The sequence below is a fragment of the Eriocheir sinensis genome, unplaced genomic scaffold (assembly GCF_024679095.1).
Source record: "Eriocheir sinensis breed Jianghai 21 unplaced genomic scaffold, ASM2467909v1 Scaffold87, whole genome shotgun sequence".
NCBI classification, from domain to species: domain Eukaryota; kingdom Metazoa; phylum Arthropoda; class Malacostraca; order Decapoda; family Varunidae; genus Eriocheir; species Eriocheir sinensis.
This window is the reverse complement of record NW_026112241.1, coordinates 559,333-682,500: the sequence shown is the minus strand read 5'-3', so window position 1 is coordinate 682,500 and position 123,168 is coordinate 559,333. Positions and strand designations below refer to the sequence as shown.

Below are 123,168 nucleotides of genomic sequence, written 5' to 3'. Positions count from 1 at the left end.
GTCTCTGTCTCTGTGTCTGTCTTTGTGTCTGTCTGTTTGTTCGTCTCTGAGTCTGTTTTTGTCTCTGTCTGTCTGTTCTTCTGAGTCTGTCTGTCTGTCTGTCTGTCTGTCTCTGAGTCTGTCTTTGTCTCTGTCTGTCTGTCTGTCTCTGAGTCTGTCTTTGTCTCTGTCTGTCTGTCTCTGAGTCTGTCTTTGTCTCTGTCTGTCTGTTCGTCTCTGAGTCTGTCTTTGTCTCTGTCTGTCTGTCTCTGAGTCTGTCTTTGTCTCTGTCTGTCTGTTCGTCTCTGAGTCTGTCTTTGTCTCTGTCTGTCTGTCTCTGAGTCTGTCTTTGTCTCTGTCTGTCTGTCTCTGAGTCTGTCTTTGTCTGTCTGTCTGTCTCTGAGTCTGTCTTTGTCTGTCTGTCTGTCTCTGAGTCTGTCTTTGTCTATGTCTGTCTGTCTCTGAGTCTGTCTTTGTCTGTCTGTCTGTCTCTGAGTCTGTCTTTGTCTCTGTCTGTTTGTTCGTCTCTGAGTCTGTCTTTGTCTCTGTCTGTCGGTTCGTCTCTGTTTGTCTCTGTCTGTCTGTCTCTGAGTCTGTCTTTGTCTCTGTCTGTTTGTTCGTCTGAGTCTGTCTTTGTCTATCTGTGTCTATCTGTCTCAGTCTATCTCTCTCTGCCTGTCTGTTCGTGTCTGTCTGTCTCTGTCCGTCTGTCTCTGAGTCTTTGTCTCTGTCTGTCTCTATCTCTGTCTCAGTCTGTCTTTGTCTCTGCTTGTCTGTTCGTCTCTGTCTGTCTGTCCGTCTGTCTCTGAGTCTTAATCTCTGTCTGTTCGTCTCTGCCTGTCTGTCTGTGTCTCTGAGTCTCTCTCTCTCTCTCTCTCTCTCTCTCTCTCTCTCTCTCTCTCTCTCTCTCTCTCTCTTTTTAAGAGTTCTCACAAGATTTGTCTCTGCCTGTCTTTCTCTGAGTCTGTCTTTGTCTGTCTGTCTGTCAGGCAAAAAACCTCAAGAGGTGCACTGGGCTAAGCAGTCGGATAGATGGGAATGCCACTTTTAACAGTGCAGGATCCTTCAGATTGGAACCGAAGATAAGAGTTTCAGAATACAGAATGCACGGCGATGACTCAAGGCATTCATCGTCAGAGCAGGTCAAAAGTCACCTCAAACCTCAAATTCTCACAACAATGCATCGATGCAGCAAATAAAGCGAACAGAATGTTGGAGCCATTCAAAAAACTTTATATTCTGAGTCTGTCAAGAGAAATTTGTGGTCTGTCTGTCTCGAGTCTGGCCTTAATAGACTGCCTGTCTGTCAAAGTTGGACGAAGAATACTAAAGTTCCCGAATACAGGAAATGCGGCGTTAAACTCAAGCGTTCAGTAAATCAGGGACTTGAGGTCAAAAATCATCAAACCTCAAATTCTCACAATATTGCATCGATACAACAAATAAAAACCCGAACAGAATGTTCCCACCATGAGTCTAGTCTTAAAAAAACTTTGTCTTAAGAATAAAAATTAGAAGAGTGTTCTGTCTGTCTCTGAGTCTGGTTCCTATCTGTCTGTCAACAAATGTCTTGAGAAAGAACTACATATAAAGGTCTTGTCTCTGTCTGTCGGTCTGTCAAAGATCTGGCAAAAATAGAAAACACTGTCTCCAAAGGAGAAGTCCCCCTGAAGAAAACTGTTTGTCTGCCTCTGTTTTTCTCTGTCTGAAAACGCTGTCTCTGAGGAAAAACTGTCTTGTCTAAAATACTGTCTGGTTTGTCTGTCTCGAGTCTGTCTTTGTTCATCAGTGCTCCATCTGTTCAGCTCATCTCTCTCTCTGCCTGTGAATAACAAGTAATTCAATTCCACCAAATTTTTAACCACCAACGTTTAGTGCGAGATAGAATAACTACCATCTGTGGTTCTGTCTGTCTCTTCAAATAAGCTCGTCTGTCTCGAGTCTTTGTCTCTGCCTAGGGAGAGCGAGAAATGTCTCTATCTCTGTCTCAGTCTGTAAATCACTTTGTCGTTTTCGGAGGGCACCTTGTCTGTCTCTGTCTGAGGAGAAGACCACCAAGAATAGTCCCCATGGGGTCTTTCTCTGAATCTATGTAATCTCTATAGTCTGTCTTCTCCTCTCTCTCTCTCTCTGAGTCTCTTCTCTCTCTCTCTCTCTCTTCTCTCTCTCTCTCTCTCTGTATGTCTCTCATCTTCTGGGTCTGTCTCTCCCAGCTTCTTTTTTGTATAGATGAGGATGCCTCAACGCAGACGTTGTAGGTCCTTCAAGTTGAACGAGGAACAAAGTTTGATGAAATGTTAAACCTGTGTTGTTCAATGTGTCAAGGACTTAAATAAAATCGCGTCAAACCCAATTTCGTTGTTATTGATGAAGAGATCGTTAGCTCATTAAAAGAAACTCAATAACAAAGATGTAATACTCCTGCTCTAAATTTTTTATTTTTACATTTAACATACAGCTTGCCTTTTCTCTCTCCTGGTGGGAATGGGAGGAGGTGGTTCATCCTCCTCCTGCAACTTGAAACATAGAAATATGGTGTGATTCTCAATGCTGAGGACGAGGAGGAGGAGATTGAGAGGAAAGGAGGCAGGAAGGAACTGATGCAATTTTGCACTAATGCAAGGCAGCAGAGGAGAAGGAGAAGTGAGAGGAGGTCAAAGGTTAAAGTGAAAAAAGGAAGAAGTAGAGAAGGCAGAAGGAAGGAAGAAAGAAGTAAGAGAGGAAGGAAAAGGAGGAAAGGAAGGATGAAAGAAGAAGGAAGGAACAGGAAGAAGAAGAAACCATGGGAAGAGGAGGAGAAAGAAGGAAGGACAAATGCGGAGGAGAGGAACGTTCGTTCAGGACGTGCCCATGCTCTCTCTCTCTCTCTCTCTCTCTCTCTCTCTCTCTCTCTCTCTCTCTCTCTCTCTCTCTCTCTCTCTCTCTCTCTCTCTGCATTTGTTTGCATAATTATTGTTTGTTTGTTAATCTGTCTACCTCTCAATTTGAATATATAAATAATAAAGATAATAATAATAATAATAATAATAATAATAATAATAATAATAATAATAATAATAATAATAATAATAATAATAATAAAAGTTTAATTAGTAGTAGTAGTAGTAGTAGTAGTAGGAGGAGGAGGAGGAGGAGGAGGAAGAACACATGGCTTGCATATAAGGTTGAACATAAGAAAAGTAAAAAATTAGCGATGATGATGACAAAAAGAAGAAGGAAAAGAAGAAAAAAAAAAGAAGCAGAATAGCGGTGATAATGATGATGATAATAATAATAAATGATAATAATAATAATAATAATAATAATAATAATAATAATAATAATAATAATAATAATAATAATGATAATAACAATAATAATAATAATAATAATAATAATAATAATAATAATAATAATAATAATAGCAATACTAATAAAAGCAATACTAGCACTCACCCAAGCGTAATTCTGGTGTAATTCTCGTTTTTGTTCATCTTGTTCTCCCTGTTCTTGCGATAACAAACTTGGTGATAACATTAACGTGATCATTCATGTATAATTATATAACCGCAAAGACACGTACGCACGCACACACACGCACTCATTAATTTCTAAGCTGTTCTCACTTTCACCATTTCTAAAACGGTTTATCATCACACGTTTTTTGTAGCACCAATAATAATAATAATAATAAAAAGAATAGCACTCCCACCATTTCCTTGAATTTTTTTCTTATTTCAAACCTTATTTAAGCTTTTCCAGGCGTTAGAAATGGCACCATGAGATCACTGGCACCTTATCTTCCCTTTCCTGGCACCGGCACTCTGGGAAACACGTAATTCGCTCTAAAATTTGAAAATATAAATTTGGCACTTTCCCGCCCGCCACTTTTCCCCTTCATATTTATCACCTTATCTAAGCTTCCCACGGGCTAGAAGTGGCACCATATGATCACCGGCACCTTTGCCTTCCTCTCCTGGCACTTGGTACTCGGGGAAACACGCAATTCGCGGTAAACTGGAAAAAAAATATTGTTCGTGGCCACTGGGAAAACAAGGAGGTGACTTTTCCTTCCTTCACCTTTCCCTTATTTCCAGCCTTATTTAAACGTCCCACGGGATAGGAATGGCACCATATGATCACTGGCACCTGATCTTCCTTTTCACACCTGACACTTTGGGAAACACAGACGTCCTTTGCAAAAACACGAAAATAACGTTGTCACTTGGGGTAAATTCTTCCCTTCACGCCGCCTTCACACCACCTTCACTTTTAACGCCATTATCACCTTATCTAAGCCTTCCGCGGACTATAAATGGCCCCCACGTAATCTCTGGCACTTCTTATCCTTTCTGTGGCACTTTGGTTCGTTGGCGCCGTGTATTTAGCGGAAAATGAGTAAAAATGATGAAGTTGAGCGCGCCGTCACACTATCACGTAACAAAGGACGCCGAGAACTCAGCTGATCTGCGCGGGAGACTGTTGGGTGGTTCTTCTTCTTCTGCGCTGTTCTTTATAATCTTTTTTATCTTCTTCTCCTTATTCTTATCCTACTTGTATTTCTCCTTCCTTTCCGTGTTACTTTTTCCTTTTTTTTCTAGTTTCCTCTTTTTCTGTTCTCATAAACTTTTTTTCCTCCATTTTTTCTATCTTCAGTAATTCCTCTTTCTTTTCTTTTTCCTCTTTATCCCTTCCTCTTTTCCTCCCTCTTTTCTTCCATTCTTTCTTATCAAAATTTCTTACCCTTCTCTTTTTTCCTTACTCTTTTATTATAATGTTATACCGGACGTGTTACTTGGGTTCCGTGTCGCCGTCAGGAGACTCCGTGGGAGGGAGATATGTAAACACCTTGCACAGCTTATGTAGTTTAATATTCTTCCTTAGTAGTACACTTCACTCTGACTCTTCACTGACCACTAGCTTACTATGCCTGGGACTGACTCCTCTCGCCCTCTTCTCCTATATATATTCAGAATAGTACAGACTAGAACGTTACAGTATATTTCAGATCATACAAGAACATGTAGCAAAAACATGTGCGAGTTGGGATAGACGCCGGGGGAAGCTTCCAGCACAGCAATATTTTATCTTTTTTTTGGGGGGGGGTATTTTCGTTGGGGATATACCCAAAGGGAGTAAGGCGGTGCATGCCGCGCAACCTCGCAGACGGCTGGTAGAGAGATGCCCAATTCCTTCAAGGATGAGGCCCAACAACGGGGCTGAGGGTGTCGGAAAGAGCCCACCTTTCCACCCCCATGGTAACTGATAGGTCTCGAACCCGCGCCCAAGCACCCCGCCGAAGCGCAAGGCGGAGACTCTACCACGGGACCACGGGAGCCCCCATATTTTATCTTCCCTCTTCTACCTTCTTTTCTTCTTTCCTTCCTCCCTTAATCAATATCTCCTCCTTTCTTCCCCTTTTCTTCCCCTTGCATATTCTCCGGGTTTATTTAGCTTGGTGTCGTTTTGTCATCACGATAATACGCTAAAAAGACAGACTCGGCTACGTTGTGTTGCTTTCACTCTGAGACGCGCAATTATTGACTTCCCTGCTGTAAAATATAGGATGTGATTTTTCAAGCTTTCTTTCACGTCCAATCGGCCAGGGCAACAATATTGTCTCTGTTATTATTGTTGTTTTTATTATTATTATTGTGAACATTATCGAGGTTCACGAAAGGACAACAAGGAAAACGGAAAAAAAATAATGTGACGGCTTTCTTCTACGTCAAATCGGCTGCGGAAACCATATTATCACTGTTATTATTGTTATTTTATTAATATTGTTATACTTAACAAGATCATAAAAGGACAACAGGAAAAAACTGAAAAAATATATAGGCTTTAGCTGTAATTGTGGTGCTTTCTTGAACCTCAAATCGCCTACGGCAACAATATTATCACTGTTATTATCGTTACTTTTACTGTTATTGGTGTTGTTAAGATTCGTCGAGGGAAAAGAGGAAAAGGCACATGATATTAGGCCAACGTAAACAGACCGAGTCCCCCTGATAAGAAAATCATAAAAGTCCCCCTTTCAAAAATAGCCTAATATTTCACGATTTATCCATTTCTTCTTTCTTTTCCCTTATTATTAGTTATTATTCTTTCCTCTCCTTTCTTTTCTTTCCTCCCTTCTAATTCTTCCTGCTCTTTGTTTCTTGTCATTTTTCTTTCCTCTTTTCTTTTTAATTATTATGAAAATAACGTCTACATCCATCACCCAAACTAACAAATAATTATGACGGATATTTAGGTCTGCCCCCCTCTGTCTCTTTCTCTTTCTGGCTGTCTCTGTGTTTCTGTCCGTTTCTGTCCGTCTGTCTCTTTCTTCTATCTGTCTGTCTGTTTCTGTCTGTTTCGTCCATCTATCTGTGAATTTCTGTCTCTGTTTCTACTATCTGTCTGTCTGTTTCTGTGTTTCGTCTATCTGTCTGTCTCTGAGTCTGTCTGTCTGTCTCTGAGTCTGTCTTTGTCTCTGTCTGTCTGTCTGTCTCTGAGTCTGTCTTTGTCTCTGTCTGTCTGTCTGTCTCTGAGTCTGTCTTTGTCTCTGTCTGTCTGTCTGTCTCTGAATCTGTCTTTGTCTCTGTCTGTCTGTCTGTCTCTGAATCTGTCTTTGTCTCTGTCTGTCTGTCTCTGAGTCTGTCTTTGTCTCTGTCTGTCTGTCTCTGAGTCTGTCTTTGTCTCTGTCTGTCTGCCTGTCTCTGAGTCTGTCTTTGTCTCTGTCTGTCTGTCTCTGAGTCTGTCTTTGTCTCTGTCTGTCTGTCTGTCTCTGAGTCTGTCTTTGTCTCTGTCTGTCTGTCTGTCTCTGAGTCTGTCTTTGTCTCTGTCTGTCTGTCTGTCTCTGAGTCTGTCTTTGTCTCTGTCTGTCTGTCTGTCTCTGAGTCTGTCTTTGTCTCTGTCTGTCTGTCTGTCTCTGAGTCTGTCTTTGTCTCTGTCTGTCTGTCTGTCTCTGAGTCTGTCTTTGTCTCTGTCTGTCTGTCTGTCTCTGAGTCTGTCTTTGTCTCTGTCTGTCTGTCTGTCTCTGAGTCTGTCTTTGTCTCTGTCTGTCTGTCTCTGAGTCTGTCTTTGTCTCTGTCTGTCTGTCTGTCTCTGAGTCTGTCTTTGTCTCTGTCTGTCTGTCTTTGTCTCTGTCTGTCTGCCTGTCTCTGAGTCTGTCTTTGTCTCTGTCTGTCTGTCTCTGAGTCTGTCTTTGTCTCTGTCTGTCTGTCTGTCTCTGAGTCTGTCTTTGTCTCTGTCTGTCTGTCTGTCTCTGAGTCTGTCTTTGTCTCTGTCTGTCTGTCTGTCTCTGAGTCTGTCTTTGTCTCTGTCTGTCTGTCTGTCTCTGAGTCTGTCTTTGTCTCTGTCTGTCTGTCTCTCTGAGTCTGTCTTTGTGTCTGTCTGTCTGTCTGTCTCTGAGTCTGTCTTTGTGTCTGTCTGTCTGTCTGTCTCTGAGTCTGTCTTTGTCTCTGTCTGTCTGTCTCTCTGTGTCTGTCTTTGTCTCTGTCTGTCTGTCTGTCTCTGAGTCTGTCTTTGTCTCTGTCTGTCTGTCTGTCTCTGAGTCTGTCTTTGTCTCTGTCTGTCTGTCTGTCTCTGAGTCTGTCTTTGTCTCTGTCTGTCTGTCTGTCTCTGAGTCTGTCTTTGTCTCTGTCTGTCTGTCTCTGAGTCTGTCTTTGTCTCTGTCTGTCTGTTCGTCTGAGTCTGTCTTTGTCTCTGTCTGTCTGTCTGTCTTTGTCTCTGTCTGTCTGTCTCTGAGTCTGTCTATGTCTCTGTCTGTCTGTCTGTCTCTTAGTCTGTCTTTGTCTCTGTCTGTCTGTCTGTCTCTGAGTCTGTCTTTGTCTCTGTCTGTCTGTCTGTCTCTGAGTCTGTCTTTGTCTCTGTCTGTCTGTCTCTGAGTCTGTCTTTGTCTCTGTCTGTCTGTCTGTCTCTGAGTCTGTCTTTGTCTCTGTCTGTCTGTCTGTCTCTGAGTCTGTCTTTGTCTCTGTCTGTCTGTCTGTCTCTGAGTCTGTCTTTGTCTCTGTCTGTCTGTCTCTGAGTCTGTCTTTGTCTCTGTCTGTCTGTCTGTCTCTGTGTCTGTCTTTGTCTCTGTCTGTCTGTCTGTCTCTGAGTCTGTCTTTGTCTCTGTCTGTCTGTCTCTGAGTCTGTCTTTGTCTCTGTCTGTCTGTCTGTCTCTGTGTCTGTCTTTGTCTCTGTCTGTCTGTCTCTGAGTCTGTCTTTGTCTCTGTCTGTCTGTCTGTCTCTGAGTCTGTCTTTGTCTCTGTCTGTCTGTCTGTCTCTGAGTCTGTCTTTGTCTCTGTCTGTCTGTTCGTCTCTGAGTCTGTCTTTGTCTCTGTCTGTCTGTCTCTGAGTCTGTCTTTGTCTCTGTCTGTCTGTCTCTGAGTCTGTCTTTGTCTCTGTCTGTCTGTCTCTGAGTCTGTCTTTGTCTCTGTCTGTCTGTCTCTGAGTCTGTCTTTGTCTTTGTCTGTCTGTCTCTGAGTCTGTCTTTGTCTCTGTCTGTCTGTCTGTCTCTGAGTCTGTCTTTGTCTGTCTGTCTGTCTCTGAGTCTGTCTTTGTCTCTGTCTGTTTGTTCGTCTCTGAGTCTGTCTTTGTTTCTGTCTGTCGGTTCGTCTCTTTTTGTCTCTGTCTGTCTGTCTCTGAGTCTGTCTTTGTCTCTGTCTGTCTGTCTCTGAGTCTGTCTTTGTCTCTGTCTGTCTGTCTCTGAGTCTGTCTTTGTCTCTGTCTGTCTGTTCGTCTCTGAGTCTGTCTTTGTCTCTGTCTGTCTGTCTCTGAGTCTGTCTTTGTCTCTGTCTGTCTGTTCGTCTCTGAGTCTGTCTTTGTCTCTGTCTGTCTGTCTCTGAGTCTGTCTTTGTCTCTGTCTGTCTGTTCGTCTCTGAGTCTGTCTTTGTCTCTGTCTTTCTGTCTCTGAGTCTGTCTTTGTCTCTGTCTGTCTGTCTCTGAGTCTGTCTTTGTCTGTCTGTCTGTCTCTGAGTCTGTCTTTGTATGTCTGTCTGTCTCTGAGTCTGTCTTTGTCTGTCTGTCTGTCTCTGAGTCTGTCTTTGTCTCTGTCTGTCTGTCTCTGATTCTGTCTTTGTCTCTGTGTATCTCTCTGTCTGTCTCTGTCTGTCTTTGTCTCCGTCTGTTTGTTCGTCTGAGTCTGTCTTTCTGTCTCTGTGTCTATCTGTCTATCCTCTCTCTCCCTGTCTGTTAGTGTCTGTCTGTCTCTGTCCGTCTGTCTCTGAGTCTTTGTCTCTGTCTGTCTCTATCTCTCTCTCAGTCTGTCTCTCTCTTGTCTGCTCGTCTCTGTCTGTCTGTGTGTGTGTCTGTGTGTCTTAATCTCTGTGTGTTTGTCTCTGTCTGTGTCTCTGTGTCTCTCTCTCTCTCTCTCTCTCTCTCTCTCTCTCTCTCTCTCTCTCTCTCTCTCTCTCTCTCTCTCTCTCTCTCTCTCTCTCTCTCTCTCTCTCTCTGTCTGTATGTATCTCTGTCTTCGTCTGTCTCTCCCAGCCTCTTTTTTTTTTCTTTTCTTTATTTATTTTTACATCTTACATATTTGCCCTTTCTCTCTCCACAGTGAGAGAGAGAGAGAGAGAGAGATGGGAATGGGGGGAATGGAAGGAGGAGGTGGAGGAAAAGAGTAAACGCCACAAAGGGGGGGTAGTTTACCGCCACACTTCCTCCTCCTCCTCCTCCTCCTACGCTTGGAAACATAGGAAAATATAGTGTAGTTCTCAATACTAAGGACGAAGGAAGGAAGAAATTAAGGAAAGAAGGAAGGAAGGCAAGAAGGAACGATACAATTTTACACTAATATTCCTGAAACAGCCAAGAGAAGGAAGAAAGGAGAAAGGAGAAATGAAGGAAGGATAAAGAGTTAAGTGAAAAAAAGAAAGAAGGAAGGAGAGAAAGGAGGAGGGGAAGAAAGGAAGAAAAGAATGAAGGAGAGAAAGACGAAGGCAAGAAGGAAGGAAGGAGAGAAAGAAGGAAGGAACGAAAGGAGAAGGGAAGGGAGGAAGGAAGGAGAGAAAGAAAGGCAAGAAAAAAGGAAGGCAGGAAGGAGAAAGAAGGAAGGGAAGAAAGGAAGGAAGATAAGAAATATGAAAGGAGGGAAGGAAAAAGAAGACAGAGAGGAAAGGAAGGAAGGATGAAAAGAAGGAAGAGAAGAACAGAAGGGAGGAGAGAAAGAACGGGAAGATAGGAAGGAAGAAAAGAAGGAAGGAAGGAAAGACAAATGCAGAGAGAGAGAGAGAGAACGTTAGATTCAAGACAATGCCCGTACTCTCTCTCTCTCTCTCTCTCTCTCTCTCTCTCTCTCTCTCTCTCTCTCTCTCTCTCTGCATTTGTTTGCTTAATTATTATTTGTTTGTTAATCTGTCAACCTCTCAATTTGAATATATAAATAATAATTATAATAATAATAATAATAATAATAATAATAATAATATTAATAGCAATAGTAATAAAAGCAATACTAGCACTCACCCAAGCGTAATTCTGGTGTAATTCTCGTTTTTGTTCATCTTGTTCTCCCTGTTCTTGCGATAACAAACTTTGTGATACCATTAACGTGATCATTCATGTATAATTATATAACCGCAAAGACACGTACGCACGCACACACACGCACACTCATTAATTTCTAAGCTGTTCTCACTTTCTTTTTCCTCTCACTATTTCCAGAACTAACACTTCTCTAAAACGGTTTATCATCACACGTTTTTTGTAGCACCAATAATAAGAAGAAAAAAATAGCACTCCTGCCATTTCCTTGAATTTTTATCTTATTTCAAACCTTATTTAAGCTTTTCCCGGCGTTAGAAATGGCACCATGAGATCACTGGCACCTTATCTTCCCTTTCCTGGCACCGGCACTCTGGGAAACACGTAATTCGCTCTAAAATTTGAAAATACAAATTTGGCACTTTCCCGCCCGCCATTTTTCCCCTTCATATTTATCACCGTATCTAAGCTTCCCACGGGCTAGAAGTGGCACCATATGATCACCGGCACCTTTGCCTTCCTCTCCTGGCACTTGGTACTCGGGGAAACACGCAACTCGCGGTAAGCTAGAAAAAAATATTGTTCGTGGCCACTGGAGAAAACATGGAGGGTGACTTTTCCCTTCCTCCTTCACCTTTTCCCTTATTTCCAGCCTTATTTAAACGTCCCACGGGATAGGAATTGCACCATATGATCACTGGCACCTGATCTTCCTTTTCCTGGCACCTGACACTTTGGGAAACACGTACGTCGCACGAAAACACGAAAAATAACGTTGTCACTTGGGGGTAAATTCTTCCCTTCACCCGCCGCCTTCACTTCCACCCTCCACTTTTAACGCCATTATCACCTTATCTAAGCCTTCCGCGGACTATAAATGGCCCCCACGTAATCTCTGGCACTTCTTATCCTTTCTGTGGCACTTTGGTTCGTTGGCGCCGTGTATTTAGCGGAAAATGAGTAAAAATGATGAAGTTGAGCGCGCCGTCACACTATCACGTAACAAAAGACGCCGAGAACTCAGCTGATCTGCGCGGGAGACTGTTGGCTTCTTCTTCTTCTTCTTCTGCGCTGTTCTTTATAATCTTTTTACCTTCTCCTTATTCTTATCCTACTTTTATTTCTCCTTCCTTTCCGTGTTACTTTCTCCTTTTTTTCTATTTTCCTCTTTTTCTATTCTCATAAACTTTTTTTCCTCCATTTTTTCTATCTTCAGTAATTCCTCTTTCTTTTTCTTTTTCCTCTTTATCCCTTCCTCTTTTCCTCCCTCTTTTCTTCCATTCTTTCTTATGAAAATTTCTTTCCCTTCTCTTTTTCCTTACTCTTTTATTATAATGTTATACCGGACGTGTTACTTGGGTTCCGTGTCGCCGTCAGGAGACTCCGTGGGAGGGAGATATGTAAACACCTTGCACAGCTTATGTAGTTTAATATTCTTCCTTAGTAGTACACTTCACTCTGACTCTTCACTGACCACTAGCTTACTGGGACTGGGACTGACTCCTCTCGTCCTCTTCTCCTATATATATTCAGAACAGTATAGTTTAGAACGTTACAGTATATTTTAGATCATACAAGAACATGTAGCAAAAACACGTGCGAGTCGAGATAGACGCCGGGGGAAGCTTCCAGCACAACAATATTTTATCTTTTTTTGGGGGGGGTGTATTTTCGTTGGGGATATACCCAAAGGGAGTAAGGCGGTGCATGCCGCGCAACCCCGCAGACAGCTGGTAGAGAGATGCCCAATTCCTTCATGGATGAGGCCCAACAACGGGGCTGAGTGTCGGAAAGAGCCCACCTTTCCACCCCCATGGTAACTGATAGGTCTCGAACCCGCGCCCAAGCACCCCGCCGAAGCGCAAGGCGGAGACTCTACCACGGGACCACGGGAGCCCCCATATTTTATCTTCCCTCTTCTTCCTTCTTTTCTTCTTTCCTTCCTCCCTTACGCTCTCTCTCCTCCTTTCTTCCCCTTTTCTTCCCCTTGCATATTCTCCGGGTTTATTTAGCTTGGTGTCGTTTTGTCATCACGATATACGCTAAAAAGACATACTAGGCTACGTTGTGTTGCTTTCACTCTGAGACGCGCAATTATTGACTTCCCTGCTGTAAAATATAGGATGTGATTTTTCAAGCTTTCTTTCACGTCCAATCGGCCAGGGCAACAATATTGTCTCTGTTATTATTGTTATTTTTATTATTATTATTGTGAACATTATCGAGGTTCACGAAAGGACAACAAGGAAAAACGGAAAAAAAATAATGTGACGGCTTTCTTCTACGTCAAATCGGCTACGGAAACCATATTATCACTGTGATTATTGTTATTTTATTAATATTGTATACTTAACAAGATCATAAAAGGACAACAGGAAAAAACGGAAAAAAAATATATAGGCCTTAGCTGTAATTGTGGTGCTTTCTTGAACCTCAAATCGCCTACGGCAACAATATTATCACTGTTATTATCGTTACTTTTACTGTTATTGGTGTTGTTAAGATTCGTCGAGGGAAAAGAGGAAAAGGCACATGATATTAGGCCAACGTAAACAGACCGAGTCCCCCTGATAAGAAAATCATAAAATTCCCCCTTTCAAAAATAGCCTAATATTTCACGATTTATCCATTTCTTCTTTCTTTTCCCTTATTATTAGTTATTATTCTTTCCTCTCCTTTCTTTTCTTTCCTCCCTTCTAATTCTTCCTGCTCTTTGTTTCTTGTCATTTTTCTTTCCTCTTTTCTTTTTAATTATTATGAAAATAACGTCTACATCCATCACCCAAACTAACAAATAATTATGACGGATATTTAGGTCTGCCCCCCTCTGTCTCTTTCTCTTTCTGGCTGTCTCTGTGTTTCTGTCCGTTTCTGTCCGTCTGTCTCTTTCTTCTATCTGTCTGTCTGTTTCTGTCTGTTTCGTCCATCTGTCTGTGAATTTCTGTCTCTGTTTCTTCTATCTGTCTGTCTGTTTCTGTCCCTGTTACGGTCTCTGTACGTTCGTGTCTCTGTTTCTTCTATCTGCCTGTCTGTTTCTGTCTCTGTTTCTTCTATCTGCCTTTCTGTTTCTGTCTGTTTCATCTATCTGTCTGTGAATCTCTGTCTCTGTTTCTTCTATCTGTCTGAATTTCTGTCTCTGTTTCTTCTATCTGTCTGTCTGTTTCTGTCTGTTTCGTCTATCTGTCTGTGAATTTCTGTCTGTTTCTTCTATCTGTCTGTCTGTTTTTGTCTGTTTCGTCTATCTGTCTGTGAATTTCTGTCTGTTTCTTTTATCTGTCTGTCTGTTTTTGTCTGTTTCGTCCATCTGTCTGTGAATTTCTGTCTCTGTTTCTTCTATCTGTCTCTCTGTTTCTGTCCCTGTTACGGTCTCTGTACGTTTGTGTCTCTGTTTCTTCTATCTGCCTGTCTGTTTCTGTCTGTTTCTTCTATCTGCCTGTCTGTTTCTGTCTGTTTCTTCTATCTGCCTGTCTGTTTCTGTCTCTGTTTCTTCTATCTGCCTGTCTGTTTCTGTCTCTGTTTCTGTCTCTGTTCCTGTTTGTCTGTTTCTGACTGTTTCTTCTATCTGTCTGTCTCTGTCTGTTTCTGTTCCTGTTTGTCTGTTTCTTCTATCAGTCTGTCTGTTTATGTCTCTGTTTCTCTTTGTCTGCTTCTGTCTGTTTCTGTTTGTCTGTTTCTGTAGGGTGACCAGACGTCCCCGGTTTCCAGGGACAGTCCCCGTTTTCAGTGACCTGTCCCCGGCTACTGCTGTCCCCGGCTACTGCTGTCCCCGGGAATGTCCCCGGTTTTCACTGTGACTGAAAGATCCGAAATTCGAATAAAGGAAAAAATGAAAAAAAAAAAAAAAAAAAAACGAAAATGTTGACCAAACTCTACGTACAGTAGGGCACCGTGTAGCCTTAGCCTGGCCGCGAAAACCATCGATGACGTCACGCGTCGGGTCCGTTGGCTGGCGGTGGCCGCCCAGCTGTGGGCGGCGCGGGAGGGGGACAAGGAGCGTCACTCAGACTGACTGACGGTCAGTTGCATTTCAAACATTGTGGTGGTCGGATGTACTCGCTCCAACACAGTGACACTCCATGTACAAGGTGAGAAACTTATTTAGTTGTGAATTAGTACAGTACTTTATTATCATAGTACTGTATAAAACTGTAAAAATCACGTGAATATCATGTGTCATATCATTCCAAACACCGTGATGAATGCTTGACGTCGGTCTTGTAATTTGGCAGCGGTATTATGTTTCATAAATCCCAAATCCCCTGTGATAAGCAGTAACAAGTCACTTTATCCCACAGTTATTCTGGCCCTGGTCACACCGACCCATAGTTCTTCCGCCCTTGGTGATTCCGGCCTGCCTTGTAAATAACTCTGACTCCCCAAGGTAACTGGCAGGTATATGAACGTGTGTGTGTGTGTGTGTGTGTGTGTGTGTGTGTGTGTAATTCATATTTTGCCTGTTTGCAGTCTCTGTCGAGGCAGCCAGACATTCCCCTACGGAATGAGCTCAGCTTGTTATCTCCGATATCAGGAAAGTAAGGTATGAAAAATATCCGTGACCTTTTGTGGTGTGGCTTGTGTGATGAGGCAGTGCGAAATGTGTGGTGTACTGGTAGTGTTCCTGGATGTGATGTGTGGTATGTAGTGGCTGGGTGTGATGCAGAGCACATCGACTTGCTGGGTGTGATTATGTAGCGTGGTGTACTCGTAGCTGGCCGGGTGTGTAAGGTGTTGACACCGTGGCTCAGTATTGTGAGTGGTGTGACGTGATTGGGTGTGATATGCGGTATAGCTTGTGTGGTTTGGTGTTCCTGAGTGTGATTTATGATTCGGTGAGCTGAGTATATTGTGTGTGTGTGTGTGTGTGTGTGTGTGTGGTGTAGTTTGGCTGGGTATGATGTGTGGTGTGTTGTGTGGCTCGGTGTGATGTGTTCACTTAAATATGAGCCAAGCTCATGACATAATTAAACCTATGGCTTTCAAGAGTTCATAAACTGTAATAAGTTTCATGTTAAAAAAAAAAATGTTACCTTCCTATAACAGGGTTGACACAGGCTTAGAAGAAAAAAAAGTAGGTATTTTAAGCTTGTTGGTCCAATTAGGTAAATGTAAGACGCAGTCCTCGCTTTCATAGAGGTTGCCTCTTCTGCACTACCTTGATGAGACAAAAAAAAAAAATGTTTTAATCTTGCTGGTCTAAGGAGAAAGGTGTGTTTTAAGCTTGATTCTCTAAGGAGAAAGGTGTTTATAAGCTTGTTAGTCTATAGAAGATGCTGTTTTAAGCTTGGTAATCTAAAGGAGAGGGCGTTTTGAGCTTACTGATTAAGTTATAATAGCATAATTCTCAGTGCTCTCAAGAACTGACTGCCTGTCTACCTTCCCCCCTCCCACGGCCCCGCTGCATTCTCACCCATATTCTGTCCATCTCACTAATGCAAGAGTTAACCAGTACTTTCACTCCTTCATCCCTTTGACTGGTAAACTCTGGAACTCTCTTCCTGACTATTTTCCCACACTACAACTTAACTTCTTTAAAGAGTAAAGTATCAAGACATCTTCCTAACTAAATTGGTCATTCTTCCGGATTTTCTCTTAACTTAATGCTTTTGGGTGTGGCAACTAGCGGGCTTTTTGTTGTACATTTTTTTTCCTTTGGCCACAGCCCCTGATATAAAAAAAGTAAAATATCTCCCTTTTCAGGATATTAAATTATAAATGTAATAACTGATGATGGAAGTTCTTATGAATTTTCTATTTGCTGAGGTGAATGATATAATACACCTTGACAATACGCATGTTAATTATCACTTTGTTTCTAGGTAGACTGAATCTACTGCAAGGCATCATGGACCGGTTTCATACATATGCATCTCTGGTTGGCTGGCATAAACATGATCCTGTGAGCTAGTGTTACTCCTGGCAACTACTTTTGACTAGTTCTTCCTGTGAAACAGCTGTCTTTCAAAGGTGAGAATTTAAAATTTAACATTGCATAAAAAATTAATATATGACTGATAGGTGATAGGAATAAACAAGATAGGATTAGCAACAGAGTACTTACTGTATAGATTTTAGAAACTGTAGCCACGTGCCAACAGGTGAGAACAGAATTATGAAAAAGGAACATCTAGGATGATATACTTGAAATGTTTATGCTAAGGCTACAAGCCTGAGAAACAAGAAGGATGCGTTATTTAGTTATATAATGGAGGAAGATTTATGTGTAGTATGTATTATAGAGGCATGGATACCTATATAATGAAAAGTTTAAGGAGAGTAGGAAAGAGTATGATGTAGATGGGTATACCATATACCTATATTAATCAGAGAGCTGATAGGAAATAGTGTGGGTGTAGTGACTTACATGAGAAACACATTTCCCTTAGTTAGGTTAGGGATCAGATAGAATATAATCTTTGTGGGTTGATGATAGCGCAAATAAAAACAAGGTAGTAAGAATTGGAGCTTTGTATACACCACCAAATCAGTCACCTGAAGTAGATGACATTATAGGTAGTAGGTGAGGTAAATAGGGGATTTCTAGGCGGGCACTTATTATACGGGATTTTGATCTTGCCTCAGCAAACTGGGAAACAATTGTAGGTGGTACTCGTGCAGAAAATAAGATCATAGAAAGTTTTCAGGATAATTATTCAGTGCAGGTTGTAGACATACCTACTAGGACAAATATATTAGACTGTATTAATTAACATTGAGCATTGTGTGAGGGTTGTTGAGGTGTGTGTGTGTGTGTGTAGTCTCTCTCTCTCTCTCTCTCTCTCTCTCTCTCTCTCTCTCTCTCTCTCTCTCTCTCTCTCTCTCTCTCTCTCTCTCTAGGTTATACCTAACTACTTAGATATGAGTATATACTTTATTTACACTCAAATGAACGCATTTGCTCAAAACGAGTAATGTAAAATTTAGTAGATATTAAAGGCGATATCAGTTGATTATATTAACTTATATTTTAATATACAATCTTTACTCCATACATTCCAAACGGGTTCTAATCTTTGATTACCACTTGTTATTTATTAAAAATCTATCTATATGCCAGGCTCAGATTCCCCAAACAAGGGGGTTGGCCTTAGAAGAGGCATCGACAGATCCACACTTGGAAAGGGTCCAACCTATAAATAAATCCATAATATTTTCAATAACTTGCCTATCACATTGTTGCTACAAGGTTTCATAAAACTTGTATTTGCAGATGCCGAGGTCATGCTGTGTGCCAGGATGCAAGTCCAACTATAAATCTGCAGATGCCTCTGCGTTCAGTTTCCCTAAAGATGAACAGCGACGGCAGCAGTGGATGAGGGCTATCCACAGGAAAGATTTTACTCCAACAGAAAATACTATTGTTTGTTCCAAGCACTTCCAAAAACGTTTCATCATTACAGAAGACAGTATGACACGCGCTGATGGAACTGTAGTAACAGCAAAGAGAGGCAGGCCATCTCTACATAAAGATGCTTGTCCAACCATCTTTGAAAACCAGCCCAAGTATATGTCCAAGGAAATACCAGCTCCTCGCACCACTCCACAGGAAAGGAGAGACAAGCTAATTGAACGTGATGAAATGGTGTTCAGTGATTGGATTGAGAAAGACCAAATAAACAGCTTTAAAGAATTTTGTGAAGGATTTACTGAAAAGCTCTCTAAAGGTTGGCTGCATCTTTCCAGTGATGACTATGTGTCTTTCCTTAGAATTAACTGCGATGGCCAACCAAAGCTAACAGTGTCCTTTAAAGTTATGTCAGATTTAACAGTTTCAGTGTGGCTTGAAAATAATACCTTAAAACCAAGAAAGTTGAAGTGGCTTTTAGGAGAAGCAAATGCATGTGATTTGTGGTCAAAATTTGAAAATTTACTTAGTCACCTTAATCTTGAATCTGCATCAACTTTAACTGTCACTGATAAACTTACTCAGTGTAAAGAAACTATTGAAGAGATTTTGGAAACTGACAATGATGAAATGAGCTCCAAAAAGAAAGTGATGTGGTTCTGTGCTGAACAACTAGGTTTGATCTGCAAAGATAGTATGAAATACAGCTGTGATTTTTTGGTTTGGTCTTACAGTGTGTTTATGACCAATCCATCACTGTACACAAGTCTGCGTGACAGTGGAGTTCTCGTTCTTCCTCACCCTAATTACCTTAGGAAACTGAGTATATCTACTGGTGCTAAGTGTCTAAATACAGAAAATTCACATGAACTGTTTCTGAAGGAAACATTTTCTAGTCTGAAAAGTGAAGAAAAACTGGTGAACGTACTGCTTGATGAGATACATGTAAAGAAGGGTCTTTCTTATAAAGGAGGGAAAATTTATGGTGCTTCTGTGAATTCAGATGAACCAGCAACAACAATTCAGGCTTTCATGATTTCATCACTTTTATCAAAGCACAAGCATGTTGCTGCTTTGTATCCAGTCTGCAAACTGACAGCTGACACCCTTCTTGACTTAACACACAAAGTTTTGGCATTCCTACATGATATTGGATATAAAGTTGTTTCATTGATTTCTGACAATAACAGGGTTAATAGAAAGATGTTTGAAAAGTTATGTGATGGGCCTCTTACCCCCTCCATTTCAAATCCCTATGATTCAAGTGAGCAACTTTTCCTCCTGTTTGATTCAGTCCATTTGCTAAAATGTATACGAAATAATTGGCTCGATCAGAAGAAACCCATTCAAACTTTTGTACTAATACCTTCACCTTCCAACCTCACAATTCAAGAGGAAGCAAGTTTACAGCCACTGAAAGAACTGTATGCCAAAGAAAGAAAGAAATGTGTGAAGCTAGCTCCAGGCTTATCAGAAAAAGTACTTTTCCCCAATAACTTAGAAAGGCAGAATGTACAGCTTGTTGTGAGGTTGTTTGATGAAAAGAATGTGGCTGCACTGAAAACTATGAATTTGCCAGGTGTGTCAGGCACTGCTGCTTTCTTGCAACAAATCATGTCATGGTGGCATATAGTAAATGTTAAAACTCCAGATAAAGGTGTTGCCCTCCGTCAAGCACAATGTGACCCAATCAGGCAGGATTCATCTACAGATCCAAACTTGCTGTTTCTCACTACCTTTGTTCAGTGGCTTGCAGCTTGGGAGGGAATGGAATTGGTGCAGCATGAAAGGATTGGTCAGCTCTCGCGAGAAACAGCTTTTGCTCTGAAGCACACTACAGCAACCCTAGTTAAGTTATGTGATTACCTCTTGAAAGACCATGACTTTCGCTATGTTTTGTTGGGAAAGTTCCAAACAGACAAACTGGAAGGTAGATTTGGACAATACAGGAAAATGAGTGGTGCAAATAATTATTATAATGTGGCTGTTGCTCAAGTAATGGAATCTGAGAGGAAAATCAAAGTTATTAGGTAATGTTCTTTCAATGGGTTCATCAAAATTTGGACCATTAACTCTCACTGAATTGAACCACTCTCAACTTGAATCTAAATCTCACTCTGAATCCGTAGACTGTCTGGAGAAATTCAAGGGTGTTGAGAAGTATGTCAAAGAGCAGAGTTTGTCAAAGCAAGATGAAAGTGTGATGATGTACATTGCTGGTTATGTAGCTCATGTAGTCAGGAAAAGACTTAAGTGTGACCTGTGTGTGAGTCGGATTTCTCTTGATAAAGTAATGGAGGCAGAAATTCCTGAAGAATGTCAGTATCTCCACAGTCTTGATAGAGGAGGCTTGAAATGGCCAACAGATTTCACTCTGTCTGTGTGTATCCACACCTATCAAATATTTCAAGCTCTCCTAAACAATTTTAAGACAGAATTTATTCAGTGCACCAGTAACCAACGACTAGCCCTCGTTAGGTTATCACTGAATTTTCAAGGGACTCTGGTTGATGTAGAGGAATGTTGTCCATGTAATACATCAGTAAGTCAACTTCTGAGGATGTGTATTTGGCCTGTGACAAATATTTTGTTGAATAACTTCACAAAATCATACAATGATACAGTAGGCCGAAAGGACGATAAAAAAAGGAAGCTGTCAACATTGAAAGAGTCTTAGAAGACAGTATATAGGTTATCTCTTAAGACATTTTCAATTAAGGATCAATGTAGGTATTTTATTGCAATGGAGGATGGTTGTGTGACTGATGATATATGCTCTGTAGAGTGGTAGGGATTGATTTATATAAATGCTTTCAGTATTTACGTATTGCCCTTTTTTCTTGAGCATATTTTCTATTTTGGGGCACAACATTTATCTACACAAATATTGTTTTGACCTGATATTTACTCCCTGAAATATTATTGATTTATTTTTTTCCATTAAAGTAAATGGTATGTTTTCATCAATATTTTTATTTCCCTGACTAATGCTATATCTGGATAAAGGTAAGTGATACATTTATTAGAGAAACCAGGATCTAAATTAAAAATAAAAAAAACCTAATGGAGATCTAGATTTACTATACAAGATGAAGTAAATATAAAATTACTACTAATACATGCAATCATGTACAGTAATAATAATAATAATAATAATAATAATAATAATAATAATAATAATAAATAATAAATAATTAAAAGGTAATAATAATAATAATAATAATAACAATAATAGTTATCATAATGATACTATTAATAATGTTAGTGGATAGCGTGAAAAAGGTGGATGAGAAATTAGAAGAGTTTTAGTGAGTGAGGCATTGCGGACCCAACGCGTGACGTCATCGATCCCAGGCTAAGGCTTTTATAGTACTACTCGCACTGTACAGTGGCGCTCAGAGCGACAACCACGTAAGCGACATCGCGGTCAAAAATGAGATAATGATCGAATGAAATAAAGCAACTCTCGATCTATTTGGCGGTGTTTAGCATTTACATGTTTCTTATAAACTAAATACTCTAATTTCAATTTTAAAAAAGGGTATCTCAGGCGGAAACTACAACTTGAGTGAGTCCTCGGTGCTTACGTTTTCTTTAAAAAAGGAATGTGAGGCATGGCTCCGCGCCGAAATGTGACAACTCACACACCTCACTCCCACTGGACGTCCTGACACTATCACACACTATTATGAAAAACGGGGACCACCATCTTCTTCCTAAGGAAATTCTGCATCACATAAGCACTAATATAAAATAATCACGCGAGAAAAAAATATATGAAAAGAAGCAATAATTAAAGTAGCGCATACACATTTTCTCCCACATTTTCAGCACCGCCTCTCCCTCGCACAGATCATGAGGAAGGGACATTGGAGTTATAATACCACTCTACAGGAAGGATATCTGTCTTAATAAAAATATAAGAACGATGATAGACTGCTTGCGGATAGGAGTAACTTCAACTGAATGCCATTAAACAATTCTTTGACTCATCGAGTCACGAAAGTTTTTAGTTAAAGACGAAAGATTTATACATTTAGAAGGGAACCCGAGATGGTTTCATCCATATATGGGTAAATGCGTTGTGTAAAACTGAATGAAAAATATGAAAGTGAATACCAAACAACTGCTGCCAATACGTAAATGAATAATAATTATGCATAATGACATGAAATCAGTTTGGTTCCATGTAGAACACAGCTACGAGCGCAAATCTCAGACATTTCGCGCCACTTTTGACTTGAATAGAAACTGTTACTCAAAAATTTATCGATAATCTGTAACAATAAAATAGCATATCAGTGCATATATTTATTTTATGAAAGTGTAGCTAAGCGTGGTTCTGTGGAGATTGCTAGTTGCTTAAAGGACTGGGTGTTTCGTGAATATGCTAGATGTGCTTTTGAAAAACTAGTTGTGTTTTCTGATAACTGTGGAGGACAAAATAAGAACATAAACATGGTCCTCAACTATCTCCATGAGTTGCATTGTGGGCGAATACAGGACATCAAACACATCTTTTTGGTGCCAGGACATACATTCATGGGTTGTGACAGGTCCTTTGGGCTTATTGAAAAACGCCTGAAACGACATGGCAATGTGGTGCTTCCTCGTGATTACTGCAGTGTTATGAAAAGTGCTGCCTCTACTTTCACGGTTGAAGAAATGGACCAGTCAAAGTTCCTGAATTTAGACCTGCTGAAGACGATGGTAACGAGGAGGAAAGCTACAGCTTCAACATTCAAGAACGCAAAGATGATCATTCTCAACTCGGAGTACAAAGAGGGTTATGTTCTTCTGCAGGATTATGATGCCACTAACTTCACCAACGCCACAAGAATGCGCCTCATGCCAGGAAGAGATCCATACAGTCCCAACAACTTCAACCTCAGTACCATACAGTTGACTCCCAAATATGACCGTCCTCTCAGACTTGATCAGGAGAAAGTGGCAGATATCAGGTCACTGTATCCACTTCTGAGTGTTGCTGAACAACAGTTTTATGAGAACATCTTCCAGAATCAAGAAGATAATCAAATAGATGCCTCTAATGACGATGAAGATCATGTTGACAACTACACACTGGACTACCATAAGGAATAAAAATAAACATTTGTGTATGGTTTTGTTTTCATAATACTAGAAAGTAGTGCAACACAATGTGAGGAAACAAATTATTGCAATATATTGTAGCATAATAATAATAATTATTATGCTACAATATATTGCAATAATCGATGTGACTGCATTTTAAGTGTATGCTGGTGTAAATTATTTTTTCTACACACACACACACACACACACACACACACACACGTACAGGGGAATAACGAACTTTTGAGTCTCTCTCTCTCTCTCTCTCTCTCTCTCTCTCTCTCTCTCTCTCTCTCTCTCTCTCTCTCTCTCAGCGAGAAGGGCTCCGATTGGCGCAGTCCCTCACTCTCTCTCTCTCTCTCTCTCTCTTCTCTCTCTATCTCTCTATCTCTATCTCTCTCTGTCTCTATCTCTATCTAAGTTGTTAGGTTTTTTTTTTTCACTGATCATTGACTGATGTTGAGACACTGACTTATTATTATTAATATTACTATTATTTATTTTCTCGAATTTATTTTTGTATTCAGTTCTCGGGTCTTACTACTGATATTAAAATCTTTATAGTTTCATCAATTATTATTATTTTTCCGCCTGTGACTATAAGAGGTACCAAGAGATTTTCTAATAAAACTCGGTTACTAAGTTGTATTTGTTTTTTCCTCATAATTATGACATCCTGGTTAATGACCACGTAACAGAGTAACTGCAAGGTTTATGAATAATTATATGAAGGAGGATTAGCTACTTATGTAACTGTTGAGCGCCAAAGAAGATGATGTGGTGAGGCGTCGAGCCTATGTTGATTGGTTGGGTTAAAGAAAAAAAAAACTGCAACTGGCAACAATCGAGATGTAGGACGCCGCGGCCTTGAAATCCCAGCCATCAATCATGACTCACTCAGTGTTCACTTGTCAGTTGTGTTGGTGGCAGTGCACGGGAATATTTTCGAGATCCACCCACAAGCAATAAAACTGTGAACTGCAAGGCTGGGTGAAGCGCTGATCATGCTCAACCATAAGAAGTGTCTTGTCTTGGTATGCCGCCTATACACACTTGCACACGTGTGTATTGTACACCCGCACTCAGCACATTAAGTAAAGACATACTGATAATAATCCTTGCTTGGAAGCAAAAGAATTTAAGGGAAATAAAAGTGATTTGTTGAGCTGACTTTATAGAGCAGTACTTGCGGCGACATTTCTGTGATGACTATCTTGATCAGATACAATGGCGCTACAAAACATCTCGGGCGTCACCAAACAAACATAACAAAATATTAATGCATTGGTAAGTTTGAAGTAGTTAGTAATGCAGTGTTTTATGAGCGTATTAGCCATGAGACATCTACGAGTATACCTACACTCCATCGTATAGTATAATCGCCGCATAATGCTACGTCTTCGGTCCTTGGCGCCAAGCCGCCGACTGTATTATTCTTTCACCTGGTATTGTCAAGACAGTCACATAATACTGAGTATACCTAGCATGACTGTGATGCGAAAATTTATTAATACTGGTAGGGAAGTGATGAAGAGATGGGTGGGAGTAGTAGTAGTAGTCTATAGTAGTAGTAGTAGTAGCAGCAGCAGCAGCAGCAGCAGCAGTAGTAGTAGTAGTAGTAGTAGTAGTAGTAGTAGTAGTAGGCTTCTTTATAGCCATTAAATATTCAATATTTTACGTTGGCAACGTATGCCATAGACGGACAACCTACTATTCTCTACTGACTCAATGAATCATGCACATGGCATTATTAGCTTTTAAATGACACACAATTGCATGTTCCGCAACTTCAAAGCTATTTTTCTCGTTTTTGTTGTTTTGGCGCTTACGTGGTTGTCGCTCCGGGCGCCAGAATTTATAACTAAGGACATGATAAACAGCTTTGCACGGCATAATTTGCGAGACTGCCTTCCAAGAACTTACAAATTGTTAATAAATTGATTTTTCATTCAATTCCTTTGCAATTTAGGATAAATAGGGTGAGATAAACTTTTGAAAGCTGCCTTATGACTGGTAAGGGCAGTGTCTCCGTTTTAGTTTTTCAATGACAAAAACACTACTTGTTTTGGAGGTTTTTACGCCTCCGAACCGAAAATGTCCCCGGATTTTAATTGTCTCAGAAATCTGATCACCTTACACTGTTTCTGTCTGTTTCTTCTATCTGTCTGTCTGTTTCTGTCTGTTAATGTTTGTCTGTTTCTGTCTCTGATTCTTTTATCTGTCTGTCTGTTTTATCTCTTTCTTCTATCTGTCCGTCTGTTTCTGTCTTTCTGTCTATTTACGTTTGTTTCTGTCTGTCTCTTTCTCTCTGTTTCTGCCTGTCTGTCTATCTGTCTGTCTCTGTCTCACCCGTTGTAAGTCTGTCTTGGAGCTGCCAGACACGTTGAGTAACCTTCATGGCGCCGGAAAATATAACAAATAGTGTATAAATAAAATTTTAAAAAATCTCCCGGAAACCCACACGAAAGATGAAACGAAGAGAAAAAGCGTAGAAATTGCCTAAACGAGTTTCTTTGGGAAATGTTTCATATTGTTCTGGTTTTGAGGGTGTTAGATGGGGCTCTAACTTGGAAAATTAAGAAAAAATAATTATTCGGGTTATTGGATATAAATGATCCTAACACATATACCTTTCATAATATAAGTCCTCCGAGCATCAAACTATGTCCCTTTAACAGGTTAAATGGACAGTTTGACAGGTTACTGCTATTTTTCCTCTCTTTTCCATTTTTGAAGGCGTATTTCTTGGCATTGTGAAGTCTGCCATTCAAACCCGTTTTCTGCCTCACTAAATCTTGGGAGAACATGTAAACAAGCCCGGCCTGATCTTGATCCTGATCCTGATGTCACAGGTGGCTCGGGATTTCTCCCCAGCCGGGCCTTTGTATCGGCAGCTCCTGTGAAAAGAAAACAAAACATGCGGAAAGTCTTGTTCTCGGGGCAGGATGTCGTCCCTTACATCTCGCACGCCACAAGCCCTCCAAGAACTCTTTCACTGCCTCAATCACTCGTCCACTCGTCTCTCCACTGAGCCCCAGCAGCAGCACCGGCTCAGGCCCAAAGAAGAAGAAGAGTAGATTCAACGGAGCTGCCTGCATAGCGACCTAAGCATTACTTTTTCTCGTGTTTACCTTCAAACTACAATGAAGAGAAGTTCCACAGCCTTTAAGAAGAAGGTGAAGGGTGCAGGGACGGCCAGGGAAAGTAAGGAAAGCTGCAGAGAAGCCTTCACATGACGAAAGTGCCTCCACCACCGCTTCCACCACCACCACCACTACCACCAAGTCACCACACTAAGGTATCTTAGTACGATGTAATTTACTTACTGATGTGACGTGACATCTTCATTTCCTACATCGAAGAAGGGTAATACCTTATAAGAAGTCCGCCTCCCCCTTCGCCACTCCAGCCCCCCAACCCCCCAAGACAAGCCTGGGGAACTGTGGGGAACCGGGTTTGGGGGGGAAGCCAAAATCACTGAAAAATTTCCCTTGAAAAATCCCTAAATGAAGAAAAATTCCTTAGTCTCGAAAGTAAGGAAAGTCCCAACTTTATAACCTAATAGCCCCCCTGCTAACCAAGGGGGGCTGCGCCCCTCAAGGACCCCCCCCCCCCACATGTATGATGCGCCGGAAAATTGTTTTTTTTTTTCAGTGGGGAGCATTTTTAAACTACTCCAACCGAACTTTACGACCTGCTAACGAGAGGACTTTGCCCCCCTCGACCCCCCTCCTAACCAAGGGGGGCTGTGCCCCCCCTGGACCCTCCTGCTTCCAAAATTTCCCTAGAAAAATCCCAAAATTAAGGAAAATTCACTATCTGGGAGGGTTCCAGGGGGTGCAGCCCCTGGTTAGAGGGGTCGAGGGGCAAGCCCCCTCGTTAGCAGGTCGTAAAGCTCGGTTGGAGTAATTTAAATACGCTCCCCACCAAAAAAAACCACGATTTTCCGGCGCATCATACATGTGGGGGGGTCCAGAGGGGGGTGCAGCCCCCCCTTGGTTAGCAGGGGGGCTGTTAGGTTATGAAGTTAGTACTTTACTTACTTTCAAGACTAGGGAATGTTCCTTCATTTAGGGATTTTTCTAGGGAAATTTTGGTAGCCCTTTTTTCAGTGATTTTGGCTCCCCCCCAACCCCTGGCTCCCCACAGTTCCCCAGGCTTGTCTTGGGGGGTAGGGGGGCTGGAGTGGCGAAGGGGAGGCGGACTTCTTATAAAGTATTACCGAAAAAGGAATATGTTATTATTGAAAAAGATGTTCTAGATGGGTATGTTTGAAGTTAGTTTACTGGTAGGTTTTCAGGGTAGGCCTATGCATGGATAAGCCTTAACTGAGTATTAGAAACAAATAAGTAGACAAGTGGAGGGTGGGGAAGAGGCCCACCACTTGTTAAAAGCAGCTCCACATGTTGAAACTTATGTGCCGAGGACCCCCACTGGGTTAGGTAATTGCTACCGGCAAAGGCCTATAACAAATGTGTTTACAAAATTCTTTAATATTAAGCCAGAGTTACCTTTTTTTTATTACAACGTGGCCTATAGGCATAATAGAAGTGACCAAAGTTTGATGCATGTAGGACTTATACTTCCCGAGTTATGACAAATAGTTTTGTGTTTCTTTGAACGGCAATTCCTGGAAAATGATATTTTTGAAGTATAAAAGGTAAAGATTCGTTTTAGTACCGTGCCACTATCTCATTATCTACTTATGAAACATCACTATCTCTTCAAATATCTTTTCTACAAACCTTCAACAGTCATGGAAATGCTTTGAAAATCCAATTCAAGGACCTTTTTTTTTTTTTACTCTTGTAAATAGTGGATCATGTTTACGAAAGCGTGTTTCCTCCTCTGGCGGCGGCCACGGTGACGCTGCAGCCGCCGCGGCCGTAAAATAGCTCGCAGAGGGTTTAGGGTCGGGGAGCATATTTAAACTACTCCAACCGAACTTTACGACCTACTAATGGGGATGGTGGAAACCTCCCTCGACCCCCCCCCCCCCCTGGCATGTATATGTGACTTATTTCAGTGAGGAGGTATTTCTCGCAACACCGGCTGCACCGTCGCGGCGGCCGTTGCCAGAGGAGGCGACACGCCTTCGTAAACATTATGCACTATTTACAAGAGTAAAAAAAAAAGTCCTTGAATTGGATTTTCAAAGCGTTTCCAATACTGTTGAAGGTTTGTAGAAAAGATATATGAAGAGCTACTGACGTTTCATAAGGTAGGTTATGAAATACTGGCACGGTACTAAAACGAATCTTAACCGTATAAAATCTCCCAGAATGCTTATTTATTAGGGAATTTGGAAATAAAAAAGTGGCTTGTTTTCCAACTCTTTCTCCAGATCGTAATTAAGCCAAAAATACTATAATTTAATTTGATGTATTTTTACAAATTTTCCCAAAAAAAATATATATATATTTTTTTTATAAAAATCATTAAAAATATGTAAATAAAAAAAAATCTACTTCTCTTTCAATAGCTATTTTGAGGAAAGATGACATTTTCAAATCATATATAACCCATTCAGATTTATTTAAAAAATTATAAACTGACAGCTTATAAAACACAAGTATAAAATCAGCTCATAGAACGCTTCCCTAATTAGCCTAATACACTTAAAATCAATGTCTTGCTCCGAGACCCAAACCAACAAATAATTATGACAGGGAAGTTTATATATACCTGTCTGTCTCATTCTCAGCCTCTCTCTCTCTCTCTCTCTCTCTCTCTCTCTCTGTATGTATGTATGTAGTGGGGGGGGGGGGGATGTGTGTGTGTGTGTGTGTGTGTGTGTGCCTGATTACGAGTTGGACTTACAGTCGCTAGCCCGACAGGAGCAAACTCATTCTCATTATGATCGATCTCTGGGTTCTGCCGGGGCCTCACCCCCCCATCATCCCCCTTGCTCAAGGGGGTACAGAAACAACTCTTTGTCAGCGGAAAGATTTTGGCATGAGTGGGGCTCGAACTGCCACTTGTCAAGCCGTGAAGCCTGGCAGAGCAGCGCTCCAACTGATTGTGCTACGGAGTGGTGTAGAGTAGGTGTGTCATTCACTTCTTGGTCTGCTGCGGGTCTCTCTCGAGACAGCCAGCCGTTCCCCTATGGAGGAACACAGAGCTCATAGTTCTGATCCTTGGGGAGGACTGAGACCACTCACACACAACACACCGCGACAACGAAGTCACAACTCCTTGCCTGACGTCGCGTACCTACTCACTGCTAGGTGAACAGTGGCTACACATGAAAGAAGGCAAACCAAACTTATCTTCACCCGGCCGGGGAATTGAACCTCGGTCCTTCTGGTTGTGAGGCAGACGCTCTATCCACTGAGCTACTGGGCCGTGTGTATTTACCTAGTTGTATTTACCTAGTTATGACATATGGGAAAAGGGCTACGCTCGCGCTGTCCTGTCTCCATATCCTCTCTTAGCCAACTTTTCCTTAAAATCATGGACACGTGCGTGTGTGTGTGTGTGTGTGTGTGTGTGTCCTACGAGTGTGTGTGTGTGTGTGTGTGTGTGTGTGTGTGTGTGTGTGTCCTATGAGTGTGTGTGTGTGTGTGTGTGTGTGTGTCCTACGAGTGTGTGTGTGTGTGTGTCCTATGAGTGTGTGTGTATGTGTGTGTGTGTGTGTGTGTGACAGAGAGAGAGAGAGAGGAGGCGCCGTGAATAAATGCTGACCTATGATTATAACTCAGAGTGTTTGACAACTTCTTTACCTTGATCATGGAAATCCCCGTGAACACCCAGTTAGTCTTCTCCGTGGCCTCGGGAAGTGGTGGCAGCGTCAGCCTGAGACGATTAGTACTGCAGCACGCGTACGTCCGGCTTCCCAAACCTCCGAGGGAGCTGCTCGTGCAACACACTGGTGAGCCAAGTTGGTCCCCAAGCCACACAACAGTTAATTGAGGCTTCTTAGTCCAGATTAGCTTTACATTTTTCTTTCAGTCTTTTTACTTTTAGATTATTTTACATTATCAGTTTTCCATCAATTTAATACCTATATTTATATTTTTAGTAAATATATATCTTGTGTTTTATATGTATAGAGTATAGTAATTTTTAGGGAAATAAAATTATTCTGATTCTCTCTCTCTCTCTCTCTCTCTCTCTCTCTCTCTCTCTCTCTCTCTCTCTCTCTCTCTCTCTCTCTCGCCCCCCTTGGTGTATGGCTCTTCCCTGTAAGCTGTTGTCAAATCCCCTCAGCTGTGTCCTTTCTTTGTCACTGGTGGAGGGCTGAGACTGACTGGTGCTGAGTAAATGCTATTGTATTCTATTTTCCTGTACAGTCCTGAGCAGCGTTGGGTGGGCTGTTTTTGTTTCCTTTGTTTTTGCTCCTCAGCTGCCTCCTTTGATGTAAAGAAACAGCTCATCATTGCCATGGTTAAACCTGCTTCTCGATCAAGAGTCTTGCCCCATTCACCCGTCACGTGGTTCCACTGACTTGCATGTTTTGGTTCTAACTCCACATCCTCACCATCGTCACTGTTCTCCTGCTGCCCCGCTCCCTGTCACAGCCTCCTCTCAACTTGCATATTTTGGTTTTCCTGAGGCCTCATCAGCATTATTGCCAAGCTTGGGTTCTTTTGTTCCTTTTTTACTCATGTTGTCAAATCACATCAGCTGTATATGTCATTTCAGAGGTAAAAAAGAAATTGAGTTCTTGGTATTAATTCGGCCTCATCAGCACCACAATCCCAGCTTGTAATCTCCTACTCATGTTTTTGCTCCCATCTTCTGTTGCCAAGTCAGGTCGTCATATCCTTTCAAAGAAGAGGTATGGTGTTGGTTATATCTCTGTGCCCCGGCATCACTACCTGGGCTTGCATTCTTTGCACATGTGTGTTGGACTCATCCTTGTCTTCTGCCAAATCACATCAGTGTATCCTTTCAGAGACTCGTCTGGAGCCCAGGAAGAAGCTTGGGTCTGAGTATGAGTCGCTGATGGAAGTGGCGGCGCTGTCAGCCAGAGTCCAGCTGGCCACCTCTCCGGGCCCATAGTCGTGGGGGGCATCTTGGCGGAGGGGACTGTAAGGGTTCATGGAGCTCCTGGCTCAAATTACAAGCAAAAGGTGTCTCAGTTACTGCCTCAAATTAGAGTATTAGGAAGATGAATTATGATGACTTACATGTCTCCAATAAGTTTATGATTTCCTGCTGTATATAAATGCATCACAATATCTTCTGGTCTGGATTCAGTACTTGAAGGGCGGGAACTTGAGGCTGCTGAGTACCCCCTTGGCCGAGGGAGGGCACCAGGCCTTCCTCACACTTGGCTTTACTCAGGTGAGGTTGGTGGAGGCTGAGTTTAATGAGTCATTAGCTTGTCCTCACACTTCTTAAAGGTGCCTGTGGCATGGCTGTGGTGCTCATCTGCAAACCATTGGCCCTTTGAGCCTGTGTTGGGGAAGAAACACTCACACTGGGGCAGGCCAGGGGGAGTCCTGGGAATGCCACACTGTACCTTCCCCTGGTTTACTCAGCTGCTTGTTTATGGACCCACCTCAAGGGGAGGATGAACAGCTGGGTGAGCTGCACGCCCTGCACAGGCTGGGATTCAAACCCTGGCCCGTGCAGTCGTGGCCAGGCTTGGTGACCATTGCTCCACTTCTTTTACTGTCCCTCAAGTTATTTTTCCTGACTGTTAACTTTAGCCAGCAAGGTTGGTGGCTTGTGAGGTTTAGTTCATATGACATTGTTGTTTTGTGACTTTACAGGAGATTGTCACAGACAGAACATAACTTTAAGTGTCTGCAAAAATATGATGACTTGTAAAAGGAAACAGAAGCCAGAATTGCAGTTTTAACGTTATGTTCCTCCTCTGTGTAGGTCAACCGCAAGAGTCTGGACTTCCAGATCAAGTACGGGTCCAGCCTGCAGCACCTCCACGGGGTAGTGAGCCAGCTAAAGGCCCACCTGGAGCAGTCTGGCAGCCTCAGCGCCCTGCCGGTCGTGGAGTGATTGTCTTGCTGTTTGGGTGACTTAGGAGGCTGGACAAGGGAAAGGGAAGGCATGGTTAGGGTAGTGATTGTCCTGCTGTTTGGGTGACTTAGGAGGCTGGACAAGGGAAAGGGAAGGCATGGTTAGGGTAGTGATTGTCCTGCTGTTTGGGTGACTTAGGAGGCTGGACAAGGGAAAGGGAAGGCATGGTTAGGGTAGTGATTGTCCTGCTGTTTGGGTGACTTAGGAGGCTGGACAAGGGAAAAGAATGCAATCAAATGGTCACAACTTTTTAACCCTTTAAATTGGGCACAGGCAGAGACTGACGCTGGGTGTGGGTGGAGCAGCTGGATACATGGACCTTGCTGGGTGTGTGAGTGCCTCCCAAAGAAGAGTTCCCAGCGCCACGGCTCCCAAGACCTCTGCCAAGCTGGGCAATGTCAGTCTGGTCATTGGACACAAGTCGCGGCAGGTGGCAAAAGTGGACGTGGCTGGTGAGTAGTGTGGACTTTGTAGTGATTCTTTTTATCCGTGTATTTATTTATGTTTGGAGCAGGTTTTATTATAATTCCTTCTTCTTTTCTCTTTTCAACTTTCTTTTTCTCATTTTCTCCTGGTAATGGTTCCTCTCTGTTTTCCTTTTTTTCTGGACTAGGTTTTATTGTTGAAAGATTAGGTGTTGTTAAATATAGTATTGTTAGGTGTTAATAGGTTTAGATCAGAGTATTAGTCTTTTCCTTTATCTATCTTTTTCTCCCTCTTCCTCCTCCTCCTGGTAGTAGTGATTCTTTTTCTTTTCTTTCTCCTTTTCTTTCTCTTTTTTTTCTATTTTCTCCTCCTTCCCCTTCTCTTTGTTCTTCCTCCATTCCTCTCCCTCCATATACAGTGATGCATGCTTTCTTTTTCTGTGTGTCTCTAAACATGTCCACTGTTCATCTCGGTAAACAAGTCTGTCTTTAACTACTTGTGTATATGTACAGTACACTTCATGCATGGTGTCATTGTGTTGATAAGCAAGTCTTGCTTTTGTGAGCTGAAGGAAGACTGTTTATCATAGTATACAAGCCTGCTTCAACTTATGCTTATGCACTCAAACCTGACATGCACTCATCTCCTAGACTATTGTTGACACAAAACTTATCTCTGGGGGTTCTGGTAACCCTGCCTCTTACAACAATGGGTAGTCCTAGACTATTGTTACTTACTATGGGTAATCCTAGACTATTGTTACTTACTATGGGTAATCCTAGACTATTGTTACTTACTATGGGTAATCCTAGACTATTGTTACTTACTATGGGTAATCCTAGACTATTGTTACTTACTATGGGTAATCCTAGACTATTGTTACCACATTTGCCACAAAACCTTTCCTCTCTGGGGGTTCTGGTAAACCTGCCTCTTACAACAATGGGTAATCTGTGGTTATTAGTTCTAAATTTACAAAGACTTATTCTGTACAAATTTGTTACCTTATTAAGTAGCTTTGAAAAGAGAAACTGTCCTTATAAGTCACATAAGTACTGCATGATGATTTACTGTTGAATGCCACTCCGAGATCCAGTGATCCTTAACATTCCTCTGGAAAGCAAGTTTCAAGCAGTGTGTTGTGAACCTCTTGTTCCAGACACATCCCCGACATACTCAGCCGAGTTGTTCAACAGCGATTTTATACTTCATCCTTGGTGATTTGGAACTATTTTCATTATGCATTTAAAAAAAGGCATTGATACATTGCATAACAGTTTCTCTTGTTTACCGGAAATTATCCTTGAGTCAACCAAAGCCTTGTCAAACAATCACTTTGCTCTTAAAACTGCCCATGGAAATACTACTAACACAACCACTACCAAAGCCTTGTCAAGCTATCACTTTGCTCTTAAAACTGCCCATGGAAATACTACTAACACAACCACTACCAAAGCCGTGTCAAACTATCACTTTGCTCTTCAAACTGCCCATGGAAATACTACTAACACAACCACTACCAAAGCCGTGTCAAACTATCACTTTGCTCTTAAAACTGCCCATGGTAATACAACTAACACAACCACTACCAAAGCCTTGTCAAACTATCACTTTGCTCTTAAAACTGCCCATGGTAAGACTACTAACACAACCACTACCAAAGCCTTGTCAAACTATCACTTTGCTCTTAAAACTGCCCATGGTAATACTACTAACACAACCACTACCAAAGCCTTGTCAAACTATCACTTTGCTCTTAAAACTGCCCATGGTAAAACTACTAACACAACCACTACCAAAGCCGTGTCAAACTATCACTTTGCTCTTAAAACTACCCATGGAAATATTACTAACATAACCTCTACCAAAGCCTTGTCAAACTATCACTTTGCTCTTAAAACTACCCATGGAAATATTACTAACACAACCTCTACCAAAGCCTTGTCAAACTATCACTTGCTCTTAAACTACCCATGGAAATACTACTAACACAACCTCTACCAAAGCCTTGTCAAACTATCACTTTGCTCTTAAAACTACCCATGGAAATATTACTAACACAACCTCTACCAAAGCCTTGTCAAACTATCACTTTGCTCTTAAAACTACCCATGGAAATATTACTAACACAACCTCTACCAAAGCCTTGTCAAACTATCACTTTGCTCTTAAAACTACCCATGGAAATACTACTAACACAACATCTACCAAAGCCTTGTCAAACTATCACTTTGCTCTTAAAACTACCCATGGAAATACTACTAACACAACATCTACCAAAGCCTCGTCAAGCTATCACTTGGCTCATAAAAATGCCCATGGAAACATTACTACTAACACAACCTCTACCAAAGCCTTGTCATATTATAACTAGGCTCGTAACTCTACCCATGGATATACCCAGAGAGTCTTATCCATTGTTGACGTGTGAGATCTGAACTCTCCGAGGATAGGCTATTGACCCAGGCCTTTTTTTTTTTTTTTTTTTTTTTTTTTACAGCAAAGGAGGCAGCTCAAGGGCACACAAAAAAAGAAAACAATAATAAAAAAAAGCCCGCTACTCGCTGTTCCCAAAAAAGAATTAAAAGAGGTGGCCGAAAGAAAGATCAATTTCGGAAGGAGAGGTGTCCTGATACCCTCCTCTTGAAAGAGTTCAAGTGGTAGGCAGGAGGAAATACAGATGAAGGAAGATTGTTCCAGAGTTTACCAGCGTGAGGGATGAAAGAGTGAAGATGCTGGTTAACTCTTGCATGAGGGGTTTGGACAGTGTAGGGATGAGCATGAGTAGAAAGTCGTGTGCAGCGGGGCCGCGGGAGGGGGGGAGACATGCAGTTAGCAAGTTCAGAAGAGCAGTCAGCGTGGAAATATTGATAGAAGATAGAAAGTCCCAGCAATGTCAGTCAGCCAGGCACTGTTCCCTACACGCTTCCCATGAACCTCTGCTGTGGGTCAGTGGCCACACCCAACACACTCATTATCCCTGTCAGTAATAGCAAACAGACCCCAAAAAGTGATGGAAATGAACTCTATGGAATGTAAGGGAGGCAGAAAACAGTGTAAAAGCTGCCATTGTTTTTAAGCTGTTAATAGGTGGCATTTCTTCGTGAGGGAGAGCTGGCAATACTGTTTTTCATGCCCAAGGCAAGGCTTAGGTAGTCTTACGCTTGACAAATTAAACGGATCAATGAACACTTTCAAAATAACAGGAATAATAATAATATGACACACACACACACACACACACACACACACACACACACACACACACACACACACTAACATCCTTAGCACACACAGTAGCTAAAATAACAGTAGTAGCCTAGCGCACTGACCCCCCATGACCTGACCTGACCTCTGCCGTGTGCATAACTAAACTCAATCCTCCCTGTCATCCCTGCCCTGTTGTGCCGTGTCCTCTGCTGCCCCGCGTCGCCCCGCCAGTGCCCCATCAGGACGTCATTGTCTCCAGTCATGCGGTCCAGTGAGTCGCCACTCTACCGCACGGCACTGACCCCAAGGACGTCCCGGTGAGTCAGTCCGTCTGTCAGTGAGGGACATAACCCCTGCCTGAGCTAACCCATCGCTGAGTCAGGCATTCATTATATGTGTTATTTCAAGCCATAAGAGTAGCCTAGCCTATGAGGAGGAGGAGGAGGCATCCATCAGTTTACTCAAGCATTATCTCAAGAGCATAATGTAACATAAGATAATAAGGAGTCTGCAAGAGGCTGATAGGCCAACACAAGGCAGCTCCTCACTTTCCATGAAATCATCTAACCTCTTCTACCCGGCCCTCACACCACCAAAGCCTTATTAACACCCCTTACTAATTAAAGCCTTTCATACATTTGTAAACCTCCATCGTCTCCTCACACCCTTCGCTTTTCTAGAGAATGCAGGTTTAAATGTTTGGGTCTGTCCTCGTATGACAAGTTTCTCACCCCTAAGAGATTGTAACCCTTTTCCATATACAAACACAGGTAAACACACACACATTGACCCTTCCTGACCTGTTGTAACCCTCCACAGATCCACAGCAGGGACGTGGCCACCCCTGCCAAGCCCCTGGACACAGCCCCAAGTGTTCCCTGGTGGGCCATACTCGCTGGGCTCCTCCTCCTCCTCCTCCTCCTCCTCCTCACCCTGCTGCCGTGGAAGGTGAGGGAGAGAGAGAGGGACTTTGATCACTGTCCCAGGCATGGCCAGAGGAATGTTGATGATGAGGTTACCGTAGTATCTCTTTTTTCTTTCCTACTAATTCCTCCACCTCGGAAAAACTGAGCTTGTCGTCCGTGACCACACCAGTGTTACCTTAGGCTGGGATTAAGTTCATGAAAGTGTTATTCTCTCTCTCTCTCTCTCTCTCTCTCTCTCTCTCTCTCTCTCTCTCTCTCTCTCACACACACACACACACACACACACACACACACACACACTTCTGGTCTGGGTCATCACTGTATCTATTCTTTCCAGTTTGTCTGAGGTACAAGTTGTCTCTGGCTGCCACAATGTCTTGGTGCTCCAGTAATATGTCTTCCATTCCAACACTTCTTAAATCTAAACCCAAGTTCTCTTATAACTTTCCATAAAGCTGTTCTGCCACCTTGAGAGTTTATTGGGGTTTCCTTGGCTTTCTGTAGGACAGTATTCATCATCATCATTTCCAGGAGATGGCCACAGCAGAAGAGCTTCCAACTTTCTCTATCCAGACACTCCCTCCTTGCCTGCTCAAAGTTTCTCAAAGATCTATCCCCCCCTCTCCCTAACGTACTCTTGCACCCTATCCCTCCATTTCACTGGAGGTCGTCCTCTAGTATTCCCTCCCTCTCTCTCACTCACATACACCCTTCTGGTCATCTTACTCTCCTCCATTCGCTCCATGTGGCCAAACCACTTTAAAGTCTGTCGCTTCACTTCTTCCACCACTCCACACTTCTTCCCTTCACCCCTGTGACACATTCCAAAACGCTCGTACACACTTTCATTACTCATTCCATCCATTCTACTCACACCACAAGCGCTCCTCAAATAACTCATTTCCACTGCCTGCACTCTAGACCTCTGACTTTCATTCCAGGCCCATGTTTCACTTGCATATGTGAGGGTTGGTACTATTATTGTATTTCTCAAATCCCTCTTTACCTCCATGCTCACACTTCTGCCATTCATGATTCGTCCCAAAGACCCTACCACCCTTCTTCCTTGCAATGCCCTTTCTCTTATCTCTCCCTCCATACCACCATGCTTACACATAACTGATCCAAGGTACTTAAACTCATTGACCTCCTCCATTTCCTCACCATTCAAAATTATTTTGCATTCTTTTTCACATTCAATTCCCACTCTATATGGGCATACAAAATCTACAACCTCACTTCTACTTTGCTCACAAACCATCACTTTACTTTTGTTGACATTTACTTTCAGCTTTCTCCTGTTACAGACACTATCAAAAACACTGACCAAATTTTATAGGTCACTTTCATTTTCTGCAATGAGCACCGTGTCATCAGCAAACAGTACTGAATTCAGTACCCACTTCCTTCCCTCATCGAACAGTCTTACTCCAACTTCTCCAACTTTGCCCTTAATTTCCCTAATAACACCATCCATATAAATATTGAATAACCATGGTGACATGACACACCCTTGTCTTAAGCCCACTTTTATCTCAAAATGTTCACTTGTTTCTCCAGTAATTTTGACACATGCAGATGCATCCTCATAGAAAGACTTTATTGCACTAAGCAGTTTTCCTCCCACACCATAAATCTTTAAAACATCCCACAATGCAATCCAATCCACTCTGTCATAAGCTTTTTCCAAATCCATGAAGGCAGCGTATAGTTTCTTTCCTTTTGCTATTATTTTTTCTACTACCATCCTGAAGGCAAATATCTGATCCACACATCCCCTTCCCTTCCTGAAGCCTCCTTGCTCTTCACTGATTTTCTCTTCTGTAAGTCTTTGCACCCTCTCTATTATGACTCTTCCATATACCTTTCCGGGTATACTCAGGAGACTTATACCTCTATAGCTCCCACATTCCCCTCTCCTGCCCTTCCCCTTGTAAACTGGGACAATGATGGCTTTCGTCCAGTCTGCTGGCACCCCCCCCCCCCTCCCATGCTACTTCACATATCTTGACCATCCATTTCACGACTTCATCTCCTCCACACTTCAACATTTCTGCTGTGATTCCATCAATTCCTGCTGCCTTTCCATTTTTTAATCTTTTTATTGCCTGAGTTACTTGTTCATATGTTATAGTTCTTTCTATATATACTCCTCCTCTACCTCTACTCAAAACTGCTGCTGTTACAGCCGCTGGACGTCCATCCTCAAAATTCATTAAGTTTTTGAAATATTCTCCCCATCTCTCCTTCACAGCTTCCCTGTCTTTCAACATCTTTCCATTCTCATCCATAACTTCATTTATTTTACTTGAGGAGATATTTTCTGCATTTCTTTCGTTTTTTCCTGTCTCCATATCTGTATTTATCCAGCTTTTCCTTAAAGTTATGCACACTCTTTGCCAATACTACATCCTCATTTAGTCTGTTCCAAACCTCCAGGTTTCTTTGCGGGAAGCTATATTTCTTTGTCTCTCAAGCATCTTCCCTTTCTCAATTGTGTTGCTGGTGTTTCTTCCTTCTCTTAGTAGTAACTAAGCTAACCAAGCTTGTTTTCATGCTGTCAGAGATAGAGAGGCAACTCACAAAAGGTACCAGAGCCTTTGCACTCCTGCTAACCATGATCTTTACATTTTCGCCCAAAATCGTTCAAAATCTATTCTTCAACTTACCAAAACCACTTTCATCCATGGCAAATGTCAAAACCTTGCTTTTTCTAATTCTTCCCGTGACTTCTGGCACCTAGCCAAAAATATCTCCTCCAACTTCACTTCTTCATCATTCCCTCCACTCCTTGACCCTGACGGCAGCACTGCCGTCAGCTCTCCTCCTCATACTGATAGTCTTCTACCTCTCAAATTTCTGCCGCCATGTTGCGTCTCTTTCTATCTTCTATCGATATTTTCATGCTGACTGCTCTTCTGAACTTGCTAACTGCATGCCTCCCCCCCTCCCGCGGCCCCGCTGCACACGACTTTCTACTCATGCTCATCCCTATACTGTCCAAACCCCTTATGCAAGAGTCACCCAGCATCTTCACTCTTTCATCCCTCACGCTGGTAAACTCTGGAACAATCTTCCTTCATCTGTATTTCCTCCTGCCTATGACTTGAACTCTTTCAAGAGGAGGGTATCAGGACACCTCTCCTCCCGAAATTGACCTCTCTTTCGGCCACCTCTTTTGATTCTTTTTGTGGGAGCAGCGAGTAGCGTTTTTTTTTTTATTGTTGTTTCCTTATCCTTATCCTTATCCTTATCATATCCTTATCCGTGTAGTGGAATGGTAATCCTGTATTTCTTACCATTCTATTCGTATCTCTGAATATCCTATTAACATGACTCTCAGGCTGTTGATTATCTTGTATTGTCACTCCCAGATCTCTCTCTTCTTGAACTTTTTTTTAATATTTCTCCATCTCCCATTCTATATGTTCATTTTGGTCTCCCTTCACTCTTGTCCCATTTCCATTACATGACATTTATTCACATTGAATTCCATCTGCCATTTCATACTCCAGTCCCAGATCTTATTCAGGTCCTCTTGCGAAATTTCAGTCTTTACTGTTTCTTATATGTCTCAGCAATTTCCCAATGTCTGCAAACAGACTCATGTAACTGCTTACTTTCTCCGGCATAACATTTATATATACCAGGAAAAGTAATGCTGCCAATACTGATCCTTGAGGCACTCCACTCTCTGCCATTCTCCTTTCAGATTTCATGTCCTTTACGACTGTGTGTATTTAGGAAATTGGATAGCCTTACTATTTTTTGTGGTAGATTTTGGTGTTTATTTAAGAAATTGGGTAGCCAAACTATTTTTTGTGGTAGATTCTGGTGTTTATTTAAGAAATTGGGTAGCCAAACTATTTTTTGTGGTAGATTCTGGTGTTTATTTGAGAAATTGGGTAGCCAAACTATTTTTTGTGGTAGATTTTGGTGTGTATTTAAGTAATCAGGTAGCCAAACTATTTTTTGTGGCAGATTTTGGTGTTTATTTAAGTAATCAGGTAGCCAAACTATTTTTTGTGGTAGATTTTGGTGTTTATTTAAGAAATTGGGTAGCCAAACTATTTTTTGTGGTAGATTTTGGTGTGTATTTAAGAAATTGGGTAGCCAAACTATTTTTTGTGGTAGATTCTGGTGTTTATTTAAGAAATTGGGTAGCCAAACTATTTTTTGTGGTAGATTCTGGTGTTTATTTAAGAAATTGGGTAGCCAAACTATTTTTTGTGGTAGATTTTGGTGTGCATTTAAGTAATCAGGTAGCCAAACTACTTTTTGTGGTAGATTTTGGTGTGTATTTAAGTAGCCAAACTCAGGCAGCTGTTTCTGGCACCAAACACCAGCTTATTTCAACATCCTCCCCACTATCCTAAACCTCTGTCTGAATACACTGCAGCCCAAAAAATCTAACCTAACTCACCCTGGCATGAATAACCTAACAGGGGGCCTTGTCCCCCCCCCCCCCTGTCTTCACATATCATCTGAGAAAGGGGAATAAATTTAAGCTAACCTAAGCTAATGTAGCCCCAGACATTTAAGACTATGGGCCGCTTCACAGTCACTTTGTTTGGTTTGACCGTTACCAATGGCGGCTATAGTATTTCCGTGTCAAACTGGCCGATGGGGTGGTAGTGGCGGCTGCGGGGTTAGCCTGGCCCAGCACCTTGGCACACTCTCAACACCTCTTGCTTCCCCTGCTGCCGCCACTCCCCTGTAGGCCAGTTTCACGTGGAACACTGTAGCGTTGATCGCCGCCATTGGCAGCGATCAAAGCAAAGTGACTGAAAGCGGCCCCATGGACACAACTCTTCTTCTTCTTCCACAGGTGTCGGGTTCCTGCACAGGTGAACCAAGATGGAGTCATGGCTTTGGGGCGGCTTGCTAAACAGGTACGTGTGTGTGTGTGTGTGTGTGTGTGTGTGTGTGTGTGTGTGTGTGTGTGTGTTTACCTGTTGTGTAAGGAAGTGAAGGTTTTCAGGTTTATTTTACCCACACACACACAAAAAAAAAATGGACGTATAAAATGGGAGATGGTGAAATATTAAAGAAAGTACATGAAGAGAAAGATCTGGGATCAATAATGCAAGATAACAAACAGCCTGAGGCTGAGAGTCATGTTAATCAGATATTCGGTGATATGTATAACATGGTGAGAAATATAGGAATAGCATTCCACTACATGGATATGATGAAAAAATTCATTACCACTGTGATCAGACCAAAATTGGAATATGCGGAGGCAGTGTGGTCTCCCCATAAGAAGAAACACATAAAGAAACTAGAAAGAATACAAAGGATGGCGACAAAAATGGTTCCAGAGCTGGAGGGATTGACATATGAGGAAAGACTTGCCAACACTAGAACAAAGAAGAGAAAGGGGAGACCTAATACAAATCTATAAATTGTTGAGTAAAATGGAAGAAGTAGATAACGGTGAGTTACTACTGAGAGAAGGAAGTACAATCAGGAACACAAGAGGACATCGTAAAAAATTGAGGAAGGGAAGATGCTTGAGAGACAAAGAAATATAGCTTCCCGCAAAGAAATAAAGAGGTTTGGAACAGACTAAGTGAGGATGTAGTATCAGCGAGGAGTGTGCAAAGCTTTAAGGAAAAGTTGGACAAATATAGATACGGAGACGGGACCACACAAGCGTAAAGCCCAGGCTCTGTAAAACTACAAATAGGTAAATACAACTAGGTAAATACATACACTTAACTTCCGCTGACCCACACTGCAAGCTGAAAACATCTAAACTAACCCGAACATGAACATAATTTACCTAATACTCTTTATTTATTTATTTATTTATTTATTATTAATATTTTTTTTCCCTAACACTTAACCTCTTGACTATGGATTTCCTACAGTCCAACCTCACCAAGCTACAGGAATGGAACAAAAAGTATCTACGGCTACAATTCAGTCAAGAAAAATGTCAAGTCCTGCACCTTGGGAGGGGATATCCAGCACACCAATACCACATGGGAAACACTCTACTATCCACCACAGAGGCAGAGTAAGACCTGGGAGTGTATGTTACCAGGCTACCAGTGAAGGGATATCCAGCACACCAATACCACATGGGAAACACTCTACTATCCACCACAGAGGCAGAGTAAGACCTGGGAGTGTATGTTACCAGGCTACCAGTGAAGGGATATCCAGCACACCAATACCACATGGGAAACACTCCACTATCCACCACAGAGGCAGAGTAAGACCTGGGAGTGTATGGAGCTGCCTCGTACAGGCCTACCGGCCTCTTGCAGACTCCTGCGTTCTTATGTTCTTATGTTCTTATGTTACCAGGCTACCAGTGAAGGGATATCCAGCACACCAATACCACATGGGAAACACTCCACTATCCACTATAGAAGCAGAGTAAGACCTGGGAGTGTATGTTACCAGGCTACCAGTGAAGGGATATCCAGCACATCAATACCACATGGGAAACACTCCACTATCCACCACAGAGGCAGAGTAAGACCTGGGAGTATATGTAACTAGGCTACCAGTGAAGGGGTATCCAGCACACCAATACCACATGGGAAACACTCCACTATCCACCATAGAGGCAGAGAAAGACCTGGGAGTATATGTTACCAGGCTACCAGTGAAGGGATATCCAGCACACCAATACCACAAGGGAAACACTCCACTATCCACCACAGAGACAGACCTGGGACTATTATGTTACCAGGCTACCAGTGAAGGCAAAGTCCCTGACAATCGCAGCGGACGAGTTAACTTTGGTTGGCTACACCGCATGCCAAAAACTTTAAAACTAACTTAACGTAACCTATCGAACAGACTTCCTTGACTCCCCCATCGTTTTCGCATTTATTATTTTTTTTTTATTTGTTATTTGTACGCCCGAGCCCACAGTGCTGTTAGGCTTTCTTTTTTATGGGCCTGGTGGTCGGTCCGAGCCCATCTTGGCACAGGCAAGTGTTTATAGTGGCGCCATCTATTCTCAATTAAAATCTATTCTCGATCCCCCTTGTTTTCAAATTTAATCTGAGCATGCTGAATTAACCCGTCCACTGTGGTTGGCAAGGATTTTGCCCTCACTGGTAGCCTGGTCATATAGAGTCCCTAGTCTTTCTTTGTGGTGGATAGTGGAGTGTTTCCCATGTGGTATTGGTGTGCTGGATATCCCTTCACTGGTAGCCTGGTAACATATAGTCCCACGTCTTTCTCTGCCTCTGTGGTGGATAGTGGAGTGTTTCCCATGTGGTATTGGTGTGCTGGATATCCCTTCATTGGTGGCCTGGTAACATATACTCCCAGGTCCCACTCTGCTTCTGTGGTGGATAGTGGAGTGTTTCCCATGTGGTATTGGTGTGCTGGATATCCCTTCATTGGTGACCTGGTAACATATACTCCCAGGTCTTACTCTGCCTCTGTGGTGGATAGTGGAGTGTTTCCCATGTGGTATTGGTGTGCTGGATATCCCCTCCCAAGGTGCAGGACTTTACATTTTTCTTCATTGAATTGTAGCAGACAGTTTTGGTCCATTCCTGTAGCTTGGTGAGGTATTCTGGTAGGAAATCCAGTCAAGGGGTCACACTGCCCTAACCTAACGTAACCTCCTTAATGGGAAACTTTGAACCCCACGACCCCTCGTTTCCACACTTAATCTGAGCATGCCAAATTAAATCAAACTAACTTAACCTAACGTAACCTAATGTAACCTGACTAATGTCTTTTTTTTTTTTTTTTTTTTTCTTTTTTTTCCCCTTCAACTCGCCCTTTTTCACATTTCATCTCAGGCCTGTACTTTTGGCAGCTTTTGGGGGGGCTAGAGGGCATCATACGCATCTCTCTCTCTCTCTCTCTCTCTCTCTCTCTCTCTCTCTCTCTCTCTCTCTCTCTCTCTCTCTCTCTCTCTCTCTCTCATCAAAAAAAAATAAAGTCCCCACATCCACAGGTCAGATGAGCCACAACGTGCGCAGGTCACAACAGGTCACCACATGCGGGTCGGGGGTCACACAGCCACCGTTCACGACCTGACCCCTAAGAGTGGATACCAGCTGTCTGGAGTGGACACAGAAGTGGATTCCTTACAGCATCGGGACTCCCGTAAGAGGAGACGTAGGAAGCATAGCTATGGAGGAGGAGGAGGAGGAGGGGGAAGGGTTAGAAGAGGCATGTAAGAAGAGAAAGACAAAATAAATAAGAAAATGAGAGAGAGAGAGAGAGAGAGAGAGAGAGAGAGAGAGAGAGAGAGAGAGAGAGAGAGAGAGAGAGAGAGAGTTACACACTTTTTATATATTTATTTATTTTATTTTAGTTATTATTTATTATTTTTAACTATTTCATATTTATAATTATTTCCTTCTTCCCTCCCCTTCCTCCCTTTCCTCCTCCTCCTCTTCTTCTTCTTTATATTTTTTTCTGTCCTTATAATATAAATTTTCTTTTCATACATTTTTTTTCTTATTTGTTTTCTTCTTGAACCTCCCCCTTCCCTTCCCTTCCCTTCCCTTCCTTCTCCTCCCCTCCCTTCCCCTCCCCCCCCAACCCCCCTCATAACCCCTCCCTTACCCCATAGTTTAAGATCTCGGTCACCCTCGGAGTCTTGTCACTGGAAACTTCCCGAGGAGCTGCGTCGGCGCGTCACACTCCACCTCCAAGCTAACCCAGGACTGTCCCAGGCTGAGCTGCATGACATCCTATACTAAGATCGAACCCGCCTGCAACCTCAAGATCAAGTACGGGTCACCCAAGCCTAGGAGACACCGTAGCCCTCGCCGATCTAAGAGGTGGGTGATTGCGGCTGATTGGGGTCTGAAGGGGCTGTTTTTAAGGGCGAGAGGGCAGGGATAAGACTGTAAGGTTACTATCAGTGCTGAGAGACAAAAAAAGTGACGGGTAATTTTTGGGGCTGATTTTGGTGCCTGGGGCTGAAAGGAGTAGAAGGGAAGGAAAGGGGCTGAGAAGGAGCTGTCAGGGTGCTATGGATTTAAGAACGGGCTGGTTTGGGGCTTTTTAGAGGGCTGATTTAGGGCTGAGAGTGTAAGGTCGTGGCCACACAAAGTGAGAAAGCTAGCGAGAGCTGCAAGGCGAGTTTCTGTGGCCATACTCACTCTGGAATAGTGAAAGTTAGGCTAGCATTTTTATATTTTTTTTTATTATATTTTGGAGTAAGGGTAACGAAAAGATTAAAAAAAAGCCTGTTACACGCCTCCCACAAGAGTAAAAAGTAAAGAGTAGCCAGAAGAGAGGTAAATTTCGGGTGGACAGGTGTCTTGATACATTCTTCTTGAAGGAGGTCAAGTCATAGGCAGGAGGAAATACAGATGAAGGAAGGCTGTTCCAGAGTTTACCAGTGAAGGGGGATGAAAAAATGGAGATGCTGGTTAACTCTTGCATAAGAATTTTGGACAGTATAGGGATGAGCATGAGTAGAAAGTCGTGTGCAGCGGGCCCGCGGGAGGGGGGGAGGCATGCAGTTAGCAAGTTCAGAAGAGCAGTCAGCGTGAAAATATCGTTAGAAGATAGAAAGAGAAGCAATATCGCGGTGGAATTTAAGAGGTAGAAGGCTGTCAGTAAGAGGAGGAGAGCTGATGAGACGAAGAGCTGTGTGAGTGGAGCCCCCCCACACGTGAGATGCATACTCCATACGAGGGCGGACAAGGCCCCTGTACGTATATGGAAAGCAACTCGTTATCTACTTCTTCCATTTTATTCCACAATTTGTAAATTGGTATTAGTATTAGGTACACTGGATCGCACAAGTATCGGTGCACAATGTGTGTGAAACATTTTGGACAACAGTTCGATCGTCAGTGAAATGTTGGTGTCCGACGTGCCACATGTTGGTAGCCCTGATGTCCAGAGATGCCATACAACTACCAGTACCGATATCCCCTTCCTACTATATAATTATATAGCTTATTTTAGTGTTTATAGAAACAGACATTGGTCACACAGTGTGACGTTGGTAATTTATCATGGGAGACAGATATACGGTAATATGGTTCACACAGGTGGTTACGTATACAGGGCCATCATTATGCGCTGATAGTGCTAGCATGTGATAAACAACGACTCTTATCTTGAGTCAATACATCTAACGCCCCATGTGTCGCGTTAACACATCACCTACGAAATGCACTGTGCAATACCTATGCCTAACGCGTCATGTGTCACGTTAACACATCACCTACGAAATGCACTGTGCAATACCTATGCCTAACGCGTCATGTGTCACGTTAACACATCACCTACGAAATGCACTGTGCAATACCTATGCCTAACGCGTCATGTGTCACGTTAACACATCACCTACGAAATGCACTGTGCAATACCTATGCCTAACGCGTCATGTGTCACGTTAACACATCACCTACGAAATGCACTGTGTAATGCCTATGCCTAACGCGTCATGTGTCACGTTAACACATCACCTATACGAAATGCACTGTGCAATACCTATGCCTAACGCGTCATGTGTCACGTTAACACATCACCTACGAAATGCACTGTGCAATACCTATGCATTGTTGATGAATTGGTAGTTGGCTCGCTATCATAATATGATCCATTAGGCACAATAATTTACTATATTACGATATGCTCTAATAAGACTACATTTATAGTATAATGTGTCATATGGTCAGGGAAACGAAAGTAACATGTTTTCACAACTTTATTAATTATCAATATTGAGTATATCCTCCACCCGCTCCTAACACAGCATTCAGCCGTCTGGGCATGGATGCCACCAGTTCAGCTGTGAAGGTTTGTCCAGGAGCACGTCAACGTTTTTGAAGCAGCGGCAGTGGCATTTACTATGGCCTAGTAAACAATAAAGGAATACACAGATAAAGATACAGACGGCTGATGGTTAGCGGTATTACGTAACATTGTCAACATCGTTTACACACTAGCATGTCATCATTATGCCTCATATAACTGTAATTAGTATTATACTGGCAGTGTATCATGTCAATCACATAATTTATCTGATCGTTCTGGGGGGGGGGTGCAGCGTGGCCGGCCGACCCGTGGCATGTCTTCTGTTTCACCAGTGTCTTCATGTCGCCGTATCCACCTTGCTACTGTGTTGCGGTGGATACGGTGCGGTGGATACGCAATATCGGAATTGGTGTGGCCCGCTTCATGTAGGGCAACGATAGCTCCACGTGTTGACTCTGAGGTCTCCATCGGAACTGACAGACGTTGTTGGCCGACAATGACTATGTTAGGCTTTCGTGAACACTGTTCCGAACCATGAGCCCAGTGATTCTGACCTTCCGAACTAGCCACAGCCAGACATACCAACCCTTCCCACCCACAACACCACCACCTGTGTGAACGTTTTTGGACGGCATCGGGCACCCTCTGCATCGATACTTTTGAGATCCAGTGTACTTACCTAGTTGTGAAATACAGGAAAAGAGCCGTACTAGGCTTGTGCTGTCCCGTCTCTGTAATGCTTATTATCCAGTTTGGCTTTAAATTCATGAATCGTTTTTGCACATACAGTCTCCTCGTCAAGTCCGTTCCATGTTGTTGTGCTTCTGTATGGAAAACTGTATTTCTTGACGTCTCTCCTACAGTCCCTCTTCTTCAATTTCTTACTATTCCCTCTTGTCACACTCCCAGGGGCATAGCCAGTATTTCAGATAGGGGGGGCACAATCTTTACCAGTGGTTCTTAACCTTTTTCATCGTATGACCCTTTGAGACCTTCCAGGGTATTGCCGTGACCCCTATAATACATTTTGTAATGGTGACCTTTGTGTAAGGTAAAACAAAACTATATGAAGATCCTGATTTATTGAAAATATTACAAATAAAAGACCTTGAAAAAGCCACAGATCCCCTACAAGTGCTATTGGAACTAACGCACATAAAATAAAACCTACTTATTCAATCAGTGGGAGGACTGACGTCATTGTTTTGCAGCCACAAGTACATCAGAGCGAGGAGCAGTGCTCAGCAGGCAACACCTCATGTCGCTGTCAGTCACAAGTCACTGCGTGCCCTCGTTTTCAGTGCCATCATTGATGAGAATCCAGCCTCGCAGCGATGGGTCGAGGTCCAGTATGGTCAGTGCACGCACCGAGAGAAGAGGATAGTCGTCATTCAGTGTCGCCCAAAATGTCGGAAGCTCTTGTTCAGAAAATTCGACTTTCAACTGAGTATCCTCACGAATTTGAAGAAATTCTACCTTTGCAGCAACATCAGTATCACAGATGGCACTGTCCTTCACTGAGAAGGGTCTGGAGATCCACGCATCAGTACAGCGGTCATCCAGTCCTGGAAAGTAACTTTCGATGGCGTCATTCACTGCCAGAAGATGAGCCGAGATCTCCTCACGGAAACTGCATTCAGCTTCTGCCATAGAATCTAGGATAGTTGTCATATGAGGGTAGAAAGTTGTCACTGACCTGAACTCTTTTCACGTAAAGTTGAATCTTACACTTGAATACTGCCACTTTGTCACGAACATTGCAAGGTTTCCTTGGAGTGAAATATTCAAGGAATTCACTTCAGAGAGGAAATCTGCCAAGTAGGCAACCTTTGTTATGAAACAGTCATCTTGCATCATTTCGTGAAGATTTTCTTTTGAGGTACGACCTTCTTGCAACAGCATCGTTATTTCTTCTCGAAGTTGCAGCAAGCGATTCAGAACTTTGCCACGTGAGAGCCAACGTACCTCCGTGTGAAACAGGAAAACAGAGAAGTCAGAGCCCAGTTCTTCACAAAGTATTTTAAAAATCCTTGAAGTTGTTGCGCTCCCTCAGATGTGCTTCACAATCTTCACAACGTCTGTGAGCACTTCTTGAAGTCCAGGTGGGATAGTCTTCATTGCCAAAGCATAAAGATGAATCATGCAATGAGTGAAGGAGACATGCGGAGCGACATTCTTCACGCATCATGGAAGGAACCTCATATGCACACAGACCGACAAGTGCTTCCCAACTCAGCCATGTTTAATAAGGAGAAAGGCTTCTAGGATTTTGAAAATATCTTACCCACGAGTTGTTGTGGCTATTGGCTCAGAGGACAAGTACTCATCCTTCATACCTTCCTTGTCAAAGTAGCGAACATAAACAAGTTGGGGACATGAGGCAACATCTGTCGATTTATCCAGTTGCAAGGAATAAACAGGACTACTTTTCACAGCACTCACCACTTGCAGGAGAATGTCCTCACTCATGTCTGAGATCCTACTTTTGACTTTATCATTCAAAAGGGAAATTGCCCTCAACTTGTGTGCCTGCTGTTATACATAAATCACCTTTGATCGTTGTTTCCAAAATGCAAATCTTAATCAGATTTTCACCAATGGCATGACTCTGTATGAGGCTTCTTGGTGTGCACGATTTTTAGAGCAATTCTGTATGAAGCCTCCATCGCGCTGCTTTGTTCTGACGAGGGAACTGACCAGTGGAATCGATGCACTGGCCTTCAGAGCAGCTTCTTTTCGCTTGAAGTAGTTCAAGCTTTTGTCCACCAGTTGGCTATGGTAAGACTCAAAATGAACCATCAGTTTGCTTGGCCTCATATTTTCATGATTCAAAATGGTGCTGCGCCTTCACATACATGAAATAAATTATTTTCTCCCAAACCCTCCGCGACCCCTCAAGAAACCCCAAACGACCCCCTAGGGGGTCACGACCCCCAGGTTAAGAACCGCTGATCTAAACTATTTGGGCGGTCACAGCCATGCATGGCATGTCATTCTCGAGAACTTCCAACAAACCCACAAAAAGGAGTTCCTGAAGGAGGGGGGGGGGGGCACGTGCCCCCTGTCCAATTTCTCCAATCTCTATTGTATCTTGTATAATGCTATTAGGTCCCCACTCTCTATTCTGCTCTCCAGTGTTGTCCGTCGCAATTTCTCCAGGCTTTCTTCATAAGTGTGTTCTCTCAGAGCTTCCAGTAGTTTGGTCGCTGCTCTTTGTATTCTTTCCAACTTTCTAATTTCTTTCTTCAATCTAGGTGACCACACTAACGCTGCATATTCCAGCCTTGGACGTATCATCCATGTTATTAGTTTCTTCACCATTTCTTCATCTTAATATGTTAATACTGATTTTAAGTTTCTAAGAAGATTGTATGTTTCCCCAGTTATCCGATTTATACGCTTTCCAAAGGATAACTTGTCTGTTATTGTCACTCCGAGATCTTTTTGTTCTGTTTTTTTCATGATTCTTTCATTACTCAGAGAATAGTTCCCCAATATTCGTCTACTGCTCTTACCAAACTCCATCACGCTACACTTCTCTGTATTGAATGTCATTTCCCATTTGCGTGACCATTCGCTTATTCTGTCGAGATCTTGGCTCAGGGCTACACAGTCATCTTCATTAGCCACCCTCCTCATTAGTTTAGCATCATCAGCAAACATATTCATATAGCTTGTCACCCCTTCTGTCATATCAATTATATATATTGCTATCCTTCTCTCTGTACCTTTATCTCCAGTTTCCTTTCTGACCGTTCTATTTCTGCCGTGGTAGACGGTCACTGTTCTTCCCCTAAATCTATTAACAGTGGTGTCCCACAGGGTTCTGTCCTATCTTCCACTCTTTTTCTGTTGTTCATTGATGATCTTCTTTCCAAAATGAACTGTCCTATCCATTCCTACGCCGATGATTCCACTCTGCATTACTCAACTTCTTTTAATAGAAGACCCACCCTTCAGGAACTTAACGACTCAAGGCTGGAGGCTGCAGAACGCTTAGCCTCAGCCCTTACTATTATTTCCGATTGGGGCAAGAAGAACCTGGTGTCCTTCAACGCCTCAAAAACACAGTTTCTCCACCTATCCACTCGACACAATCTTCCAAACAACTATCCCCTATTCTTTGACAACACCCAGCTATCACCTTCCTCAACACTAAACATCCTCGGTCTATCCTTAACTCAAAATCTCAACTGGAAACTTCATATCTCATCTCTTACTAAATCAGCTTCCTCGAGGCTGGGCGTTCTGTACCGTCTCCGCCAGTTCTTCTCCCCTGCACAGTTGCTGTCCATATACAAGGGCCTTGTCCGCCCTCGTATGGAGTATGCATCTCATGTGTGGGGGGGCTCCACTCACACAGCTCTTCTGGACAGAGTGGAGGCTAAGGCTCTTCGTCTCATCAGCTCTCCTCCTCATACTGATAGTCTTCTACCTCTTAAATTCCGCCGCAATGTTGCCTCTCTTTCTATCTTCTATCGATATTTCCACGCTGACTGCTCTTCTGAACTTGCTAACTGCATGCCTCCCCCTCTCCCGCGGCCCCGCTGCACTCGACTTTCTACTCATGCTCATCCCTACACTGTCCAAACCCCTTATGCAAGAGTTAACCAGCATCTTCACTCTTTCATCCCTCACGCTGGTAAACTCTGGAACAATCTTCCTTCATCTGTATTTCCTCCTGCCTACGACTTGAACTCTTTCAAGAGGAGGGTATCAGGACACCTCTCCTCCCGTATTTGATCTTCCTTTCGGCCACCTCTTTTGTTTCTTTTTTAGGAGCAGCGAGTAGCGGGCTTTTTTTTTATTATTGTTTTCCTTTTTTGTGTGCCCTTGAGCTGCCTCCTTTGTTGTAAAAAAACAAACAAACAAAAAAACAATCGGAGCCAGCACCGATCCTTGGGGGACTCCACTAGTCACTTCCGTCCAGCTTGATTTATTGTTTCTGATTACTGTTCTCATTTCTCTCTCCGTTAAAAAGTCTATAATCCAACCCTTATATTTTGCATCATCCTGTAGGTTTCTCCAAATAACTTGTTTATGTGCTTTTCTGGGGAGTGTGTCTTGCATCGTTACTCCCAAATCTTTTTTCTTCATGTACTACCTACGTTTTCTCCTCCCATCCTGTATGTTTTCCTCGGTCTTTTTATACTTTTCCCCATTTCCATAACATGCCATTTGTTTGCATTGAATTCCATCTCCCATAACTGGCTCCATCTATACACTCTGTCCAGGTCTTTTTGCAGTTCTTCACATTCTTCCTCCATCTTCACTTTCCTTATTAACTTTGCATCGTCTGCAAAAAAGCTCATATAACTTTTTATACCCTTTGGCATATCATTTATATATATTATGAACGTTATTAGTGTTTGTGTGTCATTTCAGGTAAAATATAAGTATCAAGTATATAAAGCAAATAGTCATGTCACGTGTTTGTGGAGGTCATCTTAGGTCCCAAGGGTGAGGTGTGTGTGTCTGTCTGTCTGCAGTGCTTGTTCCAGAGCCTCAAGGGAAGTGCCGGCAGCCTGGAAGGGGTTTTGGGGCCCCTATTCAGAGTGCCTTAAAGTGTGTGTGTGTGTGTGTGTGTGTGTGTGTGTGTGTGTGTGTGTGTGTGTGTGTGTGTGTGTGTAATTCACCACGGCCTGATCATGAGTTGGACTCGCTTTCGCCAGCAGGTACCCTCCCGACGTGAGTAAGTGCTCATTATTGTCGATCTCTGGGTACTGCCAAGACCTCACACACCACACACCCCATCCCTCTTGCTCAAGGGGGGACAGTAACCACTTCTAGTCAACGGAAAGAATCTGGCCTGAGCGGGGCTCGAACTGCCGCCTGTTTGGCCGTGAAGACTTGCAGTGCAGCGCTCTACCAATTGAGCTACCGGAGCGGTGTGTGTGTGTGTGTGTGTGTGTGTGTGTGTGTGTGTGTGTGTGTGTGTGTATCCACCTAGTTGTATTTACCTAGTTGTGACATACGGGAAAAGAGCTACGCTCGCGCTGTCCCGTCTCCATATCCGCTCCTATCCAACTTTTCCTTAAAATCATGAATGTTTCTTGCACAAACCCCCTCCTCCTCCAGTCCATTCCACAGCTCAATGCTTCTGTTTATGAAGCTAAACTTTTTCACATCTCGCCTACACGTGGTCGCCCTCAACTTCTTTCCATGTCCTCTCGTTTCTCTCTCACTCCACACACACAGGTCCTCCCTGTCCAGATTCTCCACCCAGCTCGCCACCCTGTACACCGCTATCAGGTCTTCTCTTCCTCTTCTTCTCTCCAGGGTTGTGAGCCCCATGCTATTGAGTCTTTCCTCGTAAGTCCGATCCCTAAGTTCCGGTACTATCTCTAATCTCTATCCAAGGGCACAATACATTCAAGCTTGAAATCGAGCAAATAGGGTACTGGGATTTATTTCAAGGAGCGTAAGCAACAGAAGCGCCAAAGTCTTCCTCAAACTATATATAACATTAGTTAGACCTCATCTTGACTATGCAGTTCAGTTCTGGTCACCTTACTATAGAATGGATATCAAAATGTTAGAATCGGTGAAGAGGAGGATGACTAAGATGATTCAGGGGTTGAGAAACTTGCCATACGAGGAAAGACTCAAACAGTTAAACTTGCATTCTCTAGAAAGGCGAAGGGTGCGTGGAGACATGATCGAGGTTTATAAATGGATGAAGGGCTTTAATAAGGGAGACATTCATAAGGTTTTGTTGGTAAGAGAACAGGGTAGGACACAAAGTAATGGGTTTAAACTGGATAAATTCAGATTCAACAGGGACATAGGCAAAAATTGGTTGACAAACAGGGTGGTGGATGAGTGGAATAGGCTTAGCAGTCATGTGGTGAGTGCCAATACAATTGTCACATTCAAAAATAGATTGGATAAATTCATGAACAGCGATTATTAGGTGGGTTTAGATACACGGGAGCTTAGGTTCAGAGGAGCTGCCTCATACAGGCCTACCGGCCTCTTGTAGACTCCTATGTTCTTATGTTCTTATGTTCTTATGTTATCTTAGTTGCCATTCTCTGTACTCTTTCCAGCTTTCTTATATTCTTCTTTTCATGAGGAGACCAGACCACTGCTGCATACTCCAATCTTGCCTTATCATTGTAACTATTATTTTATTCTTCATCTCGTCGTCCAAATACACAAATGCCGTCCTTATGTTCCTCAGCAAATTCATAGTTTGTCCCGTTATCCTGTTGATGTGTTTCTCCGGTGACATGTTCTCTGAGATAGTCACTCCCAGATCTTTTTCTTCCATTCCTCTGCATATTATCTCACTTCCCATCTAATAATCATATTCACATCTTCTACCACTCCTACCAAACACTATTTTTTTACATTTCCCAAGGTTGAATTCCATCTGCCATGTACCACTCCACTCCCATATTTTGTCCAGGTCTCTCTGCAATGCCTCACAGTCTTTCACATCATTGACTCGTCTCAATAGCTTTGCATCATCTGCAAACAAACTCACATGGCTGGTCACTCCTTCCACCATATCATTTATATAAACAGCAAACATTATTGGCGCCAGCACCGAACCTTGTGCGACCCCACTCCTCACTGGACACCAGTTGGAAGCCTTGTCCCTAATTATTGTCCTCATTTCCCTGTTAGTTAGGAAGTCCTCCAGCCACTTAATCAGTCCATCACCCACTCCACCCCTATTTTTTTTTCCAAATTAGTCTTCTGTGCAGTACTTTGTCAAATGCCTTTTTCAAATCCAGATACACTCCATCCCCCCAGCCTTCTCTCTCTTGTATTAAATCTGTCACCCTTGAGTAATAACATAACAAGTTGGTGACACACGATCTCCCTCCTGAATCCAAACTGGCAATCCGAGATAACTCTCACTTACCAAAAAATCCGACCACCTGTTTTTAACCAACCTCTCACATATCTTTGCAACCACACTAGTGAGTGATACCGGTCTGTAATTTAATGGGTCCTCTCTCTCTCCTCCTTTATAAATTGGTACTATGTTTGCTCTCTTCCAATCTTGTGGTACCCTTCCTTCACGCAGGGAGGTGCTCATTATGGAGTGCAGTTTCTGCAAGTTGCTCACTACATTCTTTCAGGATCCACCCTGATACTTCTACCGGCCCTGTTGCCTTTCTTACATCCAGCTTGTTCAAGCTTTCCTTGACCTCCTGCACCGTTAACTGTATCTCCTGCATAACCCTTCCTCTTTCCTGGCCCGGTGGTTGTACGAATTCGTCTTCCTTTGTGAAAACTCTATGAAAGCTGTTGTTCATCACTTCTGCCATCTCTGCTGGGTCTTCATATGCAGTTCCACCCATTTTCAGTTTATCGATTGTTTCTCACTTCTTTAATTTGCCGTTCACATGTCTATGAAATAATTTAGGTTGGTCTTTGCATTTGTCGATTATATCTTTTTCATATATCCGTTTTTCTTCTCTTCTAATCTTTGTATATTCATTCCTTGCTTGTTTGAAATTGTTCCATGCATTGATTCTTCTTCGTCTCCTCCATCCCTTCCAGGCTTCCTCCTTTCTTTTTCTAGCTGCCTCGCATCTTTTGTTAAACCACTCCTTTTTACCAACATCCTTTTTGGTTACCTCAGGGACATAACTATTATCGGCTTCTTTGTACAGCTTTAAAAACTCCTCCCACTTGTCTTGGGTACTTTTGGCTTTGTACAGCCCACTCCAGTTTGCATTTAAAAAAAAGAGTGTGTGTGTGTGTTAAGCCCTTCAACCTATAGCCTTTCATCTCTGTAATAGTATTTATCTATGTTTATCTGTGTATGTATATATATATATATATATATATATATATATATATATATATATATATATATATATATATATATATATATATATATATATATATATATATATATATATATATATATATATATATATATATATATATATATATGAGAAATCAGGGTAGGAAAAGATCACGATTTCCCTTATAATGATAATCTTTTTTATGCTTTTTAATATTTGTCCTGTAATAGATTAAATCACATAATTTAAATCAAAGCAACTCTGATATATGTCTGTCTGTTTATGTGTTTACAAATTCCATCATTTAGTAATTATTTACTTGCATTTCTTGGCTTTTGGAAATGCGTATCATCACTTTGCTTATATCCAGCCATCCATCTTGTTTCTTTCATAACTTACCAAGTCCTTCCTCGCTCTCCAGGCCTCAGCATCACCAGACCTTGGGAGCAGCAGCAGCCCAGTGCCAACACCAGGCCACAAGACCCCAGGCTGCCCAGCACACTGCCAGTGCCGGGGATCTTCAGACCCGTCTCCAGCCTTAGGGAATGGAGGGCGGAGGGCTGCAGTGGCGGTGGCGGCTATAGTAATGTGTCAGCAATATTTTTTTCTGCCTCTAGGTGTGGTAGTCTTTCTTGGTGGTGGGTCCCGTCGGCCAGCCCCAGCCCTCTATAGTGCAGGGAAGTGTTTATAGTGGCGCCACCTTGCCTGGATCACTTCTGATCCCCTCTTTTAGAGAGAGAATCTAGAGTCTGGGTTGACAGGCGTCCACCATGACAGCATGTGGGTAGTGTTGGGCCACTCGGCAGTGACTGAAAAATACTGTCTGTGGTGGTGGGAGGGACCCAAACCCTCATCCTGCACTGGTGGTCACTTTTTGTGTCAATTATTTATTATTACTATTATTATTATTATTATTATTATTATTATTATTATTATTATTATTATTATTATCTTTTTTATGTCGTAGCCTATAGCAGCGGCAGGCTTTGGTCAGTGGCCTGGCGGTGGGCCCGCGGTGTTTTCAGTGGCAGGGTTGTAATTCCTGGGGCTGGATAGAGATTCCCAAATATCTTCTGCATCGGCCTAAAAATGCCCCGAAGAGTGCTGGGTTTTCAAAAATTTCCCCCACCTGAGGATGCCTTCTAGCCCCCAAAAATATCTGCCAAAATTAGTCCTGAGTGGTGGTGGTGGTGGTGTTGAAAATGTTAATGACAGTGATGAGAAGCATTGTTAGGGGTGCTGGTGTGTAGTGATGAAGTGGTGGTGATGTCAGTCTGTGGTGGTGTTGAAAACTAGCCTCTTTTAAACGGTGATGAGTGGTGGTGAACGGTGTTTACTGTACTGGTGGTGATGCAAATTGGTGTTGATGGCCTTTGTGGAGGTGTTGATGGCAGTGGTGATGAAATATAGGCATGTTTAGAGGTTCTGGTGTTGATGGTGGAGGTACTTGTGTTGGTGGTGATGAAAATTGGTGTTATAGTCCTGGTGGTGATGATCTCTATACCTAATGGTGTTGTAAATATGCATCTTTAGTGGTGTGGCAGTGTTGAAGGCAGTGGTGATGAAAAATCGGTGTCTAGTGGTGTTGTGTGGTGGAGGTGAAACATGCATCAACACCATTTTTGTCCATTCCAAAATTTCATGTATATCTATTGCAGTTCATTTTTATTTATATATATTTTTATTACTTCAACAGGAAAGGAATGAAGAGAGAGACAGGAGAGGATAAAAATAGCTTAATCTATCTATCCCAATCTATTCTGCAAGGTGTACAATAGGGAACATTGTCTTTCATTACACCCAGTCCTTCAGCTCTTAGGGATGGCTCCAGAGTCCAGTCTTAGCAGTTAAGTCCCCAAAGTCTTGTTCATGTTATTTTAGTGCCAGTGAGTGCCTGCTTACAGTGCCAAAGTGACCCTTTCTGTCCCTTCCCTTCCTAGCTCATGGGAAGGTTGGTGAGAGAGAGAGAGAGAGAGAGAGAGAGAGAGAGAGAGAGAGAGAGAGAGAGAGAGAGAGAGAGAGAGACTACATACATAGAAAATCAGACCACACAGACCCCATGGTCCAGACTAGGTGGTCTGTCCTTAAACCTAAGTGATTCTACATTAATCAGATGGCTCCAAAACGTTGCTTTTCTATTCTAGTTAATATTAAGTTCAAGGAAGTGACGGTCGAGCTTGTTTTTAAAGGAGTCAATCGTGTTGCATGTTATTACACGAGAGAGAGAGGGAGAGAGAGAGAGGGGTCGTTCATTATCATAGCTATTATTATTATTAGTAAGGGAGTCTAGTTGGTCATTATTAGCATTTCCTATCTCCCATTTCCTTATATTGATAAAATTTGTATTTGTTTTGCAGATTTGAGTCAACAGCAGGAAGACAAAGGAGGAAGAAGGAGGAGGAAGTGATAATAAGAGGAATAGCATAAGAAGAACAAGAATTAGAACAGTAGTAATAGTATTTTCCTCTACACATTCTCTCTCTCTGACACACACACACACACACACACAGAAAACACTTGAAAATTCTTTATTTCTAATGTTTATTAATTTATATTCTTACATCAATTTCCAAGTCAGTCTTAATAGTACATACAACACGAACATATACATACATAAGTGTTTTATACTCCCGTTTGGTTCCTTCTTCTTCTTCTGCTCAGTTCATTGTATTCCTTCCTTCCTGTTCTATTTCTTCCCTCTCTTCCTCTCCATTCCTTCCTCATATCTGCTTCCTTCCCATTCTATTTTTCTATCTCTTCAGACTCCTATTCATTAGGTTTTTATCCATTTTCCTTTCATTACACACACACATATTTGAGGCATTTGGAGGGGAGGGGACGTAAGGGAAAGGCCCATTGTGTTCTAGTCTGCACTGGGAAAGGAAGGTCTGGCTATTCTATGCATTCCAGGAAGAATAAGATGAGAAACAAGTTGCAAGGGAAAAGCAACCTTGTGTTGGGCGTACCAAGAGTTGCCTTACCCTTGTAACTTGTGTTTTGTTCCTCCTGGGATGTGTAGGATAGCCAGACTCTCCCTTCCCAGTACAAACTAGGAAAAAATAGGACTGTTCCTTATGTCCCGCCTCCTCTGAAAGCCTCAAATATACAGTTACAGATGACTGTACTTTACACATTAACCTTGTATATATTTCCTTTTTCTCATCTCTGTTTAACTTCCTTATTTATCACTCAAGTTCTTTCTCCCTCCCTTTCATGCATCTTTCTTCATCTGTTTACCTGTCTACTCCTTCCTTGGTCTCTCTCTCTCTCTCTCTCTCTCTCTCTCTCTCTCTCTCTCTCTCTCTCTCTCTCTCTCTCTCTCTCTCTCTCTCTCTCTCTCTCTCTCTCAGCTCACAGGCCACACAGGATGTCACCCACAGGAAGTTGATAACATCCCACAGACACATGCCCTCCCCCAGACACATAATGGACCCTGCCCTGACCCGCCCCCCTACATAGCCACATGACCTTCCTTATGTCACTATGTGTATGTGTGTGTGTTTGTGTTCAGCAATAAAAATATCAATTTGCAAAGTGTGTTTTGTATTACATTCAAGTGAGTTTCGAGAAAGAGAGAGAGAGAAGGAAGAAGAGAAGCGAGATGAGAGAGGACGGGAGCTAAAATGATGACAAGAGAGAGAGGAAGAAAACATCCAGAACAACAACAGTTTTCCTTGAGCTGCTTCACTAAATAACAATAAAAATCATGATAAAAACTAATAAAAAGATACACCTAATAAACAAATATATAACATAAAACCCATGAAATTAATACAGGAAATCTCTGGTGTCCAACTAGCTAGGAATAAATAGCATAGGATACCAGTGCCAAGTACTAGTATAATACATGGCTCCATGGTGCTGTGGCTGGCATGCCTACCTACAAATTTGCTGGCCATGGTTTGAATCCCGGCTTGGGCAGTTAGTATGCAGGTCATCCTTTGTGTCTGGGTGATCATGTGTACCTGGAGACCCCTGGGGAGGCACCTGTGGTAGTCTGAGTGTGTCCCAGGGTGCTGGGCTCCTGCCTCCACAGCCTCCAGGGGCAATGTAACAGAGATGAGCACTGAGGCCATGCACACCAAACTTTACTTTTGACCTGGCCTAAGGATATGGGATGTCTGGATTTAACTCTACAAGAACACAACTAAATAAGGATTGGTGTACAGCAGCCGGGCTGCTCAAGTGGTGGCCGCAGTCTGCATCTGGACCTTGTGAGTGCTGTGGCCCCAGACCGGGCTTTGGGAGTACAGGAATGTAATAACATAACATGAAAGACATGTAATGGACTGTATGGGTCTTCTGAGATTATCTTCCTTCCGTCCTTCCTTCCTTTCTTCATTTTTCAGAGCTGTGGACAAAGACGTTCATTAATATACCTATTGTTCTCATTATTATTATTATCTTATTATCATTATTCTTTCTTATTCCCTTGCATGATCACAGCTTCCCTCACAGCTTCACCTAAATGCAGGACTGGGATAAAGTTAACACTGCATTATTTTCATTCCCCAAAAGATATTTCAAAGTTATTTCCTTAGCTGTAAAAAAAAAAAGGCCCTTATCTCATTTCCCCACACATCTTTTCACAGACACAATTAAGGCACCTAAATGAGTCTGGAATAAGGTATTTCTGACTAAACCAAACTAATTCATGATCTCATTTACCTACACAGCTTTTCACGGCCACAAAACACCTAAATGAAAGTCTGGAATAAGGTTACCTGGTATTCCTCCCTCCTCCTGAAGGTTTTCTGACTACACTAAAGACATTCATGATCTCACTTACCCACACAGCGTCTAGCACATGCCTCATCTTAGCAACACTATAGTAAGACTCATCTTAAACTGTGGCTGTAAGGTGCCAGGTGATCTGGGAGTCCAGCGTATATATATATATATATATATATATATATATATATATATATATATATATATATATATATATATATATATATATATATATATATATATATATATATATATATATATATATATATATATATATATTTTTTTTTTTTTTCTTACTTATGTCAGCTTATCTTAGCATACATTCCCTCACGATATAATCTAAATATAATTGTGAAACTACGTACACATCCCAAAACGTGAGGGAAACTCAATAATAAGTATAGCATTTTTTTTTAGCAACACTAAAAAATATATGCCACATTTCTTTATATGCTTATCAATATCTTATCCATAATAAGTTAACTGTTCTTTCATATGTTATAATACTAAGATTAAATGTGTATACATATTTGCTGATCATATTTGTCATGGTTTTACTTATATTAGAACATTTCTACGTCGCGGGCTAGGAGACACGCGGCAGTGCCATACAAGGGGACCCTTACGCTGAACCCCCCCACACCCACACGTTAAGCTGAGCCAGACTATACCAAATCACACACAGATGCTGCTTACTGCCTTCATACCACAGCTCTGAGGTCACTGGCTAGGTCTGAGGTTACTGAGTGCATTCTGAAGCCCCTGATGCAGAGAAACAATCTATGTGTGTGTGTTCTGCTTGAATGTTTTAATGGAAGGGAGGGAGCTCATGCAGCTGACACCACCTCAGCACAACAGTACACAGGACTCTTAACACTAGCTCTGTGTGGTAAATATTCTTTCCCCTTTGTTGCTATGACTTCATATAAATCCCTCTATGATGGAGTTGATGTTGTGGAAAGTCAACAGCTCCTTCCCACACAAACAAGGTCTTGGTGTTTCCTTCCCCTTTGTTTACATAGCTCAGGTGTTACTCAGTATAAATCTCTGCATCAGTGTTCAGCTCAAGATAAGGTTGAAGGAAGCCATCTCATGCCTCCAACCCTCCTTCCCACACAAACAAGGTCTTGGTGTTTCCTTCCCCTTTGTTTACATGGCTCAGGTTTACTCAGAATAAATCTCTGCCTGAGTGTTCAGCTCAAGATAGGGTTGAAGGAAGCAAACTCATGCCTTCTGACACCTACTTGACACTTAAAACAAGCTGTGTGCTGTACTTTCATTCCCCTTCAGCTCAGTTTTATCTTCCAACACACACACTGGCAGTGGGGTCCAAGCCCCTCTACCGCTAGGGGCTGGGACAGGACTGGGGTGCCATGCCAGGAGAACGTACATACATATATCTTGGCTGTGTGTTCTTCCCTTATGCAGCTAGTAGTCACAGCATAACAAAACCATGATCAGACTGCTCTCAAATAACCACACTCCCTGCTCCATTGTTTTGTTTTCTAATTAAATGTAGTAATCCTTAAAATGTCAGTCAGCGAGCTAGTCAGAGCATAGCAGATCCACTAACAAGCCAGCCAGACAGTTCTCAAAGTAATCTTACCTCCTCCCTATTTTCTCCTATGTAAACTAACCTAATTTCTTCTTATATTACTTTCACAAAGGTAGGCAGTGGCTGAGTGGTTAGTGTGTGGGGCCCTGCATTCACCACGTGCTGGACGACGTGGGTTTGAATCCCCCTCTACTACTACTTTTTTCACCTGTCGCCGAGTCGCGAGTGTCATACCCACTACATGCTGTCTGAAGACCACCCATCCCATCAACCCGGACTCTAGAGGAAACTACGAGGGGCTGAGGAAGGCGAAGACATCTTGAAGGGGTAAACTGGGATAATTTAGGGATTCATGAGGGCCAGAACTGCGGATTGAGAGCCAGAGAACCAGGTAGAAATGTTCACAATAATTTAGTTAGAGTAATAGTAGGGGGCAAGAACAGCATATACCACAGCGAACACTTAGAAAAGAAAACAATGATCCTAAGTGGATGACCTGTGGACTAAAACACGAGATTGGGTTAAAGAAGGAATTTATCAGAAAATAAAGAATGGGGAAACACATCTCAGGGGCCGGTACGTCGAACTATCTAGATTAGTTAAGAAAACACCAGGATAGCAAAAAAGAACTATGAGATCAAAGTAGCAAATGAGGCGAAAAGTAATCCTAAGGGCTTCTTTCAGATGTATAGAACAAAACACGGGAAAAATTGGACCGCTGAAAACAAACACAGGGAGCTAGTAGAAAATTACGAAAATATGAGCACATTGTTGAACGACTACTTCATTTCAGTATTCACACAGGAGGATCGAACGACTATACCGGAAAGAGTTCAGGTGTACGAGGGCGGGGATGGCGATAAATTGAGGGATATAATCATTACCAGGCAAGTAGTTCAGGATGAGATAGATAAGCTTAAGAAGAACAAGTCGCCAGGTCCTGACGGGATATTTGAGGGTATTAAAGGAGTTAGGTGATATAATCAGTGATTCACTAACCGACATCTTTAAGATGTCGGTAAATACTATGTGCCGAGCCTATGGAAAGTAGCTAATGTGACGCCGATTTTTAAAAGGGGACAGGTCAGTTGCTTCAAACTATCGCCCAATTAGCTTAACATCGGTTATAGGAAGATGCTGGAGTCCATAATAGCCAGGAACATTCGGGAGCATTTAGAGAAACATAGCTTAATTCACGACTCGCAGCATGGGTTCACAAAAGGTAGGTCATGCCTCACCAATCTCTTGTCCTTCTACAATAAAGTATTTGAGGCGGTTGACAGAGATGAAAATTATGATGTAATCTATCTTGATTTTAGTAAAGCGTTTGACAAAGTTCCTCACCAACGACTGTTGCTTAAATTACAGGCTCACGGAGTAGAGGGTAAAGTTTTGAACTGGGTCAAGGCGTGGCTTAGCAATAGGAAGCAAAGAGTGCAAATCAATGGTAAAAGATCTGACTGGGGATGTGTTACGAGTGGGGTCCCACAAGGTTCGGTATTAGGTCCACTTTTGTTTATTATTTATATCAATGACTTAGACACAGGAATTAGTAGTGATGTTAGTAAATTTGCAGATGATACCAAGATCGGTAGAGTAATTGAGTCGGATCAGGACGCTAGTATTCTCCAAGGTGAACTCAACAGATTGATGATCAAGGATCATGGATATGACTGGGCGGATATATGGCAGATGGAGTTCAATGTAGGGAAGTGCAGTATTCTGAGTGTTGGTAGGAACAACCCTCACATATCTATTGCTTAAATGACACTCTCATAAGCAGGTCTGGGTGCGAGGATTTAGGGGTCTTAGTGAGCTCTGATCTCCGTCCAAGGGCACAATGCATTCAAGCTAGAAATCGAGCTAATAGGGTACTGGGATTTATTTCAAGGAGCGTAAGCAACAGAAGCCCCAAAGTCTTCCTCAAACTATATTTAGCATTAGTTAGACCTCATCTTGACTATGCGGTTCAGTTCTGGTCACCCTACTATAGAATGGATATCAAAATGTTAGAATCGGTGCAGAGGAGGATGACTAAGATGATACAGTGTGTGAGAAACTTGCCATACGAGGAAAGACTCAAACAGAAAAACTAGCATACTCTAGAAAGGCGACGGGTGCGGAGACATGATCGAGGTTTATAAATGGATGAAGGGCTTTAATAAGGGAGACATTCATAAGGTTTTGTTGGTAAGAGAACCGGGTAGGACACGAAGTAATGGGTTTAAACTGGATAAATTCAGATTCAACAGGGACATAGGCAAAAATTGGTTTACTAACAGGGTGGTGGATGAGTGGAATAGGCTTAGCAGTCATGTGGTGAGTGCCAATACAATTGTCACATTAAAAAATAGACTAGATAAATTCATGGACAGCGATATTAGGTGGGATTAGATACACGGGAGCTTAGGGTCAAAGGAGCTGCCTCGTACAGGCCTACCGGCCTCTTGCAGACTCCTGCGTTCTTATGTTCTTATGTTCTTATCCAAGTGAATCAAGAATGAGTTCTGGGGGGCAGCATGAGCCAAGAATAAATGGCGCCACTATGAAAATTGCCTGCACCATGGCGGGCTTGGGCCAACCACCAGGCCCATGAAGAAAGCCCATGGGAGCTATAGGCAAAAAAAAAAAAATAAATAAATAAATAAATAAATAAATAAATAAATAAAAAAAAATACTATCTCGTCACAGCACAGTAGCTTCATTAGTTAACAAGCTGCCCATTTACTTCTGACTTCATTAAATCTCTAACTGCATCATTTGTGACCTTTACTGCCCAGTGTTTAGTTCACGTATAAATCACGTACAAATCTTGCTCTCCCACAGTTCCTTCAGCCAGTAGCTAATACAACAACATTAACAAGCTCGCCATGACATTTTTAGGTAATGTTCTCCACCAGTAATTAGTGTTGTATATCCCCCAGTCTTCAGTTCACATAAAATTCTTGCTCCCCCACATTTCCTCGAGGGACAAGTCAGCCACGGCAATCTTGGTTAATTCTGTGCCTTGTCTGGCCACAGCTTGCTTTGATCAACCTTTTAGACCTTGGAGACATATTAGTGAGGCTTTTGCTGCATCATTTTAGTCACCAAATCTTCCTCCTCTGGCCTGACCATGCACTGGGGCTGGTAGTATTATTTTCCTCCTATCATGGTAAATATAATCCTTCTGCCACATAAATTACTTAACATTTTAGATCTTGGAGACAAATTAGTGAAGATTTGCTACATCATTTTAGTCAGCAAATCTTCCTCCTCTGGCCTGACCATGCACTGGGGCTGGTAGTATTATTTCCCTCCTATCATGGCAAATATAATCCTTCTGGCACATAAATTGCTTAACATTCTACAGTTGGCGCAATTGAAAATGTCGCGATGAAGCGTTAACATCCGATAGCGAGACGATTCATCATCTCTACTAGTATTTCAAATTACGCTCCTCTCTAGGTTAAACCGCCACTTGCCGCATGGTTATTGAACATCTGGCAGCTAATTGGCGCCAAGATTGACAGATGACCTTGAACTCAGTGTCTGTCACTGAGTGATGAGAGGCGGTTACCGCATTGGGAAATGATCGATTTTCCTGTGTTTTTTCCCGTCACTCGTCTAATGTTACACTCCTATTCCAACAACAATGGCTGCAAGACCTCAAATTAACAGTGACAAAATCGCAGAGATAGTGGCCCTCTACAAGGCCGGAAAGCCACTAAAGGATATTTCAAATAGTGCTGGTGTTAACCTTAGAACTGTGCAACGCTGGGTGAAAAGATTTCTCGATGGTGGAGGTGTCTCACTACCAGGGCACAAGGAGCACCCTGGCAAAGCAAAACAAATTAACCAACGGACTTTAAATGTTATCAGACGTCAGCTGGAGGTTAATCCACGCCTTACAGCTAAAGAAATACAGCAAGGCAATCCTAATTTACTTGCTTCTGTCAGTTTAAGAACGGTGCAGCATTACATTCACGACGACCTGCAGTACCTCTCTCACCGGCCGCTGCCTAAACCCGAGCTGACAGAACGACAAAGGAGAAACAGACTTATTTTTGCCAAGAAATACAAAGAATGGGATGTCGTTAAGTGGCGTAGTGCTCTGGAGCGATGAGGCCATGTTCTGTGTAACCGGCAACCTGTCTGGCAGAGTGTACCGGCCCAGAGGCAGCGACCCATTGACCCCAAGTACACGAGAGGCGTCGTGAAACACCCAGACAAAGTGATGGTATGGGGATGTTTTCATATCACAGCATTGGTGACCTTGTATTTTCCCTCAAAATGTGACTGTCAACAAAAACAATTACTTGAGCTCTTATGTGACCACCTACCAGACTCTTTTGACATGTGTGGGCCGACTTCTTCATGCAAGACGGTGCACCTTGTCACACTGCCAAGGATGTGACTCGGTGGCTCACAGACTGTGACATTCCATTCTTCAGTGATTGGCCAGGTAACTCACCTGATTTAAATCCAATAGAAAATCTGTGGGCCATTTTGAAACGGAAATTACGACAAGCAGACACCTCATCGGTAACCCGGCTGAAGGCAGCAATCAGGAAGGAATGGGAGGAAATTAACCCTGATACTCTAAAAAACCTTGCCAGTTCCCTTCCTATACGCCTTAATGAGTGCATTAAACGTAAAGGGATGCCTACACGCTACTAGAGCTTGGTAAGTACTATTTTTTTTTACATTTTTTATTGTTTAGTCTTTGTTGTTAAGTCTGCCGCATCTCGCGACATTTTCAATTGCGCCGACTGTACTAGACTGTGGAGACAAATTAGAGACGGTTTTGTTACATAATTTTAGTCAGCAAGGGGGCCTGGCTATGTCTGGTATGCAGTGTTTCCCTTCTATAAACACTCCCTCAAGTGCACCTCTCCGGCACATAAACTACTTAATGTTAAGGATTGTGTGAGCCAACTGGTGAGGATTTTAATAGTAAGGTCTTGCTCTGGCCTGACTATGCACTGGGTCTGATAGTGTTACTTCCATTCTATGATACACCTAAATAGTCTTATAACTGGCCAATATGATATGACCTGGGATTAATGTATTACTGCTATATGCATTTATGTATGTATGTACGTATTTTTTTTTTACAACAAAGGAGTCAGCTCAAGGGCACACACACACACACACACACACACACACACACACACACAAAAAAAAAAAAAAAAAAAAAAAACCCCGCTACACGCTGCTCCTAAAAAAGAAACAAAAGAGGTGTCCAAAAGCAAGGTCAAATTCGGGAGGAGAGATGTCCTGATACCCTCCTCTTGAAAGAGTTTAAGTCGTAGGCAGGAGGAAATACAGATGAAGGAAGATTGTTCCGGAGTTTACCAGCGTGAGGGATGAAAGAGTGAAAATGCTGGTTAACTCTTGCATAAGGGGTTTGGACAGTATAGGGATGAGCATGAGTAGAAAGTAGTGTGCAGCGGGGCCGTGGGAGGAGGGGAGGCATGATAGCTGAGTGTTGTCAAAGAATAGGGGATAGTTGTTTGGAAGATTGTGTCGAGTGGATAGGTGGAGAAACTGTGTTTTTGAGGCGTTGAAGGACACCAGGTTCCTCTTGCCCCAATCGGAAATAATACGTAAGGTCTGCGGCTAAGCGTTCTGTTGCCTCCAGCCTTGAATCGTTAAGTTCCTGTAGGGTGGGTCTTCTATTAAAAGAAGTTGAGTAATGCAGAGTGGAATCATCGGCGTAGGAATGGATAGGACAGTTCGGTTTGGAAAGAAGGTCATCAATGAACAACAGAAAGAGAGTGGGAGATAGGACAGAACCGTGTGGGACACCACTGTTAATAGGTTTAGGGGAAGAACAGTGACCGTCTACCACAGCAGAAATAGAACGGTCAGGAAGGAAACTGGAGATAAAGGTACAGAGAGAAGGATAGAAACCGTAGGAGGATAGTTTGGAATGCAAAGATTTGTGCCAGACCCTATCAAAAGCTTTTGATATGTCCAGCGCAATAGCAAAGGTTTCACCGAAACGGCTTAGAGAGGATGACCAAGAGTCAGTTAGGAAGGCTAGGAGATCACCAGTAGAACGCCCCTTGCGGAACCCATACTAGCGATCAGATAGAAGGTCAGAAGTGGAAAGGTGCTTTTGAATCTTCCGGTTAAGGATTGATTCAAAAGCTTTAGATAGACAAGAAAGTAAAGCTATAGGACTGTAGTTTGATTAGTATGTTCTACTAATGATATATAACAGAAAAAAGGCTGCAAATTTGTTCTCTCTCTCTCTCGAATACTGTGGTCATGTAATATCTTTTGTTGGCTACATGAATTAGATTTAGAGTATAATTATGACATCTGAGTGGTCTAGAATTTGAAATACTGTCTCTCCCACTCACTCCCCCTCCTGCTCTTCCTCTCTCTCTCTGGCACTCACCTGTTCTCCGTGTTCTCTTCCTGTATGACGGCATGGCACTCCCCTCCTCCTCCGGCTCCTTTATGCCGGCACACTTGAGGTGGAGCACATCTGGCAGCAGGTGAACACGCCTTCCCGATGACCCTCCCGGCAGTATTGTTATGGTTCTGGCAGTCCTGTAGGGAAGGGAAAGGTGTTACAAGCCACTCCATGGTAGAACAAGGGACACACAAGCCTGGCAGTACTGTTATGGTTCTGGCAGTCCTGTAGGGAAGGGAAAGGTGTTACAAGCCACTCCATGGTAGAACAAGGGACACACAAGCCTGTAAGGTATGTTTACACAAGCAGTTCATGGGGAAAAAAAGAACAGATGACAAATCAGCCCGCTGTGCACCGATGTAGCAGAAGAAAACAGGACAGAGGCTCAATTTCCTTCCACTGTAGGTGTCTTGCTCCTGAGGAAGGTCAAGTCACAGGCAGGAGGAGGCTGTTCCAGAGCTTGCCAGTGAAGGGGTGAAAGAAAGAAGCTTAGTTATGCCCCAACAATGTCATGCCCAGAGGTTAGTCAAGTATTTATTGTTCTGGTAATCCTGTGTGGCTAGACAGAGTTAAAACAGCTCAAAAGATAATGTAAGAGGCAAATTGGCCTCTTAATTAAGTTATGCTCCCACAATAACATACTCAGTGGCTTGTTCAGCAGTTATCATTCTGGTAAAGGCAAAGCAAGTCATGAGGCAGCAGAAGGAAAATGGCCCATAAGATACATGGTTATGGCCCCTCATTGGTACATCACATGCCATGCCGTGCAGTGGCCAGCGTGCCGGGCTGGGTCCACACACAGGCCAGGGTTCACACCCACAACAAAAATAATAAAAATATTAATAAAAATAATAACAACAAAAATAAAAATGAATAAATGATTAGAAATAATAAGCTAAAAAGACACCACCACAACACACACACACACACACACACACACACACACATACATACAACTAGGTAAATACACACACACACACACACACACACACACACACACACACACACACACACACACAGTCACTTTAAGGCACTATACCAGTGGCCCCAAAGTCGCCTCCAGACTTCCAGTGTGGCATCAAATCTCATCCCTCCGTCAAATTCCATCCCATCCTGAGCTGCGGGCTTTGTTATTTTGTCCCTTTCCTTCAGTGCAGTGTCTTCCAATGGCTTATACACAGCTTACCTTTGATCCTATGCTGGTGTTCATGAAAAATTGCCACATTCCAGGCTGGCCTGGAACACAGTGCAGGGAAGGACATGGACAAACAGCAGAGCCCACGCAGGTGCAGATCAGGATGGGATGGAGTACGACAGAGGGATGAGATTTGACACCACACCGGCACTGCCCTTGTGGATCACAGTCAAGCACTGCACACACACACATGACCTTGGGACCCATGATGACCACACACACACAGAGAGAGAGAGAGAGAGAGAGAGAGAGAGAGAGAGAGAGAGAGAGAGAGAGAGAGAGAGAGAGAGAGAGAGAGAGAGAGAGAGAGAGAGAGAGAGAGAGAGAGAGAGAGAGAGAGAGAGAGAGAGAGAGAGAGAGAGAGACTTTCTTAAGCAAAGAACAAGCTCATTCTCAGCACTTGAAAACCATATAGCAAGACTGTTTTAACTACCACTAAGCCTTGTGATTGCTGGGCTACAATCACTACTACTTGTATAAGCTTGTGAGAAATACATTGACAACTCTTTCTCTCACTCACAAGCAACAAACAAGCTCCCAGCCCTTGAAAACCATATGGCAGGACTGTTTTAACTACCACGAAGCCTTGTGATTGCTGGGCTACAATCACTACTACTTGTATAAGCTTGTGAGAAATACATTGACAACTCTTTCTCTCACTCACAAGCAACAAACAAGCTCCCAGCCCTTGAAAACCATATGGCAGGACTGTTTTAACTACCACTAAGCCTTGTAACTGCTGGACTAAATCACTATTAGTACTTGTATAAGCTTGTGAGACCTAAATAATTTAATTACTATCACAGTCCAGTCCTCCAGGCCAGTCAGTGTTAAGTTATCCATGAATATGTATTGAGATTCAAATATTATGTGGAAATGGAGTTAATATTATTATGCTCAGAGGTGTTAGGTAACTGTGGGTACTGGGGTAAGACAGGAAGGGGAGGGAGGGAGGAGGAAGGGAAGGAAGGGAAGGAAGGATGGAAGGAAAGGGTAAGGATGGTTAAGGGTAAGGAAGGGAGGGGAGGGGAAGGGATGGGAAGAAAGGTAGGGAAAGAAAATAGAATGTAAGGAAAGGGAAGAAAAGAGAAGGGAAAACATGGGATGGGAAGAGAAGGGAAAGGGATGGGATAGGAAAGGAAATCAAAGGGAAAGGATGGGATGGGAAGAGAAGGGAAAGGGATGGGAAGAGATGGGATAGGAAAGGAAAGGAAATCAAAGGGAAAGGATGGGATGGGAAGAGAAGGGAAAAGGATGGGATGGGAAGAGAAGGGAAAAGGATGGGATGGGAAGAGAAGGGAAAAGGATGGGATGGAAAGAGAAGGCATAAGGATGGGATGGGAAGAGAAGGCATAAGGATGGGATGGGAAGAGAAGGCATAAGGATGGGATGGGAAGAGAAGGCATAGGAAAGGAAAGGAAATCAAAGGTAAAGGATGGGATGGGAAGAGAAGGGAAAAGGATGGGATGGGAAGAGATGGGATAGGAAAGGAAAGGAAATCAAAGGTAAAGGATGGGATGGGAAGAGAAGGGAAAAGGATGGGATGGGAAGAGAAGGGAAAAGGATGGGATGGAAAGAGAATGGATGAGAAAGGAAAGGGATGGGAAGAGAAGGGAAAGGTAAGGGCAGGAAGGGAAAGGAAAGGATGGGAAGGGAAGGAAAGGATGGGAAGGAAAGGAAATGGAAGGGAAGGGTAACTCAATGGGAATGGGAAGAGAAGGGAAGGATATGGAAGGGAAGGGAAGTGAAAGGATGGGAAGGAAAAAAATGGAAGAGAAGGGTAACACAAAGGGAATGGGAGGAAAAGGGAAGGATATGAAAGGGAAGGGAGGGGTAGCAGCAGAGGCCAAGAGGTGATATCGGGAAAGCGGTTGAGAGTCCAAACCCAGTTGAGGTTCACCAAAAGGCTCAGACAACTATGAAACACTTAACAGTATCACAGTGCCAGCCTGGGAGGTGTGTAAGTCACGGCAAACGGAGAACAAGATGAACAGACTGAGTTAGAGCCTTCAGAAGTGAAAGAATACCAGCCCAGGAAGTGCAGACATCAGGCCACTCAGAGAACCAGCTGGAGAGATGAAACTAGAACCTTAAAAAGCAATACTAACAGCCCAGGAGTTAAAGAAATAAGGAGAAACAGAGAACATGATGGAGAGTTGGAACCTTTAAACTAACAGAATGACAACCAGGAACTATAGAACCCAGAACAGATGGAGAACCAGCTGGAGAGATGAAATTAAGCCCTAAAAAAGCAATATTATCAGCCCAGGAGTTAAAGAAATTAGGAGAAACAGAGAACATGATGGAGAGTTGGAACCTTTAAACTAACAGAATGACAACCAGGAACTATAGAACCCAGAACAGACAGAGAACCAGCTGGAGAGATGATATTAAACCCTCAAAAAGCAATACTAACAGCCCGGGAGTTAAAGAAATAAGGATAAACAGAGAACATGATGGCGAGTTGGAAACTTTAAACTAACAAAAATGCCAACCCCAGAACTATAGAACCCAGAACAGACGGAGAACCAGCTGGAGAAATGATATTAAACCCTCAAAAAGCAATACTATCAGCCCAGGAGTTAAAGAAATAAGGAGAAACAGAGAACATGATGGAGAGTTGGAAACTTTAAACTAACAAAAATGCCAACCCCAGAACTATAGAACCCAGAACAGACGGAGAACCAGCTGGAGAAATGATATTAAACCCTCAAAAAGCAATACTATCAGCCCAGGAGTTAAAGAAATAAGGAGAAACAGAGAACATGATGGAGAGTTGGAGCCTTTAAACTAACAGAATGACAACCAGGAACTATAGAACCCAGAACAGATAGAAATTTAGATGAACGGATGAAATTAGAACGTTAAAAAGCAATACTAACAGCCCAGGAGTTAAAGAAATAAGGAGAAACAGAGAATATGATGGAGAGATGGAGTTGGAACCTTTAAACAAACAGAATGACAACCAGGAACTATAGAACCCAGAACAGATGGAGAACCAGCTGGAGAGATGAAATTAAACCCTCAAAAAGCAATACTATCAGCCCAGGAGTTAAAGAAATAAGGATAAACAGAGAACATGATGGAGAGTTGGAACCTTTAAACTAACAGAATGACAACCAGGAACTATAGAACCCAGAACAGACGGAGAACCAGCTGGAGATGAAATTAAACCCTCAAAAAGCAATACTAACAGCCCGGGAGTTAAAGAAATAAGGATAAACAGAGAACATGATGGAGAGATGGAACCTTTAACTAACAAAAATGCCAACCCCAGAACTACAGAACCCAGAGCAGACAGAGAACCAGGTGGAGAGATGAGATTAGAACCTTAAACAGAAATACTATCCGAAGTTACTATACTACCATACTACCAGAAGTTAAAGAAGTCAGAAGATGGAGAGATGAAATAAGAACCTTTTAACACTAACAAAAATGCCAACCCAAGACCTCAGAATCCAGAGCACACAGAGAACCAGATAGAGACATAATGAGAGCCTCCAGCAAGCTCTACAACCCTGCAAAGACCTTAGACCTACCCTAGAGTGTGTGGCAGCAACGGCAGCATCTCCCAGAAGCCTAACGAGGCATTTGGCAAGGTGCCTGCACCCTCTCCCTAAGCTGGGTGCTGGGGTGGGAAGGAGGGATTTCAGGGCTACTTAAGCACTGTAGAAAAAAAATAATGATTTCAGGGGCTACTTAGTCATTGTGGATGTGTAAGTACAGTCTTTTGCAGCAGTAATGAGACCACTGGCGCCATCTGGTTGCTGGGTGGGAAGGAGAGAGGCTTGAGGGGTTACTTAGCGTTAGGGATGTTCAAGTGTAGGGAGTGACAGTCTTTTCCAAGTGTAGCCAAAGTTGTTCCTGGAAAAAGGAGAAAAGGAGGAAGGAAGAAGAAAAGGAAAAAGAAACAAAATAAAAACAAAAAAAAGACCACGAATAATAGCAAGAAGAAAAAGTAGAAAGAAAAGTAGAATAAGAAGAAAAATGAAGAAAACATGAAGAAAGAAAAAGAAAAAATCAGAAAAACAAAAAAAGGAAGGAGAAAACATGAAGAAAAAATCAGAAAAAATATAATAAAAGAAATAAATGAAAAAAAACACACAAAAAAACAGAAAAAAAACTTCCGTGCTTGTCCCCGGAAACGAGACCCTGGCCAAAGGTGTTCCTGGAAAGTGACAACAGACAGAAGAAGGAAGAAGGAAGAGGAAGGAAGAAGAAGAAGAAGAAGAAAAGGAAGAAAACTGATGCCTTCTCGAGCACCCGGACTCTTCATGGCAGGAGGTAAGCACTATGGGAAAACATGACGTTATACAGAAGGTGACTGTGATGAAGACTGGGAGGAGGGAATGTACCACAGGGGAGACAGGAAGACTTTTGGCACTCCCATTCTGAAGAAGTTTAACTCATGGGAAGGAAGAAAGGACTGTGATGAAGACTGGGAGGAGGGAATGTACCACAGGGGAGACAGGAAGACTTTTGGCACTCCCATTCTGAAGAAGTTTAACTCATGGGAAGGAAGAAAGGACTGTGATGAAGACTGGGAGGAGGGAATGTACCACAGGGGAGACTGGAAGACTTTTGGCACTCCCATTCTGAAGAAGTTTAGGTCATGGGAAGGAAGAAAGGACTGTGAGTTTTCAGACTAGGAGATGCCAAGAGGCTATCAAATTTAATAGTTCAAGAGGTCTTTTAGTGGCAGTACTTAAGTGCTAGAATACCAGAAATTAAGTTGTTCAAGAAATGGAAGAATTAGATACACTACAACTCTTGAATTAGAGAGTTGGAGGCCACCAAGATGAGCTTGGAAATACAGCAAAAGTTAGATAATTATTCACCAGTCAAGGAATGGAAGAATTAGATACACTACAACTCTTGAAGTAAAGAGTTGGAGGCAACCAAGATGAGCTTGGAAATACAGCAAAAGTTACATAATCATTCACCAGTCAAGAAGTGTAAAAATTAGATACACTACAACTCTTGAATTAGAGAGTTGGAGGCCACAGGGATGAGCTTGGAAATACAGAAGTTAGATAATTATTCACCAGTCAAGAAATGGAAGAATTAGATACACTACAACTCTTGAAGTAGAGAGTTGGAGGCCACAGCGATGAGCTTGGAAATATAGAAGAAGTTAGATAATTATTCACCAGTCAAGGAATGAAAGAATTAGATACACTACAACTCTTGAATTAGAGAGTTGGAGGCCACAGGGATGAGCTGGAGTTGAAGACCTTGAGCAGTAAGTATGGAAACACTCATAACAAAGGAAGGGAGGCAGCAACACCAGCACCAGAGCTTGAAGGCACTCATTCAGAAGCTACAGGACATGTTGTGGGGCCGTATACTCTGGCAAGGCTTCCACAATGTTTCATCATGTAAGACTCTTACCTCTAACACTTTGACCGTCACGTTGGTGTCAGTCTTGATAAACCCTCGGCCGTCTTGGCTCTCTGTGCCTCGGTCTCACAGCCTGGCCACTCTTTGCTTCCTTGGCCTTGTCCTGCAGAGCCTCCCGGAGTGCCCCAAGCCTCTGGTCCAGTGCCGTCATCTCCTTGTTGCTGATCTTCAGCTGCCGGAAACACAGAGCCATTAGAGTTTAAGCCTGTATATTTAAAGTTGTGGAGACCACTGGTGAAAGCATAAGAGTGGAGGAATGAGACGTAGGCTGTCAGTGTTGGCCGTGAAGTAAGTGGCGTGCCATCTTGGAGTGCTCCCCCAGCACACAGGTACTCCAGTAGTGACTTTATAACCCACAGGCCACACCTTTCCCTGCAGGTGGAGTGGCCGGCTGCTGCTGTCCAGGACACTGCTGTGCTTACCCAGAGTGCTCCAGATAGTCCCTGGCCCCTTACTGAGAGTGTTTTGGTGCTCTGGGTTTGTACAGAACTTGCCCTTACTTAAAAAAAAATCACCTTCATAAACAGATTGCCACACTCATACTTCTTATTTAATCTGAAAACCTAAAAAAGTACCACACACACACACACACACACACACACAAGATGAACAGGAGATGTAATAGCTTTGTATAATTAACTGGTGGACTGGACAGTGTATACATAGAATGGAGCTGGTTGTGACAGAGTGGAGGAGGAGACTGAGAGGACACAGTGAGAAGCTGAAAAGGGAACATGTCTCAAGGATAAAAAGAGGTACAGTTTAGTTTTTTACAGCAATGCAGGCACATAAGGGCAGCAAAACAGGAGCCAGGCCCAGCACTGCTCCAGCAAAGGCATGAGAGGCCACAGGGGAGATCAACTTCAGGAGGAGAGAAGGCCAAAGAAGGAGATCAGTTGGGTATTTAAAAGTGGTATTTTAGGTTCATGGTAGAGGAGAAGGGCTAAACTGCCACCAGGAATAACCACACTTTGTTGTATAGAAAGTCTCATTAGTAAGGAAGCATAGATGAGTTTTCTGAGTGAAGACCTATAGTGACTGGGTTTTGTTAAATTATGTTAGGCTAAATTCAGGATATCTTCAAACACATGATGGCCAGCACCCTATGGTATAAATCAACAAGGAATGACCTCACTTTGATTTATAGAAAGTTGCTCTCTCTCTCTCTCTCTCTCTCTCTCTCTCTCTCTCTCTCTCTCTCTCTCTCTCATTCCCTTTCTTTCTTTCTATTACTTTTTCTTCTATTTTTCCGTCATTATTTTATTTTTATTTTTATTTTCTTAATCGTCCCTCTCTTCCATGCTCTCTCTCTCTCTCTCTCTCTCTCTCTCTCTCTCTCTCTCTCTCTCTCTCTCTCTCTCTCTCTCTCTCTCTCTCTCTCTCTCTCTCTCTCCCCCAGTCACCTGATGTACAGGAAGCCGTGCAGTGCTATGGTTATTGTTCATTGGCACAATTCAATGAGGCCTCAAAACAAACACTCATATGAACTTAAGAAGAAAACACCACAAAATGGGAAGTGGGCAGAAAAGAAATACTTCAATGGAACCTTTACCCAATTGGTTCCTAAATGTTGTTCTTAAAATTAACTGTTTGTAAAGTGAAGCCAACCTTCCCATGACACACAATGTGATACACGCCTGACCCCAAATGAAGGCTTCTCTACCAGTGTCTGGGATTTTCTTGGCCAAATCCTCATGCCAATGCCTGGCTTTTCATAGCCTCAGAAACACAGCCACTGGCAAACCGCTATCATCTTTTGTACAGCAAGGGAGGCAGCTCAAGGGCAATGAACAAAAACAACAACAAACAAGCCCGCTAGACGCTGCTCCAACAAAAGAGAGGCCAAAAGAAGTACATCAATCTCGGGAGGAGAGGTGTCCTGGTACTCTCCTTGTGAAAGAGGCCAAGTCATGGCCAGCAGGGAATACAGACCAAGGAAAGCTGTTCAGGAGTTCACCAGCAAAGGGGGTGAAAGAATGAAGATGCTGGTTAACTCTTGCATAAGGGGTTTGGACAGCACAAGGATGAAAGAATGAAGATGCTGCTTAACTCTTGCATAAGGGGCTTGGACAGCACAAGGATGAAAGAATGAAGATGCTGCTTAACTCTTGCATAAGGGGTTTGGACAGCACAAGGATGAAAGAATGAAGATGCTGCTTAACTCTTGCATAAGGGGTTTGGACAGCACAAGGATGAAAGAATGAAGATGCTGCTTAACTCTTGCATAAGGGGTTTGGACAGTACAAGGATGAAAGAATGAAGATGCTGCTTAACTCTTGCATAAGGGGTTTGGACAGCACAAGGATGAAAGAATGAAGATGCTGCTTAACTCTTGCATAAGGGGTTTGGACAGCACAAGGATGAAAGAATGAAGATGCTGCTTAACTCTTGCATAAGGGGTTTGGACAGCACAAGGATGACAGAATGAAGAACCAGGATGATAGATTGAAGATGCTGCTTAACTCTTGCATAAGGGGTTTGGACAGCACAAGGATGAAAGAATGAAGATGCTGGTTAACTCTTGCATAAGGGGTTTGGACAGCACAAGGTGTCGGTGTCTTGCTCCTGAGGAAGTTCAAGTCACAGGCAATAGGTGGAGGCTGTTCCAGAGCTTGCCAGTGAAGGGGTGAAAGAAAGCAGCTTAGTTAAGCCACAACAATGTCATGCCCAGAAGTTAGTCCTGTTCTGGTAATCCTGTGTGGGTAGACAGAGTTACAATAGGTCAGAAGATAATGTAAGAGGTAAACCGGCCTGTAAGTAGCTTGTTCAGCAGTTATCACTCTGGTAAAGGCAGAGCAAGTCATGAGGCAGTATAAGAAGGAAAATGGCCCATAAGATACATGGTTATGGCCCCTCATTGGTACATCACATGCCATGCCATGCAGTGGACAGCGTGCCGGGCTGAGTCCACACAGGCCAGGGTTCACACCCCAGCCCAGGCAGAAAGAAAACACAACAAGGAAAAAGGAATAGTAATGTCAACAAAAACAATAATAAAAATATTATTAACAATAACAATAACAAAAAAATAATAAATCATAATAATAAGCTACAAAAACACCACCACTACACACACACACACACACACAGTCACTTTAAGGCATTATATAAGTGGCCCCAAAGTCACCTCCAGACTTCCAGTGTCGTGTCAAATCCCATCCCATACTGATCTGCGGGCTTTGCTATTTTGTCCCTTTCCTTGAGTGCAGTGTCTTCCAGTGGTTTATACACAGCTTACTTTTGATCCTATGCTTGAAAAATTGCCACATTCCAGGCTGGCCTGGAATCCGTGGCTCAGCCACTGTTGGCTGGAGAGTGTCCCATAAACCTGACCTTCAGCCAGAAGAACACTGTGAGGAGACAGAAGGACAGCCACAAGATCAAGGGTGGGCTGTGTGTGTGTGTGTGTGTGTGTGTGTGTGTGTGTGTGTGTGTGTGTGTGTGTGTGTGTGTGTGTGTGTGTGTGTGTGAGAGAAATTAGGACACAGTGCAGGGAGGGACATGGACAAACAACAAAGCCCACGCAGGTGCAGATCAGGATTGGATGGAATACAACGGAGGGATGAGATTTGACACCACACCGGCACTGCCCTTGTGGATCACAGTCAGGCACTGCAGACACACACACATGACCTTGGGACCCATGGTGACCTTCACAAGCACCTGACATGACCTGTGTATGACCTAATTTGAGCTTCTCTGTTATTCATTTCAGTGATTTGAGAAATTGAAAGAAATGAAAAAAAATCAAGAAAGAAAACAAAATACACACACACACACACACACACACACTGACAAGGCTCTCTCTCTCTCTCTCTCTCTCTCTCTCTCTCTCTCTCTCTCTCTCTCTCTCTCTCTCTCTCTCTCTCTCTCTCTCTCTCTCTCCCTGGTTTAGCACTGAAGGTTCTGCTACCTACAAACTTTCAAAATGGTTGGTTAAACTTTTATCCCCTTATGTTGGAACTATTTCTAGTTCATTTATAATAAAAACAGTGTGGACCTAGTTGAAAAACTTAAAATTCTTCATGTCAGCTACCCTTACAAACTTGTAAGCTTTGATGTGAAATCTCTCTTCACCAACGTACCTGTTAAAGATGTAGTGAGTTTTCTACCAAGTATTTTAGGCAGTGATATTGATGGCATGCCCAGCAAAAATATTATAGAACTAATAAGCTTATGTATTGAAAATTCATGCTTTGAGGGGAAATTTTATACACAAAAATTTGGTATGGCTGTGGGAAATCCCCTCTCCCCTGTATTAGCCAACATATACATGGAATATTTTGAGAAGCACCTTCTAAGCATAATCAAGGACCCAGACATGGTGTGGCTCAGATACGTTGATGACATCCTATGCTTTTGGCCAACTTCCCAGACAATTGATACCTTTTTGGACAAATTAACTCACTGGCCCCATCAATCAAGTTCACTTTTGAAACAGAAGAAAATGACAAAATTCATTTCCTTGATGTAGAAATCATTAGAAAAAATGATTCATTGAAAACTAAAGTATACAGAAAGCCAACTAATATCTTGTCCAATGTTCACTTATTTTCCAGTCATCACATTAATGTAAAAAAATCGGTTTTCATCTCTATGTATTTAAGAGCCAACAGGCTTTCAGACCCTGAATACTTGGAAGAAGAATTGGGTATGACAAAAAAATCAGCAAAAAGCTTAAATATCCTTCCAGTGTTGTTAGTCAGTGTCACACAACAGCAAGACAACGTTTTCATCATAGAAAGGAAAGGGAGAGAAAACAGGATATGGAAAAAAAAAAAAAAAAAAAAAAAAAAAAACTTCTGCTACCCTATCACAGGAACCTTCTCGACGTAGTTCCCATTCTAAGAAAATTTGTTATACATGTATCTTTCAGGTATTTTTTTTTTTTTTTACAACAAAGGAGGCAGCTAAAGGGCACTCAAAAAAAGAAAACAATAATAAAAAAAAGCCCGCTACTCGCTGCTCCTAAAAAAGAAACAAAAGAGGTGTCCAAAAGCAAGGTCAAATTCGGGAGGAGAGATGTCCTGATACCCTCCTCTTGAAAGAGTTCAAGTGGTAGGCAGGAGGAAATACAGATGAAGGAAGATTGTTCCAGAGTTTACCAGCGTGAGGGATGAAAGAGTGAAGATGCTGGTTAACTCTTGCATAAGGGGTTTGGACAGTATAGGGATGAGCATGAGTAGAAAGTCGAGTGCAGTGGGGCCGCAGGGGGGGGGGAGGGGGGGCATGCAGTTACCAAGTTCAGAAAAGCATTCAGCATGGAAATATCGATAGAAGATAGACTCTCAGTATGAGGAGGAGAGCTGATGAGATGAAGAGCCTTAGACTCCACTCTGTCCAGAAGAAATGAAAATACAATAAAACAATCACTGATAAAGAACAGCCCACCGTCATCAACAGGCGTAGTATACAAAATACCTTGTAAAGACTGTAATAAGTTCTATGTTGGCCAAACTGCAAAGGATTTACAAACAAGAATATCACAACACAAATACAGTGTAAGAACCGAACAAGAAGGAAGTGGTCTTTTCCAACATAAATCATCATATGATCACCATATTGACTGGTCTGGTTCAAAGGTTTTAGCAAAATGTAAAAGTATTGAAGAAAGAAATGTAATTGAGTCATGTGTTATTGCAGGGACCTACTCCACAAACATGAATATTAGCGACAGCCACTTCAAATGTGACAAATTTCTAACTGATCTGATTGTTAAAAATACCCCCCTGATTAAAATTACACACACACACACACACACACACACACACACACACACACACACACACGTCGGTTGGCTGCCAATCTGTGTGGATGAATAAGGAGCGGAATAAGTGGGAGGAGAAGCAAAGGGAAGAAAAGTGGAAGTGGAGCAAAGAGTCAAGAATTTGGAACAGAAAGCTGATAAAGATGGTGAGATGGTGCAGAGTGAGAGTGTACAGAGCTTTAAGGAGACTGTGGAGGAGCAGTTGGAGGAGAAGATGGCGGAGAAGGTGGTGAAGGTAATCAAAGAAAATGAGGCACTGGTAAGAGGCACGGTGGAGAAAAAGAAGAGTGTCATTGTGTTTGGTGTAAAGGAGGAGAAGACCCCAAACAAATCGGTGAGGGAAAACATCTTGAAAGATGTAGTGAAGAAGATCGCACAGAGGGTACAAGAAGAGGGAAGTGACCTGGTGAAAGAAATAGATGACTGTCATAGGATTGGCAAATACAATGAAGAAAGAGATAGACCAATTAGGATAAGATTCAGAGCGAAGCAGAAGAGGCCCTGGCTGGAGCTTGGAAGCTAGCGGGAGAAGAAGACACCAGAATGATGTGGCTGAGGAAAGATCTGAATGAACAAGAGAGAGACAAGTTGAATGAACTCAGAGGTGAGGTTCATGATTTAAATGAGAAGAGATCGGAAGAAGAGAAGAAGGAGTTTTTTTGGAGAGTAATGGATATGAAAGTGAGGAAGTGGTTCATGGTGATGAGAGGAAGAAGAGAAAAAGTCTAACAGGAAAGGAGAAGGGATGGAAAGTGTCTTATACGAATATCAATGGAATAGTGTCATCGTGGATAGAGTTTAACGACTATTTGAGAGACAGAGAACCTGATATTGTGGGGCTGACGGAAACTAAGTTGTGACTCAGTTGAGGTGGTGGGGACTGGAGAAGGTGCATACAATATATGGAGGAGAGACAGAAAAAGAATACAGGGAGGAGGTGTGATGTTGATGGTAAGGAAAGGCATTAGGGTGGAAGAGGTGATTGAGGGTGAAGGCTTGGCAGAGGTGCTGAAAGTGAAAATTATGGGTGCTGAAGGAAGAAGGAGGCAGTATGTAGTAGGGTATGTGCCACCAAGAACCCATGCATGGAAGGCCCGAGAATATGAACAAGTGATAGAAGACACAGTGAGTTGCCTGGATGGAATGTTGAGAGAGGGTGAGAGAATAATTTTAATGGGCGATTTTAATTGCAAAGAGGTAGAATGGCAAACGCAGGGAACAGAAGAGTCGTGGGGAGGAAGACTCCTATAACTGGCAATGGAACATGTGCTGATGCAATGGATTAAGGAACATACTAGATTCGGGAAAGAAGGCGAGGCATCAAGACTAGACCTGGGGCGGTATACACAAAAGTTCTTAGCATCGCTAAGTGCACTTAACGGCAAAGAATCGTTAAGTTTTCTACTTAAAATGGCGCTGGGCTGCTTAGCGCTGAAGCTGGAGCACTTAGCGGGCGGAAAATTTAAGGCGGGAAGGGCTCCCTTATCACAGTTAAAAATGCATAAGTATTGCAACATGGTGGATTACAGCGGGATGAAAGGCATCACCTCCTAATATATCTGCCTCGTCTAGATGAATTGGAGGCGTGTAATGATTTGAAACTCATCCTGAAATATCTGTGGACTGTGCTGACCGTGCTGAGATGAGTGGTTCGGCGAGGCGGACCTTGGAAACACCTACATGGCCATCACGACTGAAGTGGTGTTCGCTGACAGGTAAAATGCAGGTGCAACCTTCACAGGCTGACAGAGATTGAGTGATAACAGACACTGGAGACCCTCCAAGCGATGGCTGGTGACCGCCTGCCACCATCCACAGGCTGTCACACAAGGAGCCCTGGGAGTAACCTTGCTGGAAGCCCGCGGGCCGCAGTGTGTGGCTGGCGTTATACAGTCCCCAGCCATCGCCTGGAGGGCATCCAGTGTCTGTTATCACTCACCTTAGGTAGTCTGTGAAGGTCCAGTCATCACGGGTGCACGTGTATCTTACCTGTGATCAACACCGGCAGCCACAGACTCCTGCCCAAGGAACGAACACAGGTGAGCCAATATTTTACCTCGCCAGACTTATCCTTTACAATATTCAACTCTTTAAACCTAACACACCTGTTAATCTTGTGACTGACTTCAACAAACGTTTCCCACCAATCTTACCAAACCCTAAACAATACCTATTTGGGTCACTAGTGTCTGTTATTTAATTTTACTTGACTAACCTCCCAGCAACGATAAACCAAACCTAACCTGGGTAAATTTATCATTGACATATAGTTATTTCAACTTAATCTGTTATTTAAGATAGCCAGTTTTATCCAAATCAGCAATTATTTAGAAAAGTTGATATTTTTAACCTAACTTAAATGTCAGAAGTGTCCTAACAAAATTACCTTCCTTTGCTTATTTTTAGTAACCAAACCAAATCAATTTGACGTACCGGTAGCTCTTAAACCGAACTTGCTCTAGTACTCAAGCTTGCATCACTTATGACTTTTTTCCTTTAATCCTAAATCAACTTGTTTAGAAACCTTGCTCTGACATACCTAACTTAATATAAGTTCACCTCTCCTAACTCAGATAAATTTCCGATTTGTGTTACTGACTATTTTTTAAACAAACATTTTGATTTTGGACGTAAATTTTTTACCAAACTAACTATCATTCAGAATGTTGCCTTATTTTAACTTAACAAAAAATTATAAACGTCACTTAACCTCATTGATCCTACTTAACGAACGGTAGCTATCCTTTCTGTAAAATACCTCCCAGGAATTCCTGGGTGTTGCAAAATGATACTAATACCCATGCTAGCTAGCATTGTAGTACGCTCGTATTGTTTAATTTGTTTTGGTCATGTCTTTTTTTTCACATTTAAAATTAATTAGTTCACAGTATATTATGGCTTTTGTTATTTGCAGCTTCCTTTCTTATGAAGATCTAAAAGTGAATTTTATGATTATTCTTAGTCTTACTCCCAAATAGCTATTAAAGTCAATCAACAATGCTAAAATCTTTTTGAACAAAAAAAATTGCAAATTGGTCCATGAGTCAAGAGTTTTGACTTCTGGACAAGTATAGATATAGATATAGGGCAGGTACCAAAGCATTTCTAATTGTAATGTATCTATTTGCAGTGATCGTGATGACATTGACAACAACGAGCAAGTCCTCCTAGACCTAGAGTGACCTCAAGCTGGTATTCGCCACATAACATTATTGTTTAATCATTTAGTTTTTATCATCCAGCATCAAGCAATCATTCCCATGCAAGAATATAATGCACAATATAAGCAACTTCAATTGCTAGAAAATAAGACAATGTTGCCAGCCCATATAGTGTGCACTGTGCAGTAAATAACTCGTGTAGATAATGCCTGTTATTCTATCATATACTTATGTCGATGCAATGTCTTTTAGTTCTTGCTTCGGGTATATTAATTACTAATCCATTCTTATTTCTCCGACGGCCATTTCCCGTGTCGATACGTCAATCAGTTCAGTACTTTTATTTTCTTAGCTTGTGTTTTGCAATTCTTTGCCAATTAAATCACTGGACACATCTTAATAAATATCACAGATTTAATGATCATATATCAGTCCCATAAGTTTATTTCAGATGCTCTTAAAACAACATCTGTCCATTCATAGTCCAACTTAACCTGGTAGCAGCAACAGGCCAAATTTGTGGCTTTACCGTGTACCAGCGATGGGCCACATTTTTGTCATGATATAAACCCCAAAATAGATGATGCATAAACTGATCACAAATGTGTTGATATATATTATGAAATGGTTTGCGTGAGTGATGATTTTTTCTCATTTTTCTCGCTCGGAGGGGCCTTTAAGAAACATGATCCCTGCAGCTACCAGGTTAACCTCTTTTAGTATAGTACACTAATCAAGAAAAACATCCCAATTAATATATATATATATATATATATATATATATATATATATATATATATATATATATATATATATATATATATATATATATATATATATATATATATTATGTTGTTTATTTGAGCTTGTACTCATATTTCAGGGCCAAACATGATGTGGAAGAAGAAATCAATTGTCTCCATCAGTCGGGTTTGTGCCATGGCAGCTTTCTCCAGCTGTCCGGCAGAGGTCCAGTCCATGCCATGGAGAAATTCAGCCTCAACAATGAGATGGCATGCCAGAGATGGATCCGCAGCTTCTCCTCCAATCAGTCAATCCTTGCAATGCCCTTGCTCTTTTCTTCTGTACCACCATGCTTACACATAACTGATCCAAGGTACTTAAACTCGTTAACCTCCTCCATTTCTTCACCATTCAAAATTATTTGGCATTCTTTTTCACATTCAATGCCCACTCTATATGGGCATACAAACTCTACAACCTCCCTTCTACTCCGCTCACAAACCATCACTTTACTTTTGTTGACATTTACTTTCAACTTTCTCCTTTACATACACTATCAAAACACTGACCAAATTTTGTAAGTCACTTTCATTTTCTGCATTGAGCACCGTGTCATCAGCAAATAAGATTGAATTCATCACCCACTTCCTCCCTCCTCAGCATACATTTTTACTTCAATTTCCCCAACTTTGCCCTTCATTTCTCATAACACCATCCATATAAATATTGAACAACCATGATGACATGACACACCCCTGCCTTAGCCCACTTTCATCTCAAAATGTTCACTTGTTTCTCCAGTAATTTTGACACATGCAGATGCATCCTCATAGAAAGACTTTATTGCATAAAGCAGTTTTCCTCCCACACCATATATCTTTAAGATGTCCCACAATGCCAGCCAATCGACTCTGTCATAAACTTTCTTTAGAATAACTAGATCCATGAAGGCAGCATAGTATTTTTTCCTTTTGCTAATATTTTTCTAATAAAACACCATCCTGAAGGAAAATATCTGATCCACACATCCTCTTCCTTCCTGAAGTCTCCTTGTTCTTCACTGATTTTCTCTTCTGTAAGTCTTGCGCAGTCTCAATTAGGACTTTTCCATATACCTTTCCAGGTAGCCTACACTCAGCAGACTTATACCCTACAACTCCCACCTCCCCTCTCCTGCCCTTCCCCTTGTAAACTGGGACCATGATGGCTTTTGTCAAGTCTGCTGGGACCTCCCCCCCCCTTCCCAGGCCACTTCACATATCTTGACCATTCATATAGTAACTTCATCTCCACACTTCAACATTTCTGCTGTGATTCCTCTCAATTCATTTATCATCATCATCTCATCGACGCCTGCCCTTAGGAGCTCCCACCAGGGGATGGCCACGGCAGGAGTTTCCATCTTTCTCTATCCGGACACTCCCTCCTTGCCTGCTCAAAGTTTCTCAAGGATCTCTCATTCTTCTCCCTAACGTACTCCTGCACCCTATCTCTCCATTTCACTGGAGGTCGTCCTCAACATTCCCTCCTCAATCTCACATACACCCTTCTGGTCATCTTACTCTCCTCCATTCGCTCCATGTGGCCAAACCACTTTAAAATCACTCATTCCTTTCACCCCCGTGACACATTCCAAAACGCTCATACACACTTTCATTACTTATTCCATCCATTCTACTCACACCACAAGCACTCCTCAAATAACTCATTTCCACTGCCTGCACTCTAGACCTCTGACTTTCATTCAAGGCCCATGTTTCACTTGCATATGTGAGGGTTGGTACTATTATTGTATTTTCAACTGATAACTGATCCAGGGTACTTAAACTCATTGACCTCCTCCATTTCTTCACCATTCAGAATTATTTTGCATTCTTTTCACATTCAGTTCCCACTCTATATGGGCATACAAAATCTACAACTTCACTTCTACTCCCTCACAAACCATCACTTTACTTTTGTTGACATTTACTTTCAGCTTTCTCCTTTTACAGACGCTATGAAAATCACTGACCAAGTTTTGTAAGTCACTTTCATTTTCTGCAATGAGCACTGTGTCATCAGTAAACAGGATTGAATTCAGCACCCACTGCCTTCCCTCAGCGTACATTTTTACTCCAACTTTGCCCTTTATTTCTCTCATGACACCATCCATATAAATATTGAACAACCATGGTGACATGACACGCCCCTGCCTTAATCCCACCTTTATCTCAAAATGTTCACTTGTTTCTCCACCAATTTTGACACATGCAGATGCACCCTCATAGAAAGACTATTGCACTAAGCAGTTTTCCTCCCACACCATAAATCTTTAAAACATCCCACAATGCAATCCAATCGAATCTGTCGTAAGCTTTTTCAAAGTCCATGAAGGCAGCGTATAGTTTCTTTCCTTTTGCTATTATTTTTTCTCCTACCATCCTGAAGGAAAATATTTGATTGATTCCATCAGTTCCTGCTGCTTTTCCATTTTTTAATCTTTTTAATGCCTGATTTACTTCTTCATATGTTATACTTCTTTCTTTATATACTCCTCTACCTCCGCTCAAAACTGTTGCTGTAACAGCTGCTGGATGTCCATCATCAAAATTCATTAAGTTTTTAAATATTCTCCATGTCTCTTTCACAGCTTCCTGTCTTTGAACATCTTTCCATTCTCACCCATAACTTCATTAATTTTCCTTGGGGAGATATTATTGGGGTGATGCTTTTCTTTAATTTTTACTTCTTTCCAATATGATTTCCTGTTCCTTTATATTTTCACTTAGTCTTTTCCAAAGTCTTCACCAACTCTCTTCTTACTTTCTTTTATTGCTTGTTTTAATTTCATTTTGCATTCTCTATATTTCTTTTCCTTTCCTTTTACTTGCTCAACCACATTTCTTTCTTAAGTTTTCTTAAAAAGTTCCCTTTTCTCTTTTACTATCCTCCTTATCTCTTCTGTCCACCATGAATTTCCTTTTCTTTTTCCATCTCTCACCGCTTTCATCCCTACCACTTTTTTGTTGTAGTTAACACTACTTCTTTAAATGTTTAAAAACTTTTTCAATATCTACTATCTTTCACACTTTCCCATTTTTCACTTAAGGCATCTGCCATTTCACATTATACTCATCTTTTATTTCTTTTTCCTGTAACTTTTCTATCTTCAGTATTTCCTTTTTTACTTCACCTTTCTTTTCAAACACCCACTTTTGCGAGATGGTCAGAGCCATCGAACATCCCGCTTACTACCTTCGTGTCACAGATATCCTTTCTCAGTCTTCCATCTACTGCCACATAATCGATCAATCCTTTCTGCTCATAATCATTCCCCCTCCTCCATGTATATATGTAGATATAGGCAAAAGTAATAAAGCCCCACACATCAGAAGTTGTATTGCTTTGCCTAGGTTATGCAGATGCTGTAGTATTAGTGGAAGGATTTTGCCTGATCCTAAATGACTTTGGTATGGAATGGAAACTTATCTTTAAACATAATAATGGAAATTCACACCAGCAGTAGGACAGTGGGTGCTGGGAAACAATATCTTAGAGGTAATAGAAACAAAAGGTTATTTAGCATTTGAGATAAGCAAGGAGGCCATAGGAGAAAGCACAAAGAAAACTGAATGAAGCCAAAGTAAGGAAAATGACGGGTGTTAACATCAGTGGTAGAGAAGGGAAATTAGCCAGTATGAATTTGGAAGTTGCTTTTGGATGGGGAAAGTAGTAACCCCACAGCTATCTTGTATGGGTCAGCAAAACTAACACTTAAGATGTCGGGAGATTAGAAGTCATTCAAGACCAGTTGGCATGATAGTGTTCACATGCTCTCAGGGGAAATGGGGTGGAGCTTCTGAGAAAGGTTAACAAAGGGGAAGCTGAGTTTCAAAGATAGGAAATGAGTGAACACTGATGGGCCAAATTAATATAACACTGGAAATTGAAGACAATCCCCTTTGGAGAAAGGAAATATACAGAGAGGGAAAGCATATGATGACACTGGAGCAGAGTGAAACAATGTGAATGGAAGACCTGTCAAAGATAGTTGAGAAAAGTGGCCTCTGTGAATGGAGAAGTACCTATGCCTATCTATAGTACAGCAGATAGGTGTAGAAGCTCGGGAAACATTAGAACATTTTATAATAGTACTAATGATTGTGTGCCTTGACCCACTGAGGCAAAGATATACCAGAGTAACCTGACTGAAAGTTGATATATATAAAAATAAATAAACAAGAAAGTCACTGAACACACGAGTCTGAAATTATGGTAGCCATCTCACGTGAGGCTAATACATTATGTGTTGTATGTTGGTCTCTGAATACAGTACAGTGACAAACAGCTTGAATATTGAAGAAACTTCAAACTATTGAGGAGTGTGAATTAACGCATCTTAGCACATTGCATTTTGGGGGTAGAGGGGTCAGGTTAGGTTGGTCATAGGCTAGGTATAGTTAGGTTTGGGCAGGTCTGGTTAGATTTAGTTTTTTTTGACTTGTCTACTTTTATTATTTGGTAATTCCGTGTGATACGCTTCGCGCTACGCCTTTGTTGTCACCGGCGGCTGAGGAGACGACGTCAGGGCAGTAATATACATATTTTACCAAAACACATAAAAGAATAGTGGAGGTACACCGGAAACATGAAAAGATGCACCTATATAACGATCATAGGCAATAAAGACCACAAGAGGAAGAAGAAGGCTCGTTTATGTCGATCATTTACTCCATTGATGTGTCTATTGTTTCCAAACAAGCTTTTGTGTACAGATAGATAACGTGTTGAATTCATTATAGCTATTTCATCTTTGCATAATATGTCCTGTGGTAACTATATACAATGCTTTTGCAAGTTGTCGTTTTGCTATGCGATGCACTTCATACCGGTATTTTGCTCAAAAAATACTTAGCTTAGAGTCCGCTAAGGGGAATTCTAAGTAATACTTAAGGGCCTATGCTTAGCTAAAAGTTGTTAAGTGCAAGGGTTAGTATTATTCTTAGAATAATTGTGTATACGGCCCCTGGTATTTAGCAAGGAACCGGAAGTAATAGAAAATAAAAAATAGATTGCCCAATAGCAAAGAGTGACCATGCGATTGTGGAATTTGAAGATAAAGAAAAGAGAACGATTGACCGAAAAGAGGATCACAAAATAGGGAAAAGTAACTACTCTAAGGCAGACTTTGTTAATATGAGAGCTTTTTTTGAAAATGCAAATTGGAGTGGGCTGTACAAAGCCAAAAGTACCCAAGGGAGGAGTTTTTAAAGCTGTACAAAGAAGCCAAGAATAGATATGTCCCTGAGGTAACCAAAAAGGATGTTGGTAAAAAGGAGTGGTTTAACAAAAGATGCGAGGCAGCTAGAAAAAGAAAGGAGGAAGCCTGGAAGGGATGGAGGAGACGTGGAGGAAGAATCAACGCATGGAACAATTTCAAACAAGCAAGGAATGAATATACAAAGATTAGAAGAGAAGAAAAACGGAAATATGAAAAAGATATAATCGACAAATGCAAAGACCAACCTAAATTATTTTATAGACATGTGAACGGCAAATTAAAGAATAGAGAAACAATCAATAAACTGAAAATGGATGGAACTACATATGAAGACCCAGCAGAGATGGCAGAAGTGATGAACAACAGCTTTCATAGTTTTCACAAAGGAAGACGAATTCGTACAACCACCGGGCCAGGAAAGAGGAAGGGTTATGCAGGAGATACAGTTAACGGTGCAGGAGGTCAAGGAAAGCTTGAACAAGCTGGATGTAAGAAAGGCGGCAGGGCCGGTAGAAGTATCAGGGTGGATCCTGAAAGAATGTAGTGAGCAACTTGCAGAGAAACTGCACTCCATAATGAGCACCTCCCTGAGTGAAGGAAGGGTACCACAAGATTGGAAGAGAGCAAACATAGTACCAATTTATAAAGGAGGAGAGAGAGAGGACCCATTAAATTACAGACCGGTATCACTCACTGGTGTGGTTGCGAAGATATGTGAGAGGCTAGTTAAAAACAGGTGGTCGGATTTTTTGGTAAGTGAGAGAATTATCTTGGATTGCCAGTTTGGATTCAGGAGAGGGAGATCATATGTCACCAACTTGTTATGTTACTACTCAAGGGTGACAGATTTAATACAAGAGAGAGAAGGCTGGGGGGATGGAGTGTACCTGGATTTGAAAAAGGCATTCGACAAAGTACCGCACAGAAGACTAATTTGGAAAATTAAAAATAGGGGTGGAGTGGGTAATGGACTGATTAAGTGGCTGGAGGACTTCCTAACTAACAGGGAAATGAGGACAATAATCAAGGACAAGGCTTCCAACTGGTGCCCTGTTAGGGGGTGGGGTCCCACAAGGTTCGGTGCTGGCGCCAATAATGTTTGCTGTTTATATAAATGATATGGTGGAAGGAGTGACCAGCTATGTGAGTGTTTGCAGATTATGCAAAGCTATTGAGACAAGTCAATGATGTGAAAGACTGTGAGGCATTGCAGAGGGACCTGGCCAAAATATGGGAGTGGAGTGGTACATGGCAGATGGAATTCAACCTTGGGAAATGTAAAAAAGAGTTTGCTAGGAGTGGTAGAAGATGTGAATATGATTATAAGATGGGAAGTGAGATAATATGCAGAGGAATGGAAGAAAAAGATTTGGGAGTGACTATCTCAGAGAACATGTCACTGGACAAACACATCAACAGGATAACGGGACAAACTATGAATTTGCTGAAGAACATATGGACGACATTTGTGTATTTGGACGAAGAGATGATGAAGAAAGTAAAAGTTACAATGATAAGGCCAAGGTTGGAGTATGCAGCAGTGGTCTGGTCTACTCACAAAAAGAAGAACATAAGAAAGCAGGAAAGAGTACAGAGAATGGCAACTAAGATGGTACCGGAACTTAGGGATCGGACTTACGAGGAGAGACTCAATAGCATGGGGCTCACAACCCTGGAGAGAAGAAGAGAAAAAGGAGACCTGATAGCGGTGTACAGGGTGGCGAGTGGGGTGGAGAATCTGGACAGAGAGGACCTGTGTGTGTGGAGTGAGAGAGAAACAAGAGGACATGGAAAGAAGTTGAGGGCGACCACGTGTAGGCGAGATGTGAAAAAGTTTAGCTTCCCAAACATAAGCATTGAGCTGTAGAATAGACTAGAGGAGGAGGTGGTTTGTGCAAGAAACATTCATGATTTTAAGGAAAAGTTGGATAAGAGAGGATATGAGAGGATATGGAGACGGGACAGTGCGAGCGTAGCTCTTTTCCCGTATGTCACAACTAGGTAAATACACACACACACACACACACACACACACACACACACACACACACACACCAGACATGTGGAAACACTAACATCTGAGTGAGGTTAATCCTTTTAGGTAGTGTCAAAGAACAACTGGCAGGTATTTACTTGACTCAAACTAAGCCCCCCACCAACAATTGGGTAAGTCAGGCTAATCCCACTAATTATGCCTCGCCTCCCTCTCCGCTGAGGGTTTGTCCGACCTCGCCCTTGCCCATGTCCATGTATACAAACTGTCTCAATCTGTCAAATGTACCATTTATTCTGAAGATGTAATATACGAAAGTACTTACCATATTTATCTTTTCTTATCCCAGTGTGTTACTTATACATATATATATATATATATATATATATATATCTATATATATATATATATATATATATATATATATATATATATATATATATATATATATATATATATATATATATATATATATATATATATATATATATATATATATATATATATATATATATATATATATGTGTGTGTGTGTGTGTGTTTCTTTTTATAGTAAAATATTTTAACTATAAATTAATTTGATCATATTTTTTGTGTTTATTTTTTGCTTAGCATAACTCATAAACATCTGCCATTTCTTACACAACTCACTAGACTTCTACCTCTCTCACTAAAAGCAAGGAACAAGCTCCCAGGCCTTGTAAACCCAACAGCAACACCTATTAATTATTTCCAAGCCTTGTATTCACTTAACTAATTCAGTACTATGTCAATAAACTGAAAAAAAATATAATGACAAGCCTTTCTTTCACACCACAAGCAAGGAACAAGCTCCCTCTCACCCCTTGAAAACCATATAGCACTACAATGACTACTACTTGTATAAGCTTGTGAGAAATGCATTGACAATTCTTCCTCTCACACACAAGCAACAAACAAGCTTCAAGCCCTTGAAAACCATAAGGCAGGACTATTTTAACTACCACTAAGATATCTGGTTGCTGGGTGGGAAGGAGTCATTTCGGGGCTACTTAACTACTGTGAATGTGCAAGTAGTTTTTTGCAGCAGTAATGAGACCACTGGCGCCATCTGGTTGCTGGCTGGGAAGGAGAGAGGCTTGAGGGGTTACTTAGTGTTAGGGATGTTCAAGTGTAGGAAGTGACAGTCTTTTCCAAGTGTAGCCAAAGTTGTTCCTGGAAAAAGGAGAAAAGGAGGAAGGAAAAGAAACAAAAAAAACAAAAAAAAAAAAAACACGAATAATAGCAAGAAGAAAAAGTAGAAAGGAAAAGTAGAATAAGAAGAAAAATGAAGAAGAAAACATGAAGAAAAAGGAAGAAAAAAGCAGAAAAACAAAAAAAAGGAAGGAGAAAACATGAATAAAAAAGCAGAAAAAATATAAAATAGATAAATGAAAAAAAAAATAGAAAAAAAACCTTCCGTGCTTGTCCCCGGAAACGAGACCCTGGCCAAAGGTGTTCCTGGAAAGTGACAACAGACAGAAGAAGGAAGAAGGAAGAGGAAGGAAGAAGAAGAAGAAGAAAAGGAAGAAAACTGATGCCTTCTCGAGCACCCGGACTCTTCATGGCAGGAGGTAAGCACTATGGGAAAACATGACGTTATACAGAAGGTGACTGTGATGAAGACTGGGAGGAGGGAATGTACCACAGGGGAGACTGGAAGACTTTTGGCACTCCCATTCTGAAGAAGTTTAAGTCATGGGAAGGAAGAAAGGACTGTGATGAAGACTGGGAGGAGGGAATGTACCACAGGGGAGACTGGAAGACTTTTGGCACTCCCATTCTGAAGAAGTTTAAGTCATGGGAAGGAAGAAAGGACTGTGATGAAGACTGGGAGGAGAGAATGTACCACAGGGGAGACTGGAAGACTTTTGGCACTCCCATTCTGAAGAAGTTTAGGTCATGGGAAGGAGGAAAGGACTGTGAGTTTTCAGACTAGGAGATGCCAAGAGGCTATCAAATTTAATAGTTCAAGAGGTCTTTTAGTGGCAGTACTTAAGTGCTAGAATACCAGAAATTAAGTTGTTCAAGAAATGGAAGAATTAGATGCACTACAACTCTTGAATTAGAGAGTTGGAGGCCACAGGGATGAGCTTGGAAATATAGAAGAAGTTAGATAATTATTCACCAGTCAAGGAATGAAAGAATGAGCTACGATGCAACTCTTGAATTAGAGAGTTGGAGACCACGGGATGAGCTTGGAAATATAGAAGAAGTTAGATCATTATTCACCAGTCAAGGAATGGAAGAATGAGCTGCGATGCAGCTCTTGAATTAGAGAGTTGGAGGCCACAGGGATGAGCTGGAGTTGAAGACCTTGAGCAGTAAGTATGGAAACACTCATAACAAAGGAAGGGAGGCAGCAACACCAGCACCAGAGCTTGAAGGCACTCATTCAGAAGCTACAGGACATGTTGTGGGGCCGTATACTCTGGCAAGGCTTCCACAATGTTTCATCATGTAAGGCTCTTACCTCTAACACTCTGACCGTCATGTTGCTGTCAGTCTTGATAAACCCTCGGCCGTCTTGGCTCTCTGTGCCTCGGTCCCACAGCCTGGCCACTCTTTGCTTCCTTGGCCTTGTCTTGCAGAGCCTCCCGGAGTGCCCCAAGCCTCTGGTCCAGTGCCGTCATCTCCTTGTTGCTGATCTTCAGCTGCCGGAAACACAGAGCCATTAGAGCTTAAGCCTGTATATTTAAAGTTGTGGTGACCACTGGTGGAAGCATGATATAAGAGTGGAGGAATGAGACGTAGGCTGTCAGTGTTGGCTGTGAAGAAAATGGCGTGCCATCTTGGAGTACTCCCCCAGCACATAGGTACTCCAGTGGTGACTTTATAACCCACAGGCCACACCTTTCCCTGCAGGTGGAGTGGCCGGCTGCTGCTGTCCAGGACACTGCTGTGCTTACCCAGAGTGCTCCAGATAGTCCCTGGCCCCTTACTGAGAGTGTTTTGGTGCTCTGGGTTTGTACAGAACTTGCCCTTACTTAAAAGAAAATCACCTTCATAAACAGATTGCCACACTCATACTTCTTATTTAATCTGAAAACCTAAAAAAGTACAACACACACACACACACACACACACACACACACACACACACACACACACACAAGATGAACAGATGTAATAGCTTTGTATAATTAACTGGTGGACTGGACAGTGTATACATAGAATGGAGCTGGTTGTGACAGAGTGGAGGAGGAGACTGAGAGGACACAGTGAGAAGCTGAAAAGGGAACATGTCTCAAGGATACAAAGAGGTACAGTTTAGTTTTTTACAGCAATGAAGGTGCACAAGGGCAGCAAAACAGGAGCCAGGCCCAGCACTGCTTCAGCAAGGCATGAGAGGCCACAGGGGAGATCAACTTCAGGAGGAGAGAAGGCCAAAGGAGATCAGTTGGGTATTTAAAAGTGGTATTTTAGGTTCATGGTAGAGGAGAAGGGTTAAACTGCCACCAGGAATAACCACACTTTGTTGTATAGAAAGTCTCATTAGTAAGTAAGCATAGATGAGTTTTCTGAGTGAAGACATATAGTGACTGGGTTTTGTTAAATTATGTTAGGCTAAATTCAGGATATCTTCAAACACATGATGGTCAGCACCCTATGGTATAAATCAACAAGGAATGACCTCACTTTGATTTATAGAAAGTTGCTCTCTCTCTCTCTCTCTCTCTCTCTCTCTCTCTCTCTCTCTCTCTCTCTCTCTCTCTCTCTCTCTCTCTCTCTCACCCTTTCTTTCTTCCTATTACTTTTTCTTCCATTTTTCCGTCATTATTTTCTTTTTCTTTTTCTTCTCTTAATCGTTCCTCTCTTCCATGCTGCCCTCTTCTCTCTCTCTCTCTCTCTCTCTCTCTCTCTCTCTCTCTCTCTCTCTCTCTCTCTCTCTCTCTCTCTCTCTCTCTCTCTCTCTCTCTCTCTCTCTCAATCAATCATCAGTGACTGAAAATAAAGTAAAGGTGCCCAATTCCAAAAGAGCTAACTTTGTAGAAATCCGACAAAAACTAACAGAAATACAACTATCAGATGACGGCAACGTAGAGGAAGCCTGGCTAAGCTTTAAAAATCACTTACTCACTCAGCAAAACACATTGGTCCCCTTGTGCGAGAAGCGAATTAACACTAATAAAAGCCCAACGTGGTTTAATAGCGAAATTAAACAATCAGTCAATGAGAGAAAATTGTTTTACAGGTTAAAGAAAGAACAAAGCACTCCCGAAAATATTAGACTTTATAATGATGCCAGGCGACGAGTAAAAAGACTAGGATGTCAGGCAAAGCGTAGATATGAAGAAAATACTGCAGCCAACTGTAAAAATAATCCGAAATCTTTCTTCAGTTACCTAAACAACAGAAAGGCGATCAAAAGTGGTACTGGACCTTTAACAAACAGCGACAGTGCACTAGTGACTGACAGCCAACACATTGCAAACCTCTTAAACAATTACTTTTCCTCGGTGTTTAATACTAACAGTCTTCCTACCCCTACCACCAACACCAGTACTATTGTAAATCTCGAGCATGCATTGCCTAATTTTGAAATAACAACCGATGAAGTCCTTAAAGCTCTCCATTCACTTAAAACAAATAAAAGTCACGGACCCGACAAAGTATATCCTATACTGCTTAAAGAAACAAAGAGCGAAATACTCTCCTCCCTCACTACCATATTCAATATGTCCTTGCGACAAGGCATCGTCCCTTCGGATTGGAAAAAGGATAACGTGACGCCGATTTTTAAGAAAGGAGACAAAAAAGTACCAGGTAACTACCGACCCATTAGTCTAACTTCAATTGTAGGTAAGCTACTTGAGAGAATTATTAGAAACAAAATTGTGAGCTACCTCGAAAGCCACTCATTAATTGGGGATTCACAACATGGCTTCCCTAACAAAAGATCCTGCCTGTCAAACCTACTGACCTTTTATAACGATCTCTTCTCAGTTTATGACGTAACCAAATCAGTGGACGTAGTCTATCTTGATTTCCAGAAAGCGTTTGATAAAGTCCCACATCATAAATTACTTTATAAATTAAAGCAAATAGGTATTGACGGTCAAGTAAACCAATGGATCACGAATTGGTTGAGCAACAGACAACAAAGGGTGGTGATTGATGGATTTAACTCAGAGTGGGCACCGGTCACTAGTGGCGTCCCTCAGGGCTCGGTTCTTGGCCCAGTGCTCTTCATTATTTACATCAACGACGTGGATGTTGAACTCAATAATCGCATTAGTAAATTTGCAGACGACACAAAGATTGGTAGCTCGGTTCTCACTGACGAAGACAGGCAAAGCCGCCAAGAGGATTTGCACAAAATTTCAGCTTGGTCGGATAAATGGGAGATGCCCTTTAACGTAGACAAGTGCCAGGTCCTTCAAGTTGGAACAAAAAATAAGAAGTTCGATTACGAAATGCGCGGCGTAAAACTCACAAGCATTCAATGCGTTAAGGACCTGGGGGTCAAAATCGCATCAAACCTCAAATTCTTACATCAATGCATCGATGCAGCAAATAAAGCGAACAGAATGTTGGGCTTCATTAAAAGAAACTTTTTATTCAAGAATGAAGATGTAATACTTCCTCTCTACAATAGTTTAGTCAGACCCCACTTGGAATATGCGGTACAGTTTTGGTCTCCCCACCATGCAAAGGACATTGCTAAAGCAGGTGTTCAGCGTCGGGCAACAAAAATTATCCCTTCCTTGTGCAACAAATCCTACGAAGAAAGTATTTCCACCCTTAACATGTTCTCTCTTGAAATGTCGCCTCCGAGGAAAACTGATCGAATGTTTTAAAATACTTAATGGTTTCACGAATTTAGACAGAACAAAATTGTTTATGATCGATGACACTTTGCGAACGAGGAACAATGGCATAAAACTCAAATGTAGACAAGTAAATTCAGACTGCACCAAATATTTCTTCACCAACGTTGTAGTGCGAGAATGGAATAAGCTCCCACCATCAGTGGTCCAGTGTAACACGATTGACTCCTTTAAAAACAAGCTCGACCGTCACTTCCTTCAACTTAATATTAACTAGAGTAGAAAAGCAACGTTTTGGAGCTATCTGATTAATGTAGAATCACTTAGGTTTAAGGACAGACCTCCTAGTCTGGACCATGGGGTACGTGTGGTTTGATTTTCTATGTAATTCTATGTAATTCTCTCTCTCTCTCTCTCTCTCTCTCTCTCTCTCTCTCTCTCTCTCTCTCTCTCTCTCTCTCTCTCTTATCCATCATAATCTCATCATCCCTCTCCCCAGCCTATAATCTCTCTCTCTCTCTCTCTCTCTCTCTCTCTCTCTCTCTCTCTCTCTCTCTCTCTCTCTCTTGCACACATCAGATTTTTTTTTTTCTTTTTTTTTTTACAGCTAAGGAGACAGCTCAAGGGCGCAAAGAAAAAAAAAGAAAAAAAGGCCCGCTACTCACTGCTCCCGAACAGAGGTTAAAGAAGTGTCCAAAATCAGAGGTTAATTTCGGGAGGAGAGGTGTCCTGATACCCTCCTTTTGAAAGAATTCAAGTCGTAGGCAGGAGGAAATACAGATGAAGGAAGATTGTTCCAGAGTTTACCAGCGTGAGGGATGAAAGAGTGAAGATGCTGGTTAACTCTTGCATAAGGGGTTTGGACAGTATAGGGATGAGCATGAGTAGAAAGTCGAGTGCAGCGGGGCCGCGGGAGGGGGGGAGGCATGCAGTTAGCTAGTTCAGAAGAGCAGTCAGCGTGGAAATATCGATAGAAGATAGAAAGAGAGGCAACATTGCGGCGGAATTTAAGAGGTAGAAGACTATCAGCTGTGTGAGTGGAGCCCCCCGACACATGAGATGCATACTCCATACGAGGGCGGACAAGGCCCCTGTATATGGACAGCAACTGTGCAGGGGAGAAGAACTGGCGGAGACGGTACAGAACGCCCAGCCTCGAGGAAGCTGATTTAGTAAGAGATGATATATGAAGTTTCAGTTAAGATTTTGAGTTAAGGATAGACCGAGGATGTTTAGTGTTGAGGAAGGTGATAGCTGGGTGTTGTCAAGAATAGGGATAGTTGTTTGGAAGATTGTGTCGAGTGGATAGGTGGAGAACTGTGTTTTGAGGCGTTGAAGGACACCAGGTTCTTCTTGCCCCAATCGGAAATAATAGTAAGGTCTGAGGCTAAGCGTTCTGCAGCCTCCAGCCTTGAGTCGTTAAGTTCCTGAAGGTGGGTATTCTATTAAAAGAAGTTGAAAATGCAGAGTGGAATCATCGGCGTAGGAATGGATAGGACAGTTCGTTTTGGAAAGAAGATCATCAATGAACAACAGAAAAGAGTGGGAGATAGGACAGAACCTGGGACACCACTGTTAATAGATTTAGGGAAGAACAGTGACCGTCTACCACAGAAATAGAACGGTCAGAAAGGAAACTGGAGATAAAGGTACAGAGAGAAGGATAGAAACCGTAGGAGGTAGTTTAAGCAAGATTTGTGCCAGACCTATCAAAAGCTTTTTGATATGTCCAGCGCAATAGCAAAAGTTTCACCAGAAGCGGCTAAGAGGATGACCAAGAGTCAGTTAAGAAGGCTGGAGATCACCAGTAGAACGCCCCTTGCGGAACCATACTGGCGATCAGATAGAAGGTCAGAAGTGGAAGGTGCTTTTGAATCTTCCGGTTAAGGATTGATTCAAAAGCTTTAGATGAACAAGAAAGTAAAGCAATAGGACGGTAGTTTGAGGGATTGGGCGGTCACCTTCTTAGGTACAGGCTGTATGAGGCATACTTCCAGCAAGAAGGAAGGTAGATGTTGACAGGCAGAGGCGAAAAGAGTTTGACCAGGCAGGGTGACAGCACGGAGGCACAGTTTTAAGGACAATAGGAGGCACTCCATCAGGTCCATAAGCCTTCTGAGGATTGAGGCCAGAGAGGGCATAGAAAACATCATTTGAAGAATCTTTATAACAGGCATAAAGGAGTCAGAGGGGGATTAAGAGGAATATGCCCAGAATCGTCCAAGTGGAGTTTTAGAAAAAGTTTGAGAGAAGAGTTCAGCCTTAGAGATAGATGAGACGGCAGTGTTGCCGTCAGGACTGAGAGTGGAGGAAAGATGAAGAAGTGAAGTTGGAGGAGATGTTTTTGGCTAGATGCCAGAAGTCACAGGAAGAGTTAGAGAAAGAAAGGTTTGACATTTTCTATTAATGAAAGAATTTTGGTTAGTCGGAGAATAGATTTGGCACGATTTCGGGCAGAAATGTAAAGTTCATAATTAGCATTAGTTTGAAGGCTCTGGTACCTTTGTGAGCTACCTCTCTATCATTGACAGCACGAGAACAAGCATGATTAAACCAAGGCTTTTAGCATGAGTAGTAGAAGAAGAACGAGGAATGTATGCCTCCATTCCAGAACAATCACCTCTGTGATGCGCTGAGCACACACAGAGGGTCTCTATCCTTGAAGCAATAATCATTCCACGGGAAATCGGAAAAGTACATCCTCAGGTCGTCCCACCGAGCTGAAGCAAAATACCAGAAGCATCGCCTCTTCGGTGGGTCCAGAGGGTGTACAGGAGCGATAGGACAGGATGCAGACATACGATTGTGATCGGAGGAGCCCAACGGAAGAACAGTTTGACAGAATAAGCAGAAGGGTTTGAGGTAAGGAAGAGGTCTAGAATGTTGGGCCGATCTCCAAGACAGTCAAGAATACGTGTAGGGTGCTGGACCAACTGCTCTAGGTCGTTGAGGTTAGCAAGTTGTAGAGCTTGTTCACCAGGATGGTCAGTGAAAGAGGATGAAAGCCAAAGCTGGTGGTGAACATTGAAATCTCCTAGGATGGAGATTTCAGCGAAGGAGAGTGGGTCAGATGTGCTTCACTTTAGAATTCAAATAGTCAAAGAATTTTACATAGTTGGTAGAGTTAGGTGAGAGATAAACAGCACAGATGTAATTAGTAATAGAATGACAGTGAAGTCTTAACCAGATGGTGGAAAATTCAGAAGAGTCAAGGTCGTGGGCACGAGAGCAAGTGATGTCGTTGCGCACGTGGCGCAACATCAACTTTAGTTTGAAATTTAGAATAGAGATAGTAGGAGGGAACAGAGTAGAGATTGCTGTCAATGGCCTCAGAAACCTGTGTTTCAGTAAGGAAGAAGGTGAGGTTTAGAGGAGGAGAGATGATGTTCACAGAATGAAAATTAGAGCGAAGACCGCGAATGTTGCAGAAATTGAGAAGAAGGAGGTTCGAGGAGTTATCAAGACACCTCTCAGGTCGGCAGCCAGAAGGGAGTCCTCCTGGGAATTTGTGGTCCCCAGTCAGGGACTCGAGGCTTAGTGTATGTGCGCCATTTGAAATTTTAATTTTGGGAAAAAGTGTATATGTTGTGTGAATGCAGTGTGATGTGGATAGAGAGAGTCTGTCTTTAGAGGCATGCTGAACTACTCTCCAGTGTTGGTGAGACAATAGGGAAGCAGTTAGTGAGGACATGGGAAGGGTCTATGGAGGCTTCAGCTCCTTCTCACCTCCATATATACCTCACCGGGAGTGAAACGCGCCCACTCGGTAGGTGTCTTCTACCTACTCAGCCAAAATGATTATCCTTGCCTGTGTGTGTGTATATTTACCTAGTTGTGAAATACAGGAAAAGAGCCATACTTGGCCCGTGCTGTCCTGTCTCCCTAACGCTTATTATTCAGTTTATTTTATATTCATGAATCGTTTTTGCACACACAGTCTCCTTGTCAGTCCGTTCCATGTTGTTATGCTTCTGTATGGAAAACTGTATTTCTTGATGTCTCTCCTACAGTTGCTCTTCTTCAATTTCTTACCATTGCCTCTTGTCACACTTCTGTCAAGTACCACTAGGTCTTCCCTGTCCAATTTTTCCAATCCCTCTTGTATCCTGTACAATACTATTAGGTCCCCTCTCTCTCTTCTTCTCTCCAGTGTTGTTAGTCCCAATTTCTCCAGTCTTTCTTCATAAGTATGTTCTATCAGAGTTTCCGGTAGTTTGGTCGCTGCTGTTTGTATTCTTTCCAACTTTCTAATTTCTTTTCTTCAATCTAGGTGACCACATTAATGCTGCATATTCCAGTCTTGGACGTATCATCGATGTTATTAGTGTGTGTGTGTGTGTGTGTGTTGGGGTCCTAATCGCTCAATCAGATTGTATCTTACTGACAAAATGTGTCAAATGTAGCAATTTCAATATGGTATGCCCACATAAACTGTACTGCATTGTAGGGATCTTGCTTATCCTGTCCCTCAAGCCTGGACATCTAACGCCGCCTAGTAATGAAGGGGAAAAAATTCACACTAAGCTGCACACAACTTTCTACTCTGTCTCATTCCTATGCTATACAAATCCCTTATGCAGGAGTAAACCACCGTCTGCATTCCTTTATCCTTTTGCTGGTACTCTTGAACAAACAAGCTTCCTTTGTCTGTGTTTCCTCCTGCCCATGACTTCAACTCTTTCATGAGGGAATATCAAGACACCTCTCTCCACCTGTAACTGACTCTCTGCAGACCACTCACTTCTATCAACTTTTACAGGAGCAATGCATAGTGGGCTTTTTTCACCAGGCTGCTTCATTTACTGGACAAGGAAAAAAAAAAGAAAAGAGCTACTCCTCCTTAGCCTCTGCCTTTCTGACCTACTAACAAAGACCAAACTGCCAGCCTCAGCCTCTGCCTCACCTGCTTCTCCAGACTTGCCTCAGTTGCTGCCGCTGCTGTGCTGCCCCCTTTGACAGGCTGCCTTGCTAACAACCCTTCCCCGGCAGAAGAGCCCCTTTGGCAGCTGCGGGACTGCGCGAAGAGTTCCTGGTTGACGTCTTCCTCTGGGGCTTCTTCCATCATCCTGCAACACAAAAGTTCACCTTCATCAACTGGTTAAGATTTATTTCAGTGGCAATATTTGGGTTTTGATATAGGGTGATTTTCAATAATTTTAAATGCAGAAATTCAACTGTCACAAAACAGGCCTTGAGGACACATTGTGGGATAAATGCCTAACAGATAGGTAATAACCAATATCCTATAACCATTGCAAAAAAGTGGATCACAGGGATTTATCAAAAATTACCCCGTGTGCTGCCACTCCATATTTTCTAAGTGAATACAAGTGGGCCTAAAACCCATCAAGCCTGACATGATAACCAATATCTATACCCTTGTAAAGCATATAAAAAATTTATCAAAAATAATATACAATAACAAGTGGTAGGCATTGCAACCAAGAAAGGACCTTGCACAAGTACTAGGTAGCTTATGACACATTTGTGAGACCAACACTGGAATACTGCTCCACGGTGTGGGATCCTTACACACAGAAACATGGATAGGATAGAACAAATCAACGCACTTACCAAGGCGGCAAGGTTCATTACAAACAATTACGCCAACGCCTGGCATCACAACACGGATCAAACAACAGATAAACATGGAACCTCTTCATACGCAGACAAGCACACAGACTTACACTGATATACAAGATCACAAACACTCACATTGACATTGACCCACACACATACTTACACAACGCACAGTCAGCGTACTCGTAACACACACACCCATAAATACCAAACACATCACACTAACATGGACGCATACAAGCACTCATACTTTCCACGCACCATACGTGACTGGAACAGCCTCCCTCATCAGATTTTAGACTGCGCTACAATAGACTCATTCAGAAAACAAATACACACTCACTTGTCACCACAACACACCAACACTAACAATTACACTTGATTCACTTCCCTCCCCCACACACCCGGCTCCCCCGTCCCCCCAACAGCCAACACAAATATGCATGTTATGCACCTGAATGGGTGCCCTGCGTATTATAAATCAAGATCAAGATCAAGGTAATTTAGCTGTGCAGGTGTAACTACTAATTTTGCACTTGTGCACCGGCATTAGTGAAAGAATAATCACTGCACTGCTGATATTTACTGAAGAACAACACTGCAAGTTATTGCACCGCGCCCCACCACTAAACTTAACAGATCTGTTCAAATTTAACATCACCTGCTGGGTGGGGCTTTGTCCCCGTCAACCCTACTGGCTGACCTTGGTAAAATTCTAGTGTTTACCCATACTCCCCTCCCCCATACAAGCCTGGGGACCTGGTGGAATGCAGGTTTCAGGTGGGGGACACGAAAGCCGTCGCATTCGCGTATTTTTTATTGGGGGGGAGGGGGGGGGGATATTCCATAAATTTAGGGAATTTTTCATAAAACCACCACTAAAATAGGAGTTTGTGACGAATTTAGTTTTTACCATACTGAAATAAAGAACTCAGTGGATCCCCACGCTTGCTTTGGGAAGAAGCGTCGTGAACCCACAAACGATGCTCACCTCACCATCCTGGCGTGGCACCAGCGGCATCTGTGCTCACATAAACCGCCTCCACCACACTCATGCCCTCTCACTAGTAGTTCATCGCCTCATCGCAGGTTTCTGTCCACTCCAAGTGAGTCCGTGGCACCAAACACAGTGTATCTTCATTGTTTATCACTGGCACAGTAAAACCACCGGCTAGGGGGATCCATCCAACACCGCGCCTTTAACAGTACTGCGGCTTGTGCAGGAAGTGCAGGCTCTCAAACCCTCTTGCCCGAGCTGTTCGAACACGTAAATCACCTTACAGACCGGATTTTGAATCCTTCTGGCTCGTATTCCCAGTATACAAAGGTGATTGTGGATAATGACTCCGCGCCTCCAGAATACGATAATACGCCTCCATATATCATTAGTAAAAAGTAAAAAAAAAAAAGTACTTAAAAGTAAGGAAGCCAGATTAATCTCCTTCCCCAACGATGTTCAGGGACCTGCGTGAACTCAAGGGGGGTTGGGGGTGGGAGCATATTTAAACTACTCCAACCGAACTTTACGACACCACTTGCTAACGGGGAACTATCGCCCACCTCGACCTACTAGCCCCACCTACTAACCCCCCTAACCCCCCCTTAAAGGTGCGTGTTCTAAAAAAAAAAATAACCACGCGTGGTGGACCTGGAATCACATGCGTGGGCTAATGGCTAACTAAGCTTCCCATCGCAAACCAATCTTATTATCGGAAATAGTATAAGGTAAAGGTGCGAGTACAACAAAAAAAAATAAAAAAAAAAACACGCGTGGTATACCTGGTCTCACTTAGCGTATCAATGCTAACCGGATCGTTGGCAACGCTGCTCATATTGCAATGGCGTCGCCATGTAAACACATCGTCCGTATGTATAATATGCCCTTGAGTACAATATGGAGGCGTAATATCGTATTTTCGAGGTGCAGGTGATTTTCAATAATTACCTTGCGTGGTTTCCGTACGTTGTAAAAAAACCCTGGAATGTATGACATTTCCCTACATCTAAGTAATTGTAAGGAATTTCCCTACATCTAGGATATTTTTCAACCCCTCATAACTCAAAAACTATGCAATTGCGACGTATTTCATGTTTACCACCGCATTCCCCGAAGTCTCACTGGCCCCCTAGCCAATTTTGGTTGCGAGGGGTGGTATGGGCAAACACTAGAATAATACCCAGACCTTTCATAACAAATGTGCAATCTCCTTCAGACCTTTTGCTCTAACTCCTGATCTACCCACTGGAGGCCACCAGCACTAAATAGCACATGTGGGCCCAGCTTGACTAAGGAAGAGGGTCCTTCAGTGTCAAGGCATTCCTTTGTGAATCCCCCCTCCTGAATCTGGTACCCTCAGTCTCTACCTCTATTCCCTGAATCCTGGTCACCTCCAGTCTCTCCTCTGCCCCAATCAGCACTAGCTCATCATCTTGGGACAAACTTTGGAATATCATTAAATGGACTGTAGCTCTACAACTAATCATATAATCAAATTACAAATTGACTGCATATGATGCACTACCCAGCTCTTTCAATCCAAATCTGACACACCACCTCCTGAGGAGGCATTACCTTGTTCCCTTGACCCCTGGCATATGTCATGCTCCACCCACTCAACAGGAACAGCAGGCACCCATTTAACTGTTTCTGCAGGGAATGGTTATGTAAAGCTGAGCAGCAGTACAAGGCACCTCAGTGGGTGCCAGCAGCCCAGGGCGGCAGGTGTGATACTGCTAGAGAGAGGAACACCAAGGGCCGGGGGTGTCTTGGCGCCACCAGTCACACACTCCATCATTACCTTCCCTCATGGGATCAGCTTCATCTAGCCTTGTTCAGGCTGTCATGGTGGTGAGTGTCTGGCAGGAGGCTGTGGGTGTGTGGCAGTGTGTCTGCAAGACCCTACACGGAGATGACACACACACACACACACACACTGCCTGTCATGTGTCCCCGCCAGGCCACACGCAGCACACAGTGGACAGTAGTGTTCCCAGGTACTCGCTTGCGGCTGGTGCTGGCGTCTAACACCTTCTTCTTCTTCTTGGGTGTTTTATGGGGCTAGTTGGGCTGTGGGACCACAGCCTCTAGAGTCCCGTCAGTGCAGAGTCGCTGCTGCTAATGTTTGTGTTTTTCAGCAGGACGTTTATCGTGCCACCTGCTCATATTCCTTTTCTGAGTAGTGTGAGGATGAAACTATTTTGCTCCTATTATTTATTTGTTTGTTGATTTGTGTCGTCACTTTTTGTGGGTACTGGACTCTCACCAACCACGGATCAGGGACCAACAGGACGGAGGTGAGCACCGAGCAACGCGCAGAACAATTATATTGTAACGGGCTTGTCAGGGGGAGGCGTTTAAAGGGTGTTGATTAAGACTTCCAAAAAAAAGCTTCCTTAAGGCGAATTATATTCGTAGCCTTTATGTACAAGAAGCGACGGAGCAAGAGCGACTGTCGTTGTGTCAGTCGGACTCTCGTGAAGGAGTGGCGAGTTACAGGTTGGAAAATAATTGTTACAATTGGTCACGTATGTCAGGTGACCTCCACGCACCATCGGAGTGCTAAGTATACAAAACTGAGACGGTAAACACTGACGGACGACATTCCTATAAGGTGGCGTGATCTATCTGTCGTAGAGGTTTTTCCATTATGCCTAATTCGTGGTGATATTAAATAATAATAATACATTGATATACTACTATAACACTGCTCGGTCACCTACCAGTGATCGCGACCTCGCGATATATAAAAATCGAAATAACAGTCTAGGTACCATGAACATACATAGAGTTTGTCAAGCAGACTGCCTATGATACAATTATATTAAAACACTGGCTATGGAAGAACAGATGTGGAATTATAATATAAATAGGAGAGGAAACCACAACGTGTGTGACATGAAACATAAGAAACCTCTCAAAAGATAAATATAAGGACACATGTATAAGAAACTATCAACTGGCATAGTTACAGACAATGAAACGTTGATCTAGCTCTAAAAAAAAAAATACAGTAGTGAAACACAGTACAATGTTAAGTATAGGAGCAGCCAGGTTTCTGTCCTGACTTGTCTGAGAAAGGAAAACTACCTTGCCAGTGGCCTCCCGGCATCCAGTCGCCGTCTCTGCACAACCAAATAATCGTGCAGGACAAGGTTTCTCCTAATAAGGTAGCACATGACGACGAGACTGACGAACATCAGAAACATTGGTACAAAAATCCAGGGTACAGGTAGGGAGATACAAATAATCAGGCAGCGTTTCCTCCAGGGTTCCCACAAACTCTGTTTTGTTCGCGAAGACAATGAATTAAGGGAATTAGTCACATACGAGATGCTGGAGAAAGGAATGTCATCGAGAGACCGTAGAGGAAACACTCGATGGAAATATTGGCCGTGAAAACCAGACGAATCCAGGGACAGGTACGTTGTTATGTTAGTGGAGCGGATATAGCATGCTTCGCTATGGCATAGTGACCGGTAACCCGTTGATAGTGGTACCCTCCGGGCGAATGACCGATACATAGAAGGACTGAGGAAATAAAAATAATGCAGACCCTGAAAGTTCTTATGGAAAACAGGCGTTGGTGTTAGCTGCTTGTAAGGGCACAGGGAAGAGCGTCAGACGCGTTCACGCGGAGTGAAGGCGATCTCGCATACCTCCCCGAACTGGAAGGAAGGCAAAGAGACGCAGAACAATAGAATCGCCGAAGACCGTCTCCTTGCAATACTGCAAGAGTGAGTAACTACCGTTGAATACAGAGCGAAATCCTTCGCGATTAGAACAGAAGACAGGGACGTGTCCAGGGCCAACACACTGTCCTTTGCCGAAAAGGAACAGGACAATTTCGTTGTGCCTCAAACACGTCCGCCGTCTGAAACAGAACATGAATGATTATGGCATCAGGGGTGAGGCTGGACTCAATCAAGGGTAAAAATATTGACTCATGTCCGGGGTGAATAAAGGCGTCAGGCTATAATTTTGATACCCGATCTGGACAGTCGTTCTCAAATCGTGTAGAGGAACAAGGCGGGTGTGACTCTACCGTGCGCTGCGTCAACCACGTTGCTAATAACCTGCTGATTTGCCGTTGCGACGGAGATAATGACGTTTCCAATACATGCAAGGCCTGATCTAGGAGGAGAAACTGATTCACCTGGTCGATCTGTTTGACAACTATGTTGATAACCTCTACCATCTTATTTGTCTGCTCTAGCAGTACCGCAATGTTAGTATGCTGTTGCGCAAGTTTCTACAATTGGCGTTGATCACCCTGCGATTTCGAGCAGCAAAAGGAAAGTACATGAAGCGTAGTGGTCCCGCAAATCGCGAACGTCCTCGTCGGTAGCCGTACCGAAAAGGAACTTTGAGCGGACCCAACGATGTTGAGCAGCCCCTCTTTACCCGAAGTGAACTGGTGAAAACTATAATCCATGTTTACCTCATCAACTTTTCCCCGTAAGAACAGAATCCTATCCTCCAGTGGTTGAAAAAAGAGTCAGAGAGTTGGTACTAGAAGGTGCCTTTGATTCCCTAGTCTTGGTAGCCCGGAAGGCGTCTGCCATGCCGAGGAGTTTCTGAGACTATCCTGATTATGTCCGTGCTGTTGGTCAAGGAAGTATATGGATATTTTACGAGGAGCACATCTTCTGAGGAAGACCTCTCCCTATGCGTGCCGTGAGGGCACCAGGCTTCAGTGGATGGGTGTTGTTGCAAACAGGGAGCCGAGGGACAACAAGATGGTCAGAAAACGCAACATCATGATCTGAAAGTGGTGGGAATGAAGTATTTAAACCCGTGGTCCCAAGTTATAGCTATGGGTGTTGGGATTATCTTGTTGAACATTTGACTCTGAGGGAAGTACCAATATCAAGGTCAAAGGTGAGGAATTACTTTCAGACGATCACTGTGAACTTCTAGACTGACTCCACTATTCGACTCGAGAACCTCGAACCGATTTCCCCTGACATTCCGAACAACTCCGGTAAGGACCACAAATTTAGCCCCCAGTTTCGAACTCCTTTCCGCTTGCTTAATCATGACTGTGTCACCCTCTTTGAAATTCACCGGGACAGCCTGTTTGTGTTGTTTTGACATCATTTCAACCTTCAAGCTTTTAACGTACACTAACTACAGGTGTATCTTGGAAAACATATGCATCTACTGTTGTGCGTACCTATCAATGTTGTAGAGAGGTTGTTGTGGGGTTGTTAGGATGTCGTACGGAAGACGTTTCTCCACCCCCACGCCTACAAGATGTAGTGGGGAGACTTCCCGTAGAGTCGTTTACCGACGTATTTATGGAAACGTCTATATGCGATAATAATCTCCCAATTATCGTGGAGATCGTTCACGATAGGCCTGAGACCTGTAAGATTTTCCTATTAGCCCTCTCGCCAACCATTAGCAGCTGGGTGGTAGCTGTGATGAAGGATTGCGTGATGTTAAACTGAACACATATTTCGCTCAATACTGAGTTCTAAACTCGGTGCCATTGTCACTCAGAAGAATTCGAGGAAGACGAATGTGGACACAACACGTAGTCACGAGGGCATGGAGCCACGCGTGTGGCTGTCTTGTCCTTGAGAGGCGCTAGAACTAGAAACCTAGAGAACTGGTCGACGCACCAATAAGTAGCGCATGAGCCATGTTGGCTCTGGGGGAGCTGTGGTAAAGTCTATATTAACAACATCCTGGCGCCTCTGGTACTGGGTATTGCAACATTCAAGGTGCTGGCCAGCATGACGGACCCCTTGTGCTTAGCACAAACGTGACGCAATGTGCGACATGTTTCTATCCGCAACCCGTAATGTGGGCCAGTAGAATTTTTTCGTCTGGTGACAGATAGCGTCTTGTCTCTTCCTGGGTATTACCAATGGGTGTGTTATGGACCAAAAGCGTCACGGGGACGTATATGTCTGGGATGATAGGAGTTGGTCTATAGGTACGCCAGTTTGGTTGGCCATGACCTACAAGGAGGTTGTCCTCTGATAGGAAGAATTGTGAAAAGGGAACTGGCAATTCAGGGAAGGTTTGATTCGTCTCCCGACTCGAGGGCGTAAATTAACCTCTTCCACACAGAATTGGTCACGCTGAGCAGTGTGTAGCTCAGAGTAAAGTGAAAGTTGTGGATGACCTCTGAATTCGGTAATCGCGCCTATCGGAACATTCAGAGATAAAGGCATCCTTTCGACCACATTTGTTTTTTCCAGTGATGTATTTTATCTCCGGATTGTATGTGAATCGTTAGAACCATCTTGCCAGACGACCGTATGTAGGTTTTTCCTTTAAGAAAGATCGTGTTATGGCCGCGTGGTCCGTAAACACCACAATTTTGTGCCCCATCACCGTGTCACGAAAATGCTTCAGAGCCCACACAATGGCAAGAAGCCTCTAGGTGGAGAGTAACAAGAATAGTTCTTTTCCGGAGCTGTAAGGGCTCGAGCTGGCGAACAACTATCACATGCTTTGCAACGGACATATCTGTTTGCATCAGCGCGGCTCCCTACTCCACTAGCCGAAGCGTCGGTACAAAAGCTGAAGGGTCCTTGAAATCCGGAAAGACAGGACCGGAGCCCCGTGTAAGCCTTTCTTTAAATCCTCAAAACTCGTTTGTTGAGCTGGGAGCCACTGAAATGGTACGTCTTTCTTTAAAAAGATGGGTTGAGGACTCGCGCGAGCTGCAGAAGTCCTTAATGAAAGGCCTGTAATAACCTGCGACACCAAGAAAAGAGCCGTACCTTGTCACCAGACGTTGGCTGAGAGACTCGGCAATAGCCTTTATTTTGTCGTCCACTGTATGGATGCCGGAATTCGTCCACGACATGCTGAGGAACTTGATCCGAGGCTTTAAAATTCACATTTGGTGATTTTGAGCTTTAATCCGACCTCCTGAAGTCTGTGAGGACTGCTTTTTGAATGTTTCCATGTGTGCATGCACGTCTTTTACTATGCTATGATGATGTCGTCTAAATGCACATAGACAGAGTTGCCCCAGCAAGTCACCAAAATACTGTTCATTGTCCTTTGGAAAGGTCAAAGGGAGCTCCTTTGAGGCCAGAACGGCATCCTTGTCCCACTCATAGTGGCCATGAAGGGCGTGCTGAAAGCCGTTATTTCACGTGACTCCAGGGAGGCCATGGGCAGTTGCCAGTAGCACTGACCAGATCAAGACTCATAAATACTTTATTTCCTCTACCAGAGACACATCAGAAGATCTCTAAGAACGGGAAGCGGAAAATGATCATCCACAGTCGCAGTGTTCCACACGCCGGAAATCAATCACAGGACGATAAGAGCCGATCTTTCTTTGGAGACCAGGAACAAGGGCAGAATTCACGGGAATTCGATTCTTTGACATGTTTGTATTTCCTAACACATTTCAGAGAATCAGTTGATTTTCCACCTCCCTCTGACTGTGGGGGAGCTTGGCACCGCATTGATATATAAGGATTTGTATTGGGTTTTAACTTAATGTGCAGTATAACAGCACTGCGTAACTCAAGCGGCTCGCCTGGTAGAGCAAACGCCCCCGATAATGCTCCAGAAGCTGGACTAAGGTTGGCTTAATTTCGGAATAGTGTGCAGCACTTTTAGGAACGCTTCTCTAAATGGGCTGTGTCTTGTTCGGAGAAGCCTGACACGCCGGATATACCTGCAAAACTTGGGCTGAAGGGTATTCAGCTGGTTCCGGGCGACATTTCTCCCACATACACTAGACTGGCAACAATCGAACACCGTGTTTTAAGGATACAGGATTTTCATCAAGGGTTGCTGATCATGATATCCATCAGTTCTCTTGATGGATGAATATCGTTGTTGGATAATCAGGATGCTCAGTCGTATGAGGAAGGTGTGGTTTACTGTCCGCTGAGGACATGCTTCTGTTCCTCCTTGGCGCTTTGTCATTGCCAGAACAACATAGATCAGCTGGCTGGACCGTGGATGGCATCTTCGGATGGGGTTGTGGAATGCCCGCCCTGCAACCTCTGACCTCTATCTGAGCCCGTCTCAGATGTGATGTTGATTCGTTTCGCGAAACAAGGAATATTCAGAATGTCCTGATTGTTTGCAGCTTCATATGAGATACTTACTTTGTGGCTTGCAATGCTGCTGCTGGGGCGAGGGGTTGATGGTGAGGTGTTCCTGAACATATGACCTCTAACATCTGGACTGAAGTCAACCAGCTTCCCGCTCAGTTTTGAAGGCCGAGAGGCGAACGGCGTTCTTCTCAAATATGAAATAAATAAAAACAACTCAGCTGTCTTCACTAGTGCTTTTTTACATAGCCCTGAAGCCAGAGCGCGTCTTCAGGCTCTTGACACAGTCAACCGCATAATGATTGGCCTCCAATCATGGCGTCCCCAAATCAGCTTTGTTGAGAATTTTTTTGGAGGACTCAGCCGTGTGCGCCCATCCTGTCCTGGCTTGATGCTTGGTTTACTCACCCCGAAGATTTTGATGAAATTCCCTTTAAAACCTCTTCGGTTTACACCAATGTCCCCAGAAGCGAACAGGGGCTGCATCAAATTCGCCGGAGGCCTGGAAGTAGCCGTGACCGAATGAAAGCGATTTTATCATGATCTTCCGTAATGGAGGAATTTATGATGGCAGATTCACACAAATCTAAAAACTGTCGCCAAAAATCGGTCTCGCCTCGAAGTATCGAATACTGGCGCTGAGAGTTGGAATGACCCGAATCAGGCGGGGGAAGGTGTGATTTAGGAGGAGGAGGAGGTGGATCGACGAGCATTGTGTTCGGCCGAGTGGGGAGTTAAGTATTCCAGGTGGTTGAGGTGAAGGGGCGCTATCCCTTGGGAGGAAGAGTACGTAGCCCCCGATCGCAAATTCACCATTTAAATCACCGGTGTTTTGCACCTTGCTCCAATTCTCCTCTTGAAGGACGAGCCAACTGTTTAAAGGTGTCGCCGAGTTTGGCGAGAGTGTGCAGTTCATACTATGGTGTAAACCATTTCACAAAGAGGAGCAAATGTTGATAGCTGTAATATGAACCAATAAACGGAACGTGTAGGAATGAATAGTTTGCATTGAAAACCTAAAAAAGGCAGAAAGAATGGCTAACCAAAGGTGCCTGTATAGACGTAATACGAAGTTAAGGGTATAATGGAATGCCCTAATGATATGGTATAATGAAAGAATAACTATATAAAACAAAAGTGGTATGTTAAGTGAGTATACCATTGACTCACGTTTCTCAAGCGGTGAAGAAACGGAGGCAGGGCACGCAATTAACTTTGATCGAGGAAATCATTATATCAATAGACTCCTTAACAAACAATGAAAGAATCAATATCGTATGCGAATGAACGTTACTCTCACAATTATGACTGATTAACAGTGTTAGGAACACAGAAATAAAAAAATCATGCCCTGCACGAACAATAATGAAAATAAGCCGAGTCGGCATATTTGGACAAGAAGAATATCCACAAATACCAGATTAATCAGCTGATGTAGTGGAAGGGCGACGGCTTGTGATGCCCTGGGTGACGTGCAGTCGTTGTGGAAGCGCGATCAGGAAACCTCGGCCGCAGCCACGGCGGCAGTGAGAGGTGAGGGATAAGGCTGACATCAGAGGGACTCACCAATGGAGGTTGAAAAACTGACCCAGCAAAATGAGCGGCCGCGGTGCTGACCTGGGGCTGATACACTGCCGCCAGACGTATGATGGCGCGTCGTCCTTGTTATAGTAAGAGATGGGCGGCGGTGGCAGACAAGACGACGGGTGTGTAACCTCTTGAAGACGCCTTGCAAGAAACGGTAGTGGGAACAGCTTGCAGTCACCGGGGAGATGTCGCAGGTACCCTTGCTGACTGTTTGCCGGAAGAGGTTTGGGCCGATGCTCCCGGCAGCGGCGGTGGTGCCGCCAGCTGTGGAGCAAGGGCATGCAGGGTATCCCAAAGGTCGGCGGGGCGTGCCTCCTCGTTGCAGGTGTGAACCACCTCTGCCGTATCGTGGAGTGGCACGGTGCGTAGCAGTGCTGGCGAAGCAGGGGGAGCGGCATGGGTGTGGCCCTCGCTATCGGCTGCGTAGGCCTGTGCGTTGTCGGGGCTTGTGGGCTTGACGCCTGTGGGGAGTTGCTTGAAACTGGTGTGCTCTCGGGCTTGTAGGCTGGCGAGCCTGTGGGCTTAGCTGGTGTGCTCGAGGCTTGTAGGCTGGACGCCTGTAGAGTTGCTTATAGCTGGTGTGCTCGAGGGCTTGTGGGTGGCATGTGGGTTGCACGTAGGTGGCGACTTGAGATGCTTGGCTGGCGCCGTGTGGGTTGCACATGGGTGGCGACTTGTGAGATGCTTGTAGCTGGCGCCATGTGAGTTGCACGTAGGTGGCGACAGGAGATGCTTGTGGCTGGCGCCTTGTAGAGTTGCACGTGGGTGGCGACTTGGGAGATGCTTGTAGCTGGCGCCTTGAGTTGCACATCAGGTGGCGACTTGGGGAGATGCTTGTAGCTGGCGCAGCAGGTTGCGCGGCAGGTGGCGACTTGTGGATGCTTGTAGCTGGCGCCTTATGAGTTTACGTAGGTGGCGACAGCGAGATGCTTGTAGCTGGCGCCTTGTGCGTTGCCGCGGACAGCAGGTGCAGGTGCCGCGGACGGCAGGTGCGTTGACTCCTTCTTCCGCTGTGCACCTGTCCCGGAGTTTGGCGGTGAGTTCTCGTGGCTTGGAGGAGAACGAGGTGGCGAGAGAGCACAGGCGCGGGGTGACCTGCCAACCAAATGTAACAGGCTTGTCGGGGGGCGTTTAAAGGGTGTTGATTAAGACTTCAGCTTCATAAGGTGAATTATATTCGTAGCCTTTGTACAAGCGACAGGCAGGTGACTGTCGTTGTGTCGATCGGACTCTCGTGGAAGGAGTGGCGAGTTACAGGTTGAAAATGGTGGCCACAATTGGTCACGTATGTCAAGGTGACCTCCACGCACCATCAGTGCTAAGTATACAAAAACTGGACAGTAACACTGACAGACGGCTTATTCCTATGGTGGCGTGATCTATCTGTCGTGGGGTTTTCCATTGTTGACAATTGTATGCCTAATTCATTGGTGATATTAAGCCGTAATAATACATTGATATCCTACTATAATATACACCCAAACTTTACCTTGCCTTCCCTACACACACACACACACACACACACACACACACACACACACACACACACACATGGAATAATAAAAAAAACTGAAATATTTATCTTAAACGTGAATTAAGGGTCATCAAAGGAGGAAGGAAATAATGTTATATTCATAACATCATAACAGGGATTGAAAGCTTAGTAGACTGATAGTGCCCTCCCCTTGACAGAGTGTGTGTGTGTGTGTGTGTGTGTGTGTGTGTGTGTGAATATGTGTCGTGTTGCATGTGAATGTGTGTGTGTGTGTGTGTGTGTGTGTGTGTGTGTGTGTGTGTGTGTGTGTATCATTCATTCATCATTTCATCGACGCCTGCTCCTAGGAGCTCCCACCAGGGGATGGCCACGGCAGAAGAGCTTCCATCTTCCTCTATCCAGACACTCCCTCCTTGCCTGCTCAAAGTTTCTCAAGGATCTTTACCCCCTCTCCCTAATGTACTCTTGCACCCTATCCCTCCATTTCACTGGAGGTCGTCCTCAAGCATTCCCTCCCTCTATCTCACTCACATACACCCTTCTGGTCATCTTACTCTCCTCCATTCACTCCATGTGGCCAAACCACTTTAAAGTCTGTCGCTTCACTTCTTCCACCACTCCACACTTCTTCCCTTCACCCCCGTGACACATTCCAAAATGCTTGTACACACTTTCATTACTCATTCCATCCATTCTACTCACACCACAATCACTCCTCAAATAACTCATTTCCACTGCCTGCACTCTAGACCTCTGACTTTCATTCCAGGCCCACGTTTCACTTGCATATGTGAGGGTTGGTACTATTATTGTATTTCTCAAATCCCTCTTTACCTCCATGCTCACACTTCTGCCATTCATGATTCGTCCCAAAGGCCCTACCACCCTTCTTCCTTGCAATGCCCTTTCTCTTGTCTCTCCCTCCGTACCACCATGCTTGCACATAACTGATCAAGATACTTAAACTCATTGACCTCCTCCATTTCTTCACCATTCAAAATATTTTGCATTCTTTTTCACATTCAATTCCCACTCTCAGGGCATACAAAATCTACAACCTCACTTCTACTTTGCTCACAAACCATCACTTTACTTTTGTTGACATTTTCAGCTTTTTCCTGTTACAGACACTGTCAAAAACACTGACCAAATTTTGTAGGCCAGTCTCACTTTCTGCAATGAGCATCGTGTCATCAGCAAACAGTATTGAATTCAGTACCCACTTCCCTCCCTCATCGAACAGTCTTACTCCAACTTCTCCAACTTTGCCCTTCATTTCTCTAATGACACCATCCATATAAATATTGAATAACCATGGTGACATGACGCACCCTTGTCTTAGGCCCACTTTTATCTCAAAATGTTCACTTGTTTCTCCAGTAATTTTGACACATGCAGATGCATCCTCATAGAAAGACTTTATTGCACTAAGCAGTTTTCCTCCCACACCATAAATCTTTAAAACATCCCACAATGCAATCCAGTCGACTCTGTCATAAGCTTTTTCCAAATCCATGAAGGCAGCGTATAGTTTCTTTCCTTTTGCTCTTATTTTTTCTACCACCATCCTGAATAAAAATATCTGATCCACACATCCCCTTCCCTTCCTGAGGCCTCCTTGTTCTTCACTGATTTTCCCTTCTGTAAGTCTTTGCACCCTCTCTGTTATGACTTTTCCATATACCTTTCCGGGTATACTCAGTAGACTTATACCTCTATAGCTCCCACATTCCCCTCTCCTGCCCTTCCCCTTGTAAACTGTAACAATGATGTCCAGTCTGCTGGCACCCCCCCTCCCATGCTACTTCACATATCTTGACCATCCATTTCACGACTTCATCTCCTCCACACTTCAACATTTCTGCTGTGATTCCATCAATTCCTGCTGCCTTTCCACTTTTTAATCTCTTTATTGCCTGATTTACTTTTTCATATTTTATACTTCTTTCTTTATATACTCTACCTCTACTCAAAACTGCTGTTGTTACAGCTGCTGGACGTCCATCCTCAAAATTCATTAGGTTTTTGAAATATTCTTCCCATCTCTCTTTCACAGCTTCCCCGTCTTTCAACATCTTTCCATTCTCATCCATAACTTCATTTATTTTACTTGAGGAGATATTTTCTGCATTTCTTTTGTTTTTTACTTCTTTCCAATAGGATTTCCTGTTCCCTTTATATTTTTCACTTAGTCTTTTTCCAAAGTCTTCATCAACTCTCTTCTTACTTTCTTTTATTGCTTGTTTTAATTTCATTTTGCATTCTCTATATTTCTTTTTCCTTTCCCTTTTTACTTGTTCAGACACATTTTTTTCTTGAGTTTTCTTAAAAAGTTCCCTTTTCTCTTTTACTATCCTCCTTATCTCTTTTGTCCACCTTGAATTTCCTTTTCTTTTTCCATCTCTCACCACTTTCATCCCTAACACTTTTTTGTTGTAGTTACCGTTATTTCTTAAAATGTTCCAAAACCTTTTTCAATATTTGTATTATCTTTTACACTTTCCCATTTTTCACTTAAGGCCTCTGCCATCTCACGGTTATACTCATCTTTTATTTATTTTTCCTGTAACTTTTCTATCTTCAATATTTCATTTTTTACTTCACCTTTCTTTTCAAACACCCACTTTTCTTTCATCTTTAACTTTGCCCGCACTGCAAGATGGTCAGATCCATCGAACATTCCTCTTACTACCTTTGTGTCACAAATTTATTTTCTAAGCCTTTCATCTACTGCCACATAATCAATCAATCCTTTTTGCTCATTATCTTCTCCCCTCCTCCATGTGTATTGGTGGATATTCTCGTGCTGAAAGAAGGTGTTCGCTAGGAACATTCCCCTCTCAGCACAGACATCCACCAGGCACTCTCCATTATCCCCCATTTTCCCACCACATCCATCACACATTCATCACCCACTTTAGCATTCATATCTCCCATCATAAAAAGTTTCCTTTCTTTCTCAAAACTCTTCAAACATGCATTCACTTCCTCCCAAAAAGCTTCCCTTTCTCTCAGTCTTCTCCTTTCACCCACACAATTCTTGATCCCTTCCAACCATAATCAGTCACACCATTCCACACTCTTTCAGACATCACAATAGCACATCCTTCCTTACTCCTGCCTCCATACTTCTCATCTATCCCCGTCCATACAACCCCCCAGGCACACCCTCCCACGTACCCTCTCTACCATCACTCACACCAGTTCCACGAATATGTGTTTCACTCACTCCCAACACATCCACTCTAACATTTATAAATTTTTCAATCATCACTCTCCTCTTTTCCTCACCACCTAAACCATTCACATTAATAGACACCAGTCTCATACATTCCTTTCTCTTCTGCCGCCCTCTGGCCATCGCCCCTGCCTCTAGAAACTCGATAAAAGTATGCTTGATAATTTCCCTCCTAAATCTATACTTTTCTAATTTAAATCCATTACTGCATGTTCTATCCTGCTGGCTAATTCTCAGTACTTTACTTATATCGCCTTTGTTGTAACTCTTGACCCATTTGAATACTTATATCAGATCTCCCCGCACTCTTCGTCTTTCTAGTGAATGTAAGTTTAGATGTTTCAGCCTATCTTGATATGAGAGGTTCCTCAGTCCCTGAATCATCTTGGTCATCCTCCTCTGAACTCATTCTAGCAAGTTGATGTCCATTCTGTAGAGTGGGCACCAAAACTGGACAGCATAATCCAAGTGTGGCCTAACTAACGCTAAATAGAGTCTGAGAATGACCTCTGCACTTTTGTTGGTTACCGTCCTGTTAATAAAACTTAATACCCTGTAAGCCCTATTCCTCGCACTAATACATTGCTTCCTTAGTTTTAGGTCAGAGATCACCAACACTCCAAGATCCCTTTCACAGTCTGCCCTGCCTATCGATGTGGAGTCTAAACTATACCCGTGTAATGGGTTTTGTGTTCCTACACTTAGTATGCTACACTTGGTGATGTTAAAACTCATCTACCATTTCTCTGACCAAGCTGACAGTTTGTTAAGGTCCTCCTGCAGTGCTCTAACATCCTCCCTTGTCCTAATAGTGCGACCTATTTTTGTGTCATCTGCAAATTTACCTATGTCACTAGTTATCCCATTGTCTATGTCATTGAAATAGACAATGAATAAAAGCAGGCCTAAAACTGAACCTTGATGAACCCCACTGGTAACATTACCCCATTCGGATTTTTTACCGTTAATGGTGGAAGAGGGAGTGCCAGGATGGGTTTGAGGAAGGGCTAAGGGACATGATTTTAGGATGGGTTCAAGGACAGGGTGCTAGGATGTGTTGAAGGACAGGATGGTAGGATGTGTTTTAGGATGTGTTGAAGGACAGGGTGCTAGGATGTGTTGAAGGACAGGATGGTAGGATGTGTTTTAGGACAGGGTGCTAGGATGTGTTTTAGGATGTGTTGAAGGACAGGATGGTAGGATGTGTTTTAGGATGGGTTCAAGGACAGGATGGTAGGATGTGTTTTAGGACGTGCTTTAGGATGGGTTCAAGGACAGGGTGCTAGGATGTGTTTTGTTAGGAATTAGGTCAGTTAACCAGGGGATTAGACAAATTAACGATTTCCTTTATGGAACTAGTCTCGGGCCAAGAGTTCAAGCCAACTAAGAGTATCGTCTGAGCTCAAATAAGCCTTGGATGGTACTTACATACTTCGCTCATCGGCTCCCAGACCGAGACAGTATCATCGTATTCACTGCCTGAAGACTAAACACATTTACCATGAAAGGAATAACAATAGTTCAGTGTTTCCTTTCATGAAATAATAAATAATTGCCCTTGCGGCAAGGATAATTCAAAATACCCCTTCTGACCCACGTGGTTGGCTTTCGGCCCACAACATCACCTGCTCTCAAGCTAACAACACCTCAGCGCTTTCGCCCCATATTAACTCGCGGCAGTGCTGATTTAAACTTAGTCTCGAGGACAACAGTACTCCTCCAGAACTTACTTCAAGAGACCACTTCTTTTGAAACCCTTCGAAAGATAAGTGCCTCCTACAGTGATTACAACTAGGTATTACTATCAGGCCTGTTAGGATTATCGTTGTAACGCTGGGAGGTGCTTGTAGGGGAAAGCCCGGCACCCCTGCTGTATTAGTGGTAAGTGGTTTGTGTGTCTTTTTGTGGAGTTGTCTTGGTGTGGTTCATGTGTCTTGCGAGAAACATAAACGTTGGGTACGGTAAAGTCACTGTATCACAACAGTTTTAGGATGGGTTCAAGGACAGGGTGCTAGGATGTGTTTTAGGATGGGTTCAAGGACAGGGTGCTAGGATGTGTTTTAGGATGTGTTCAAGGACAGGGTGCTAGGATGTGTTTTAGGATGTGTTCAAGGACAGGGTGCTAGGATGTGTTTTAGGATGTGTTCAAGGACAGGGTGCTAGGATGTGTTTTAGGATGGGTTCAAGGACAGGGTGCTAGGATGTGTTTTAGGATGTGTTCAAGGACAGGGTGCTAGGATGTGTTTTAGGATGGGTTCAAGGACAGGGTGCTAGGATGTGTTTTAGGATGGGTTCAAGGACAGGGTGCTAGGATGTGTTTTAGGATGTGTTCAAGGGCAGAGTGCTAGGATGTGTTTTAGGATGTGTTCAAGGACAGGGTGCTAGGATGTGTTTTAGGATGGGTTCAAGGACAGGGTGCTAGGATGTGTTTTAGGATGGGTTCAAGGACAGGGTGCTAGGATGTGTTTTAGGATGGGTTCAAGGACAGGGTGCTAGGATGTGTTTTAGGATGGGTTCAAGGACAGGGTGCTAGGATGTGTTTTAGGATGGGTTCAAGGGCAGAGTGCTAGGATGTGTTTTAGGATGGGTTCAAGGGCAGAGTGCTAGGATGGGTTTTAGGATGGGTTCAAGGACAGGGTGCCAGGATGTGTTTTAGGATGGGTTCAAGGGCAGAGTGCTAGGATGTGTTTTAGGATGGGTTCAAGGACAGGGTGCCAGGATGTGTTTTAGGATGTGTTCAAGGGCAGAGTGCTAGGATGGGTTTTAGGATGGGTTCAAGGACAGGGTGCCAGGATGTGTTTTAGGATGTGTTCAAGGACAGGGTGCCAGGATGTGTTTTAGGATGGGTTCAAGGACAGGGTGCTAGGATGTGTTTTAGGATGGGTTCAAGGACAGGGTGCTAGGATGTGTTTTAGGATGTGTTCAAGGACAGGGTGCCAGGATGTGTTTTAGGATGTGTTCAAGGACAGGGTGCCAGGATGTGTTTTAGGATGGGTTGAAGGACAGGGTGCTAGGATGTGTTTTAGGATGGGTTCAAGGACAGGGTGCTAGGATGTGTTTTAGGATGTGTTCAAGGACAGGGTGCTAGGATGTGTTTTAGGATGGGTTCAAGGACAGGGTGCTAGGATGTGTTTTAGGATGTGTTCAAGGGCAGAGTGCTAGGATGGGTTTTAGGATGGGTTCAAAGACAGGGTGCTAGGATGATTTTTAGGATTTTTTTTTTTTTACAGCTAAGGAGACAGTTCAAGGGCACAAAGAAAAAAAGAAAAAGCCCTCTACTCACTGCTCCTGAATAGAGGTCAAGGGAGTGTCCAAAAAGAGAGGTCAATTTCGGGAGGAGAGGTGTCCTGATACCCTCCTCTTGAAAGAGTTCAAGTCGTAGGCAGGAGGAAATACAGATGAAGGAAGATTGTTCCAGAGTTTACCAGCGCGAGGGATGAAAGAGTGAAGGAGCTGGTTGATTCTTGCATAAGGGGTTTGGACAGTATAGGGATGAGCATGAGTAGAAAGTCGTGTGCAGCGGGGCCGCAGGAGGAGGGGAGGCATGCAGTTAGCAAGTTCAGAAGAGCAGTCAGCATGAAAATATCGATAGAAGATAGAAAGAGAGGCAACATGGCGGCGGAATTTGAGAGGTAGAAGACTATCAGTATGAGGAGGTGAGTTGATGAGATGAAGAGCCTTTGACTCCACTCTGTCAAGAAGACCTGTGTGAGTGGAGCCCCCCCACACAAGATGCATACTCCATACGAGGGCGGACAAGGCCCCTGTATATGGACAGCAACTGTGCGGGGAAGAAGAAATGGCGGAGACGGTACAGAACGCCCAGCCTCGAGGAAGCTGATTTAGTAAGAGATGAGATATGAAGTTTCCAGTTGAGATTTTGAGTTAAGGATAGACCAAGGATGTTTAGTGTTGAAGAAGGTGACAGCTGAGTGTTGTCAAAGAATAGGGGATAGTTGTTTGGAAGATTGTGTTGAGTGGAGAAACTGTGTTTTTGAGGCGTTGAAGGACACCAGGTTCCTCTTGCCCTAAGCGTTCTGTTGCCTCCAGCCTTGAATCGTTAAGTTCCTGTGGAGTGGGTCTTCTATTAAAAGAAGTTGAGTAATGCAGAGTGGAGTCATCGGCATAAGAATGGATAGGACAGTTCGTTTTGGAAAGGAGATCATCAATGAAGAACGGAAAGAGAGTGGGAGATAGGACAGAGCCCTGCGGGACACCACTGTTAATAGGTTTAGGGGAAGAACAGTGACCGTCCACCACAGCAGAAATAGAACGGTCAGAAAGGAAACTGGAGATAAAGGTACAGAGAGAAGGATAGAAACCGTAGGAGGGTAGTTTGGAAAGCAAAGATTTGTGC

The 123,168-nt window shown here is 42.8% G+C and overlaps 4 long non-coding RNA genes across 9 annotated transcripts; 3 read left to right on the top strand and 1 right to left on the bottom strand.

Annotated features, from left to right (window-relative positions):
- Positions 1-14,436: 14,436 nt before the first annotated feature.
- LOC126994763 (uncharacterized) lies at positions 14,437-16,320 on the top strand. Its single transcript, XR_007749558.1, has 3 exons — positions 14,437-14,495; positions 14,875-14,947; positions 16,227-16,320. It is a non-coding gene; the product is annotated as an uncharacterized LOC126994763 (long non-coding RNA).
- Positions 16,321-25,727: 9,407 nt separating this feature from the next.
- Positions 25,728-59,201, top strand: LOC126994764 (uncharacterized). 4 transcript variants are annotated; one of them, XR_007749561.1, is made up of 12 exons: positions 25,728-26,144; positions 29,600-29,717; positions 30,744-30,921; positions 31,049-31,135; positions 31,679-31,798; positions 32,105-32,283; positions 35,699-35,784; positions 36,287-36,415; positions 41,222-41,285; positions 44,330-44,481; positions 44,954-45,164; positions 56,293-59,201. It is a non-coding gene; the product is annotated as an uncharacterized LOC126994764 (long non-coding RNA). The 4 variants fall into 4 exon arrangements; XR_007749560.1 differs by having other exon boundaries at positions 31,679-32,283; positions 56,293-56,461; positions 58,229-59,201; XR_007749559.1 differs by having other exon boundaries at positions 31,679-32,283.
- On the bottom strand, positions 59,128-94,754 carry LOC126994765 (uncharacterized). Of its 3 annotated transcripts, XR_007749563.1 has the most exons (4): positions 75,150-75,327; positions 73,298-73,386; positions 68,546-68,700; positions 59,128-60,222 (listed from the first exon to the last, which is right to left on the bottom strand). It is a non-coding gene; the product is annotated as an uncharacterized LOC126994765 (long non-coding RNA). The 3 variants fall into 3 exon arrangements; XR_007749565.1 differs by lacking the exons at positions 73,298-73,386; positions 75,150-75,327 and adding an exon at positions 94,578-94,754; XR_007749564.1 differs by lacking the exon at positions 73,298-73,386.
- Positions 82,470-85,085, top strand: LOC126994766 (uncharacterized). Its single transcript, XR_007749566.1, has 3 exons — positions 82,470-82,964; positions 84,056-84,117; positions 84,970-85,085. It is a non-coding gene; the product is annotated as an uncharacterized LOC126994766 (long non-coding RNA).
- Positions 94,755-123,168: the final 28,414 nt, after the last annotated feature.